The sequence below is a fragment of the Emydura macquarii genome, unplaced genomic scaffold (assembly GCF_026122565.2).
Source record: "Emydura macquarii macquarii isolate MOO-44397 ecotype Brisbane River unplaced genomic scaffold, CSIRO-AGI_Emac_v2 contig_1876, whole genome shotgun sequence".
NCBI classification, from domain to species: Eukaryota; Metazoa; Chordata; order Testudines; family Chelidae; genus Emydura; species Emydura macquarii.
Genome location: NW_027132013.1, coordinates 5,630,033 through 5,774,211, shown reverse-complemented (window position 1 = coordinate 5,774,211; position 144,179 = coordinate 5,630,033). Strand labels below are relative to the sequence as shown.

Genomic DNA, 144,179 nt, shown 5'->3' with positions numbered 1-144,179 from the left:
AGAAATGGGCTTGAACCAAAACTCCAAGTGCAATCACCCTTACAAAATTCAGAGCCAAACTTTGCAATTAGGGTCCATTTCTAGTTTCAATTGCACCTCCAAATGGAATGTGTGACTCACTTTAGACATATATCCACCCCCACACCTCGTGTTCTCTCACCATATATTCCTGTGAAACCCTGAAGATAAGTTCACAGAAAACATTAGGCAAGGTCAAAAAGAAAAGATCCCCCACATTATTGCAAACTTGAGGGCACTCAGCACCTCAGAAGAGTTCTCAGTAATCAGTAAGATCAAGCCCTGCTTTCATGTTGTGTGTTTCACTGGAGGTCTTTGCAATGCATTCAGAAGACAAGCTTTACATATTTTAGGTCTTAGAGAGTGAAAAATGTGACTGAAGCATACATAGTCTCTGAAGATGCTAACCAGTATGTCTTTTATAAGGCAGAACAATCATTGTTGCTAAAATTTGTTAGCTGTAAATGTCTGTTAAAAGCAAAAAATCATAAGATGCCTAGTAGGAAGAGTAGCGGTAGGAAAATCGAAAAGAAAGTAATTACTATAACCAACCTGATATATATCCAAGACCTTAGTGGATCTTAGTGGTGCTGGATGACAGTCAGCATGTAGTAAAACAGAGCCACAAGGGATAATAATCTAAGCATTTGAATTTTTAACGTTGCTGTTAGCAGTGAGATTTTTATCCACAGGTCAGAGAGAGAAAATACTGCTCCAGCATTTTCAGCGTGCTGCATATGGTACACCACATCTCTGAACAAAACATAGATGTAGCATGTGATAAGATCAAATGCAGTGTTTAGTTTTTGTAATCTTTCCCCAATTACTTGGGAACCGAACAGCTGTTCTCTCTGTGAAATGTAGCATTTGCAGTGATATGGATTGGTGACTAACAGACTGTGTTATTTGTTTAGATAGTTTCTGTGGCCCCATTTCTACCTTGTAAATGATATTTGGCCTCCCAGAGTGACCTGGGATTTAATGCTCATACAAATTCTGCTCTCACACCAATGTATGGAACTCCTATGGAAATCAATGGAAGAGGCACAAATTAAACTGAGGGCAGAATTTGACCCATTATGGACCCTGATGATCTATCCTCCTTATATTGAGTAGGTCTATTGATGTCTCAGTGAGTAAGGTACCCACTCACTGTGAACAGGGGTGGCAGAATGAGGGCAATAATGCATAAATGAATGGCTTTTAAAAATGTTGGAGAAATAAAAGGCATTTTGGGCTCAATTCTCCCCCACGCCTGAACTGTGCTCAGCACAGAAGAGTTGGGGGCCACAATGGATCCAGTTGCAGCTCCCTGATTTGGCGCCACCTGTCCTGGCATTAGTTAAGAGAGTGAAAAGGACTTTGCACAGTGGAGCATAGGTGTGGCAGTGCTCTGCTCTGCCACGATCCCTTACTTTGGCATTCCACCTGCCACCCTGACACATTTCCTGTGCTGGAGGTGGGAGCAGCTGTATAGAAGCAGGCTGTGCTATCTTTACACCAGTGGGGAAATCTAACTCCACCAGGGAAAGTCTCCACTGGTGAGTCACCCCAGGGAGCCAGGCACGTAGCATCACTCAGGCAGTGCAAGTGGCCAGAGCAGAAAGGGGAATCTGTCTCATTGTTTCACGGCAACAACTTTTGCATACGATGTAAGCATATCCTGTCTACTCTATATAGATCTAGTTTTTTCCTTTGAATATTTTTAGGGCTACATTCTACTTCTTCTTGCATGGATGCTCTCTAGCATATCCGTTCGGAAGCTGTGCAGGATGTTGCTACTCATTCTCTGAGCACAGAGGCAGCGTAACTAGTCTACAGCTTCCCCCTAGACAAGTATACAGGGCTCCACATCCTCTTCAGAAGATACAAGAGGGAGCACATGCTGCAGCTTTTGGCTGCCAGTATGAGGATCACTGCTCAGCATGCTCCTCTTTGTGGTAATTCACCTAGTTCTGCCCTGCACACTCAGATCCCCACTCCTTGGGCACTGCACATCACAGGGCACCATAGGCAGAGCTTAGGCCTCTCACCCCACTTCCCCTCTGAGGAATCCACGGCACTGTAGCTGATGGGCATTTGGCCATGTTTGTATGGAACATCCTTGACAATACCCGACCACCATCTCAGCTGAACTGTTTGTGCCTTTTGGGACTCAAACTCTGCAAGGGATGGGAAATTCCATATCTTGCTATCAGAATCAGAGTCACCAGACACGTGCGACAGTGGTAAATCTAAAGTTGAACTGTTTTCTCCCACTTCTGGCACCTTGTACTATAGCTACTTACCTGGTATTCATTTTTCTTCTAGTGCCAACAATATGCCTAAGCAGGTTGAAGTGCGGATGCTTGAAAGCCAACTGAGCCCTGTGGAGCCAAGGCCCAAGAATGTATGCGTGCGGTTCTGCCAATCGCTTAGAAAAAACCTGCTCCTGTCTCTTACTGTATTTGGTAAGGTATACCTGTTTTGTATACATCTCATGGTTCTTTTTGTTTGTCCATCTAATACCACAGACTGTACCTGTGTTCAGCAATGGCAAACTTGTAAGCAATCCCAGGTGGGCAGCCAAGGAGTGAATGGACCAGGGAGACAGAACTTACCCTTTTCACCCATAAGTATGGTCCCATTAGTTCAGGGAAAAGGCACATTGATGGAATAGCATGGAGGAATCCTGCAGAGTTGATGTCCATGCTGCATGTGTTTTGTGGATGTAACAGGATTTAAGTGATGTCTTCCACCAGCACTAAAGAAAATTGAGATTTTCTCTTTATTCTGTCTCTTGTAAAAAAGGAAAAAAACAAGCCTTTACCTGATCCTTTACCTCTAATTCTACACTTTCTTCCACACAGCCTGTCTGGGACTCAAGCTTTAGCTCCTGTCTCTCTCTTGCCACAGACACTGGATTCAGTGACCTATTTTGAAATAGTGCTTTCTGGTTTTAGCAGTCTGACATCTCTTTGTGATTCACTGGCACCAGATCCAATCCTTTTTTTCAAATGTGGTGAATTCACAGACCCCAGTTTATTTTGCCATGGCTTGAATGAACAGCTGCAGCTTTAGTACAAAGGCAGTACAACTTTCAACTCTCTCATAGCTGAGCTTGTATGGACAAGAAGTTTTGGCTTGGGCAGTCCCTCAAAGATGCCTGGTTCACTTTCCCAAGAGGGAAATGGATCAGTCAATTGATCACAAACTATTATAAAAATAAGTTTATTTCTCATTGAACCAAACTGATATTACCAAAGAACCGTAAGTTATTCCAAGAAGTTTCAAAGCACAATTCAGATCTCATTGAGGTATCTTATTACAATGGAGATGATACATTGGGCCTGAGATCAGAAAGACAGAGAGAGCTGAGATGAAAACATACAGTAACAGTGCCTAGGGAAACTCAAGTTTTTTGAAGATGTAAACACTGTACTTAGATTGTTAGCTATTTGGTGCAGGGACTATCTTTTGTATTCCGTGTTTGCGTACCTCCTAGAACAATGGGGTACTGATCCATGACTAGGGCTCCATGACTAGACACTATTACAGAATAAATAAATAAGAGTAATAACTAATTAAAGGAATTGTTTAAGATGATCTAAGGTGGTGTGACTGAGAACAGTGGGATGAAATTCAGCAATCAAAGGTTTAGGCTGAATATTGAAAAAAGTTATCTAATAGTGAGATGGGTGGGATTACGGAATAGTCTCTTATGGGAAATGGTGGCAGCCCCATTGCCTTAGTTATTTCAGATTGGAATAGATGAAGAGGTGTACTGTACTGTATTCTGCTGTAGGGAAGAGTCCTGACAGACAGTAATCTAATAGGTCTGATATGAGTCTGTGAACTGGATACTAATAGTGATCCAATCAGAGAACTCAATGTTATTATTAAATGCATTGGTAGCAAAATATCAAATGTATGTTCATCACAAAGTGATGCTAGTTTTCCCATCAGGTCTCTCCCTGAGCTGTGATATTGTTTGCCAATTCATCTGTAGGAAAAGAGAATTCAAAGCAAAATATACACTTGGTAAGACAAACTAATACTATTGTGGTTTTGAAATGGCACTGGTCTAGTGGTGAAAGCAGGCGAGTGGTACTCAGGACTGATAGGTTCTATTCCTGGCTCTTCTCTTGACTGTCTGTATAGCTTTGAATAAATCACTTCACCTCTCTGTGCCTCAGTTCAGCCATCTGCACAGTGATTATACTAATTACACTTACCTTCCTCTCAGGGTATTGTAAGGCTTAATTAATATTGGCAAAATACTATGGGTTGTCAGATGAAAAAGAACACTGCACAGAATGTAGTAGGATCATTCTGAAACCATTTTTCTTCAAGATTGTTCTTTTGTGTGGTGTTTAAAGATTCAAGTTTCCACTGTACTCCGTGCTGATAAGGCCCCAACTGGAGTATTGTGTCCAGTTCTGGGCGTCTCATTTCAGGAAAGATGTGGACAAATTGGAGAAAGTCCAAAGGAGAGCAACCAAAAATGATTAAAGGCCTAGAAAACATCTTCCCTTTGAGGAAAGATTGATAAAATGGGGTTTGTTTAGTCTGGAGAAGAGAAGACTGAGTGGGGACATGATAAGAGTTTTCAAGTACATAAAAGGTTTTTACAAGGAGGAGGTGAAAAATTGTTCTTGTTAACCTCAGAGGACAGGACAAGAAGCAATGGGCTTAAATTGCAGCAAGGGAGATTTAGGTTGGACATTAGGAAAAGCTTCCTAACTGTCAGGGTAGTTAAGCACTGGAATAAATTGTCTAGCGCGGTTGTGGAATCTCCATCATTGGAGGTTTTTAAGAACAGGTTAGACATACACCTGTCATGAATGGTCTAGTTATTAGGTAGTCCTGCCTTGAGTGCAGGGGACTGGACTAGATGGCCTACTGAGGTCCCTTCCAGTCCTACACTTCTATGATTCATTCCCCCACCCCTTCTTTTTGATTCTCCTTTCAGGTGTCATCATGGGTGCATTGTGTGGGGGTCTTCTTCGCCTGGCAACTCCAATTGACCCTGACATCATCATGTTAATAGCCTTCCCAGGAGATATCCTTATGAGGATGTTAAAAATGTTGATCCTACCATTAATTATATCCAGTTTAATCACAGGTGAGATCTATTAGCAATAAATGCTTTAAAATGCTATCTAAAGACACTACATGGTTCATCTTTTGTGAGAAGGGAAGAATAATGATGTGATGCAGTGAGTCTTTTGCAACTAATGATAGCTGATTCATATTTCATGGGTCAAGTCCATGTCTGGTGTAACGGCATTGATTTCAATAGTTGATGCTGTTAATTTTTTTCCAAACAAACATGCTAATCTCTTGAATGTCACCATTTTCCTAATGTACTGTCTTACCCACATCCTAAAATGGGACTAGCATAAATGGCAGCACAGGTCTGGAAAGCATGGATTGCTCAAAGCTGTGTTGTCTTTCTTGAAATGAATAGCTTCCAGGAAATAAGAGACAGAAGGACAATGTCATGCTCTCACTACAAGGTTTGCTTAGCCCTAATGAATATGATAAGTGTTTCTCAATAACACTCCTCAATTAAGGATTTGCTTGAATGCAGTGTTGGCCATTTTTCCACAGGTAGCAGGAGTTGTTCACCTGGGAGAAAAAATGGAGGTTCTTCAGGGCACCACCTATATTGTGAATGATTGTTAAGGGAGGAAAAGCATCTCAAGATAGTCACTAAAAATGGAAATAACCATAGGCAGAGTCCCCAGATGGTTTGTGACAATTTGATGAATTCTATAATAACAAGTCCCACTGCCTTATTTTTTAAACACAGGACTGTCAGGTTTGGATGCTAAAGCTAGTGGCCGATTAGGCACAAGAGCCATGGTCTACTACATGTCCACTACTATCATTGCTGCTGTGCTAGGGGTGATTCTGGTTTTAGCCATTCACCCAGGAAATCCGAAACTCAAGAAGCAGCTGGGAGAAGGAAAGAAAAATGATGAAGTGTCCAGTTTGGATGCTTTCTTGGATCTCATCCGGAATCTGTTCCCTGAAAATCTAGTCCAAGCATGCTTCCAGCAGGTAAATATTCCTATTCCTCACAACGTTCTTTTTAAAGAACCTTTTTACATTCCAAGATATGTGTTCAGAGTTCTGGCTTTCACCTACTGAAAGGTATTAAATTACTGAGGATGCTAATAGTTTTGGGCAGGTAAATTAAGAAAATAGTTTACAACTATTTTCTTTTACTATGTAGTAACTTTGTGACTGATTTCAATTCTTGAGCACTTTTATTTCTGAGTCAATTTTTTTAAAAAAAAAAGTCTTTTCAGTCCACTATTAAGTAATCTTTTTAAATCACCTCATTCTTTATGTACAGTATTTAATGCTCTAGAAAGATGCTGGTTGCTGGATGGTTGATGGGTCATGGAACCTTTCACCTCTCAGCTGCTATTTTGAATTGAGCCTCGGTGCTAGTGACTGTTCTGAGAGTTGTCCAATGCCCTCTGATTGAAATGTATTGGTAGTTTCAGATCAGTTCCCAGTGATCAAATGTCTACATTACAAAACCCACTGTCACCTATAGCAAGTTCACTGTCTGGAGACCAAGATCTACATGGATAATGGAGCCAAATGGCTGAACTGCCTATAGGGGGCTCTACCAGGTCAGGTTTAAGGCATCTTGTGGAGGCAGTGGCTGGTAGGGGAGGAGATTTACACTGTTGTTGCTTATTCTGTACTTATTCTGTAGTTAAATACTTCAGCCTCTAATCACTTTTCACCAGCACTAAATTAACACAATGTTGATAAGAGATAAAAGAAATGTTTGCAAAGAACATATGCTTCCCAGTTACTCTGTCAGCAACTTTCTTGTAACTTTCTTTTTCCTAAAGTTAAATTATTTGGCAATCATACAGCCTATTTTTGTTGAACCAAACAAGATTTGTTGCCAAACCTGTTTTTAGATGCTCCTTAGTGGTACTACTTGAAATAGAATGTTAACTGGAGATGTGGCTACAGGTAGGAGGGTTGAGTGAGTAGTAAGTTGAGAACACATAGAGGGGCTGATCTAAGCTGCCAAAAGGATCTAGAGAGCTTTGTTTCTTCCCCACACTCTCACCTAAAAACACGGAGTTCTTGGCGTTTAAAAAGAGTATGTTCAAAATATTCCCAGATCATCTTGGGAATAGAGGTCATGTGGTCAGACCACGGCTGGCTAAACACCACAGTGCTTCATTTGAAAATTGAGATGTGTTCTCATAAAATAAGTGGGGTTCTGTTTTTCCCTCTTTGCTTCTAGAGGAAGAGAATTCAGCCCTTGATCTGTAGAAAATGGATTGAATATCCATAGGTAGGGACAGGGAATGAGTGAGAAAGAAAGCGAGGGAGAATTAAGCTGATAATAGCCAACACTTCTCTTGGACCCTGTTGTTCAGTGGACATAGTACTAATGGCTAATGATGTACACAGTTCATCTTGCCTCCTATGGCTCAGCTGTTGCACTGACCGTTTTTTAACATTGCCTCTTATGGGCCCAGTCCAAAGTCTACTGAAGTTAATGGACAGACTCCAGTGACTTCAATGGGCTTCAGATGGGAGTCCAAATGAGCTTTTTAGTGTTCCCATATTTTATCTGAACAAACTCCACCAAAGCTTCTGCCATAAAGCCAGATTCCTTTTGCTATTCAGCCCTAAATCCTCACATACTGGCTTCTAGAGCTGACCTCTAACTGTCTTCCCTCTTGGTTACCGGGGGGGTAGGGGTCCTTTCCCCTCCTCACCTAGTTTTGGTGGTGTCAAAGGCTGCTTTCCCTTCTTGTGGTTATCAGGAATAGATCAGTGGCTATTCAGCATGTCCAGATGACCTGGAAGGCAAGGATTCTTTTTGCAGCACTCCAGCCAGGTATTTAGGGGTGATTTTGTAATGCTAATTACAGCGTCATTGAGTTGTGATGATTCACTAGGGGGAGATACAGTTTCCCTGACTGCCAGGTAGATGATAGTAAAGGGACTCAGACTGCATGCAAAAAGCAGCTTGTTTGGAGAGTTGAACTTAGCTGAGCTTGAGACTTTTGTGAACTTCTTGAATGATTTTTTGAGTTAAAAAAGATTTTGATTTGTAAACCTCATTTTCCTGTAATGAAACCCATTGTTTTTCTGTACACCCATGCTTATTTTATGAGCATACCTCTAAAAAGTGTTACACCATCTCACCTAAATGTGTGATCTAGAATGACTACTGTAATGTACAGATAAGCATTTTTACTTTCAAGATGCTTATCTGAACCTGAACTTTGAGGTCAGCTCATCATCACTAGTAATTATGGGTCTGATCCTGAGAAGTGCCGGGGACCTTCAGCGTTCACTGACTTCCATGGGAGTTGTGAGTGCTCAGAATCAGCGCCCCCTATTTATTTCTATAGCTCTACTCAGCTTTGACATTACATCTATCTCACATAAAAGTTACAAGATGATAAAATTCCCAAGAGAAAAATCAAATCAGATGAAAAACAAATGTTGGCTGGCTTTAGGGTTGCTGAAGAGTTTCTTGCATATTTTTATTTTCTAGATTTAGAAGAGGCACATTTTTAAACAGGGGTAAAATAAGATGTTAAGGCTATGAATCTGGGCATCATCCACAATATATCCCACAGGAGCCGTCCTGACAAGCTGCAGGTACAAGTGTAATTTGATATGGTGCAGCAAAGGCCCTGTATCCCTAATACTTTAATTTCACAGTAACTTGTCCAGCTGTTGTGTCCCAAGGTTTTTTTCTGAGTGCTATCATTAATGTGATTCTGCATCTCTGCCTATAGAAATAGCAGATGCTTTTCCAGGTACCAGTGGCAGGACATTTTGGATTATCCATTGTGCTAGCAACAAGTATCTGTCCGGTTAGATATTTCTTCTGCAATCCAGCTCTCAGATTCATTAATTACTGTGCCAGGAAGTTCTCTGTGTATACCAGTTTTATTTGAACTCTCATAGTTAAGAACCTTGAACCAATCACATGATGGGAAATGTGTTAGAAATATCAAAACATGTTTTTGAACTAAACTGACCAAGGCAGATAAGATTGAAGGTGCCCCTCTGGGTAAAAGGACTTATTGTGTAGCATTGCTAATGCAGAATGGCTGCTATGACCCAGTCCAAACGGGGTGCATTTTGGCAGAGAATGAAGAACCTTATGTACAGCATACAAAGCATGAAGTGTTTTTGTGATCCTTCTGGATGAAAGGGGATATATGTAAGATGTTATGTATTAACAATTAAGAAGAGGGTGTTTGCCTTTCTCATTTTGCTGCTGTTTTGGAATAGGATCCCAGGACTTAATGACACTTGAAACTATTATAAACAAACTTATTTTTGGAAGAGGGGTTAGAGTTGGTGCCTGTATGGTCTGATCCTTTAAAAACAGCACTCCCTGGGGTTATTTGGAATGGGAATAAAGATTATTATTATTATTTTATTCTCTGATTCCCCATTTATATTAAGTCCAGTTCTGATTCCATTCACACCCCATCTTTTAACTCCTTCAGATCCAAACCGTCACCAAGAAAGTGCTGGTGCCCCCGGAGACTGAAAAACCACCTAATGTCACTGAATCTGTGTTTGCTATGATGAACGAGACGATGACTGACGCACCACCAGAAGCCCAGCTGGTCATTAAGAAGGGGCTTGAGTTTAAGGATGGAATGAATGTTTTGGGTAGGGAAACTTTTTTTCCTATCCAAACTTATATTGATAACATACCAGCTCTTGCTTTTCAGTGAACAGTCAGTGGGTAGCTAGGTTGGTCTGATTGGTTCTGGAGTCCAAATTTGGCCTACACAGTATATCACCAAAGTGGCTGCCACTTGCTGGCTGTTGGTTGGCCTATGTGATATAAATCTGATGGTCACAGTCCTGTTCCTACTGACCATGTGTCCACATCACAGAATCAGCCACCACAATTATCACTAATTGGCATCCATGAAGCTGAGAAATGATCAAGGCATTGTTATTATTAGTAATTTGTTAGATTCTGTGAATACCCAAAATATCCTGTTCATTGGGGAAGCCTGAACAGCTGGTGCCCCTGCTTTGCCCCCATGGAGACAAAGAATTTCACTCTACTGGGCAATCTTTCTAGGGCACTTTATATCTAAGTTGTGACTTTGTTCTAAGTGAAGGGAGGGAGGGAGGAAGGGGGAAAAGTAAACTACGCCAGTCAGGGAAAATCCTATTGACATACCTCTGAGTCACAATTCCCTCCCTGCTTCCTCTGTGTACAAGGGAGAGTAATTTCCAGATAACCTTTAAAAGCACTAATTTACAAACCTCCCCCACTATGCCATCTCAGCTGTCCTGACCAGCAAATGGGGGTGGAGTTAAAAGTTCTGCCCATTCTCCACCCTCCCTGCCCACTTGCCTCATCTGTGGGAGAGAAACAGGAGGCAAGCATGCTGCACCTACATACTCCTGTGCACCAAGACATGTGGTCCTATTAGTCACATAGAGGCTTAAGGAAGGTTCCTATTCCCTCTTACTCACCTGCGTGTAGTCCAGATAACAACCTACACATACATTTGTGCTGTTTGAACACACATCCACGCTTTATATTATACATCATTCCAAGGCAAAATGCTACCAGGGTCATTAGTATTTACTTATAAATACATAAAAGGAGAATATGGAGATTGTGAGAGTTACATTAACTTGGTACTAGGTTTTGGAGGAAATTATATCCCACTGACAATGTCATTATAACAAGAGGGACTGAAAGGCCAATAAATTGCTGAAGCAGAAAAAAATTAATCTACTACTGTATTATACAGTAATGGTCCGGTAACACTACAGCTTATATGATACCATTACTACAGTGGTTTGGTCCATGATGACATAATCTGTCAAGATTTTTATATGAAAAATGAAAATGTAGGGGATTGGCCTCATAGTTGCGTAAGTTAGAGGAGCTGGGCAAATTCCTGCAAACACAAACAAATTTGAGTGCTGTGGGTACTGTGACTGCTAGTTTGGCATTAAGTGGACAAAACCACCTACTAACATTTTCTGACACACAGTTGGGATTCCAGGTAATTACTTGGTCTGTGACTATTCAAGTATTTTTCAGCAACACATCCCTCCCTACTCTACAGGACACACAGACACACATCCTTTATTTCCCCTCGTGAGACTCAAGTACAACACTCCCATACTAACTAGTGAGTTTTTGGATAGCCAAACTAGTCATTTCTGGAATCTGAACCCATTTCCTTCCCCTATTTGTATCCTACTGAGACTCACTTGGCTTTTTGACAAGGGAAATTCCCAACTGAACTCACACATTAGGTAAATGCTGAACTCTCATCATGTTTCACACTTCAGCCTCTTGAGGACTGCTGAACTTCTGAACTTTCTATCAGTGTTAATTAATAAGCCCAGTCTGCCTCAGGGTCCCTGCAAATTGCCAGGTAGAAAAGTCTTGCATTGGAGCACACTAATCCTAAATAGTATATATACATTATCAAATAGTCCCTAGCGTACTCATTCACTCAGTTGAGTCTCATTTTGGTTTTCTAATACCCAAGAGTCTCCTCCATTTGCTTAAAACAATTATGATGTATTTTGTTTTATTACTATAGGGCCTTCTTCTGCTCCCACTGGATTTAAATAGAAAACTCCCATTCTTCTTTCATCTGGAGCAGCATTAATCCCTTAATATGTATTTCCATATTTTAAGACAGGGAAAGATAAACCCCCCAATTTTTTGTTTTGGTTGAGTTAATTACAAGAATTGTGTGTGTTTGGGGGGGAGCTACATTTGCATCTCATTGTATTTTGGGGCTGTCACCCTGTACAAGGTGGAACCACATCAGGGCTGCTCTAAACTTAGTCTGTGAGGCTTCTGCAGTGTCTATGGCATCCAGAATGCTTATGCACTGGGAGTTCCTTAGTGAACAGGTCCACCTCTTTTGTGGCTTCTTTACACCACAAGAGCAGTGTAAAGGGAGTTCCTTAGTGAACAGGTCCACCTCTTTTGTGGCTTCTTTACACCACAAGAGCAGTGTAAAGGGACCATGCAATGGAGACTCAGGACCCCTACTTTCAAGCTGAATCAAATGAAACACTGCACATTCACTATTAATTATTATATTTTGTTGATTGATTCGTCATCTAGGTGCTATATAATGATATAAGAGAAAACAGTCTCTACACCAGGGAATTTAGACTCTAGTAAAAATGAAGAATACTTCTGGGTTTCCATTGCAGAAGTTTAGAGCCAGGTCACATTAATAAGTGACAAAGCATTTCAGCTGTGAAATACAGTGCAGTTGTTGGAAGGCTGAATTAACAGAGTAGCCCTAGCAGGCAGACTTTATTTTGGCACAGTTGCAGACACGAGACAAAAAAATATGCTTCCTAATGAGTGATTCTCTGTGGTGTGATTCCTCCAACAGGCCTGATAGGATTCTTCATTGCTTTTGGCATTGCCATGGGGAAGATGGGAGAGCAGGCCAAGATGATGGTGGATTTCTTCAACATCCTGAATGAGATTGTAATGAAACTAGTGACTATGATCATGTGGTAAGTCAAGGTCATAACTTCAAAGATACAAAAAATAAACACAAGTCAAATCCTGCCAGAGACTGGCTGCATTATTCTATATCAGTAACCCATACAACTAAGGATTTCAGCTTACTGAATACCTCTTTAAACCATGAGAAGGATGGTGCAACCAGAATAACTTTTTTTCCTTTTGGGGGTGGGGTGGAGGTCATAATTAAGGCCTATTTTAAAACATTTCTGAAGATGACAGGCAAGCTGTCCTTTTTTGCCTACAGGGTTCCAAGACATACAGGCACCAGTTTAAGACCTTTAGCATTAGTGTAAAAATGTTACATTTATTATAGAGGTTCACTACAATAAAAAACAAACATCCTTTCAAAACATAAGAACACTAAGCTTGTCCTGTGAGTCTAGTGTAATAATAAACCATAGGCTCAGAGGTATAATTACAGAGGAACCAAGATACATGCTCTATTTACAGTGTTCAACAGCAAAGTTGGCTTGCATCAATATCCAAAAGTCTCCTCCCATAGCCTCTGCTGTGAGTCCACATGCAAAGCCTGCATTCTATAAAATCAGCATACTAAGAGGCATTGAACTGGGCTGTTTCACTAGGAAAATGTGTGGTATGTCCATTCAGAACAGTTTCCCTTCCATGTCCCAGAACCAGAGTGACTCTAGCCTGTTGGGATGGAGGCCTTATTTACATTTCTTGAGCAGGATTTTTTTCTTTTACATCATTCAAGAGTTGTCCCAGAGCTATTTGCTGTTTATAAACAAGTGTCAAGCATTCCTATGTCATATACAGCTAGCCTTTCAGAACAGAACATGCTCCACAGCAGTTGGCATAAAACCCATTGCTTTTAGTACATTGTAGGTCCTGCGCTAATGAACTAGAAGGAGAAAGTAAGCAAAAAGCCCCTTCACTCATCCACCCAGCACAGGAAAATGCCATGCGTTGGCAAGTAGTGGTGGGCAATGTTAGGAGAGAGCATGTTAGTGTTTCTGGTAGCTTTAACTGGCCCAAAGTGGTGTGTTTGATTGTGTCAGGATTAGTCCCATGTCCCTTATGCACTCACCACCAGCAGCTATGAAGCACACGGATAGATCAGGCCACACCACTGCAACATAGGTAACAAGACTCACTGTTCCCCATGACTGCCTGGAAGTATAACTTCCTTTAGTGACAGCATTAAAATATACCTCCCTATGTGGTTATAAATGAATTAAGATGATTGGGATGTTACACATTAGTGCCTGGAATGTAACTGGTGCTTTGAGGTCTCAGGCACTGCATCGGTATGATGCTCATCTGTGTGAGAATGTATCACAGCTGAAAAGGAAGTAAAACAACAGCCTCATTGTCTCACCATGTCTCGGTTTTTCAATCTGGTACCTCATCACAAATAGACAATGTAGCTTTTGTGAACAAAACCATTTTGATTGCAATATTTATTATAACCTTCTGCTCTCTATTGTCTAGAGAAGCAATGAATATAACTCTTCAAATCCTCCAAGAGATCAAATTTACCAATATTCCACGTAAGCAGTACTGGCCGACACATCCAGGGCAACGCTTGTTACTTTGGTCTAATCGGTGATTTAAAGCTTCTGTTGGCTTCAATGTTGTAACAGCTAGCAGCCATACCACTAGAAGAACATTTGTTTTTTTATCGATGAACTGCATGTTCCTCTGCCCCTAGAGAAGGGAGATGGAGTGATGCCAGCACTACCTATTATTCATCTTTGTCCATAATTTATAAAGAGCTAGTGTTGCAGGGAAGATAAATGCCCTCCTTTTAGCCAAAGGTACAGGGTGTCCAGCTATTTACAATTTCTTTGTAAAGAGAGCTCCAGCCCCACTGCCAATTCTAATGATTTATGAGACTCTCATGAGCACCCAATTGCCATAAGAACATAAAATAAAGTTGGGCATCTAGGTAGTGACGCTGTATATCCCTCTATAGGGATTATCCTTGGTGAATCTTACAGGAAACACAGACTACCTAGCAACTGATGAAATGGTTTGAATTATTAGGCTTAAGTTTTCAAAAGTGATTAGTGATTTAGGGTGTCACTTGTTGGGTACCAACAGCTTAGAAACCTTAAAGAGGCAGCCACTCTTTGAAACGCAGATCCCTCCAAATGGGCTTAAGTTAGGCATCTGTAATCAGTAGCCACTTTTGAAAACTTAGGCCCCCATATTTTATTCAGGAGGGACATTTTATTGTTTGCATTTCCTCTCTAAGAGTATCCTTCTCACAGCAGCAATAGTATAAAAGAAGTTAGGCAAGGTGAATACCACAAACCAACATTTGTTAACATTCATTACAATTTGAAAGGTCTCCTTGCCTCAGACATGTTCAGGACCCTCTTACTATTTGTGAAGATTCAATAAATGGGATTTATTTCCATGAATGTTTTGGAAAGGCTGGTCTTTGTGGACTAAGTTCACCCTTGTGCAGAGGAGCCCAGCCCACACCTATGCAACATTTATGTCCCACTTAAACCTTTCAGACAAGGGTAAAAATGTATGTAATGAATGTATAATCTTTGTGCTGATCCCTCTGCGTTGGTGTAAATAGTACCCTGTATGAACTTATATTCACAGGGGAAGAAAGCACTCTTCATACTCACTATTTGTCATTTATCAGAAGTATAAATTATTTTTATTTTTATTTAGTACTAAAATGTTACTCTCATTCTCATATTTAAAATGAAGGAACAGAAATAATATCATGTGACTTAGGTGACCAATCACACACCACAGATAATCACAATATAGTTACCAAACAATCCATAGATTGAAAAATGCTTATCCAAACATTTCAATGAGTATAACACAGACAGTTGCAGAAATCAGGAGTGGCTTACACAGGAAAAAATGGCTAGAGTCATCAGATCATTTATCTGCAACAAATAATTCACCTGAACCTGATGGAAATACTATATAAGAGTTAAGTATTATACACAAATATTACAGTATTCATCAGTAAAGATACAAAACACTTGCACATATCGTATGGTTACTCCCTGCTTATGGGATATTACTACAGGGCCAAAGCCTTACTCTGCAAACACATTGAATTCAATGGTGGTGAGTAAAAATGGAGTAGAAATTAAGAACCTCAGAATTTGGCCCCTAAAATATTGTGCTATAGCATATTGTAGTATTACTTTTATTGGGAGCAGGTTCTTCTGATTATGCTTTACTCATACCATATAATAGAGGCATGAAGGACATCCACTAAACCATCCTCATTCAGTTATTTAGTCTTTTCACATCTCAAAGTGTTCAGCCTAGAAGCCTGGACCTCTTTCCATAGTCCCACACACTTTTGATCACAGGTTTTATGGCTGCGTGCTGCAAGGATCAGTTCAATCTGTTTGTTCTGTTTTTCCTAGGTACTCCCCTCTGGGCATCGCCTGCCTTATTTGTGGGAAAATCATTGCAATCAAGGACTTAGAAGTGGTTGCTAGGCAACTTGGAATGTACATGGTAACAGTGATCGTGGGCCTTCTCATCCATGGAGGGATCTTCTTGCCTTCACTGTACTTTGTGATAACAAGGAAAAGCCCCTTCACATTCCTTGCTGGCGTTTTCCAGGCATGGATCACAGCTCTAGGCACAGCTTCCAGGTACTCCATTTGAAATGCTACTTTATTTATATTTTAGCAGCTCAGTAGCTGCCATTTAGACATTATGCAGCTGCTGTTCTGACCTTTACTGGAAAATTTGATCATTAATGTCAATCAGTAAAAAGCTTTTGATCACCTTAATCTGTTTGGAAAAAATCTTTACCTCACACTCTGTAGATTATAGAGAGGCAGTATGGCTTACTGGATAGTGGCCCCAGACTGAACGTCAGGGGATTGGACTTCTGTTCCTCGCTCCACCACTGATGCACTGTGTATACTTGTACTAGTCAGGTAACATGTGCTTTAGTCTCTTCACCTGTAAAATAGGACTAATGCTACTTACTCACCATGGTTAAGAACTTTAAGACCTGTGGATGAAAAGTGCTATGAGTGCTATTTCTGTCATTAGTAAACAAATGTACAGAGCCGTAATTGTCACAGGGCTCGATATTTGTGTCAGTTCTGGTGCTAACTGCACCTCTGCAGTCTGCTCAGGCATGCTCCTTTGTGTTTCAGGCCTCCAGAGGCAACTCTTTTGGGGGATACACACATGCCCATCTCTCCAGGCTAGGGATTTAGGCTTCCTGTTCCATTGTAATTCACAGAGACTATCTCAGCAGGTCTGATCTCAGTCCAGCACCTGCAGTTCCACGCTCTCCCGGGGGCTGACAGTGTTTGCTAGTGACCAGCCAGTTTTCACAAAAGCACATTTATTTTAAGGTAAAAGCATTCTGGAAAAATATATCCTAAAACAATAAATAATCTGCCCTCATGCTAAACTTGCCAGGTATTGCCCATCTTCCACATGTAGACCCTGACAAGTTCCAGTCCTTCACGTTCTTCCAGCAGGGCTTTTTCCTCTTGGCTACATTTTCATGTAAATTTGAGGATCAAAGTGAGACTCCATCAGCCAGTTCAGGCTGACCCCTTTATACTAAAACCCCTTACTTTGGCTGCCACACCTTTTGAACTGGATCTTAACCAATATGTTCAATTCCCCCCAGGGGATGGTACTCCTCCAGAAGTGTTTACCTGTCCCAGGATCTGCAGTAATTACCCCCTACTAATTTTTAGTTCTTGGGGTAGCACAGTAACCCTCCCACATGGAGCTAGCATATAGTCTAACTCATTAAGTTAAATATGGATGCGCACATTTCTGAGTAGTACCTTCGGCCATAGCTTATGGCACATCACAGTATAAAAGTCTTCTGAAGTTTCCATGCTTCCAAGGTCTCGCATTTGTCACAATATTCACACTGCTGCTTCTAAAAGAAGTTATAATGCTAGGTTTCAACTAAGGAACACAAGTATTAGATGAAGATCCTGTACTGTCACCAGCGGTTCCACCCATGACTGCTTCCTCCTGGCTGGGATTAGGAATACTCTGAGTGATGATATTGAGTAGCACAAGCTGTTTTTAGTCAGTCTGAGACCTAGAGAACGACAGGGTTTGTCTGTGCACTTTGACCTAAATAACGTTCTCTCTATATTGATAAGAACTCAGCCTCTCTCTTCTTTATCAAAAAGGACTCAACAGGTATCCTGTGAACTCTCTGCAAGTTGGGACTGGGAACTGTTCAATCAGAAGGCAGGAGCTACTCAAAATCTCATTGAAAAGTTTGTTTTTCTGTCTCTCTCCAAATTTGGCAGACTAAAGGGGTTTGGATAAGGATCTGAACTGTTTAGTCTTGCATCTAGAAAACAGATCTGGGAATCAGTAAATGGAAAGGGATTTGAGACTGGATGACTCAGGACTGGTAATAGGATATGGTGTTATTTACTAGGGCTCATTTTTTAAAGGTTTTTGACTAAATAAAAAGTCTTGCATCCATTTTCCTCTATGGGCTAGGATTCCACACCCAGACTGCACCTCCCATGATGAACCACAGCCAGTGACTTCTGTGATGCACTGCTGTGGCTCAACATGTCAGGAGATTGTGCAACTTGGGAGATATCTGGCTTGGGAGCTCAGCCCCTAGAGAAGAATGGGGGCCTAAGAAACCAAGCTACAACTCCTATGTGGCATTGTGGCAGCATTGCTGAATCAAAATGTTTAATTTTCAACCAAAAGGTTCTGGCTGCAAAAATGTTGGGGTTTATCCAAAATCTTTTAAGTTGTCACCAAAACAATCAAAATTTTCCACAGAGGACAAAAAATCTGTTTTATAACCAGACTCACTCATTGGTTCACATATAACTTGCGTCAGCAGTGACTGAAAGTCTTTACCATCCGGCAGCTGTTCAGGGACCTGTGTGAAATGATTCAGTAGTTGATAAGGATTTGGCCTGATAACAAGTGTCCACATCACAAAAAAAAATATATATATATCACTATCACAGTATTGCAGCTGGCACCCTCATTGGGAGTCTCCACTAAGAAGCCAAAGCTCTTGGACAATCAAATACTTTCTCACACTAGGATTAAGATTCTCTGCTGGAACAAGATGGGGAATCTTGTACTGCTTCTACCTACCCTGCACTTTTTCTAGGGATGCTAAAAAGCACTTCCTATCAATCTGGCACCATCCTTGGGCACAAAATTCACCTATGCTAAAAAAGAAGGAGGAAATCAAGGAGGAAAAAAGGCCTGCTTGTCCCCAAGTTATAAAGTAGCACCTCATTCTAAATGGCAAAACCAGGGAGGGCCAGCTACAGCAGTCCTAGGCCACTGTCATGTACACACTTTTACCTCTGCTCCAATTTGTGAAAAGTGACCATAGGTGGGATTTACACATGTAAGAGAAAATGAAGCTTATTTGATTGAACTTCAATGGTTTGTCAGTGAACTGTGTTTTTCCTTTCTAAGAAAGAAGATATGGAAATCCCTTTGTCATGAAAGCCAGCACAGCATAGCAGAGTGAAAAACAAGGAGTAGTTCTCTGTCAACGACCCACAGTACACATTCAGCCATCTCCATACATACAAATAGCCATATACATGGACTACTAACGCAGCTCATGGAGGAAATATGCCTTACATTTCCCAAATGGAAGTTGAGATTGTTCTTTCTGTTTATATATACACTAGGAGTGTGACATCACAGAATAATGATTTGATTGGCTATGGGAAGAAACACTGCATATTATAACTAAATCACATGGATGCCAGAATAGAGTTAGCTGAAGCTATTTACCTGGTTCACATAGCTCTCCTTAAAATCCTCTCAGTGAGTGAGAAGAGTCGTCTAGTGTTCTGAGCTCAGGAACACGAACACCAAATTGGACTCTGACAGACTCCATCTGTGATATTGAAGAAGTCATTTAATCTTTCGATTTCTCACTGTACCCATCTGTGAAATGGGGATATTTATATTTTTCTACCTCAGAATCACTATGGGGATTAATTAATGAATGTTAAGTGCTGAAGTTGCAAGGCAATATATGCAATAGGCAGTAAAGATTTATTATAGTATATTTGGGTGAGTTCAGCCATTTGATCTGTTCATCATAAGCAATAGTTAGCATTCTTGTAAGATACAGCAGACCAAAACTAGCATCAGTACAGTAATCAAGATGACCTTTTAGAACTTTCCAGCAGCTCAGCTGGGGATATGCAAACAAGATGGTATGGACATGTTTCAGCTACTTTTATACTGAGCAACTGCTCTATAGGAATTTCCCCAGATCAGCGTTCACTTTTCAGAGTTGACTCTGGTCAGGATGTAACCAAGTTAGTTTAGTGGAGCATTGGACCAGAGACAAACACTGAAAACTAAAGCATCAATACATGTGACTGAATTGGATTAATTAATTTAGAGGCAGATCCTTCAGCTGAACTAGGCATACCTGGGAAGCAGAAGAAAGAATCTCAACCAACAGGACAAATAGTGGCTATGGAACTATTCTGCCATGGGTACTTTGGCCCAATGGGTGAAATAGCCTGCTCTGCCCCCTATGGGGGGTGGAGGGGCAGCCAGGAAGATCCATGCAAGTATCTATTCCTCAGCTCCAACCTTGCTATCCAAGCTCTGTGAATGGAGAGTGCACAGGCTGTGTGTCCTTCCCTAGCCCCCTTGTATAGTACAGCAGCACCAAGAACACATTCATGACTGCAGAGATGCAGGGTATGACCCTTCAATATTGGTTTGAATTCCCATTGCAAAAAGCCATTTGGGGTCTGTGCTTTAAATAAATTCAAGAAATAATTCATAAATTGGGTGGAAAGCCCAACTAGCCCCTGTGTGACCCAGAATCCCACCTCCAGATAATCCTAAAGTGCAGTCTTGATTGAAAAAAAAAAGGTTTATGGCCACAGGAGGATTCAAAACAAGAAAAAAATCTAGCAAACAAAGTGAAAAAAATATAATCATGTTCCCTGCTTTTTAGCAATGAGGTATTAAAATAATGCATTAAGCACTGTGCTTGTCTTTCTCAGAGAATTCAGTAACTTTTATTTGGTTGCATTTTCTTTAATGAACATGTTGGATTTGAGAAAGGAAATGGTCATAACAAAATTGCAATAGTTCTGGTCTTGCTCCATCATGCAACAATATTGTGTATCACGTAACCCTCTCTTTCTTCATTTCTTTGCTCATTTTTTCAGTGCTGGTACATTACCTGTCACTTTCCGTTGTCTTGAAGAAAACTTGGGCATTGATAAGCGTGTAACAAGATTTGTCCTACCTGTTGGAGCAACAATTAACATGGATGGGACTGCCCTTTATGAAGCAGTTGCTGCCATCTTCATAGCACAGATGAATGGAATTGTGTTGGATGGCGGGCAGATAGTCACTGTGAGGTGGGTTCTAGATGTTTCTGCAAACAACTGGGTCTCTGATTTTTGAAGGCTGTATAGCATGGAGATTTAGTGATGGCGTAAACTTCTGAATGCCTCTTCTTACACAGTGAAATGTGTAGACTTTGGCTTTTCACTGTGGTGTTGAATGGATGAGATTGTTAAATAGCTGTGGCCTGGATTCATAAGTTATAAAACCAGAACAGACTATTGCGATAATCTAATCCAACCTTCTGTATAAGACAGGCTGTAAGACTTCCCAGATTGATCCTCCACTGCCTTGCACTGTGTCATTATTTGTGCATTCTGGTTTAGTAGCATTTTAAACTCACTTTGCACAGTAGTAAATGACAACACAAGGTGCAAGGCAATGATCTGGTCTATTTAGCTGTATAAATTTAACTGGAGGCTGAGTGATATTCCAAGCTATGTACAGGACATTAACTATCTAGAAAGTCCCTATGTGTAGTAATATGGAAAGGCTTTCCCATAAGGAGTATCCATATGCACACGGTTCAGGTGTGTTTTTTCTCTTACTTTTCCAATTAATAATAAAAACAATTGCCTTAGTGCAAGGCATTTTCAGACTGTGAGTGGGCAATAGTGAGGAAGAGATATGGTGGCAGTGCAATACCTTCTGGCATAGCCCGGACCAGCAGAAGGGTTTCTTGGGAGCTGCTGTCTGCCAGTACAAGTTAGAACATCCCTCATGCACTTTTAAACTTGTACTGGTACAAGTTTGTCTCTGGAAAGCGCCTACAATTAGGGGGGAGAGGGGCATATATGCTTCCCCACCCCACTGTTCCAGTGAGTGTTGCTGTGGCACAAATAGTGATGTAATCCTTGAGTTCATGGAGCAAAGGCAGGGTGTCACAGGGTCCTCTACTCACCACTCAAACTCTCCTCTTCCTGTTCTGGGGATTAGTTCTGCCCAGCCAACACCCTTTTCCAGTAGTTGCACTCCATCACTCTGTCTGCAACCCTTCTCTCACTCCTGGAGTTGCTGCTTCCTCTTCAGGACTCAGCCCTCCAGCCAGATCACTAAGTGGTTTCCCCTTCCCACGTATGATGCTTTCCAAGTATCTCCAGACAAACAGTGTTCAACAGTCCTCACACCTGCTGCCCTGCCCCTGTCACTCCTGCTATGCTAGTTCACTGCCCCTGACAATATCACTCAGCAGTGGCTGGTAGGGGAACCCAGGTCTACCCTCTACTCTGGGTTCCAGTCCAGGACCCTTTACCAAACAGTCAAGGTCTGCAGCTTCCCTAACCTTACTGCTCTCATCCCTAAACTACTTCCTCCCTTGCTTCCATTCATTCTAGTCAGACCCCTCTCTCCTAGGGTTTACTAGGTCTCAAGGATTCCTAGTCCTCCTTCCCTGAGGGAGAGGGAATGCTACTCTTCACCCTGATGCCTCCTGTCCAGTGCTAGTCTTTTCACTTTATGTAAGCCCCACCTGTTCCCTCGCAAGTTAGCTAGATTCCAATTAGTGGCTTCCTCATAGTCTAAATGTCTCCCCTGTTTGCCACTTAGCTGGTTGATTGGGTATGCCTGGCCTAATTCAGTCCTCTCAGGGTCAGTGTAGGAAGTACACCTCATCACACAGAGGTGTCAACCATTTCAAGCAGGACTACAGTGCCCACTAAGACTCAGTGCTCCAGAAGGGTCCAGATGGGGAAGTTAGAGAGGAAAATGCTTGTGCACTCTATAGAACATTACCCCCATAGTCCAGGAGACTGGCACAGCAATCCAGCAAAACCTCATGTACAGGTGTAGAACCATTTGGTCATGTTCAAGAGGCACTAGAGATGCATACGTTTGGCAGAAGCTGGTACATGTCTGTGTGTTGGGAAATTACACTGAAGACAGCTTACCCACTGGGTGTAGAATAGGTAACCCAACCAGGCAAGTCCAAGAAAAGGAAACTTCAGAAAAGTGACTGCAAATAACATGGTTTATCTTTATCTATTTTTATTTTAATAACTTTTGCTGAATGTTGACTCTTCCAACGGACAGGGTATCAGATCAGGCCTGCTATATGAAATGAGTTTGTCACCATGGAGCTATCAGTACAACAAAATAGACTGGACACTGTAATCCTTAAATTCTATCTCAGTGTGCTCACATTAATCCCAAGTACAGTAGATATATCCCTATTATGTCAAATCATCACATATAGAACTGAGCTGAAATATCTGGAAGCTCAAAGGAAGATGCATTTAAGGTATGTTAGAATAATTTTGGCATGTTTTACTGTAATCCAATTTAATGTCATATTCGATCTAAAAAAAGAGAATGGCAAAGTTATGACTGTTGTTGCTGAATTCATTTAAAATGGAAAACATGACAAATGTACCAAGCTTGACATTTTGAATCATAACAATTCAAACCACACATGAATGCTGCCAAGTATGCCTTTTCCTTGTGTGTCTAATCCACCCACCTTCCTCTTAACTAACCCCTTTTCAGGATAAAGAAGTGCCTGCACTGGAATTTCTAGTGTTGTATTTCTCTCTCAGCTATATTAGCAGCATATTTTCCATTTCTTTGCCTCTGCAGGTTACTTACAATAGTAAAATAGGGTTTTAAAGGGGTTAGGCTGCTTCTTTCAAAGGCATAGGCTGCGAAGTTGGACCTTGAATAAATACAATTTAGTTTTTAGAAATAAAAACATCGTTTTTAGAGATAAGTTGCTAATAAAATATTTACTACCAGAGAAAGTTCAGATCTGGGACTTGTTAGCCTCAAGGTTAGGTGAACTTGAACCTGAATTATTGCTGTTGCTCCCACTCTAAGGAATTGACTCACTATGCCTGATTCAGATCTTGCACCACTGGTGTACCACTGGTGCAGATGACCCCCTTGACTTTCCAGAATCTTTCCTGGGGGCGTGAGATCTGAATGAATCTGACAAAGAGCTGTGCTCCTGTGGGCTAGCCATGGGAAAACTGCCAACTCTTCCCCAATGCAATATGATGAGATGACATTTATGTTGTGACACTGATGCTATGTCCTGATGTGGCAATGCAAGTGACTAGAAGGTGGTTCTCTTATGTCTGCCAAACCCAACAAGCAATGCTGGGGTTAGGTTCAAATGACCCAAATGCAGGCTTAGGCAGGCTTAGTAATTCTCCTTTGAGCATCTCTATGTGCTCCTCATATCTGTCCTTGTGGGCGTTTCTGCTTTAACTCAACAATCAAACCTGGCAAAGCAACCTGCCCCTTGGAGATGATAATCTTAGAAATGGTGGTTGGGCTAAAATGCCGTGTCCTCACATTAGCACAATGGCTGTAGCCAAGCATTTACCCCATGGAGGCACTTATTCCCCCACCCCTTTATTGGAAGCACCTTAAAATCCTCCTGGGTGAACAAATTTAGTAGTCAATTATGTGACCCAGTTCAGAAAGACAGAGACTTCTTTTTATATTTTTCATTGTTCCTTGGCTCCCTCACTGTCTAATTTATTTTCCGTTCTACAAAGGAATGCCCAGTGTCTCTGAAGCTGTAGCCAGCTTTTTCAAACTTCCAGCATTTGAAGCACAGACATTCACTGTACTTGACTTTCACTTTATACTAAACGGAGCAAAAGCAGAGAGAGCTTTGGATTTACAAAACCTAATTGGACGAATTTTGGATTTGCAAACCAGAACAAGGGTGCTTTGTAACTGGGCTTGGTTTACCAAAGCTCCCAGAGTTTGGCATGTGTGAGTGTAGGATACATGGGCTTTCCCCCATCCCTCACTGATAACAACCAATTCCCCCATGTGATTATCTCACAATACAAACCGCAAGCGCCATAAATTAACATTCATGAACCACACGGAAGCTCAACCTGCAGCCCCTAAGCTGCAGAAATTCCAACTGGAATGTGGAGGTGGATCTGGGCAAAAGCCCTGGATTCAAACACCCCTGAAATGTAGCATAGGAGGTTGAAAATCAAAACCAGGCTAAAGGTATGAATGTTGCAAATTGTCAATATTTTTATCGTAGTCTGAATAAAACCCTCAGATTGGAACACTCTTAAATTGGAATTGGTGGAGGAACAAAATCCTCAATGTTGTGGCTTGATCCTATCCCTAGTAGTTATATAGCCCTGTATTTTCTGGGAAATGTCAGTGTAAACCAAGCTTTTTTTTTGATCAAGTGAGTACACGTTGAAAGACACCCTCCTTGTTGCTACCCAACATTGTGTTTATTCTTACAGTCTGACAGCGACCCTAGCAAGTGTTGGAGCTGCCAGTATACCCAGTGCAGGACTGGTCACCATGCTTCTCATCCTCACTGCGGTGGGTCTCCCCACTCAGGACATCAGTCTGCTTGTTGCTGTTGACTGGCTCTTGTAAGTAATAGTGACTCCATGATTCAGTCCGAAGAGGTCATCATGAACTTACAGCAAGTAACAAATAATGATTTACTCTTCTCTGCTACCTTTTAATCATGGATCTCAAAGTACTCTAAAAATATACCTATTGTACAGATGGAGCCACTGAGGCACAGACAGGTGAAGTGGTTTGACATGGGCCACTTGAGTCAGTGTTAGAGTAAGAAATAGAACCTAAGGGGCAGATCTAAACTACAGCTGGAATATATTGCCATAGTTACACTGAAGTCAGTTAACTTTAACAATTGACTTCAATGGAGCTATGCCAATTTCTACCAGCTGAGGATCTGTCCCTGAGAGGCTTGACTCACAGACACCACTACATTCCCTAGAGACGTGTAACCTTCCAAGTTGTCCCTCCACACTACAAACATAGTTCAACAGCAGTTATTCATCTCTGCTTTGTGTTTCCTTGTTGTTTAGTCCTTGTTGAAAATTAGGGATGGGTACTGAGTCTGTGGATTATGCTGAAATTATGTCTGCCTAGAACAGTAGGATTTTATATGGCATTGAGCATTTGTATTAATAATATCATCTCCAGTTACACTAGCTAGAATGAACATGCTTCAGGCTACCGCCAACTGTTTGTGGTAAGGAAGAAATTTTTCCATCCCCCTCTTCCCCCCCCCCCATGTTCATAATTGTCTGTTATTTTATTGGTCCTTAACCTTTCTCTGAAGCATCAGGTACTTATTGAGACAGGCCTACAGATGAGATGGACCACTGACCTGATCCAGTATAGCAAGTTTATGTTCCTAATCAGGTTAAGAAAAAGATGGAGAAAATCAGTTTCTTCATAAAGTTTTTCTCAACAAAGACCCGGTAGGATGAATGTCCTAAAGGAGCCCACAAACCAAACTAAATGAGAAAGCCAACTGGGAAATGGGGGGATATTCTCTGTCAGTTTTTACCTAAAGATTCTCTAAAACATGATCTGACCTACCTTTCAACCTCAGGGACTTGGGGGTAGAGTCCTTTCAGTGCCATTGCAGATCCTCATCCAAAAGACATCCACCTGTTCCTCCGTTCTCCCAGGGCTTTCTGTCCCTAACATCTGGAATTTAGAAGCCCTCTTTATTATTATAACAATAATACACCCGGAGTCAGATCCTCAGGTGCATTTTAGATTGGAGGCATAGCCATCTTTCTGCCACATTGTCACAGAGTTCCCAAGGACCAATTCAGCCTATCAACACAACTTAGAGCAGTCCCAGGGCTCCTCTAAGCTGCACTGTTTGGTGACAGGACCCTAGAAACCTTTACATTGGCCTGAATTTCTGGAGCACAGTGAACTCTGGTCACTCCCCCTCCTGTTCCAGCACAACTCTATACAGCTTAAGCTAGCAGGTTGCAGGTGGTAATGCTGGGAAGCGATGTAATACCAGCTAAACCAACTTTATACCATTTACTGATTTCCCCATGCCAGGGGAATCCCCACCTGCCCAGTTGATGCATTTTCAAGTCTCAGTGGGCCATTGGAGTTATGCAGAGGGGCTTTGAAACTTTAGTGAGACAGCATCATGTGCCGTTTATCTTATCCATTGGCCCTTGTTGCCTTATTGGGAAGTGTTCGAGGTCTCAATCCACTCTGTAACATAGCCCCTGTAGCCATCCTGCCGTGATATATCTGCTAGACCTGAGATGAGGGATCTTCTTCAGTTACAGCCAGCATATCACCCTGTCTGTGACACACCAGTGTTTAAGAACAGCTCACAGCTCCAGTCCCAGCGTTAGGGAAAATTGAGACATAAAGTTATAGCAGCAAGCAAAGGGAAAAGATAATTTTGTAAAAAATATTGTAATTGTGTGAAATAATGGCTCAGAATGGGGAACCAGGGTGGGGCTCAGCAGGCAGCAGGCTGCTGGCAAAGGGAAAAGATGATAATGTGTGGTTTTAAATATATTGGTGAAGTCATGGCTCAAAACAGGAAAGCAGAGTAGGAATTTGCAGCTAGGAGGGGGAGGGAAAGAAAAGGTCCATGTTCAGGTTTTAAATATATGTTTTTATTGGAGCTCAAAATAGGCCAAGTAGATATTGTTCTACCAGTAGTAGGAGGATGTGTAAATGCAGCATGTGGTTTATTTGTTTTTTTAGGGAAATGTCATTTTAAAATATTCTCTTTGGCAGAAAGGCCCTGCCTACGCTAGCAAACCTCAGAGCTGTAATTCATGAGTAGTACTGCTCCACTGGTTGAAGCTATAGTGTGGGCAAGGCTCAGTTGATTTACCTTTGTGTCATCTGACCATGCTCAGAGTACTGTTAAACAACATGGTAGAAGAAAATGCCTGTGCTACAGACCTGCGCCAGTGGTGAATTCCAATTATGAAGCTTGCTGGTATAGAGGAGGCCAGAGTCAGGGAAAGAAAGGAGCATTGCAGGATTGTTTCCAAGAGAAAGACGAGCCTTGAACCTTCTCAGAAACTTGGAGAGCTTTGGGGTTCTTTGACCTGACAAGCAACAATGGAACCCATAGTGATCAAATCAGCGGCTTAGTGTCAAGGATTGAGGGAGAAAGAAAATGAGAAAAAAGAAGGCAAGTTCTATATATCTTTTCATGCTGATAAAGCTAATGAAACATTCAGGGTCTGATTATGACCTCTCTTATGCTTGATTTACACCAGTGTAAATCCGTTAACTTCTGTTTGAGCTCAGAATAAGGCTTTCTATTAATTGACTGAGTGATAGATATAAATACAGTAGATGGATACAGACAATCATGATGAGCCTGATATCTGGAACTTGTTGGGATGCAAATCAATACAGTAGAAATCTTTTAAGAATAGCAATGGTCATGGTATTTCAAGTCAAGTTAGACAAAAATCTTTCAAAAACGGCTTATATCATGAGCTTTTTACTCTTCAAGGTGAAAGAAAAGATCACAAAAATCACCTGATTTTACAAGATTGCCATCATTTGAGGCTGAAATCTCCCAGAAAACCACTTTGAAGATTTTAGCACTCTCAAACCCAACCCTGAGTTTTGATTGGGTCTCAGCTTTGAAATGCTTTCCCCTCAAATTGAGGCTAAAAGGGGTCCTAGACCCAGATCAGATCATTGACTCCTTAGTCCTTCTCTTATACAGAAAGAGATTGGATAGAAAGAGATAGACATACAGAGAACTTTCTCATCAGGCAAATTTTCCAAGCTTTCACAACTCTCTCAGTTTCCCAATTTAAAACTAAACAAAACACGGCAGTGACATTTAATAGGAAAGGATTATTTGCCAACAGCTGGAATGAATGCTGGCATCATTAGCTGTAGCTAAGAGCTGGCTACTTTCCAACTGTGAGACTGACAAGCTTAGCAAATGCCATACCAGGAGCCCAGAAGAACTTTGCACTGAGGAAAGGAGAATTAGAAAACTGGTTTGGGTAAACTGCTAGACATCTACGTGCAGAAACACAACTGGTAAAGTTTGTGTGAAATCTGACTCTTTCCTCTAGTTGTGTAAAATGGATCTTAATTCAAAATGCTTTGGCTCACATTCCTTGAGAAAGTTGATATTTGAATGTTTTTGCTTACGTCCATTTCTAGAATGTAAACTCAAGTAGAATGAAATATGAAAAACAGAAGTAGCTATTCCCCTAAGTGCCAACAAGGCGAAGGCAAATTAAGCATGTCACTTTTTGAATCAGTGGGAGCCCTGAAGAATTTATTTAATCTCCTTTTTAGGATCCTTTTTAGAATCCAGAGTACCTAGTCAAGAAAACTCCTCGGAAAGGACAATGTCTTTTTACATACTAGTACAAATAATAATACATGATTAGTTAATAATACCCAGTAACACTTTATGGGCCTGATTCTTCTCTCACTCATATCATGGTGTAACTTCATTGCCTCCAATGCTGTTACCTTGATTTATACTGGAGTGAGTGGAATACAGTCAGATGCTATGAACCTGATCCAATTCTCATAAAAGTCAGTGGGAGCTGGATATGCTCCTACTTGAGAAATAACATAAGTATGAAAAATCCTTCTTCACATGAAAGAATTTTTTTCTCTGATCACTGCTGATCCCGCCATCAATCATGTACTGATTTTTCTGCTAGGTATTTTGGATAGTTGGAAGGGAGACTGAGTCCTTCAACACTCCCTGTGTTTCCAAACCATTTGCTGTACCTCAACAGAAACCAAATCAATTCATTTTCTCAATCTTCCTCTCAGAATTCATGTTTCAGACTACACTAAAGTGGACATGTTGGACAAATAATTTACTGCACTAAATCCCATTTAACTTTTGGCTCAGTGCTATACAGGAAGCTGCAGTATAATGCAAACCTAGTACCAGCAATATTAGAAAGAGCAGGGGGAAAGCATTACAGTCAAATCAATGACTAGGAGCATGGAATTGTACTTGCCTGTTTTTCTGTCATTTGATCAAAGTTCATATTGCTCAATTTTCCTGTCATCCTGTGAGTAGACTGGGTTTTTTGGAAAAACACCACTTTTCCCATTTCCTAATAGTGAACTCCAGACAACAAGTGAGTCTTTCATGCTCCAGATTGATTTATCATTAAATATCAAACCTGTCTTTCTCTTCTGCAGAGACCGGATGAGAACATCAGTAAATGTTGTGGGAGATTCTTTTGGTGCTGGCATTGTGTATCACCTCTCCAAGGCAGAACTGGACAACCTTGATTCCCAGCATAAAGAGCATGAAGATATTGAAATGATCAAGACTCAGTCAATTTATGATGACATGAAAAATCATAGGGAAAACAACTCAAACCAATGTGTTTATGCAGCTCACAACTCTGTCATAGTAGATGGATGCAAGGTACCTTTCACATTTATGGATATTGAGACTTGTATATAGCAGTTTTATTTCACTTTTTAACCTGCATGTATCTTTTTAAAATTGTTTCACAATGTGACAATCTCTGTGAACCTCAGACATTTTAAGTGAGTTTAAGAAGTTACAAAGATTTTCTGGACTCTTCTTAAACATGGTATTTGAGGTGAAAAATCATATACAATGTTTACATATCAAAAGCTAAGGGATGATGCAGCTTATTATGGAATACTCCAAGACAGAGAGAGAATATGGCATCACTTCTATTGATATTTACCTAGTTTCCTTTGTTAACAGAGAGATTATTGCTATTCAAATGAAGGTTAGCTGCAAACCAAGTGCAGGTATTATTATTTGGTGACAGTCTTCCATGATACGCTGTAAAGAGACACAAGTGTTAAATGAACCATATCAGCTGATTGTTCCAGCACTCATACAGCACGTGTATGCTTCTCTTTCATTGTCATTGTTGGTAGTCATTGTAAAAATACAAACTTTGCAATTTCTATCTAATCTTCACTGTAATTAACTTGGATTTAAAAAAGAAAAAAATGTCCTGATTAGAGTTAAGCGAACTTCAGAAACCCCACCATTTGAATGAGAAGATAGGTTGCGTGATTTGTATTTGTGCACAGCGAGAGAGATCTTGAGGATTCTCTGGCCCCTTTAAATCTCCACAAGAGACTTTGAATATGAGCATGAGTCCCATCTCTCTCATTCACAGTTCCTCTAGTAATCAGATTGCTAAATTATCATAGACAATGAAGATGGTAAAGACTTAATGATGTTATTTTCCCCCACCCCTAAATCAGTCAAAGATTATTCTTCACGGTACATTTTTTCAGTGTTTTGCCCTACCCAGTGTGAAGTAACTTATTCAAAAATGGTATTTTCCATTAAAAGGTTTTGAATTTTAAAAAAAACTTTCATTTTTTGGACATTTTTAATGGAATTTTTCATTCTTTTGGTGAAGTTAAGTTGAATGAAATTTTTCATTTTGAATTAAAAAATCATTTTAGTTTTCAATTTTTCTTCTCCTCCCCCCTTCCCTTTCATTCCACTGGAAAATCAAGAAGAAGGGGGGAAAAGAGTGCAGGGGAAGAAATAAAAATCTAAAAATTGAAACAAAATGAATCAACATTTTTTTTTACCAGTTCTGCACTCGACTGATGGGGTTTTCATCACTTCCTTTGAAAAACTATTTTACTGTCTGATAGAGCCATTCCTTTCCTAACGAGGTGAAAAGAGCCAATTACCTTTGATGTTAGGATCATTTCTGAGGTTTTTGGCCTGATGTTTACTGGCTGATTCTATTGGATTTAATGCTACTAGGAAGCACCTGAAGATACACAAATGTGGGCTTAAGTCTTACTGTGACACACTCTGGGCTTGATTTTAAAAGGAGTTCAGAACGTGCAACACTTTAGCACTTTTCAGGGCCAGTCCCTCTTTCATTTAAAAGATACCAACAAGCCATAAAGTTATTGGTTGTGTAACAAATGCTAAAATTGTCCCAAAGACCAGTGGGACTTGAGGTTTAGATCATCACTCGCAAGTGATGCTCTAGTGACACTGCTGCAAAGCAACTTTTAAGGTGGGATTTTTGCAGGACAGATCCACAGAGACATTGGATTGAGCTGCAAAGGCGGCAATACATCTAATCACAGGAACTCACAGAACCCGGGGAAATAGGACTTCCCTCATTTGGGATTTCCTCTCTTTCATGAGGATAGAGATTGCTCCTTCCCTTTCTTTCATTCTACCAGTGCCGAGCTAGCCAGGTTTCCCCCCTGCTAATTTTCACCCCCCAAAGTCTCTTTTAAGGACCTCAAAAGGAAGTGATAGATGCATTAGCCCATCCCCTCATTATTTTATCCACCAGTTAGATCTAATTTCCAACATGCCAGTTTTGGTTCATTGTTTTCCGGTCCCACACTGTTCTCGTTTGCCAGACATGAACTTAACAGAGGTCTTGAATTACATCAGCAGGCCTTTTTTGTTTGGCCACTCTTAGGCGCATCAACTTAAAAGCTATACATTTTACACTAACATCCTTTGAAGGGGGAGAACATGCCAGGGGGAGAAGAAAGATAATCCTTTCTTTCCATCAAAAGACCTTGCACAGGAATGCCGATAAACTTATCCCCTGTGCAGATGGCCAGGAAGGGAGGAGAAGAAGAGAGATAACAGACTCTAGCTAAAATTCACAGAAACAAGCTTTGCCCTTGCCTTGATTCCATTCTCTGTAACTTAGATCTGACTACTTGTCCAGCTTTTAACTCTTTATTCTCCTACAGACACCACTGACTCCACAGCTAGCAAAGCTTGACACCTGTCACTGTTCTCTGAGACATTGGTTTTCATTGGGATCCTAATTAGTACATTCAGGTTTATGAGTGGAACCATGGCCTAATGGACTAAACATAGGACTGGCCTTGGGCAAGTCACTTGTCTGGCTCAGTTTCATTATCTGCCAAATGGGGATAATAATACTTACCTGCCTCGCAGGGGTCAGGTGAGGATTAGTTGATGTTTAGAAGGCACTTCACATGTGTAAAGTGCTCTACAATTGCCAAGCATTTTGGTAATGATGATGTAGTCTGAGCTTATCGGCTCTGAACAGCAAGGTCTGGAGCTTGAAGAGAGATTTCCTCGTCCTGCAGAATTCACTGGAGGGGAGAAAAGTTCGCTGCAACCCTGATCAAAGTTCTGAAAAGCTAATATATTAACATGTCATCCCTCTTTACTTCCTGTAATATGCTCCAAGTAATTCAAGTAGTTTATAGTCTTGCACAGTCACTGTATATTTATAATAAGAAGGCTATTTTTTTATGTTGGGGTATAGTGGCTCTTATTGCATGATATTTCTATATTTTTATGATTTCACATTACTTTATGTGGTTTTCAGTTCCAAATAGCCGTTTGTTCTTGTAACTGCATGTGTTTCCCTTCCAATTATCTATGAAAAAGGTTGGCTTTGTTTTAAACATTGGTGCATTTTGTAATGTTTCCCTGTCCCAATGCTTCCATACATCCGGTTTACCCATCACATGGAATATCAGTCCTTTCTTTAAGTTTTCATATGAAGCTGAGGACAGTAACTTGGAAGGTAAGCTAGGAAAAATAGGCCATCCATTTAGAATTAGATGAAAGGTTCACATACTATGTAAAGGACCAGTTCATATTTGCTCAGTCAAACAAATACTTTAGCCATTCTGACTCATTGAGTCTTAGACATTTCCTGTAAAGGATTTTACATGGCTATTTTTATACTGTCAGGATGTAACACAGCGACCAGCATTTCCCATGAACTGATAAACCTATATTGGTCTTCCATCATACTTATAAAATGAATATTGTAGCATGACCCTTTAAATGCTACAATGACTTTTTTGTTATTATTTGTATAAAATATAGTGTTAATAAATGTTGTTTGGCCTGATTGTAAGTGAACCTTTCACATGCATGAGTAGCAATAGTGGCACAATGAATGTGGAGCAGCTATACTGCCATTTTCTTTAAAGTTTTTGTAATGTGTGTGTATATACGTATCCACATCTCTATATCATTCTGTCCCTTTCACATTCCTCCATGTCCTCCAGCAGATGTCCTGCAATGCAGATGAGTTCTAAAGGAAAATTTTTTAGTTCATGCTAAACCAGCTTTTCTTGCAAGTTAGGAAAAATCTGAAAGGGACAAGTCTGTCTCTATATATAAACATTTATGAAAACTAAACGACTTCAAACAGTGTAGGGAAATAAACATGGATTATTGTTTTCTAATGTTTTCTAGTTTAGTAAGTATTAAAAATACCCCTCACGTTTCCACATTTTGGAGACGTGAATTATGAATAAATATATATAAAATACATATATATTCACACATGGAGTATGTTATTCCTACAAATACCATGCTTCTCCATATAACTCATGACTTTTTTCTTGTCAAAGTGCCTTGGCCTTTAAGATAGATGTCAATGATAATTACTTGCAGGTGACACTGGCAACCAATGGCAAATCTGCAGACTTCACTGTTGTTGAGGAAGAGCCTTGGAAACGTGAAAACTAAGGAAAGAGAACCCCATCTTCATCTTTAATAAGCCCCTGAAGCTATCTTATGGTAAAAAGATATCAAGATTAAAGAAGATTTCTCTATTTATTTAACATTTAAAGTTTCTGCTTACTTAATTTGTTAACTGAAACTTAGCAAAGTTCTCAAAGTCATTGTGGCTGCAGTGTTTTTGCCAAATAGTGATCCATAACTATCTGTCTCACTTGTACTGTTTGAGTGGATGCAGCTGGAGGATACTCTATGAGTTAAGAGATATGTTCTCTCCCTTTTGCTCAAGATGCAGAAAATATAGAAGCTGCAAAAAGGAAAGATCAAAAAGCCAGTATGGCTTTCTCCAGGGACTCAGGATAAATGAACATATAGTATCATATAAACCTTAAAGTGTTCTCAGTGTCTCTTCTTGTGATGTACTTACAAATCAGAACTGCAGTGTACATTTGGTACAGTGTACAGTTAGCATTGTGTAACTATACTATTTATTGTAAGTGTCTCTGAAGGTTTTCTATAAGTTTTATTGATAATTAGAATCTGGCATGGGGGGTGGGCAGGGTGGGACTCAGAATGTTTATCTTCCAGATACACTTTAAATTAAGTGTCTCAAATAAATATTTCATTTAGATTTTGGGGCCAAATTCATCCAGGCATCATTCCATTACAATCAAGAGTTACACCAGAGATTAATTTAGCTCAATACAACTAATATTGTATATAAATCAGGAACTTAGAACTGAACACATTTGGATGTCATCTGCTATGAGATACTGTAGATATGTACATCATACATAGCTGTTGATATTCCAATACAATGATCTCAGTTATGCCACTCTTACACTGAATAATACCTTACTACAAACACAGTGCCATTGATTTCAATGGGCTTATTCATGTAGTAAGTTCTTAGCCTGAGCAAAGGTGTTGCAGTTGGGCCTCGTATGTGTTGGCTAATGAGTTAAAGGCAAATCTGTAAGTCCTTACTCAGTTAAAACTCTAACTGACTAAGGGTTTCTATGTTTGATCATTAGTATGCAATTAACAGACACTGTTGTACAGTCAAAATTAGCTGTATGGGTACAGTTTTCTAAATGCCTTCCTGAGTTAGGAACCTAAGTTCCACTCATTTTTCAAGCTCCTAAGTCACTTAGACTCTTTTGAAAATTTTACCAATGTATCTTTCTATTGGCTTGCTATTAGATAGTAAATACAAAGGGCCAGATCCTGACACCATTTCTCACATGGTGCCAGATTCCAATGCTCTCTGTCACATCTAATAGGACCTTACACCACATGTAGTCCCTGTGAAACTATTAAAGGAGAATGGTGTTATTGAACTTAAGGAAGAGCACCAGAATCTGTCCCCAAATTGACCATTCCTTTTGCAGAGGACAATTTATATGAAATAGGTTGTTAAAATTTAATGGTGCTTAGCATACGTCTGGTTGTTAACTGTGCTAAACTAAATGTATATTTAGGACACCTATTTTAAAGTGATAACCATCTTTTTTCTCAATTACATCTTACTTTTGAGCAAATAAGCTAAATCCTGAACCCATTACCTGGCCAAATTTTGCATTGAAGTCAATCGGAATTTTGCCAGGGTTAGGACTGAGTGAAAAGTAAAACAGGAGTTCAGGATTCAGTCCAATAACTTGAATCCCCATCTCTCTATTGTGAAGTAATGATTTGTATACGTGTCTTTGATTTCAGACAAGCAATGATTCGAGACCACAAGTATACAAATAAATGTGGCAGAGTTTTGTTGATAAGGTATAACTAATTCATCCATCTGTATGATGTAGAGGTGCAATGATCATTCTCTTAGGTTGTTTAAAAGGTGCTTGTTAAAAATCGGTGCTTGTAAAGTCATAGGTGAACTCTATTATGAAATTAATAATGTTTTACAGCAAAGCTGAGCCAGGTAGCCTTGAGGAACCCTGCCCTCTGAACAAACCTTGTGTGATGTGTGTGTTTTTTAAAATAGTCCTCTGAGCTGTCCAGACAATGAGCTCATAATGAACCTAGCTACAAGGTAAGATGGGAAATGAAGCACTTGTGGACATATGCTTCCCCCTGTCCATGCACAGTGCAGTGTTGCCATAGACATATAAACATGACAAATGTGTGTGAATGTAGAGTTTAAACAATAATCCAGTCTGATTTTGCTAATTTGAAGTCACTAGGGACCGATGCCAGTAAGGACTACTCACCCGTTTAATGGTTTGCAGAATCAAACTTATTATTAACATATTCACCATTCAAATATTTGTAGCTGTGAAGTATTTTCCTTTGAACATTACAGCTCTTTTGACACCTCCTTGCTGCCACACTAACCGGAATGTCCTAAAGAGTTTAATAGCTATTAAACCACTGTGAGTTCTATAGACATTATCTTGACAACTTAAATAATTTACTAGAGAATTAGTCCATTTCTATAGGTTTTTAGTATCATCCTATGGAATTCTGTAGCAGAGATAGAATTCTCTATTACATTCTATAGGAAAAAAGTTTATTTGTAGGTAATCATTTCCTATTTGATTCCTTAGGACTTTATCATTCTTCAGTCTTCAATAATTTTGGTGTTTGAAGGGACCTAGTCTTAACTTCTCCCCCACGTATGTGCGTGAGCACACGCATGCATGCACGAGCATACACACACACACACAACACACACACACACTTCTCTGTTTCTCCTGTTTCCTCTTAAAAGGGAAGTTATAACCAGAAAAATGGAAAGACTCCATCTTGTTCAAACATTTAATGGAAATTGTGGGTACACAGAACTTCTCAGGATCAGGGACCTAGTCTGGATTTGAAGAAGACTTCACTTCCCTGACAACCGACAGAAAGAACTCACTTGTCCAAGACAGCTCTACCACTCTCTAAAATGAACTCGATTTAACATGTGGGCTCTTCGACTCACCGCAAATGAAATTCACTGAGAGCGAAGTAGCAACTGTACTGAGACTAGAACATAGTGTTTGTTGTAGCACAGAGCTGGGGCTCAAACACTTTCCTAGCATGGCCCATATTTTAGAGAGGTGGTCTCCTATACCACCTCCGTCAAATTCATAACTTAACTTCCCTGTGGCAGCTACAGCAGTTGCTTACAGAGAAAGGTAACATTAGGAAAGTGTGTAGTGTATTTTTAGCTGTCTTTTAAAGCAATATGGTACCTGGAAACAGGTAGGAGAGTCAGCACCATGTGACTAAGCAGCTCCACACAGTTAGCTATTGGGAACCACTGGTTCAGAATACCCTTCCCTCTGTGCTTATGTGCTTTGGAAATATTGCCCTTTAAACAGTGATTCTTCAGATGGGGACTAGTGGAAGAGGAGGAGGTGAAAATCTAGAGTAACTCCAACCACACAGAGAGAGCAAATTTTGAACATTAGTTTTGACTAAAAAAGCAGACTATACGGGTTTTAATTAAGACTTTACTTAAGTTACTGAGCTGCAGCAACTCAGGGAACTTTCAAAAGATAATTACCATGTCGTTCTTTTACTTATAATGTAGAAATGGAGGGAGGAAAGCAACAGACATGCTGCTTGTGGGAAACACTTTGGCTATCTCTCAGGCTGAATGGTCTTATGTAATATTTAATGTATAGCTACTCTGGCACAGTACTGAATTTAACCATCAGAAAGCTTTCCATTTCTCGGGGAAAATGTAACTCATACTTGGCTCACATTTGGTAATTTGCTCATTCCACATGAGGCTGGGTTGCTGCTTAACTAAACGAACAAGAAACAACCCAGGAACTGGCCACTCGAACTAATGCAAGTTTCACATTTTAGTGGACAATGCCTGTCACTGACACACCTTCTTTAGTCTCAGTAGGAGTCATACCTTATTTCGCATCCGACCTGCAGAGTGTTATCTTCCTTTACTCATTAACCCATTGTTTGGATGGCAAAACTCAAGGCTGTGCACAGAATAAAAGCAGCACACTTTGAGTTATTTCCACATTAGCTGAAGTTCCCTTCTATAGTCATTTTGTTTGCTCTGCTCTGCGCTCAGCTATTCCCCTGTTGCTTCCACAAGCTCGTTACCCATGCGCCCTCTAGAACACTGGCATCATCAGTGGATCATGGAATGCCTTGATCCTGGTAAGCAGCAATAATCAGGAAAGTATTTAAGCACACGGTTAAAATTTAAGCAGCACAGGCTTTTCTGAATAGGACTGTACTTAAGCATCTGCTTGAGAACGTTTTACTGAATGAGGGCCATTACTCTGTTAGTGTCTGTTCTGGTGCTGTTCTTCAAGGCCAGCTGCACATTATAATTAGCATGTGGAAAAAGGAATTTGTTCCTTCTGCAGTACAGCTTCCAGAAAAACAAAGACTGTACCAGTATTTTGTGTAAAACAAGTTTGCACAGGTCTTACGCATTAAGATGCCCCAATATTTATGCCAATTAGACAGTATTACAGTAAGGGGACCTGTCATTTAAAACTATGAGACTGTTTTTGCTTCTTTGGAAAACTGTGTTTTCATCAATAAGGGCCTGCGCCTGCAAGGTGATGATCCCTCTGGAGTCCCTTGGAGGTCAGTAGGAATAGAGGCTGTACTCTTCCTTCCAGGAAGCACTTAGCACCTGGCAGCCTGAACAGAGCCTGATCCACCCAACCATATGAACTAAAAACTCCCACGAATTTTAAGGTGGAGAAGGCTTATTATTGTCCATTTTTCACCATTCCAGAGCAGTTGCTATAAATATAGTGTCTGTTTTGAGTGCTAGCTGGAGAAGTTGGCCCCAGTCCTGCACTGAGGGAATGCAATGGGGGTTTCATCATTGATTTTAGTGGGAGCAGGATCAGAACCCGTATTTCATGTTGGGCCCATGCTGTCTTATTTGAAATGGTCTGTTTTCAGTTTCTTTACATGCAGCAACCTCAGGCAATTATAAATGCACCATCATTTCTCCACTGGCAAAGACCAAAACATGGGCCACAACATGTGAGACAGAAGAAAATCAATGAATGCCAGAAACTAAAATAATGAGGGATTCATTCATCCATAAATAGGGTTATTGTAGAAGCTTGTTTTGTCAGTGCTGGCAGGTAAGCAACAGAAAATAATATGGATTCTGACTAAACTGATTAAATGAATGGTCTGTGTTGTCAGCTTTTGATGGCTTTTTTAAACTCTTGCAATACAGAAGAGTCCAACAAGGGTCAAGGTCCAACAGTGGCTCCCCTTCTACCTCTTTCAGCTAATGGAAATACATTGTGCAATTCCTTCCATCTGCTCCCAATGAATGACTTTTTTCTTGGTTCTCTAACTGAAGGTGACTTCTCCATCCAAAAACTCACTGCCAACTTGCCATAAAGGAAAATTTCTTCCCATCCCCAAATCCAGCAATGAGTTTAAACCTCTTTATCTGAATTCAAATCACTGTAATTAAGCTTCTGATCTGTTTATACCTTGAGGTATAGCTAGTGCCCCTTTTTTGTCTAGAATCTTAGTAAGTGGACTCTGTCAGCACCTCTGGGAACACAGAATTCCAAACATTAAGGTTTTGCAAAGATCTATGATAGTGTAGGTTTCTGATTTGTTTTCCAAGTATTGGCACCATCAATCCTTGGGTTGGTATTTTGATGGATGCTGATGTTTACCAGAGGAAACTACTTGGCTTATGAATAGAAGTTGCAACAGAAAACAAGAGAACGCAAATTAACTTACGCTATCAACCTCCTGTATTTTCTTTGCTTTCCCAGCCTCATGCTGTTTCATGATTCCTGTTGTGCTGTCCAGCAGTAATCAGATAGGTCTAGCTGCCAATCTGGCCTCTAACTTCTACACCCACCTGTGAATGCCTTTCGAAAAGCTCTGTGTTTTAGGCCTGAAAAACCCTATAATGAATATTTAAAAGCACATCTCCTGCTCTTCAGATTAAGTCCAATTTGTTCCATTTCTATTGACTGCATTTTGTTTTAGGCCAGGAAGCACAGACTAAAGGCAACTTTAAAAAATATACTGCAGTATTCTACTGTAATGAGCCAGAAGACTACAACTGATCATATTACTGTGACCTCTTGGGCCATTACTGTAATATTTGTCTTGTGGGTTATTGTCAGAAGCATGTAGCACATTGGGACAAATTCATCTCTGGTGTAACTCTACTGATCTGAATGGAGTTACGCCAGCGATCAATTTAGTACATTATTATATCTACTGCTGCTGGAGTAGCATGATATTTTTAGGCCATCTTACAATGTTGTGTCGAAAATACTGCTACACATGGAATGTATTCTGAAAAACATGGGTTTGGGAGTGATTTTTTTTCAGTGAAGTTGATGAAAAGTCATTCATCTAGTTTTGTCTAGCAGAAGAGTGATGTACAGATAATAGCTACAGACAAAAAGCAACTGCACTGCCCAAATTATAGAATAAGAGAAAGGTGGATAAGGAGGATATTTGAAACAAATTTGCTGAACTTTAACTCTTCTGAAAGAGTGTTTCATGGTAAAGTCTTGCTCAATATTCACCAGAAGCAATATTCTGTAACATACATTTTTTCCTCTCTTCCATACTCCCCCCTCACACTGCAGAATTGGGTCCATGCTGGTAGTTATCCTTTGCTTTCCCCTATTTCTACTTAGTCTCTTGTTTGGTACAGAATTGAAATCTGCCGCTGTAATGAGCCACAATGCTGCTACTTTTCACTGATGCCCAGACACTGAGAACTTCTTTAGCTGTGGAATGCATGAGTTTATTGACACAAGATTCTTTAGAACCAATCCCCAGCCTTTCCTCCTACCCAAGAGACATCTTCATCTGGTAAGCTGAAACCTGACAACTTTCTGCTACCCACAGTTAAAATTCCTAATGGATATGACAGTGATGCATTTAAAACCATGGTCCTTTATAAATCCTGAGCTCCATATAGTAACATTGTTTAAGCATACTGTTGAGTGTTGAGACACTGTATAGGTTTTCTACTATTTAAAGGTGTCACTAACCAATGTGCTGATGAAGGACTTGGGGAGGCAGGGAGACATGATATTTCTTACATCACCCAGCTTTTTGATTTATTTCCTCTAATCAGTTTGTCTATCTAGGTTCTTATATAGACCCATCACCTGCTGTTGAAGTATTTAATGCTTCTAGTCTGATTTTCATAACTAAAAATAGCAATGAGATTCTTCAATATTTACAAGAAATACTCTGAGACATACACCTTTACGCAGAGGGGAAATTTACAAAACTGAATTTCATAGATTGCTTCACCTAACCTAGATGGTCTAATTACTGTTCAGCGCTATTTTTGTATCATTCTTTTCCTTTTGTTTTTTACAGTTTTGGAACACCATTTGCAAAGCCTATTTACAAACAGATTTTGCAGTCAGTACTGTAGACTCAAGTATGTCCATTTTTGGCTTCATGTAGGCTTTTAAGTTCTCATCTACTGCAGTTTGTCTTTCCTTCTTAAAGAATATTGCAACAAAAATCTTCATTCCAACCAATCCTGTTTTTCTTCTTAATGTATCCAGTTTATACTCTAGAGTGAACTGTAATTTATAGAATGCATGAGAAAAGAATTACACATGTATGTACACTTGTTAAATATGATATGCTCAAAACTGATGTAACCATTAATACAGATTTTATGGGTTTATACCTCTTCTTCAGAAAACAGAAAGAACTACAATGTAGATGGAACTAAATTACTTAGTATCTGTAATTTACAGACACACGACTATTTTCTTATAATATTTTATATATGACCATATAAGATAGGGAAAATAATTCTTACAGGTGATCCATACTTTAAAACAAAACCAGTTTTCTAATAACATTTTAGGATTAATAATTTTTTCTGTATTTTGTTTAATGAACTAAGAAAAGCAATTCAGTGATGAATTATAAACAAAGCACAAAATGCAATAAGAATTAAGAATTTTGAGGTGTCCTTAAATGCTGCAGTTCACTGTGGAACTCTATATTATTATATCCTAAACAATCACTGAAACTGACCATTTTGCTGATCCCTTATTTTTGACATTTGACATGGGTTTTACCTGGGCCAAATCCTCAGATGTTTCTCAGGGTCTGATCCTGAATAATTGATTTACCCACAACTCTTGGGATGTGAGCTGGCGATCTGCATGTGCAAGGAGTTCAGGATCAGGCACTCAGTCCATTTTACTCAGGCAAAACTTGTGAGAGTTTGGCCTATGTAAGGAATTCAATATTTGGTCTCTTAGCTTTGCCTTCATGTAAATGGACCAATGACACAACAATGGGCCCACTTTAATAGGTAGCACTATAGAAATATCTCCTGCCTTCCTAAACATTTATAAGAAAAACAAACAGTATATTTTTGACCAGGACAAGTGGGATTTATATTTCTTTTATAACAGTCAATTCCTGTTAGGCAAATACCTGCTGGACTTCAGGACTGACATTAATGAAGCATATTTAATTGGTAAAGAAAAATGACTACAGTAAGTAGCTTAGTTAGAAATCAACAAAAAAATTGTCATGGAAAATTCTTTATGTAGTGAACCAACCACGTGGCGTACAATTCAAGACAAAAAAAACATTGAATTGAAAATGTCCCCTGTCCACAAAGCAGATACATTTTTCAGATATTTGTTGTAGAACCATGGTATTCTCCTGAGGTTTATGTGAGTAAAATATATGTGTGTGTATTGATGTGCCCTTAATTTTTAATCTCTTTATATTTTAAAACCAGTCATATCAGGTATTCTCTTAACTGGAGTTGAAGGCAGCGTAGTGGGTAGATGAAGTACTAATAGCTGTCAAAGCATGGAATGCTTATAAATGCCAGTTTTTACACTTTGTTCAAGCATGATGATCAGTGCCTCTCCTCACTATGTGTAGATAACATAGATATCTATATGTAATTTCAGTGAAATAGTGCATACAGTACAGGTAGCTGTGTTTTAATGTAATTTAATTTGTTGATGTGCATTGAGATGTAGTAGAAAATTTGATCTCTGTTTTGAAAAACTCTTTTCTGGCTGTTTTTGGTTTGGTTGTTTGGGTTGTGTTTATTTTAGACATTTAACTGAATAATTTCCATAGCTTGATATCTGGTTTTGTATGTTCGTATATAAACAACATGGCAATGCATACCTTGTTTTGATAATATTCAAATCCTATACACAGCCAACTCACTGTAAATATGTTATTCTTAGTTTTAAACTATGTAACCAGCACTGCATATGTGTGTGTGCGCGTATGAAATTCCCTGGCACTCAGTGAAAGTGATCGCAGTATGGATTTGCTGCACTGTGAATGCAATAGTTATTACGGTATGAATTAATGTACATGTAGCATGATGAATTTAGTTTGAGTAGATTCTTGTTGTACACTTGACATGTTGGAACTGTAGCAACATAAGGTTAGTAAGTCACTGTGTAAATTAGCACAATTGTCATAAGGAAAAATTAACCTCACTGTACTCTCCCTCTGGGCTCCATGTCTACCTTTGGCACCATGTGTAGCTTACAACATGGAATCCATAGTCCCTTAACAGAGTTTCAGGATACCTCTGACTCACTTTCAATTACTTATTGACTGCAGGCTCCAATGAAGAAACTACAGCCAGAAGACAATGACTAAGCCTGACATTTAGTCTTAAACAGAAGCACATGCTTGACTGTTTACTGTATTATTGGCCCTGGAATGCAAAGAATGAAGTTTCATTCCTTTCCTCTGTAGAAATACTCTCTGAGTAAGATGTATAGAGCCATAAGTACATGGATGGACTAATAGTGTTTCCGTTATCAAATAAGGACATTAATAGCTATTGAGAATTAAGCACAAAATCAAGTGCATGTCAGTTGTATGGAAAAGACAAAACAAAATGTGTTTGGTTGGTGTTCATTTATGCTTATTTGATTTGCAAAAGTATACATGTCCCATACAATGCACATTTGGCAACTATATATATAAAATGGCAGGGATATTGTGAAACCTGTACTACAAGTCATGTTCATGAGCATATAAGAAAAATCCTCATTTCTGGACTGAAAACTGAAAGCATTATGCAGTGCAGCTGATGCTCAGTGGATCTGAGAGACCTTGGGAGAGATGCACAGAATGATCAAGCTAATCAGTTCCTGGAGACAAGGGTCCTGAGTCTCCTCACCGTTGAAAATAACTTCATTAAAGTCAATGGAGTTAAACCAGGGTAAAACTGCAATGAGTTCAGAATCAGGCCTAACCAGCAAGGGATATGTGGCTCCCTGTGGGATATATTATGTTTCCATTCAAACTGCATGTTCTACAGTACTCCATGTCTTCCCTGCTTAATTCTAAGCCTCACATGCTTCCTCTAAAGAGACACCCACTGACTAGCTGGGATCCTTCCAGGTGGGTCATGTAAAAAGAAACTAAACAGAAGCTAAGCTTGATCTTTTCCTTAGATTGAAAATGTTCATCTGGGACTTGAAATGACATATTGTACAGTATCTGTAGCACATTCTGTTTGAAGACTGACAAATGCAGATGATAACATATCTACTAACTCTGGGCTCCTTTCTTTTATAGCGTAGTAGGAATGCCTTGGTGACTAAGTATGTTTTTTCTGTAATTCAGAACTTTTCTTCCTTACAGTAATACTTAAGCCATTTGCTTTAAATGCTTTCTTACTGTGTGAACTGATTTCTGTAACTTTCATGTATAAAGCAAACTGGACATTCTTTATATACTGGAAATAATCAGTGAATACAATATTTCACTAAGTGTTGTACCTTTTATGTATATATCATCAATAAATGTTGATTCATAATTTTCATGGTTGATATTTGGGTGTATCACACACCAATTCATTTGTTAAAACCCAGCCTAAAGGATTTCTCCTTTTCACTAATGAATACCAAAGTGACATATTATTTAGACTTATAGGCTATAAGGTCAGCAGGGACCCTTATGATCATCTAGTCTGACCTCCTGCACAACACAGACCACAGAACTTCACCCACCCACTCCTGTAATAGACCCCTAACCTATGACTCAGTTATTGAAGTCCTCAAATAATGATTTAAAGACTTCAAGGTACAGAGAATCCAGCAGCAAGTGACCCGTGCCCCATGCTACAGAGGAAGGTGAAAAACCCCCAGGGGCAACACTGAATCTGAAGTCCTCCATTTATGCGCAGAACAGATCTAGCACAGTGGTAGTAGTAAGCTGCCTTCCTGTCCTGCTAATGCATCTTACCCAGTTCTGGACTCACCACCTTCAGAGTTGAACAGTTACTTCATTCTCCTTGTCCATTTAATCTAATGGTTGGCCAACAAAGGGATTAGGGGTGAGGCTGTTAATGCCAATAGTGAAGGTGATTCTTATGATGTGGACAGCTGTTTAGTAGGAGATGGACTGAGATCAGCTGCTCCAAAACCCACTCCCATTCCATTACAGTTGGCTGAATCTAGGAGGGCCTGGGAGCATTGAAAATCCATGAGCAAAAAATAACACAACGCTTATTTTTTTAATTGAATGTCTATATCCCACAGCCATGGAGCTAGAGAAAGGCCTAAGGCAAAATGGTCACAGAAGTTGGGTGAACACTGGGAAATGATGTCAATCCTTTTTAGTTGTTTCATGCAAATGATATAGTTTGTTTGCACAAATGATTGGTGGAAGGTTATGGGCTTGTGAGAATGTGTTCACCTGAAGCCTGGTGCCAGGAATGTTTGTGTGACCTTCTTGAAGTGTGTGGTAGGGCCACAGCAACAAAGCCATGGGATGTACGTGATCAATCCATTTTTATCACCAGTCACCTCTGCTATCTGGTACTCCCATACTGAACTCTTGAATATCTCTTGGTTATGAATTTGGATAAAAATGAATGATCTGATTGGTTTTCTCTTCTGAACCATATAGGCATTGTAGAGGTTGAATGTATATTTGCCTAAGCACCAGAACTGTATACTTCCAATATTTTCATACTTTCATAATTAACTGTAAAGAAACATGAGTGTTATTTTATCAGTATCACATGCCAGGATGTGGTGTTGTACCAAGATACGCACATCTTGGGAGAGGTGGGGGGGGGGGGAGGCTGTGGTTGAAGCTCAGTGGCATATTTTATGTCCTATTTTCTAAGTATATTAACTGAAATTCTAATTATTGGGAAGTTTGAGTGTCCTGTTACAGAATAAAGGCTAACATTGAACACATGCAGCTCGTTTAGCAATCTGACCACCTTCCACTGTCTACTAAAAATTAAATCCTGTCTTGGTAATTTCTCTGAAATAAGAGGTACCTTTGAACCTCTGAATCTCTTTGCAGAGGAAGCTGTTTAATATATGTGTTATGATTATATATAGTTATATATATAATAACTCACTATCATAGGTACTGCAGCTGCTAAATGTGAGGGGGATGCTAAAATATTTATTGTCAAAGTGGGAAACAATTACAGTTATATTACTGTATTTCTATCATATTAAATGACCAATGCACATAATCAATCATTTAATTTGTGAGATTGAATAGCCTGCAGGCTGTGATCTTATTAGCTCTTACAAAGCTAGGAAGGGGCAAGCATTTGCTTGGCAGACTGCTAAGGAAAACCCCAGATATGGCAGAAAGTGGTGTTTGCTGTCCGGTAGTGGGCACGCTTCCCCCTGAGTCAGTTTTGATCCAATGCCCCAATAAGGTGACAGAGGGGGGTTTTTGGACACGATTTAAATCAGAAGTCCTGGCCACTCCCAGGCAATAAAATCTCATGTTGATGACACTTTTTACAAGAATTAAGGGGGTCAAATCTGGTGTCCTGATTAAGAGCCATGGCAGGTAACTGCATTCTGCTCACCTAAAATTCCTCTTGAAATTAGTTTTCTCCTTCACTTCTTGGCCTAATCTGGTGTGCTGTGCACTTTTACACACACCTTTTCTGCTCCAACCCAGAGATGGCTGCTCCCTATTGGCACGTCATTTTGATAAACTTGGACATACTTTGGGATCCTTTAGGATGAAAGGAATTAAAAGAAGATCTATGCTGATTACAGTTCTAAAACTTTGTTATGCTAGACACATAGAAGAAAAATATAGGAAGAACAGAGGACATTACTAGCTAAGTGCTCCAGTGGAAGGTGAAAACTCACCCTTTCCAACCCAGCCCCCAAAATCCTCAGTCCTAGAGGAGAATTCCTTTCCAACATGACTGTGATTATCTGTGGCTTGAGCCCTTCTTCAGCATGGGAACAGGTACCATGAAGTGGAGTAAAAGAGGGTACATTGTGGATCATTTACTAATAGCAAGAGAGGATTTTTTTTAACACCTCTAGGGGTTGTAAGGAAACAATAGTGATGAGGGAGTTCTCAGAAAAGAATGCGAATGTCACACAATCCCTCAAGCATTTATACATCCTTTTATCATACGCTTTGCACTGTGTAAACAGGAAGAAAAGTCATCATCATACTGAAAGAAACTGGTGCACCCGAAGCTAATATGCCCCAGAAAAAATATTAAGACTGATGTGACTGATTCTGCCTGAAGTCTCACACTCAGCTCTAATGGATCCAAGTGTAGTCCTTTATACTGGCCTAGTGGTATTATATTTATTTATAATAGCATCCAAAAGCCCCATCAGGGTCGAGGACCCTCTAAGCCAGGAACTGAAGTCATTCTATTAGGAAGTGGACCATCTGAGTTTAGGTGCCAGTTTTCTGGGCTATCAGAAGTTGTGAGAATTAGAAAGGCATTTGGCTTTGCCATTATGTGGAGAGAATGAAACTAAATGTCTCATCTGCTTTAGAAATGGTAGGGAGGAAACTAGGCTACGTGCAGGTCTCATGTTGTGGTTATAGTGATTTTTGTAAGGCGCTCAGGTATCGCAGTAATGAATCTGATATACATGTCCAGACAGATAAAGTAGAGCACACAGGAAACTGCAAAGACAAGCTCTGAAAGGAGCAATGCTCCAGCCCTCCTCCATCAAAGGGAAGCTTGCTGATGAGGTTTTGAAGGAAAAGGAGAAGAGGGGTATTAAAAAGTGTATGTCTGTGAGATCCAACTCAAGATCCAAAAGGGTCTGAGAAGGCTACGGACATCCTAGGGAAAACAATTACATCTAGAACTTGATTTTGCTCGCATGATTTATTTCTAATCCAAGAGACAGAATTTGCATGTTGTACTGTAGAGAGGCAAGCCTGTTTGCAAAGGCTTAGGCATCCCAGATAGCACACAAAGCATTTCATAAAAAAGTCATTACTCATCCACCCAAATACAGTGTCATATATTTTCCATCGATTTCCAGAGGTGGCACTTTATCATAGGGATGATAGGAGGGTATAGTTCATTAGTGTCTTCCAGGCATGATGGAACTAACCTGGGAAGAACACTGTTTGCCCGCTGACATCTGTGTATATTTTAAATATGGTATCTGTGAAGGGTGCTTTTACTGACTCGCCTGGGTTTGGGAAGTGCATACAGTAGCCATGTCTCGGTATCTTTATAAGCTTTAAACCTTTCACTTCTTGATCACTAGCTCAAATGCAGTTAAGGTCAGTTATTACTTCTGACATGGAAAAGGGATCCCACATGCACTGCTCTCCCTGCCTGCATACACCCCTTCATCCTCTGAGAAAAAAACCCACTGTGATCTGAATGGAGGAAGCTGATACTGAGGTGCACAGAATGTAGACAATGGATTGCCTTTAATAATGTTTAATGATGTCAGTAATGATTTTAAACTGTTCTGTTGTTGATTGCTGCAGCATTTGGGGCAGACAGGGAAATTAAGGGGTGACTTACTCAGGTCAGAGCCTTCCCCTCCTCCCTGAGCTATATTCAGGCAAAGGAAACACAAACCTAGTCCTGTAGGGTCAGATTTACAGAGGTATTTAGCTGCCTAAAGATGCAGATAGGCACTTGGTGGTTCAACAGCACCTAAACACATTAAGCATCTAACTCATTAAGCACAATAGATGTTAGGCATCTACTGGGATTTAAAGAAGAACCTAAGTAGGTTAGACACCTATCAGCATCTTTAGGCTTTTTAAATATCTTTGAAAACCTGGCTCATAAGCCTTACTCCTGGCTGTAATTACTTGGTTGAGTAAGAACCTACTCCCCTGAGTCAGGGGTGTAGGACTGGGCCTCACATGGCCTTTGTGTTTTGAAATCTTTCATTCTCTTCTTTGTGTAGTTTCAATACAAAAGGAAACTTTGTCATCTTACATTATACATATTATTTTTCAAAGATGATGTTCTTTGTGAATGAGAAATGAGTAATAGTCTCACGGGGTGAAATTCTCCCCTGTACAGAGGACCATATCAAAGGGACTCACAAAGAAAGGTTCTATAGTCTAGTGGATAGGCCACTGGACTAGGATTTGGGAGAGTCCTAGTCAATTCCCAGCTCGGTCACTGGCCTGCTAAGTGACCTTGGACAAGTCACTTCCCTCCCCATGCTGCTGTTTCCCCCTCTGTAAAATGGGGATAATGATACTTACCTCCTTTGTCAAACACTGACATCTAAAAATAAAAAGCGCTATATCCAAGTTAAGTGGTGTTATTATTAAATCCCATTTACACCTATTTTCAGGGCTTAAGGGGAATTTTAACTGATACAACAGTCTTGTACTGACCGTCTGCACAAGGTGAATTTAATCTTTTATGAACAAGTTATTTTTGACCTACTTTGCTGTTTATATCACTGACTTTTAGAAAACTTAAATAGAAATCATTCACAACCTTTTGGGGCTAATGGAAGAAATGTTATTAGCAAATGAATTGCAAAAGAAAGAAGAAAAGGAAAGAGGAGAAACTTATTTCTAGTTGCAAATTTCACTTTTCCCCATCTCTTCTGGTGAATAAGATGAGCCAGTTCAGTCAAACATAACCAACTTTTTATTTTCATTAATAATTTGAGAACAGATTTTTTTTTTAAATCCACATTTGCAAACTACAACAAACACAAACAGGTTTGTACACAACAACGTCACTGCGTGCTTGAAGCCCAACACTGAATCATTCGGGGATCTGAAAAGGAAAACAAACCAACCCATTGTTCTAGAGCAGTGTTTCTCAATTGGTGTTCTGCGGAACCCCAGGGTTCCGTGAGATGAATTTCAGGGTTCCAAGAAAAATTGAAACCGCTCCACCGAAAGCTGCTGAAATCGCGCCGCCGAAAACAGCAGACAGCACGTGCTGCCGAACAGCAGACAGCGCGTGCCACCAAACAGCTGACAGTGCACGCCGTCGAAAAGGGGAAGATGTCTCGGATTTTTCAGCGGCGGGTATCGCATGGCCCCGCAGAAGTTAAAAAGGGTTCCGCAGCCAAATTTAATTGAGAAACACTGTTCTAGAGTTTTGTGGCTCTTAATTTAGGGTTCTAAACCAGAGCACTTGCAAAAAGAATTTTCTGTCCCATGTCAAGGATTTGAGGATTCATAGCAAATGTCTGCTGGGACCACTGTGTCTTGGACACTGAAGGAAGCTAAGGCATGCTGTGGAGGCTTGTTTCCGCTCAAGGCAAGCTTCATTGAAGCCCTGTCAACTTGGGGAAAAAAATGAAACGTTCCACAAGCTAGGAGTGGAAACTTTTCACCAAAGAGCTACAGCAAGAGCACTGACAGAAACCTGAAACAGAAACCCTGAGCTAACTGCTTTCTGTTCCATAAGGGAGGAGGACAAAAGCTGTAAATACAGCCCCAGGTTTAAGGTTTGAACAGGAGTAAAAAGTATTCAGTTCACCCCTGGCTGCTCTGGGTAGAAAGGAGGCATGAAGCCTGCATTCACTGTTCAGCTTGCAGGGAAAATGGGGTTACTGAAAATGATCTAAGTATTTTCTAGGTTAAATCAATGAAGGAAAACAAACAAACAAAAAAACCTTGTGAGAAAGTAATGCCAATGACCTGAATTAAACCAACAAATGCAAGAAAAGGAAGTTCAAATCCACTGTTAAACTGGTGTCCTGGTGAGATTCTAAGAGGACCAGCACAGAATTCACATCAGGGGGAAGTGAAGCTAAGATGGCTTTAAGTGAACTTTGTCCCAGCCTGGGCCTCTACTGTTTTGAGGGCTGTAGGGCCCCCAACTTAACTTAGCCCCGAAGGCCTATCCAGTATCTATGTCTACTCCAAATATGCCTTTCCTGCCCCCAAACCTACCCTGGGCATGTTCCCTATGCCAGTACTTATGAGAGGGCCCTCTGAGAGCAGCCTTATAGCTGTCTGCCTCAATTCCTGCACCAAATTCTTTCCAGCCAGAATCTGGGCTTTTTGGGCCTCTTTACAACACACTGGCCCTTTACCTGGCATAAAGGGGCCAGAGCTAGAATGAGGATCTCATTCCTGGTGTATAGAGAGCAAATAAATGATAATGGATCAATTTAATCAATATGTTATTCCATGGCCCATTATTTCAGCATGAACACTGAGCATTCCTGGGTATTGTAATCTTATCTTAGATCCTTGAAGCTACACAGGGCAGGGGAGTTTAGTTCCTTTGTGGCAGCATTAGTAACAGGGAAACCAAGTAAGGAAAAAATTAGATCCCTCATTCCATCTCCAATTCACACACACCCACTGTTTCCACAACTAAGCTCAATGTGAACCATTTTTTTCAGATTCTGTTCTCTTCACATGAAACTAAGCAAATGCTTACATGCCTTCCTGAATCAAGGCCTAAATGAGATCAGAATTTGGCCTTTTTTACTTGAAGAAACAATGCATTTTATTTCAAGCAATATAAAAGAAAAAAAACTGCTAAATTATGTACAAAAATATATAGTTTTAACTTCACAATTCTATCTTAAAATTGCCAGGACACTATTTTCCTCTCAAAAGCTTAGGGGTGGTGGTGGGGGTGGGGGGGGTGTGTGGAAATAAAAGCCTCTAATTGTTTCGGGATTTCTTTTCAGCAAGTTTCTGTCAGGAACAAATTTTTATGGATGATCTAGAAACAGGGATTAGTGAACATAACGGAGGGGAAGTTTGGTAAATCTTTAAAATAAAAATTGTATTGGGCTTTGCAAGGTTCTCAAAACAAATTTTAATTCTCAAGTTTCCAGTGATGCAGCAATTATTTGAAAATATTTTTTCCTAGGTAGAGGAAAGCCTGTGCTATGTATTCGGAATAGAGGAACTTTTAAAAATACAATGTGGCACAATGAGGTCCCTATATATGGCATTAAAACTATGTCTATTTTTAGGATAATTTTTTTCACTCTCCTCTTTGTTTCTTTTGACTGTCTTTCTGCATTTGTTTTTCACTCTGACCTCTCATTAATTTTTCACTTTAATTTTATCATTTGGCTTTTTTTCCTGTTTCTTTTTCTCCTAAGCAGAATTCAGTGATGTTTAAGTCAAACTTTCAAACCTCCATGCTCCAGTGGGTTTGGAATTAGACAAAAGGGATTCACTTGTCCCCCAAACATTTGAAAATAGGGGAAAAGTTTATAACAAAAATGTTGACTTTTGTTTAAGCAGTGCTAACAGGCAAATCCCACTGGTTAGACATTCTCCTGGTCACCCTGGAACACATTCTGTCCATCAGGGCACAAGTAGAGCTTTCATTGACTTCAATTGCCTTTCCCCTTGAAAAACAACCAGCGTTCTTGAGGACAGGAGGCCTCCTCTGATTGAGGACTCTTTTGATAAACAGCAGCTTTTTATTATCACTGCTTTCCAAAAATTGCAGTAACAGGAAATATTCAGTATTCCCAGCTGACTTGACTGTGGGGAATGTGCATGCATACAAAAGTGGATTTTCATTCCATGTTAGCTGATAAAACTCCATAATTCCTCCATAAAAAGGGGAAAATAAACAATCACAAACCTGAGTAAACCTTCAAAACATAATAATATGTGCCAGAAAGTATTGGCATGGACAATTCCAGAAGCCTTGTGTGAAGCACTGGGAAAGTACATCAGTAATGGTGGCTTTAACCACAGATAATGAAGACAGAAGTCTAATCTGAACCATATTTAAAGGGCATCATTAGTCCTCTTTGCCAAATTCACACTCTGGCTCTGCTTACTTTGACTAGGGAAAGCAGTTGTTCTCAACAGCAGACATGTGCACTGGCTACATGCTGCTTGCCACCTGGCATAGTAAGAACTAGATGAGCTGTGAATGGGAGAGGACTCACATTCAGCTTGCAGACAGTGGGAGGAAAGCTCATGGGAAAGATCAGTTTGGATTTTTTCTGCCTATAATTACAGCTGTTCAAGTGTCAGATGCTAAGTACCAGTTCTGGTGAAGGGACTTTCCCAATGAGTAACAGAGATTTCACTATCACTCCACCACTTTTCTCAACTAGCTCACAAACTTCTTGCTGCCTATAGCATTCTCTTTCCCATCCCAATCATATTAAACTCTGTTTCCCAAAACACCTCACTCCATTAAAGTGAAAGGGAGACATGTCACTGACTTCAATGGAGGCATGATTTCATCCCCGGCAACTTCACGTTTCAACATTTTCTCCCCTACATCAGAAAACTAATCAGTATCCCAATCCATCACCTGTCTATATTTATCTCAATGGAAAGTATCAAATTTAATTCAATCTAATCTCCTGCAACTAGAGTAGTATGAGCCATGAGTAGTTTACTAAAATGAAGTAAAAGTTTTTGGCTGAATAGCTTCCCCCAAGAACCCAATCCAATCCAAAACAGTCCCTTCAGCTGCTGGTTCAGTGACATTCTTTAAATCTCCTGGGTCCACAGCTATGGAGGATTATTACAATTCTGAGAGGGAAATAGTTACTTTCCTGGAGCCATAGAAAGGCCGGCTAGACACTCCCCTAACCAACGGCAGAGTCTCTGGCTTTGCATAGCTCTATTAGTATGTGGTAAGCAGGCCCCTGTTAATGATCTCCTTGGAAGATTCCATCAGCATACTAAATCCTTCCAAACTACTTAATGCAGGGGTAGGTTCTTGCTACTGTCAAATTACACACAGAAAACATCCCTGAGATGCCAAAAAGCCCCATAGAAATGTCATACTGGAATTCAAGATTCCCACTGGCTTTGTGGAAAATATTCAAAACACCCCCTTGCCATAAAACTCTTTAATATAATGTAACCCTTCTCACTTCTCTGCTTCAATAAACCATTCTTCATAGATCACCCAGAAAATTTGGCTGAAGCCATTGATCAGAAAGGGAGATTATAGCTGTCCTTCACCCTTAATATATTTGGTGCTTTAGAGAACATTTCCATGTAAGTTCAAGTATTGGCTATATTTCTTATTTCAGCATTGTTTGAGGTAATTGCACACCACACATGCTGCTTACAAGCTGCCCTATACTTGCTTTTTCTGAGTTAAACCTGTCTCATTGGAAAATTATGTGGTGCCAGCAAAAACTATCAGTTCTCCTCATGCACACCAAACCTGTCAAAGTTAGTGGAATGTGAATGGTGTGACACAGATGTAAACCCGTTAGGTTCTCAGCCCTCTCAACTGTCACTGGCTTCAATGGGAGGTCAGCACCTCATGGGATTGAGCTCTATGTGAGATGAGAATTAGACCCATCATCCAATTTTTGGGGGAAGCCAAACCACCCATTTCAAACTGGCAAGCTGAGTTCTTTCCCAGCTGAATGAATGCTTGGAAAACCCACGGAGAAGGTTAGCAAAGCATGCAAGACTACAGGGAGTTTCCACTGAGCGTAGCCTAGGTTTTACAACCAGGTAAATAGACCTATTGCTCACTGGTACAAAACCAAATCAAACTCCTAGCTAATAATAATGACAATCTTATCTTTTTTCTTAAATTAGAAACAAATTTATTTTTGAAAGCTCATTTTGCAATTTAATTTTTTCCCATATTTCTGGTTACAATTTAGAGATGATACTTTCTTCCTTCTAATTAATCTGTTAATAAATACACAAATATATCAAGGGTGCTTTGTAAAAAACCAAAAAAGACCCCAAACAATAAAACCCCACCTCAATATAAACAATTGTTATATTACACACATGAAATGACAATCTAATTTTGAAACTATAATGCAAATTAATTACACATATGGCACATGACATGATCTAATATGAATCACTTAAGCATATATATAATAAGGGCATTGTTTCTGTATGAGAAATTATATGCCACCTTATAAAAAAAAAAAAAAAGCAACAAAACCAAGCAAACAAAAGCTCCAAAGAAGACAAGTCATAACGTCCTTATCATAGATACTGAACGTGAAATAGAGTAATATGAGTAGGAGATGGCAGATTTCTCCATTAAATATCTGAATAGGTAAACTCCTGTTAAAATAAGAATTCCAATGTGTAACATGCCAAAGCATGTTAAAGGTCTTTGCTCCAGAGCAATGGAATATTTCCTTTGCACAGAGACCTATGTTCAGCTAGGATTCAAGAGGTGAATAGGCCTTGTTTTGGCCCTCTTCTTTGATCAAATTTTACACACAGTGCCCATTTAAATGCATCCTTCAAGAGACCATTTTGATTTACAATGGCTGATGGAAAACACTGTCAAAAACTTTTTCAGGAATGAAAAATGCCTGAAGGAAACAAATATCGCACAGCATAACTCAGTAATATGATGTACATTCATGATGGGATGAGAATGTTGACAGCTGACCATATTTACTGATGATGTAAACAGGTGTAACTCCATTGACTTGAAAGAGTACGATCATATATAGCCGATGAACATATACATGTGGCTTTCAATGTGTGAAACATCCCTGGTCATTGGGCCAGCACATGTGCCACTTAAGCTGTCTAAACAAGGCTTAAGTCATGCTTGTGCCGGCCCCTCTTACACAGGGGTGAATTTCACCCATGGCAATCTGCCTGAGAAACGTTACCAGGTTACAGTATTCATTAAACAAAGACTCAGGGAGAGCTGCTAAAGATCTACATTGAGAAAGACAACCTCAGCAATCTCACACACAGTGGCATGAATAAAGCACAATATTAGATAATTCTAATACTCAGCTAGCTGAAATTTTAAATGCTGAAGTTTCTTTTTAAAAGAAATTAAAAGAAATGACTTTAGTGGAACACTTGAAAGTTCATTAAAGATCCAGGGTCAGTGAATAGAACTATCTAACACAACTGGCTAAACATTTAAGCATGGCCAACCCATGGTGCATACGGTCCTAACTGATTATAATTACATAATTAATTTTTTTTACTTAGATTTTTCTTTAAAGTGAAGTTGGATAGAATATTGGTGGTTATTTGATTTCTTGCTGATAATATACAATCAATTCAGTGTACCATACTGCATGGCATCTTAGTTTATACAAATACTTTACATAAATGGGATGTACAAAGGGCAGGGGGGAAGCACGTGGCAATGCAACTGCAGCTATTATATGTTGCTGGAATAGTTTTCTTTCATTTTCTTTGACCTTTTAGCAGTTTTTCAACTTCTTGTTTCAATAAGTGGACATCATTTCTCTTGGCATTTTTAATAAGCAGAATTTTAAAAAAAGATGGATGAAATGGAATCCATAAGAGAACATTACATAATTCTAACGTGACTTTTAAAGTAACAGCAAGATAGTGTAACATGCAACAATTATGGGAAAAAGAGGTTGTGCTAAGCTCAACATCTCATGATTAAAACTGTGAACAGGGATACACAGAGCCCTGTTCTGCAAGAAACAAAATATTGCCATCTTGTTTGATCATTTCCTACTGCTAGGTTTCTAAATATGTGTTTGAGCTGAGGCCACTGCATTTATTTGCCACTGTAACTAACAAGGTTCACCAGGGAACATATTCAAACTATGATTGATTGGGGGTGGGAGGAACAGTAACAGACAGTTTTGAAACTGAAGGATAACTGCACTGATTGTTAAGATACTAAAGAATAGAAGTTTATTATATATCAGCTCAAGTTTTCATGTCTTTTACCACTTGTCCCAGTAAGAATTATTGGTACTGTATATCCATGGGCATTTAAAAATAGAGGGTCCTTTGGGGGTTCTCTTATTACAGCCCTAGTTATAATCATTCCAGAATGTCTCAGTTTGCCTATACCTGCAGATCTTGAATATGCCTGACAAACTCCTGAGGGCTGGAAGGTGATTTTAAAAGATTCTGGTGTGACAGACTGTACAGAAGCCCTTTTTGATTTAACCCTATATTTTTCTCTAGATATTTATTCCTCACTTATGCTTATACTGAGTAAGTTTAGTATAGTAAATGCCCTTGAGATGGAGTGACTAGATATTTCTGTAGTTCCACTCAGTGAAGGTGCTACAACTGGAGAAAATAAGATTTCAACTAGCATGCCTCCTTATACACTATATATGTGTCCTCCAAGTAGGAAATGGGAACTGTCAAATGTATGCAATTCTTAGGAGCTTATATCAGAAAGCAATGTCATTTTTTTAATTTGGACCTGATTTTTAAAAATATTAAAAAGAAGAAGAAAATGTATGCTTAAAAAATGCTTAAAAGACATCAGTAGCACATTGCATTTGAGAGTTCCAGGTCCAGTTCCATGTGATTTTGATTTCCCCAACTCTTGATCTACAAGATGCCCCAACACTATTACATCCCAGTCTTCATGTCAGCCTCTTTTTGATTTTGCGTTTCGTCTGTGGTCAGGAATTCATCACATGATCCTTTTTGATTATCTGGCTGTTCTTTATGTACCAAGTGCACCATTTCTTGAGATTTGCTGGCTTCTCCATTCAGTCCACCCATCTTCGTATCTGATACTGACCCTTTGCCATTGTTAATCACTAGTTTTCTCTTCTGCCCACATCTAGTAAAAATAAGCAACACAAATGAAAATTATGGAACTGGGAAACACAACATACAGAGTAGATTTTCTAGAAAGGGTGTAAAGGAAATAAAACTTGAGTCGGTCAATGGAGAAAAGCTAAAATATAATATGTAAAGCTTTTGTCTGTAGTGGATATATTAAGTTTTTCAGGTGGGATATCCATTGACTTAAATGGGAGCACAGTTCTTTTGAAAATCCCATTGTTCATATACTACTAATTTGTTTTTAGAATTAAGTCTGAAGGTGCAAAATTTGGAACCGGTCTTGGGTTTTAAAGTGTGGGAGTCTCCAGAGCGTGGGGTTTTGTTTCAATCCAATTGTAGAGATGGAGCCAGCCACAAAATCTGGATCTGCAATTGGATTCTGAAATTTCTCAAACTGGGTATTTGGATCCAGGCTTCCAGCCTCTGTCTAGTTATCCAAGAGGATCACTTTATTCTTCTGTTTTCTTATTAGTATGTCAAGACCAGAACCATGCCAATGGCTATGGAAAGGGTCACAATGCTGTTGTCAACAGATTACCTTGTTAAAGGCTATACTGAGGATGGAAAATAGAGACTGGGTTTAGATACTATGCCCCAGATTCTCAGCTGCATCCTATAAAATTTGGATGCAACTAAGGGTGAGGTCACAAAAGAGCCATTTGAGGCTTCCTGATTCTGGGAGTGGTTCTATGCTGACCAATCCCTCATATAGTTCTGGGCAGTCTTAGCGCTGCTACAAACTATACCTGCTGACTATGGCCCCAAAGGGTTGGTAGGCCAGCTGACACCGATTCTAACAGCTCTCATTCCCTCCCCCTTTTCCCAGCCACTCCTTCCCCCCAACACACCTCTTTGCAGGGATGTAGGAGGAGTAGCAAAGAAGCCAGTTGTACTGCTTCTATACCATTCAGGGATATTCCATAGAGCTGGTTAAACTGGCTTTCTGGCTATGTTGCACTGAGGGTGTGCACAGTTCAATATTAAATCAATTAAAGACATACACACACAGCACTACTCCTTGGAAACAACTACAATGTTTATGCAAATGTGCTTTAAAATGCTTCCTGCTTCAGCTAAGTGAATTCCATTAGAACTACTAATTTGGCAGTTAAATTATTTCTCCAGCATTGGTTTGAATCAAGTGTATTTTTTGTTGCCAGACAGACATAGGACAGCTGTTTTAGCCCAGGTGACCTACAGCAGATCCCTCGTCTCAATTTGCCGTGTTTATATTACGCAACATATGGGAGCAAATTCAGCCCTGAATTCAGCCACACAACACCAATTCAGAAAATACTGCACAGTAATAGGATTCTATGGAATGTAAGGCAGCAGAATTCCTCTCCTACATGATGTGTAAATCGTGCTGTATTTCATCATGGATTGTAGAGGGAAGGATCCATCTCCTTATGATGAATATTTCACGAGGGGCCATTCAGCGTTGAAAGGCAGGTTCTTTACATAAAAAATCATTCATTGTGTTGTGTTTCCACAAGTCATGCTGGGTCACATTGTTTCAATATATAGCCCAAATAGAAATCGTGAAAAAGGGAAAATTTAAATGATAAGATCAAGCAATTCATTATTCACCAAAATGATCTACTTGTTTGATTGCAATTTCTAAAACACCCTGTGTCACATCAACCTCCCAACTAGAGAGGCTCAGTCTCCTGAGCAATGAATCAAACATTTTGGTGCCTTAGTCAAGTCAAATACTTCTTGTGAAAATTGGATTCTGAAACATTAAAATATATACTTCCTGGGCCCATCTTGAACAGCCAGTATGAAAAGGAGACTGAAAAAATATGTGATTGGTTGGTTAAAATTCAATTGAGGATTGGAAACACATCACAACTTAACTGGTCATTTAAATGTGCGTGTGAAAGCCTTGCAAATTCTACTTTCTAACTCTCTAATGCCCTCTCACAAAACCCTCAGCTTACTCCATCCTGCTCTTCAGCAAAGAGCTGACGACAAAGTTGCTATAGTGAGATTATAAATAACTATCTTCATATTTCTAAGATGTATGATTTTTAGAAAATATTCTACAGTATGCTTATTAGATAGTATGATTTACTGTAAGTAGTTAACTCTAATTAACATTTGTCAAATAGATGAGAAAAAAATTATCCTTGATTTTTTTTTTTTTAAACCCTGTATTTATTAACTTAAGGCCTGATCCAGTGCCCTTTAAAGTCAAGGGAAAGATTCCCCTTCACTTCGATGGGTATTCAAGCAGACCCCTACTTCACAAAATTTTCCTCCAAGTCAGCAAGGTTTTGTGTGTGTGTGTGTGTGTGTGTGTGTGTACACACCTATCACGATGCTGCATGTATCATTTAACTTCCTGAATTTCAAAGTAATTAACAAAAAGTTGTTCATAATTCATAGCTTCCAAATTATTTCATTTCTGGACAGATTCTATCTGTATTTGATCATGGCTGGATTTGTTTGTCTGTTTCTATGGTGATTTGAGGGTGGGGGCGCGGAGGGAGGAGAAGACAACAGCCTTACTATGTGGCTGATATTTTAGTGTAGCAATTTCTCTACAAGCACTATCACAGGAGCACAGTTAATGTGGATATAATCATAGGGCCTAACCTCAGCTGGTGTAAATAAACACCACTTCGCTTTGACTTCAACAGAGCTATAGCATTTGACACCAGCTGAGGTCACAGTCTCAATTCACCCAGCTTGCACTTCCCTGCCTCACAGAAGCCTGCTGTGCTATGAGGTAGGACCTAATCAAGGGTTCCCTCCCTCAAGCTTTAATTTCCTCTATGGTATCCTGCTGGTGGAGATCACTTTTCCATTGCCAACCTGGCTATGTCTCCTCCCCATTAAGCAGCACTCAGTTTGACCCTGCCTGAGGTGAGATAATCACTGCTTTCCAGGAGAGACAGTGTACACCAGGAATTAATGTAGCTCACTGTGTACTGAACTATGGCAAAAGTGCATGAGACTATTTGCACTGATGGTACATTCAATTGGCAATCTGTTACTAACACATAGGAAGTAAGCCTCAGAACAGCTACTAATAAAAGAAGAAAGATAGTCCTGTGTTTAGGGCTTTGAGTAGGGACACCTGGGTTTCACAGACTTCCTGGTTGAATTTGGATGAGACACTTCACCTTTCTGTGCCTCAGTTTCCTCATCTGTAAAATGAGGCAAATAACATTTACCTATCTCACAGTGGTGTTGTGAGGATATTTTCACTAATGTTTGTGAAAGCATTTTGAAATCCCCCTATGGAAAATGCTGTAGAAATGACACACAAGGAAGAAAAGTTGTGAACTTGACACTGTCAAGGAATATTCTGAATACTTACAAGAATTCTCCTAAATTATTAGACCCCTTTGCTTACTACAGAGTTTCCCTCAACCAATCCTAAAGCAAAGATGAAAACTGTGGCTCATGTCAGCCAAGATCTAAAGGACCTCATTTCTTCTCTTCCTCCCCAGTTCTTCTCTCAGTTCCAGCCTTCTAACTAAAGAATTTTTTCCCCAACCCTCATCACCAGCTTCAAATTCCCCACAGCAGAATCATTTTATATGCTGCTTGAGGGGCTGGGGAATTGATTGTCTGCAGCTGATGCAGTCAGGCTCCTGCAAACTCTTTCACTCAGGATTGGCAGCTGTGACCCTTAGCTAGTGAGAGCAGGTGAATCCTGTCTCTACAGTCCTCTGGTTGGGGTTGCAACCTATCACACAGAGTAACTGTGCTTTTGTGGCCTATGCAATGCACTTAGTGGGCTTATATTCAGTTAAGCTGGGGACCACCTTGTTATTTACTGCACATACTTCTGTTCACATCCAAATAACATATTATTAACTCTCATTGACTTCAAAGGAAGCAGAATCAGGCCATTAGTTTGTAAGATGCAGAGAGAAATTATTCCCTGACTCTGCCATGTACAAGTTCAGTTTTTGTCACTGTGAAAATGAAGAACAATAATGACCCATTCACCCACTGATTTCAATGGGGGGTCCTCATAAGTGCAGAGGTTCATTGAGGTTCAGCGCTCAGAACAGGACTGGGGCCTCAAACCTCAGCAATCCCTGATAAGTACTGTTTATTACTAAAGAAGAGATGTGTTGTTCACAGAGATTGCCATTTTGGCAGAAGCTCTTCTCTGCTTTACAACTACTGTGCTTTTCTGAAGCTATCAAGAGGCGTAATAGACCTCCCAACAATAAAGGCGGCAAGGCAGCATGTTCCCCAACAATGGCCTCCTTTAATCAATGTTAGAAACAGGCTTCCTTACCTTCTCCGACTGTTGACAGCAATGCAGACTGCCAGAATCAATGCCAGTGCCAGAAGAGAAGCAACTATGATCAGCCATTCTGTGGGTGGAATTGAGAAAAAAATTAGCTTATACTCTATTTGCAATTTGACACAATAGCAGGAACATGGACACTTTTACATTCATTTACAATACCTCTCTCCCACTGATTGTCAGGATTTTTTCTAATATGCAAGAATGTAACTAATACTGTATTAACAAGAGTGTAAGTGATACTGTGCTAATACATGACTGAGAGTTACACTGAGCATGTGAATGGGAAATACATTAAATTATGTGCATGTCAAATCAAATGAAACTGTCGCTGAATGTTAACATCTGGAAACACTATACTGTTAGACAGTGCTTGGGACAGCATCAGGGGAAAGGATTTGCATTAGTCATTTGCTTCTTCAGTGGGAGAGAGACATTTGCAACAATATGAAAATAGAAGTGACTTAAAAGCAGAGTGGAAGGTCACTCTTTTCTTCATTTTGCCATTTAAAGTTAGATCCTAAACCTTAAAAGGGGCATTTTCAGGTCAACTTTGCCCTCAGTTTTTGATTTCAGAACAATTGGATTATACCCATAGAAATATGGAAACAGTAGAGATAGGCTTCCGCCCGCCCCAAGTAAATAAATTCCCCTACACTTTTAACAATCCAAACATTTCATCATAGTGATATCACATGAGAACCTGAGATTGACTGTAAATTTTGGGTCTGATTCTGAATTCATTTACCCCAGTGTAAATTGTGAGTAAATCCACGACATCAATGGAGATATACCAGTGTAAGTGAGATCAAAATTAGGCCCAGCAGTGAAGCTATTTTTATGGGATTACTTCCACTGACGTTGTGTTGGGCATGATACAATGGGGATGGAATTTGGTATGATTTCTTTCTAACATGTAATCATACCCATTGTAGATAATTCATTAGAAAAAGCATCTGCAGCACGTGCATAACCTCCCAGAGCTCTAGATCTCTATTTTCATTTTTCCAAGTGTCCTGAATATTTTGCTTCAACAGCTGAAGAACAGAATGCATTGGCAGGAGTGTGGATTAGCTATGATCATCTCTGATAACCTTTTCATCTCTAGTTCTATGATTCTGTGATCAGACCGTTAAAGGCAATGGGTTCAGACACTAACCTGGTATTTGGGCCGATCTCGGCTGTGGCGCTATTTTTGGTGTTGTGATCCGTCCTGGCTGTCCTCTTCTGCCATCGCGATTGATAACTGTAAAACCTAGACAACAAAAACATCCATTATGACCAACAAGCTTAGAGGATATTTAACATGAAGTTGTAGACCAAAAACTTGCCCTTTCACAATTAAATAGATGATGTGACTACAACATTCACCTTGTGTCCAGAAAGAAAGATTTTACACCGCAAAATATTAGACTAAAGTAGTATAGAGAAACATAGCACAGCCCACAGCTCATCAAAATATTTTCCTAATCAGTATAACTAGAGCTGGCCTCATTATCTTGAATAATATGATTAATTTTTCTCAACATAGCATTTTGTTGTTTTGAGCGGTTTTCGCTTTTGATCATGCTACTGTTTAATGGGTTAAAATGTGATTAGACCTGGTCAGAAAATTTTCAATTTAAAAATGGTGCCTCATTGAAACCAAAATATTTTGCAGAAATCTATTGATTTTGATGAAATTTTCAGCAGGAAGATTTCTGAGGTCTAGGGAGGACTTTCTGGTCAATCCGAGAGAGAGAAAGAGAGACAGATGCAGAAAGAGACAGAGATAAATTGAAAAGCTGACCTTTTTGATCCAAAAAAAAGACTTTCAACACAAATCTGTATCGCAAAAACTTTCTAAAGGAATTATTTTCATTCAATGTGAAACAAAAATATTTCAAAACCTCAAAAATTTCCATGAAACAGAATTGTCATTCTCTGGCCAGCTCTAAATGTGATAGCTACTGTAATGAACAGGAATCAAATATCAGGATGTTGTTCCTAATGGAAAGAGTGTCTTCTGCACACTTGTAGATAGATCCCTTCATCTTTTTATCACCATCATGGACCTACAGCAACTATTTTTCTGCCCTTACAACGGATGGGACTCTGCCCTTAATCAGCCATGGGTATGCTGTTGAGCAAGGTATAAGTTACCCTCTCTAATCAGGCTAGGCAGGCTGTCCTCTCAGCAATCTCAAAGCCTTCTGTCTGGGGAGCAAAAGAAGAATTGGATAGATTAGGTCCCAAGTGATTCCATGGTTTTACAAATCAAATGGAGTCAGCCACATAGCAATATACTGACCAGACTAAGTTTATAATCCATGTCATATGTGGATTTTACATTGATACATTCATTAGCCAAATCAGTCTGTGAGGTCACAAACATTGCTATTGTGACATCAACTGATAGAGATAGGTCCAGTGGGTTAAGCTTAAAACAGGTATCTCTTTGTGCTGAACCGGGATATTGCCATGTCAGTTGGCGTTGGTTTTATGAAATGGTCCTTCTAGACCCTAGGCGCTCTGTTTGACTGTTGACATGGTTCTCAGAAGTACCATGTTCTAGAAGCGAAGCCTTTGGAAGACATATAAATTGTCTTGACATTGAGTTGTGAAGTTGGATTAGGTCTGCAATTCAACCATATATCCCTAGTCTGACCTGTTTCTCATAAAATAACATTTGCTGGTCCGTGTCTCGAACAACCTCACTCTTGAGCATGGTAACATCTCTGGCTTCCTCTATCCCCATGTCGGTGCCCATTTCCAGTCAAGCCAAAATGCAAACATTAAAATTATTTTTGTTGCCCACGGAATAGACCATGCCACGAGGCCCCCACCACCATCACCACACACACCTATATATACTTTGAATTCCTCATAGTTTCTCTTTGTCCAGTTTAAACTTCCCCTCACCCTTCAATGCACTTCACAACACCTCTCTGGCTAGAATCTCTGATCTCATTGGCTAATAATAGCTGGCAAATACAGAACTAAGAAGCACATTTTTTTCTGCTGTTAAATTCAGCCAATGGGGCTGTTTATGAAACCTCCAGATGTTTTTACTTTTTTAAGTTAACAAGTAATTAATCATCTGATGAGCTACTTCATGATACCTCCTGGGAAATTCAGAGCTCAGCAGCAAGAACTGAGCACTAAATTTAGAATCTGGGGGACTTGATCTAGTCTCCAAGAAAACAGACAAAGATGAACAGACTATTACATTGGCTAGTGTATCCACACACTTTAATTTACAAATTTTATCTGATCAGGGGGCTATAGCATGATGTTCCATCCACAAAATCTCTGAACGGAACAGCTAGTATTTGTATAGCACTAAAGCCCAAATATTTACTAAAGATTTTAGCTGTCTAGAACTGTATTATCAACACCCCAGAAAAATTCACAATATCTAGGATTCAACTATGCAATTTAACATCACAGGCCCAGATTATCCCCTTCACAGGAGACACTTACAGGAGGTAGACAGACATGGGCTCTAAAGTGAGGTTCATCTTATGGCTTCTTAACAATATTCTTTTTTTGTGATGAATCAATTATGTATTTGGATTACGTTAGTGCATGGTTTCACTATCCCACTGTGGCTTTTGGGCAAAAGATCAGTCATATTTATGATGTCAGACCACAGCTGAATATGACTATAGAGGAAAAGCAAGTCAAAACATGAGGCATAGCAGACTGAGCAAAGAATTTCTTCAGAATGAGTCTTTAAATATATTCTATTAACATGCGAAGTGAACTTTCTTTTTCATCCCATTCATGCTATGCAGAGCCCATCTTATGAACAAAAGACCTCCCTTCCCTCCTTCAATGTATGCATACATTTTCCACTGTGGTAGAGTTGTGACCTAGCATTCTCTCTTCTCTGCTATGATGCCACAGCATTAAAAAATGGACGGACAGCATGCCATAGTGGGAAAAACATTGAGAAGAGGGTCTCATGAGTTCTGTTGCTCCATTAATATCATGTCTTTGTTCCCGCAAAGAATCTAAATAGATGGTCCATGAAAGTTAACTCAAGACCAGCTCTGACAGATTTTACATATTCAAAAGAGAAAAGCAATCAAACATTTCTACACAGTGTCTAATGTATGCACAGTAAATTAGGGAGACAGCCAGGTTTATATGATAAAACAGGGGACTAGAAATCAGGAGACATACGTTCTCTTTTGCAAGTTACACACTGAAATATTTCAAATACATAAATAAAATAGCATTTTATAAAATAGATTTATTAAATTTATAATACTTGAGGTATCTATACTTGAATATTTGGCCTCAAAAGACAGTTTTGATTTATTTTACTAAATTAATTTTATCTGATTTATTTTACTGAATTTATATCATGTTGTTCATTAAGATCTGAAAAGACTGAGGGCTGAGTTCTGATCTCACTTAAACCAATGTAAATCACTAGTGCTTCCACCAAAGACAGTGGAATTATGCCAGTGTAAAACTGGTGTGAGAAGAGAGTAATACCTAAAACATTTAATGTAATCCAGCTGGAGTCCGGAAACTATAGAAACCAAATCAGTGTATTTCCAACATAGAACCAACTCATTTTTTATATTCAAAGCTCCTTTCAAAATCAAATTAAATAATTTATTTTAAGCAAATTCTAAGTCTTTTAAACCATTAATGTTTCCTGACTATCTTCTAAAATATTTTTATGAGCGATGTATAAATACATGTTCATATTCTTGGTTGTGTGCAAAAAAATGACTGTAGCTTATTGGCCAAGTTCTCTACAGGCACAACTCCATTGACTTGTATGGACTTATACCACACAATGTGGCTCAGCATGAGTGAGAAGGTGTAGCATTTCGGAAAACCTTAGCCTCTGGGTTGATCATTTAAATGAAAAGTACATTTGGGCATACAGGAAAGCCACTTAATTTTCAAAAATAATTGCTTGCATGTTACAACATGGAACAACAAAATTCACATTGTGATCAATGCATGTTATTTCTTTATACTAACTAGCTCTATCAGAAACAAGCTTTTAAAACTGAAGCAGCTGAGAAATGAAAGCCTGTTACTTCCTAGCATGCCATAGATACCAATAATCATTGATGGGTTACCTAATAGCAAAAATTACTGGGGGAAAAATGTCATACAGGAAATTCTCTTCCATGGTATGTATTCATAATATCAGGAGGGCTGATATGGACTGGATGGACTTAATGTTACTTTGCTAGCATTCAAAATAATTGCTGTTGAATGACAGAGAATAAAATTAATAAAATCATCAGGAAGATGGAACAAAAGCATTCTGTGGTTTGAGCCTTTAGTATAGAAAATAGTATTTGGCATGCTGTCTGTATCTGTACAGATTGATAGTAGAACACTAGCAATTGTAATCAGATGTTTCATTATGCATTTATTTCTCTGATGTTCTGGAGAGGATCCCCAGAGCTGGTGAAAGGAAGAAATGCTACTCATCTTCTCTGAGAAGTAAGATTGCTGGAAACATTAGTTTTAAATGACCCCACTCCATATTGTTTTAATTGTAAAACTCTTCCTTTTTCCATGCACGTTGGAGGAGACTATTTTCTCATTTTAAAAATACCAATTTAAAAAAGCAACTTTTGGATCATAACGTTTCCCCCAATACTTTACAAATTTACCTTTATATCCTGAGACATTAAAAAAGGGTGAAGGATTATAATAATTTTTTCTAATTCATTGATCTTACTGGTGGCTGTAGAAGCTGGTTCTCTGCCTTGTCCGCTTTCAAGGTCATAAAAAACTCCAGGTATCATATTATCCCTGGTATTGTTTGGAGGATATTTGTCTTCATTATCCCTTCCAGGTTGAATGCCAGTTGTCAGTGGATCTTTAGTTGAGTCTTCATGTTTGGCACCATCATTGGAGACCACCGCTGTTATGATGATGATTGAATCAATTTTAAAGTTAATATTTGTAGAAATCACCACCACCATTATTTTCCTCTTCTGGTCTTGTTGTATCTACAACAGGCCTTGATCATTTACATTTCTATTGCATTTAAAGCATAAGAAGAGAAAAGAAGAGAGTGTCTTCCGCTTTCTTTCACACTGTCATTGGTTTCTCAACTTTTTAACCAACAGCCTCTTGCTGTTACACAGGTTTATGGTTTAATTTAGAAAAGTCTCAGTGACAATGGACACAGAAGCAAGACCACCAAAAAAGAAGAAAAAAAAAAAAAGAGCAAGCAGCAGCTACATCTTGTCCCTATAATTCAGGACTGATTACAGATGCTGAGCATTGGAACCCTGTCCAATAAGTATGGCAATTATTTTTTCTTTAGAGATTTCACTAATTTATTTTATATATTTGTCCTTAAATTACACTCCTTAGAACAGGCTTTCGCGACAGAAAAGTCTCACACAACATAAGGAGAGATGGTGGAATGGCATAGAGAATTTATGATACTACAATTATTTTGTAAATTCTTTTCCCCGATCTTCTTGACGGTGATTGCAGGGTGAGCCACAGGAGCAAGCCATCAGAAAATCTCACCGAAAAGACCATCACCTCACCAGATTTATATCCCCAAATTCCAAGCACACCAGAATATAAACTCAGTGATGATAATATAAAGGTAAATAGGAACGCAAGATCAAAAAATTGAGAGCACTTGGCAGCACCAAGCTATACAACTTGCAAAATTATAGAGTAGTAAGAAGAGTGATTATTAGAACATCTAGCATTATCTAAGGAAACAGGCAGAATACCCCTCAGTTCAAATCATGCAAGTTCATTATGAAATATTTTACGTGAGAACTATCAAAGCATCCATGCATTATCATTTGCAAGTGAATATTCAAATCCAATAAAACAGACTGCCAGCTTACAGCAGAAATCAGGGCTCTTTACGACAATGTATATTTAATATGTATCAATCCAACAACACAAGGAAGAAGCACTTAACACAAAAAGAAACAAGTCAAGAATAAACTAAAACACAAAATGATTTCACAATATTACTGACAATTTTGATTAGCTGATTTCCTGTAATCAGGTACAATAACATCAGCTTGTCACAACTTACTAAGAGTTATCAATAGACTTTTAGCATATTATAAATGATGAAATAACAATTAAAACTATCTCATTCAAAAAGGTAGAAGTAACAGGACTATAATTCGTTATTCTTATTGGTACCTGTATGAGAAGATTCATTTTTATGTTCCGTTTCACTTGGAGGAATAATTCCAGGTAGATCATCATCCCCAGAGGTATTTGTGAGATACTTGTCTTCATTGCCCCATTTAGGATGAACACTATGCAACAATGGATCTTGGGTTGAGTCTTCAAGTGTGGCACCATTACTGGAGACCACAGCTGTTATGACGGTGAAGCAATTGGAAACTTAATATTTGCAAAAGCACTATCCATGTTATTCTCATCTTTCATTTTTGCCTCTATGCCTGGCCTTGCTCTTTAAAATTTCTGCTGTAGTTAGAGCATCAGAGGAGAGAAGCACAGATGGCCTTTTCCTTTTGATCCACATAAGCATTGGTTTTCTCATCTTTTTAACCAACACTGTCGGGGTACTGTTGCTTAACAGAACCCTAATGATAATGGACATGGAATCCTGAGTAGGGCAAGCAGAAGTATCTACTTGCCTCTGGAACTCAGGATTGATCTCAGCCACAGGGCCTCACAGCAAATGGGAGAAGCAGTCAGATAATCTCACAAATAGCAGCACCACCTCACCAAATGTATATACATAAATCAGAACCTCATTAAAGCACAACAATGAGACAGAAAATATTTAGGCTGCTGGTAGTGTAAGATAAAAAAATGGACTTTGGAATTACCGGGCTCTATCTTCTACACATATCTAGCAACCTGATCTGCCAAGACATTTAGGGATTTCCCCAGTTTAGGGGAATCCATGGTTGTTACAGAATAATGAATAACAAAATAGCAAAATATATTATCAAATTCAATTCAAGGCTCAGATTCACAAATATGTTTTTAAATCTTATTTTTCACTGTTCAACAAGTTCTAGTCAGTACACAGAAAAAGCCAGAGGAAAGCCCAACATACAAAGCCAGAAAAAAAGAGAAAAGAAAATTTATAAAATAGGAATTTTTGTTCTACTGATTCCATGCAATAAGATAAAAAAGATATAACAATAACACTCTGTGCTGGGAATTCAGACTTCCAGCAAGATATGATAGTGAATACGTTATATGCAGAAGAAATAATGGCTCATTACACATAGGCTGGTCAAATTAATATAATTCATTATTCTTACTGGTACCTGTATAAGATTCATATTCATTTTCATTTGGAGGAATAAGTCCAGGTAAAACATAATCCCTGGAAGTATCTGTGTGATATTTGTCCTCACTGTCCCACCCTGGTTGATTATCTGGAAGCAGTAAATCATGGCTTGAGTCAGGTGGACTGAACATGCTCATTAACACTGTTGAAGCTGGCTGCCCTCACTCTTCCCCCCTCACTATCAGCAGGCAGAGATTGTCTCTGATTCCATGAGTGAAATGCTCATGGTTAAATAAAGGGCCCTTCATCAGAGGATGCAAAGATTATAGACCGCGCTTTACAATAAGCAATCACCATCAGCACAAAGAGACAGCAAGAGAAAAGTGCACTAATTACACCCAAGAAAGTGCAGATTTTATTTATTTAAGAAAAGATGGTCTTCTTCTTCTTTCAAGTCTTAAACAAGCAATGAAATGCTCAGAGAGAAGGCCTTTTTACATTAACACAAACTTCACTGACTAATGCTCTAGTTTACCCTGATATTAAGGGCTCGATGCAGGAATTACTGAGTGAAATTCTATGTCCTAGTGTTATGCAAAAGGAAGGAACAGATGTTCATAACAGTCCTTTCTGGCCTTAAAAATCTATGAATAAAACAGCTTTAAAATATTTACAAAATAAAACCTTGACACACAAATCCTTACTGTAAAGCTTATTGTACTTGTCCAACCTGATGCCACCCACATAATATCTCAGTGCCGGAAAAAAACAACTTTACCATCTCACAACCAAAAAGGAAGCTATAAGAATGTTAGAGGCATCTCATGTACATCTAACTGGATGGTGCAGCATGCGCAGTCTCTCTGTAAGCCAGATTGCGTAAGTCAAAATTTATCCCCAAACTTCCAGCTGGGAAGCAGGGCAAAGAGAGGGAAGGTGGTGGCTCTGCACAATCCCCATAAAAATGTAGTGCTTATCTGGCACCATCTATCTCTAAAAGAGTCAAATAGAAACAGAAAGTTGGTTCCGGATCCAAGCTTTACGGAATGGCTGTCTCTCTTTACTGGAGCAATGGAGCAATGTATCTGAAATCTTCCAAGTTACACAGCTCAGACCCGTTTGTACTTTAAACCTAATTATAATTCAGAACTATTTAATTACCCACATAGCGACAACTGAGCGATGCTTCCTGTTCACTGTGGAGTAACACAGTATCCTCGCCTAATAAATTTATTGGCCTTTAGCCTCAGGGTGCAATAAGTCCCAAGTAAGTTTAATGCCAAAGAAAATGAAAGCACTCTCAAGTTCACACTTAATTACTCATACTGATACCTGTAGCTGAATGTTCATTTTCACGTGAAGGAGTAACTCCAGGTAGCATATCATCCCTAGTAGCATTTATGGAATAGTCAACTTTATTGCTCCATCCAGGATAAGCCCCATTCAGCAGTGGGTCTTGGGTTGGGTCTTCATCTTTGGCACCTTCATTGGAGACCACAACTGCTATGAAAATGGTTGAATCAATTTTGATCTTAATATCTGCAGAACCACTAACACCGTTACCTTTAAGTTCAGTTCTTGTCTCTTTAATACGCCTTACAGGAATAAAGCCCTATGTATTGTTCTACAGTATCAGCAGCATCTCGATCATCCATTTAAAGGACCCTGATATGGATCTGTAAAAGTGGATGTAGCCAATAACCTTTTGGTTTTTGGTTGTACCTGTCTCATTGTAGTACAGGTGCTCATATTTGTGCTACACAGAGAGGTTATTTTGCTGAGGCATTGTGGGAAAAGAGTGAAGATATGAAAATCTACATCATAGTTTTATTGGTAGTTGATGATACAGACAAATTAAGCAATCATTGAGGCAATATAGAAAGTGCCGTATGCATTATTAAACATGCCATTCTTGAACTGCAGAAAAAAAACAGCCAGAAAAGTTCATGTGTACCACCACCATATCAATGTTATCCTCCAAAGTCATAAACCACCAACACTTTCACCAGAAAACATGATTGCAACAGCAAGTTAAACAAGACAGCAGATAAAGATAGAAAGCACTGGTACAAAGTCATTTTCTAAACCAATTCCTCAGAAAAATAAAAGTCTGCTGCAGTATATGCATTTAGGTACCCAATCAGCAGCAGAAAGAAACAAGCAGGAAAATCACCCCAGAGAAATACAGACAGCAAAAGATCCCACCAAGCACAACCTTGAGTCAAGAAAACAAGAAACTAACAAAATCATACAGCAAAGTGTGTATTTTGGGTTATTTTAGATGTTTTTCTCCCTTCATTCTCTAAGCCAGCAATGCTGTCAGCAATCAAGACCCATCAAGGAGGCATAATCCAAACACACAACCTTCATTAATTCAAACTAACTGTAATAATAGAGAAGAAATACATCACACAACTCCATATTTAAAGTATTATCAAACGCATACTGTTTCACATGATGCCATCCATATGATGCTGACCCTCTAACAGCCTACAACAAGCTATCAGATGACGGGCATTTCATGTATAATTAGCCAAAGAAATGGTTTCTGTGGAAAGGGAACATATTGAAAGACGCAGAAAGTGCCTTCCTTTTGACATGCTTTTTGAGATTCATTTGGTTATTGCTTTCAAGGTAATAGTAGTGGTTACAGAATAAGGGACTAAGTAGACATTCACAGCATTGGACCTGGTGATCACCAGGGATCCTAGTTTTCTGTGATAAAAAAACATAAAAATCTGCATTTTTCCATGGTTAAAATGAAATGTGGAACTTTAGTTTCCCTAACCACAATATATATAGGTATCGGTTGAGCACAATGTTATATCAATAGATATACAATTTTGAAGCAGACAGTCTGAGCCCCGCCACCCATTCTGCGGATTATCCGAATTTTTTATTATCTGATTTGGCCCTGGTCTCAATTAGATCAGATAATCAAGGTTCCACTCTATGTTTTTATGTTTTCACAAAATGTAAAAACTAAAGGTTCTCTGTAAAAAACACTAATTCTGCATTTTTCCATGGCAAATGCATTTCTAAGATCCCGGGTGATCACCTTTCTGTTCACACTGCAGCTGGTATTTTGAAACTGAATTATCTGAGAATCAGGTTTTTGAAATTCATCCATCAAATTTTTTTTTAAAAAGTGTACAAAAGACACAACCCAAATAGGTTCAGTGTTATCTAGGAATACAGAGCATGGACCTTTTCCAGACTCTCAGGTGTCAAGCAGTAACATTTCCTTCCACTCTGCTTTCTGAACACCTGTAAGAATGATCATACTCTGAAGTTCTGTTACTGAAAGACATGTGCCAAGGGTTGACTTAGTATCATCATGAACATCAAACAGGCCAATTCAAAATACGATTCTAGAGGCCAACACTCCTGTAATGAAATCTGAGTACTTTCTTCACTTAACTGTAGCAGTAGACTTTAAATAACATCTTATAGTATAATGACTTGGATGTGAAAGTAACAATATCTCTGCTACTACTGGACTAAGTCCTGATTCCTAAGTCTTTATTCTGTTTGTAGTCAGTCCCTACTCTGGCAAAAATCTCTATTACTAAAAAGACCACTTAGTAATAATGGACATCAGGGCAGACCTTCAACTGGTTTAAACCAGTATAGCTCCATCATGGTTAATGAAGGTATGCCAATTTTCACCAGTTTAGAATCTGGGCCCAGAGTTTGGCCTACAAGGGGATAAAATGATTACAATTTATTATTTTTACTGATACCTGTGGGAGTATATGTGTTACGTCCTATTTCATTATTCACAGTCACATTTGAAGAAGAATGATCTCTTTCCATTGCAGGGAAAAGCGCAGGCTTCATGCTATCCACAGAAGTGTTCGTGGGATACTTGTTCTCATCTTTGTCCCCTCCAAGATAAACATTATGCAACAAAGGATCTTGAGTTGTTTCTATACGCTTGGGATCACCATGGGAATCCACATCTGTTTAGAGTATGTTTGACATAGATTGTAAACTTAATATTTGCAGAGCTGACACTCACATCGTTTGCAACTACTGTCCCAGATGTTTCTGCAAGAAGCTGTGTAATTTCATACGTACAATGGATAGAAGAAAAGAGTAGACGGTGCCCTCTAGCTTTATTAGATTCCTAACCAACAAGATCTTGTTAATTATTTATGTAGTAAGATTATATCTGTGGAAATGGACAGCACATATTTGTTTGGATAAATACACCACAAACCACATTTTTTTCACCACGTTCTGAGCTACCAACCACATTTTTCTCACCATTTGTTTTCGTTGATTTTATAACAGACATTTTATAGTGGAGACGTAGGAGGATTTTTTTTTCCACAGGGTAACTGATATTTTACATGTGGAAATCCTTTTAGGGACATTACACAATTGTTCAAGAGGCATGATTTTAAAATATCCCAGTGATATGGAGTAGAGTAGAGTAGAGTAGATTAGATTAGATTAGAGAGAGAGAGAGAGAGATGCTAAGCCAACTGGGTATAACCCACATGATATAGAGTTTATATCCATAGATATATATGTTTATATCTATTAGAAGTAGACAGTAGGAAAATACTGGGCACTCTGGTAGCATTGGGAATGTTGATTGGCTGCCCAAAGACATCAGTGTAGCTCTTGTAATTCCAGGAATTCCACCACAAAGCTGAATTTTATATGAAGTTATTTCAATTCTTTACCCCCTGCTGGAAGTGGTGAGGTCCTGTTCCTTGTGATCTGTATTGGATTACCAAGAGTTAAATGAATGATTCCAGTGATATGATGTGGAGGTTTCAAGAACTGTAACATGTTGGGCATCCACAGCTGCTAGGACAATAAATGTCCCCAGTGGGTGGATATTTGCTGAGTCACCACCCACATGCTATTAGTCATTTGCTCTTCTTTCCCATTCATCAGTAATATATTACTAGTATATATAGTGTAGAAAAAGAGAGCAGTAAAGAGGGATGCATAACTTTCACCATAGTATCACTAGTTTTCTCATCCATCCATTTACATCACACCACTGTTCAGGAGTTGTTGTCTTGCTATAAAGTTTCCCAGTGATTTTGGGAAACACAATTGTAAAAGAAGAATAAACCATAGCCGAAATAGTGGTAAAACTAATACAGCTGTTGTAACAACTGGCCCTTCTAACTCAAGTCTGTAGGATAACGTTGCACCAAATAACATGAAGGACCTGAATGTGGATAATGCATCTTTGCCAAGTCCTAAGAGATTAGTGTTAAAACTTCTGTTGTTGAGCCAGCGAGCTATGCAGTCAACAAAAAGTCTTTAAGTAACTTCCCCTCACTCCACAACTTTAGCCATCAGAGTTCAAATCTATCAATAGTTCTATGCCAAGAGCAGGAAGAATATGAACACAAGGTAAGGACAGGGACCTCTGGTATTAATGCAGTTTATAAATAGTAAATGCAAGGTGATTGGAGACTAAATACAGCCCTTAGCTGCAATGGGCCACAATTTTTCTCTCAGTTACAGTCATGCCACCACCATTGAGGTCACAGAAGGCAAATGGCTTAATAAGACTATAATAAGCAATCAGCACATAGAGAGATGAAGCCTAAGAAAATAACACCAGAAACACCCAAAACTCAGGCCAAAGAACAGAACAAAAATCCCAAACCAAATCCGCTGCTGAAAAAAGAACCCACTGAAACTCTCTCCACACATCCAAACCAAGTTCAGAACCATAAACACTGATTAGACCGAAAGAAAAAAAACCTCTGTATTGATAAACACAATTGAGTTTTTTATTTCCAAAACCTACACTATCCTATCTTCTCCCAGTAAAAAATAAGCTTAATCTCCTATTCATGGCATGCTGAGAAGTACTGAGAGTGTTTTGCTGGAGAACTAATTATGTGACAGATGATCATTACATTGTTGTAAATATTGCAGTGTAGATAACTGAATACACAGGTTTGCAGCAGGGATGTTTCATCCCTTTATTCCATAAACACTGGTATCTGATAATCATGTATCATGATTCTAATTCCATTTATTTTCCTTTATTAGTCACTGATGGACTATTTCTGGTGGCATGTGGCAGATTTCTGAACTATCTAGGTAATGTGACACATTTGCAGACTTGATGCCACTCTTTACTGTGGTCGGTCAATTTGCATGAAATATAGTAAGGTAGATAAAACTACTAGAATTCATTACTCTTACTGGTAAGTGGAGGGTGCTGTTCCTTGTCATCATTTTTGTCCCATCCAGGAAGAATTCCAGAGTGCAATGGGTCTTCTGTTGAATCTTCATCATCTACTCCATAGCCTTCTGAATCCTCATCTGTTGCAATGATGTTAAACCTCCTGTAAACTTTTCATTTGCGGACCCACCACCATTATCACTCAGATAATTCTCATCTTTATTCCTTCTTGCTTTTATAATAGGCTGTGCTCTTTTACAGATTTATTTAACAAAGAAAAAAGAATGTGGATAGAGGTGCCTTATTTGTGGAAGAAAATCTATTGATATTTATGCTTATTATTATTGTTAATCTTATTTATAACATTTATTTCTGAGCACCCAAAAATGTGCCAAAAACTCATAAAACAATTAGAGACATGCTCTCTTCCCTGAAGAACCCATAATATAATTCTGACATGACGAACTCTCAGCCAACCCTGGTTTTCAGGTCATCATGACATCTGTTGACATCATGATTCTATTTAGGAGGCATGAGATTCTGTAATTTTTCCCATCTGTAACGGGCCAAGGAGCCATTGAGGCAAAAAACATTGTTTGCTGCTAACGATGGGAGTCAAAAGAAAAAGCAGCATAGAATCAGGGTTAACTGAACACATAAAACTGGCAGAGTTTCTGGGAATGAACAAGTGATGTGCCAAGGAGAGCTCTGTATATCAAGAGCATGGGAATAGCAGTGGGCATGCTCTTCATGAGAAAGGGGCTACTCAGGTGTTCTCACTGGGGCGAGGCAGTGCAGCTTCACTCTTTCCCAGTGTGGACCTGTGCCTTCCAAATACAATCCTGCTCTATGAGAGTAGAATGGGAAGGAAAAAAGTATTCTTCTCTCTTATGCAGCATTAAGAAAGCTGTTCCACAGCCACCAGACATCAATGGGCCATTATTGGAATTATAAAGTGGATTTATTACTTGATTTATCAGCTGATCTTAATCAAACTCCAGTAGTTAAAAGACATATTATTTACCCCTGGTTGGCGTGGTTGGATGCTGCTCCTTGTGATCTGTATTGGACCACCACCAAATGTCAGAGAACAGATTCCGCTCATGGTGGGTGGAAGTTTCCTCACGTGCATCACGATGCGGGTCCATGGCTGTTAGGACAATGGTTCAATCATCTGTGATTTTTTTTTACTGGCTGAGCCGCCACCCAAAATATATTCAGCTTCTGTTCTTCTCTCTTCTATACCCAATATATCTCTTTTACAAATATATAGATACCAAGGAAACTGGAGCAGAATCAAGTGGGAACTCTGGTTTGTTGAAAGGTTAATGGATTTTCTAATCCACTTCTTTCACATCATCCTAGTATTGGAAGGCATGTTCTTGCTACAGAGTACCAGAGTCTTCCTGGGCAAAGTAGCAACAGTAACTGAACAGGCAGAAGCAACAACTTGCACCTTTAATTCAGGTTTGATTGAAGCCAATGAACTTCCAGAATATTCTTACATTGATCCATATAACTAGAGGTGGCAATTAATTTCAGTTTGTAATCGTATCCTTCTTGCTATATTGGAGAATTAGCCAAGGACAGAACAATTCAGGAGCATAGAGAAGGAAAATACAATTTGATCTCATTACAATGTTTAGTGATATACTGAAATACATTATAAGTATGGCACATCCCACGTTTCCTGTTAAAGGTGCAATTGTTGAACCACAAAAGAGATGATGCTAGAAAAAGCCAATTAATAACAGCACCAAAATTATACCACAAAGCTGAAATCTACAAACACCTTCACCTGAAAGTGGAATCATGCCAACAATAAAATGAATGTGCGTGCATAATTGGCATCAGTGCACGACTAGTACAAGAAAAGAGAACAGTCTGTCCAGAAAAAAGACAATGACCTAAATTTTCAAAAGTGTCTAATGATTTTGGGTGTCAATTTATGAGGATCTGATTGGCATGGGCAGGGGCACAACACTTTCTAAAATTCAGATTGCTTTAAGCAGTGGTTCCCAACCTTTTTGGCTCGAGGGCCCCAGATATCATTTATGCTACTCTGACGGGCACTTTGCTGTGTTCTCTGCTACAGCCAGGGGGAGGGAAACGCTGATCTCCCATGCTCTTGGCTGCAGCAAGGAGCCTGCACCAGTTTTTTAGCCCCGTGGAAATGTGTTCTGCCTGGATCCTTAGGCAGCGGCTCCCTTCTGCAGCCAGTGGGAGGGGAGCCACGGGCCACTTTGAAAGCCCCTGTGGGCCACTTTTGGCCCCTGGGCCACAGTTTGGGAACCACTGGCTTTAAGGTATCTCAAATCTGGAACTGAAAAATTGAGAAACCTCACATCAGTAGTCACGTTTGAAATTTAAGGCCAAAATATTCAATTCCAATAGCCCAGATTAGTTACATGCCTGTGCATGTTTACAGCATATCAAAGAAGACTACAGCATATCAAAGAAGTCCACACAAATTGTATAGGTCAGAATGAGAGTAGAGTTGACCAACTATGTGGAACACACACCAAACGTTGGAACAGAGAGATATGAAGCAAAAGGAAATTCCAGATCTTAAGGAAAGAAAAATCCCAAAGGAAACTGATTTTGTGTTAGTTTAGAATTTTTTACCCTTCATGTTGCAGAAGCCACATATTCCCAAGATCTGTCTATGTAGCAAGAAGCTTTGTCACACAAGAACAGCCCAACTATAAAAAGACTATTAAAATAGATAACACTTTTTAAAAATAATGTTGTTGAACTTTTCTTCCACCTGCTACCACCCACACAATGCTGTCCTTTCACAATAAGAAATAAGGTAGCTTGCTGTCATTAATGCCTTATGGAAAATGTGAAGGGGAAGGAATGGTTTTTGATGCAGTGGATCACATACATTTCTTATGTTCTCTGTAACACTAGTCAGTTACATTCTAACTAAGCATGTTAACAATGGGTGTCATCAGCATCTGTTCATCTCACATTGTGAAACACTTTTGCAAGAGACTTAATTATTTCATTGTTCATCTTTAAAATGCCCTAAAAGCAGAACTGGAATGGACCATTAGCTTCACAAGATTTTCTCAGCCCTGACCACAGGTAATTGTTTTATGAAGACAGATGGAGAGATCAGGAATGTAATGCAAACTCTTGCACAGAGCAGGAATGTTACAGCTCTAAACATTATTTTGAAGAGCAGTAGCAGCTAAATATGCCACAAAAAGTATTTTGTCCTGCAATGACACTAGCACCAGAAATGCTGTTCAAATGACACAGGATATCTTTCCAAGGTGTGTTCTTTTGCAGGTGATCTCTTTTATAGTATAATATATCTAATATCCCTTTTTGGTAAAGCATTTAAACATGTTCTCAACCTTATACATGTGAATAATACCATTCCAGGTCAAGAAAGCATTTATATTTATTTATTGAACTTCAAGAGAGTGACTATTCCCACTGAAGTCAATGGGACTTAAGCACATATTAAAAGTTAAGCATGTGCATAAGTGCTTTGCTGATTTGTGGCCTAAACAGTGTACAGCAAAGAATAGATACTATTTCATTATCCTTACTGGTACTTGGAGGATGCTGTTCCTTGTCTCTACTGTGTTCCCCTCCAAGAGAAATTACAGGTATTAAGGGATCTTGCGTTGAGTCTTCATCATCTGTTCGATCATCATGTGAGCTCATATCTGTTATAATGATGTTAAATGTACTATGAAATTTTCATTTGCTGATTTACTTTTCATCATCCACATCATGCTCAGATTTATTTTTTCCTGGCTTTACTAATGTCAACACTTTCATCTTAAAGAAATGTAGCAAAGTGGACTGGGTTTTCTTTTTCATACACAAAATATCAGGTTCTCAGTTTGGCAAAGCACTCAGTAACATCATGCTTTTCCTTAGCAGCTACAATTTTCTGAATATAGATTATTACCCGCTACAATGGGTCAAACAGTCACAATAGCAGAAGGCGATATGTTCTGCAAGAAATGGAATTCTGGGAATAAAAAATAATCAAGAGCATTTAAATGCTCCTCTAAAATCAGGGATAATCGATGACATTAAACCAACAGAACCTGTTGTTTCTGGAACTATGAATGAATGTTCCAAGATGTCAGTAAAAGTTAAAGGGATGTATATCGTGTCTAAATCCCTTGGGTTACACTGGAGGTGATAGGACAAAAGTTTTATCTTGAATAACAAAAGGGTCACAGGAATATATAGTTTCAAATACATTTAGTTTAGCATAAATTTTCTCTTCTTTCCAAGTCATCTTCACTGTGAAAGTCTACACATAAAAACATATTAAACCCTTTATTGCAATGTGCATTTTAAAAAAAAGACTATTTCTGTTCATTTGTTCATGCCATTAACAAAATATTCACCCTCTCAGCTAGAAACAAACTAAAAAATCATCACCAGCATGTCACAAACAATGAAAAGAATAGAACTTCTGAAGTCCAAATATCACTTTCATTTATACATAATTCCCTCCTTTTAAGATATGACCACTAGGTCAAGTCCTGCAGAGTCACCTGGCTAATACCACAGGTGATAGCCAAGGGTGGAGGGTTGCTTTTTTCCCATTCAAAAGACAATTTAAGATTAAGGAGATAACTCAGATGGCACCAGAAATACAAATTCATGGTGGCTAGACATTCTCATGAAGCCGGGATTTCTGTGCTGCTATTTATTCAGACTGTAGACAAAGTACAGTATTTAATATTTAAGTTCTTTACGCCCCGTTGCCTGAGTAGATTGTTCTTCCTTGTGGTCAGTATGGGACCACCACCGAGAGTCAACAAATTGATTCCACTGAAGTTGGGTGGAGGTTTCCTCATGTGCACCATGGATGGGCTCCACAGCTGCTAGCACAATGGTTAAATCACTTGTGATCTTTTTTATGTGCTGAGCCACCTTTTCCTTGCAAAGCTAAAATCCACCAATACTTTCACCCATAAATATGCTCATGCCAATAAAACACATATGACTGCGGGTTAAAGACATGAAACTCTGGTATCAATGCGTTTGGTAAATGATTAGTTGCAGGAAAAAAAGCAATAGTTCCGGTCCCAGCAATATACACAATGCTCAGCTACAGTGGCCCAGATCAATGACATGCCCTTGCAAACACCACAGAAGTCAGTGAAGTCTGCATGGGCTGCATAAGTGTGACTAAGAAAAGGGTTGGGCCAGTGGAACAGGCAGCAAAACATGGGAACAGATCAAGCAACAGAGACAAAAACTAAAAAGCAAACAAACAAACAAAAGATCCAGGTAAGAAAAATGGAAAAAACATCCCACAAGAAAACTAAGTTTGTTAATTTAGCTTCTCTGCTGAGATCCTGATGACACTGATATTACCAAAGACCTGGCCCATAGCAAGATCCATGCTGCAAACACAAAGGCATCCACTCTTCAGAAATTTAGTAAAAGTTATTAAACTTTTCCTCTAACTGATGCCAGACCTAAAATGTTGTCCTCTAACAGCAAGACATAAACTGTCATTATTCCATACAGATCTCATGACCATTTAGAAAAGGAAATCATTTTTCATGCAGAGCATCATGTAAATTACTGGAAGTCACTCCTCTCTCATTTGATCTATAATACCAGTCAATTATGCACATCTGTACAAATCATGTTAATTCTATAGCATCCGTGCAGATGTCAGGCCCTTTTCAGAAAATTTGTACTCTGGACACAGGATTATATTTATGAAACCCATATGTAGAATGCAGATGTTCCATCCTGTTCCCAATTCTGAGTAACAATGGCAGCTATTCATTCTACAAATAATAATTTGTCCTGACTTTGCAGCACTAGAAATGCTTTTCAGGTGGACTTCTTCCAAAGGACATTTTTCCAGAGGTGGATTCTACTGAAAATGGCACCACTCTTTTCACAATATACTTACAAAAAATAGTGCACAAAGGGTAAAACATATATATATATTTCAGTTTCCTTACTAGTACTTGAAGGATATTCTTTCTTGACATCATTTATGTCCCATCCAGGAAGCACTGTTGGTTTTAAAGGCTCTTCAGTTGAGTCTTCATCATCTGCACCATCATCATGGAAGTTCACATCTGTTGTGATGATGTTAAACCTACTGTGAACTTTTCATTTGTTGAACTACTTACTACCCATATCAGTTTCACTTGTATTTCTCCTGCCATTTACAGTGGTCTCATTTTTAATGGTACATTTCTAATAAGAGGAGAAGAAAAAATTGGGGACATTTCTAGTGAATCCACCAATAAGCCACAATATGAGAAAGCATTATATTAACAATGGAAGTCAAAGTAGGTAAATGCCTCTCACACTGAGAGTTGACTGATGTCATTCAACAAGAAAAGTTTCTGTATCTGTGCACACTCTCAGATGTCACAGAGAGTCCTGCTTGTCCTGCATGTGGCCCTTTGTTGACAAGTCTAATAGATCTTGTCTTATGCTAAAAGCTAACTGTGATTGATCAAGGGCTTTTCCTTTGTACAACCCATATTCTTCCTTGAATTTAATCCTGCTCTGACTTTATGTCAGAAATATACGGTTATGATGACTTCAGTGGAGGATGCAGCCAGTGGAGAATCCAGGTTTGGAGGAAGAATACCTTCATTTAAAAAAATAACCAAAGAAAATAATGGCCAGGTACATTTAATAGACGCATTCTTTATTTCAATGTGACTGTTCCAATGAAGAAATCTTAATAAATCCCTTTCACATAATTTGTAGCTGTAAACATAACCCTGTTCTTCTATTCCTGTGATGCTACCAACAAAATATATTCTTTCTCAGTTAGAAATGGGGCTTTATGTGGCTATAGACATGCCACCTATGCTTATAAAATGAACCACTTTCTAAAGCCTTTCTTATTATGCACATTTTAAATGTTCTCATCACTGCAATAGCTAACTATCTAGTATGCAAGTTTTCACCTGTGTTTTTCCATTAAGCCTTCCTCTTTGCATATGCTGTGTATTAGTGCACTAGATTAGGACCTCAAGACTCAACAAGTTAACTCTGGAGAATATATAGTGAATATAAAAGAGTGTTTGGGTTATTCTTATTGGAAACAGACACAGGGAACACACAAAGATCCAACACAGTATCAGAAAGGATGTTTGGCTACCACTTCATGTCTATGCAGGGTTTGTACTTCCATGCTGCCTTCCACTCAGTTTTATCAAAAGACTTTAAGCAAAGCCGCTTAGGTGAAATTATATAAATTCTTTACCGTTACTGGAAGTTGTTGGGTGCTGTTCATTGGAATTTCCAAAATGCCACCAGGGGAAAAAAAATGGTTTCTCTTGGGGGGTGGCTTCATGACGTGTGTCATGGTGGGGATCCACAGCTGTTAGGACAATAGTTAAATAAATGTAGAGCACTTTATTGCTGAGCCTTAACTTACATGATTCCCATTTGTTACTATTCTCACACCTGGTCTTTGTCTTTTACTTTGTGTATATAGTGGAGAAACAAAAGGAAAATAGAGGTGACCCTCTGCTTTGTTCAGCTGTATCACTGGTTTTCTCATCCATCCACTCACACAATTCTGGTATCAGGAGATGTGAACTTTCTGGAATTTCTCCCAGTAATACAGAGCAAAGTAGCAAGAACAATGGAATTTGTAGAAGCAGACCAAATAGCAGTGGCAGACCAAATAGAAGCAGTCATTCTGTTATTTGACTATTTAACTCATCTTTTGTTAGTGACAGTGAAACTGTACTGCCCGCAGAAACTGGATCAATATTAGTCACAAGGGCATTTAACTTACTATTTTGTAATTACAACTAACTAATTCTAACAAGCAGACAGTAGAAGGTAGAGTATATTCTGTAATGCAAAAAATTCAGAATAGATCTTTTTCTGTCTAGTTTGTCATGCAATGAAAAGAAAACCTTGGAGGTATAATGGAAACACGGCACCAGCAGGTTGCAGAGACCACTACTGGATGACAGGAAAGTCCAGAAATATCACCAATATGTCAGCCTTACACATGGAAGTTGAAAATTTGTGCATACTTGCACCAAAAAAGAAAGGTTCTTATCCTACTCCCTTTGAAATCAAAAGAAATAATTAGAAGTTCAGCCATTGAATTAAATGGGAAGAGGAAGTGGTCAATAAACATGACAATATTGAGATGAATATGAGTTCAAGATAAAGGTTTGAGCATCTGGCATCAATGAACATTGTAAATGGTTAGGGCAAGGAAATCAGAGAATACACAGGACGTGCTTAGAGTATGTGCCGGAGATAAGACCATCAGCTCAAAACCAGATGAACTCACAGAGAATCCCACCATAAAACAGCAAGAAACCAAGAAAACAATCCCAAAGTAAAACTTTTAAGCCAAATATTGCAGTCCTTATGCAAGCAAATCCCCCACTGACTTCAGTAAGGACTGCAGGATGTAGCCTTTAGTTCTCTTAGATGGTTTTCTCCCTTTAAGTTATGTTGTCAAAGACCAGATTGCAAAACTGGATACACACATCTCCACATACACAACCCTATACTAGTAGAATCAAACTCAATTTTTCACAAACATTTTAAAAACATTTTGCACAGCACCTTACTTTAAACATTACAGAATTGTTTATGCATTCCATCCCACTTGTAACATTAGGCCCTGGATTCAGGACATTCCCACCCTTGCTATGTAAACTTGACCTATGTCATGTGACTGAGGCCAGAAAATAAACCAGTCTCTTACCAGCACACTTAAGCGCTAGATGCTTGTTACAGTGCTCACCTGCTATTGCCCCTCTCACAGCTAGAAATGAGTTAAAAACAGTGCCATGGGTTTCCTCAGCAACACTCAGCAAAAGACATAGCTTCTGAAGCAGGAAGTGACACTGATTTCAGTGGAAAGCCTCCCCTTGCTCATGCACCATTTAATTACAAGTGAAATTTACACCACCAGACTAATTTCATTACTCAGAAAATATGGCACTAATAAAGATCAATTGTTAAGAGAAATACCTCCTGCATCTATGAAGAAGTGGTGAATTTTAATTAATCCAGATTAATTCTTTCTCAGAAATGGTGACAATGTTTTATAGAAAAGAAATCATGTTATAGTCCCCTAATGCAAAGGTTACAAATGGTGCATGACAGATATGGATGAAACAAGTTCAGAAAAGCTATGGAATTCTGAACATGGGGCTTTTAAAATGCCAGCCCAGGCAAAAAGCAGAGAAGTTTACTCCCTGCTTCCCAATAAATGTCATTGTGTTGGCAATGCCACTTCTGGACTAAGCACTGCCCAAAGTCATGTCTCTGGGAATGACATTTCTGCACCAGAAGTACTTTTCGAGAGGCCTTTGACATCTTTCCAAGGGTGGGCATGTATAAAAACAGCACTAAGCAACACATTTTTCTATAATAAGTATAGGACCAAATCCTAAGGCTGTTATTTATTTTTTCCTCAGACTTTACTTCGGCAAAAACTGACTGATTTTATGAGTTTGAAACTGATTGGGTCCATAAGAGTTATATAAGATAAATGAACAAAGGGGATTATAATTCAGTATCCTTACAGGTGCTTGTAGGATGCTCTTCCCTCGTCTCATTGTTTTCTCCTTCAAGAAGAGAGCCATGGTTCAGCAGATTTTGCCTAAAATCTTCATCATCTGTAGTATTCGCCTGTGAGTCCACATCTGTTGTGATGATGTTAAATCTGATGTGAACTTTCAGATAATGAGCCACCACCCAGACAATTATATCTTCATCTCTTGTTTTTACAACAGATTTTACACTTTTACTGGAAGAAAGCGGAAATGGCTTGGGAGGAAAAAACTGCAGAGAAACCATCTACTGATATCACATTTTCTTTCAGAAGATGTGAATTTGCTCGAAATTATCCCTGAATAATAGGTCAAGGATTCACAATAGCAGAAATGACTGGACTGTACTATCAAAGAAAGTCAAAACAATGCCTCCTTGGATTTGGCCCTTCCCTGAAATAAAGACAAATTTTGGGCATGATTATGATTTTCATGTCAAGAGATACTCATGATATTTATCATGAGTATCGGGTTATGAAGATTTAATTGTTAGGGTCAAGAAGGAAGAAAGATAGCTTGGAAGGGACAAATCCATGACTAAAATATCTGCAATAATGACAGAGAATGGAAAAAAACCCAACACAATGCAGACTGAGCACAGATTTTCCTCTGTCTGTATGATTCAGTAGGAAAAGTATAATAAATACCTTACTATAAATTACAATTTTTAAAGTGACCATATCTGTTCACTGTTTCAAGTCATTCACCAACAAACTATTTCTTCTCCCAGACAGAAGCAGGCTAATAAAGAAAATAACTTATGGAGTTGAGCTATCACTTTCATCTATGAGTCCTCCCCTTTTGCATACGCCCTTTAATAGTGAACTCCAAATTCACCATATTAATTCTGATGGGGGATAGCATAAAATTATAAATAATGCTTGGGTTGCTTGCACTGGGCTAAATCCTGAGAGGTGTTGAGGACCTACGTTAAGGAGTTACAAGTGTTCAGCATTTTCTCATGATCTGGTCATAGGATATAGGATCATAGAATCATAAAAATCTGGCGTTGGAAGGGACCTCAAGAAGTCCTGTAGTCCACCCCATGTGCTTAGGCAAGACTATGTATACCTAGTCCATCCCTGACATGTGTTTGTCTAGACTGTTCTCAAAATCTTCCAATGACAGGGGATTCCACATAGAATTAGCAATAAATAAAAAACACAAATAGGATGAGAATAGCTGATTAATAGCTATTTGCCATCAGGGAGTTTGTTCTTTTGGACTCCTCTTTTGCTCAGGGTTGTCGTCAGCAGTAGATGGGGTACATTAGGTTAAATGATTACAATGGCCAGCCGCAGAGGTATACTCTTCCTTGTGATCTGCAGAGTGCTGCCAGGAAGGAATAAATCCAGGCATCTGTTGGCCTTGAGTAGAGTTTCCATGATGAAAGTCCTCGTATACTGATAGCTGAATCAATCATTGAACACCTTATTTACTGACCCACCACTTCCAATTTTCACCTTTTGATCTCTGTATACAACATCTTTGTCTTTTCCCTTTCTACACAGTAGAGAAAGAAGATGACAGCCAGAAGCACTTTCTGTTTTGTTCATCTTTTTTCCTCTCATCAATTCAGTCACATCATCCTGAGATCAGGAGGAGCAAGATTGATGGAGCACGTCCCAGCACTAATGGGCAAACCTGCTGCAACAACAGAAAAGGAAGCCGATGCAGCAACAGGACTAGCAGCAATAATGACAGATCAAGCAGCAAGAGTAACATGCTATATCTATGAGAGCAGGATGAGGACATGAGCTAGGGTCCAATGTATTATCAGTGCAAGGAAAACAAAAGTCCCTGCCGAGAGAATATATATCATGCTGAACTAGAGTATAGGTAATGGGCATAAAGCCATCTGCTAGAACTGAGGGATAGCCAAAGAAAATATCACCACAAACACCAATAAATTCAAGAAAACAAAAATATCTGAAATACCCTAATGTATTTAAAATATATTTTCCATCTTCCAGTCCTAAACACTTCTGTTGCCAGAGATCTGTACACAGAGGGAGAGCTTACAGTAGCCACATAACCCTATCTCAGGAAAAGCCGCACTGATAATATATTAACATAACAATAAAGAAAAATCACATTTGCCTTACCTTATGTTACTGAGTTTTTACTGCAAGAGGATATTGCTCTTCTCAGAGCCAGAAAAATCTAATACGGTGTCATAGTCTGTTCATGGATATTGAGCAAAAGAAATTACTTTTGAAGTGGGGAATCACACTGATTTATGCAAGAATAATCCTCCTTCTCAGACAATACCCACTCAATTAAAGACCAGACATATATCTGAGTCAAAATGTGTTTAATTTCAGATTTAACCTCCAGCAAATTCTGGGGAAGATTGGAACTCAGCTTCTGGGTCGGATGATGATTCAGATAGAAGTTAGCCATGAAGCTCAGATTTCAAACCCCCTCTGAAATCATATTTCACCAAACAGAAGTGTTCAGATCTGGATATGGTCCCATCTCTGTTAAATACATTAGTCACGAAATCAAGTGGTCATAAACTCAGAGATAAAGGAAATGTCTGCCGTGTCTATAGAAATCTGGTGAACCATCCTGCCTCCCAGTTCAGATCATGCTAAGGAATGACAATGATGTTTTGTGAAAAATGTTTCTGATTGTTTCTTTAAACTGTCATTAATGGTGCGCCAGTAAAGCTAGATGCCACAAGTTCACAAAAGTTTTGAAACTCTGAACACAGGGTTTTTTCAAAATGAAAACCCTGGGGTAGAGGAGGGAGATCTCTTCCCTGTTCTGATCAATCATATCTATCATCATGCTGCTTATGCCGTTTCTGGAATTAGTGGCACACACAGTCACCTGATCTAAAATGACAACGCTGGAATACGTCATTCTTCCAAGGATAGGTCAATAGTTCCAGTGTCACTCTTTACTGAGCTATATCTACAGACTTAAAATAAAACTCATTACATCAAAAGATCATCAGTTATTATCCTTATTGGTATGAGGTTGTTGCTGTTCCTTATCATCATAGTTATCCCCTTCAGGAGAAAATCCAGGTTTTAATAAATCTTGCACCATCTGCACCATCTTCATGTGAGCCTACGTCTGTCACAGTGAAGTTAAAGTTCACGTCTGTCACAGTGAAGTTAAATACGCTAAGAACTTTTTATTTACTGAGCCACCAAAGGTATAATTCACCAAAGGTATAACATAATAATGTTTTTAGAATAGTCCTTGTAGTCCTGCTGGGACTTATTTAATATAGGAAATCAGAAAGTAGGACTAACAGGGTCTGGAGGGAGAAAAACGATGAAGAACGTATTCAGTGGGACGTTACATGTGCTCAGCACCTCTCAGGATCTCACCCATTGGAAACAAAACTAGGGAATAAATGGACAATTCAGATAACAGGAGAAAAGCTGATTAGCTGCCAGATCCTATCAATGACGAGTTTATTCTTATGTGTTTACTTAGTGTTAGCATATTACTCTGTATGAAATAAATTATCTATAACTGTTGTAATGTTTTACCCTTGCTGGCAGAGGTAAGGTGCACTTCCTTGTGATCTGTAGAGTGCCATGTCACAGGAATAAATCCAGGAATCCAATGATCTTGAGTTGAGTTTTCATGATTTGCCCCATGGTGTGAGTCTTCATCTGCTATGATGATGGGTCAATGAATTATTTGTTATGCGACCACCCCATTATTATTTTCGGCTTTTGCTCTTCTGACAGTCAGGGCTCGTCTACATGGAGGAGACTCAGGAAAATTAAGACAAATTAATTAAAGGTGTGAAATTAAGGAGGATTAGTTAAATTGCATTAAACTGCAGTATGAACACTCATTCAGAATTAAAGGGGCTTAATTCGGTTTAGTTTAATTCACTTTATAGTAAATTAAATTAAACCAAATTAAGGCTACTTTAATTCTGAATGGGAGAATCCAAACAGGGCTTTGATGCAGTTTAATTTATCCACCTTAAATTTACACCTTTTGTTAACTTGGATTAATCTTTCTGACCGTCCCCCTATGGACAAGACCACAATCTTTGTCCGTCTTTGGTGAATATTGTGAGAAAGAGCAGGATAATAGAGAAGACCACTGGTTATGTTTACCACTATCAGTGTTCTTTTCTTATCCACCCACACACATCATCTTGGGATGAGAAGATGTAAATTTGGTGGAGAGCATCCTCATGATAATAAGCAAAGCAGCAGCAGTAACAGCTAAGAGGAAGGAGATGCAGCAAAGGACTAAGTAGCAGCATAAACATGTCATTTCCATCATGTTGTAATGAGCCACTTGAGAGTGCAGGAGGGTAATCATGTGTTCTATATATCACAAGGGTTTCAGGCTACAAATTAGTGAAGAGTATATATTGTTGTTGGGGAGCTCTCTATCCATGTGTTTTTAAGCTTTCTAGCCATCTGCGTCTTTCTTATGTCTTTACAAAGGAACATGTGACAGCCAGGCTATAAATTCCTCAACCCCTGTCTTAAAGACGTTTGCTGGAAATTTCTGTGTAAGCTTCTCTAATTCAGAGATCAGTGATGTCATTGAACCTGCAAAGCCTGGCTATATTGATACCCTGGCAAATCCACAGGTATAGCATGACTACCCTAAAGGATCCAGCAAAAGGAATAGTTGAGCTTGGAGAGAGAAAACAGGGTGAGAATTTCTTCAGTAGAGTGCTGTGGATGCTTTGTTCCTTTCAGAGTCTGGTCAATGGGAAATAAAACCTGCAAATACATGGCAAACTCACTGAGCAGGAGAAAAGCTGATTGTCAGCCAGGTTCCTTCTTTTGAGCTGCTCTTTACACAGGCTACTTAACAGATCTTATAGGCAGTACATTAGATAAAATTATTATAATCCATTACCCTTGGTAACAGTGGTGGGATACTCTTCTTTGTGATGTGTAGAGTGCTGCAGCAAAGGAATGAATCCAAAAATGTCTTGACCTTGCGTAGCGTTTTCATGATGTGCCCCATGTCGGGAATCCTCACCTGCTCTGGTGATGGCTGGATGAATTATCAACATTTTATTTAATGAGCCACTATTCACAATACTTTCACCTCTTTGCTCCTCTTACACCAGATCTCTGTGTAAAGAGTAAAGAAAGAGGACAGTAGACAGGGCCCTCTGCTCTATTCAACACTATCACTGTTTTCCCCCCTCATCCATTCATTCACAACATCCTGAGATCAGGGTTGTGAAACTGATGGAGGACATCCCAGTGACAATGTGCAATGCAGATGCAGCAACAGAAGAGGAAATAGCAACAATAATGGCAGACCAAGTAGCAGCAGCAACCTGCCATTTCCAATGCATTGTAAAGACCCACTTGGAAGAGCTAGCATGTAACTTGTTATCCATATATAATTGCATGGGTTTGAGGCTACAGATAAGTGGATGCAGTATTGTTGGCTATCCCTTTGATGTTCTCAGTTTCTCTTTTCATGCATTTATACAGCCACTGTGATATCTAGGCTATGATTTTTTCATCCTACCTAAGAACTATGTTTTGGCTTTCTCTGGGGGTAAACTCCTAATGGGAATAAAGCTGGCCCCATTTTGTTTATCCTAAGCAGTATGATTTACTTACCAATCTGTGAGATCCTGTCTTGGGACCCTAAATCATGGTTACGGAATGATAATAAGCCTCAGTGTCTGCATGATCTGAATACTACATAATGGGAACTAATCCCTAAAATTCTCTTCTTCAACTAATTTTCCCCCATAATACAGAATTATCTGGGAGAAGATCATTCAGGGAGACAAATAGCATAAATGTAACCACTTATTTTGAAATGTGTTTTGCTAGTTTGTGATGCAGTAAAATGAAATCTCTGTAGGTATAATTCACACATTGCCTTGCTCTGAGTTAAAGAAGATGCTGTTGAGCAATACTGATAGTTCCTGTCAGTAAAGTTTGTAAGTGGCAGATTTACTAGGAAAGTTACTGCACCACCTTATATTTATGAGCAATCTTGACAATATTTTCACACTAGAGCTGATCGAGAAATAGCAACATATTTTCCACACACACATGCACTATATCACTGAATTTCTTTCTATAATTTTTTCACTGAAATTACACTCAGCTCTAATTTTCACCCCAAAACTTTGTCATGCCAGTGAAGGAGTGTGAGCCTTTAGTGTCAATGCATTTCATCAACAATTAGGGAAAAGAAAACCAAATGTCCATCACTGAGCCCCTTTCCAGATTACACAGGTTTTCCAACACCACGAAACCATTCATGCAAAGAAAGACAAAAACCAAGAAGAAATAAAATCCCAGTAGAAACAACCAGACAAAATTGCAAAACAAGGCAAGCTTTTATGCCATTTTGGAACTGTTTTTCTCCCTACTAGTCTCTAGCAAAATTTAGGTTGCCAGTGACCACACTGTAGAGAATGTCTTGCTCCACATCCAAACCTACCACTGGAAAATTAATTTTGATGATTTTTTTTTTTAAATTATGGAAAAATCATACAAAACCTTATTCTGAACATTATTTGACCTTTTATGTCTCCATCTGATGATGTCCATAAGGTGTGAATCTCTTTCACATTTTCTCAGGCAGAAGATCACATTTGTTTACACAAGAAGCTTGCCCCTCTTCATAAAGCTTTTAATGCCACTGTAAGGAATCTTACTTTTCTAACTCTGCTATATTACCTGAGTGATTAGGAAAATATCTGCCATACCTATGGCGATCAGGAGATCTGTCATCTATCTAACCCTGTCCAGGAAAGCACTTAAGCATATGCTTAACTTTATGCACATGCTTATGTTCCACTGGCATTGATGTTGAAGCAAGAAATGGAGGAAAGAGATCATTCCATTATTTTCTTTCTCCACCAGTCCAATGTTTATCACATAAAGCCAGCAGTCAGGAGCCAGTAGAAATGGAGGCCTTGCACAAACAGTGCAAGAAGGAACAAAGGAAGAGAGTAAGGAAGCAGAGGTTAACAATGGACAAAGCATAAACTCACAAGTGGCCTTTTCAATAATATGTAGTTAGTAGATAACAAAATAGTAAGAAGAGTAACATGTGATAAACTTTGCTTACTAGCATATGCTGCAGCTCTTGGACAATTCATGATCTTTACCGGGATCAGTTATAAAAATTAGTACACCAAACATAAAATAAATTATGCAATGTATTAACCAATAGTATTAAGTGTAAGTGCGTCTATAAGCAGTGGATCCCAACCTTTTTGAGTGAGAGCCCTGCTAGTTAACACTAGGTAAAACACGCACCTCCCTGCCCACCAGTCTCACCGGCCATAAACATATATAACTCCTATAAACACACATAACAATAACACAAAACTACATCATAATAATAAATTACTCTTACATGAGTAAGAAGCTAACCCTTTCATCGCATGCCCCGTGTGGCCCTGCCTCTTTCCATCCCTCATGGACTGAGGGTAATAGAGGCGGGCTCTAGCGGGTTGGCCAGGACTGCTCCAGGCCCTCACCAGTGCGGGGCTGCTCCTCTCTGTCTGGACGCCTCGACAGTGCAGGACTGGGAGAGGCTGCTCCTCCGCTCCGGACGGCATGGAACTTCGCAGGGGGGGGGCTGCACGTGGCTGGTGTGGAGCTCGGGGGTTAAATGACCTCAATATTACTGAAGCCTCATAGACCCCCTGGAATCTTTGGCGTCCCCCCAAAGGGGTCCCGTAGGTTGATAGCTAATCCATGATTATGTAGCTTGGATTAGTGGTATATCCTGTGCCCAACCTCTGCTTTTGAGCCTGATCAACTCAAATGTAGTTTGACTGTATGCCAATAAAGAAATGTTAGTGACGAATCCAGAGTTGAATTGATTTCTTTGGTTACAGAGAACTGGATAAAGTGTTCTTCCAGAACTGGACACAGTGTTCTGGTTGAGCCGAGTGGAAAAGGTCTCAGAGGGAATCCCAACAAGAAACTCTCCACCACATTCAATGTTTCTCTTTCCAGCAACATTTGTGTCCCTCCAAGCACCCATAAGACCACAGAAATGGCCACACTGATCTATCCTTTGTCATCCAAACCTACTGCTTATAATTTCATTGGGTGACCCCTGGTTCGTGTGTTATGTTAAGGGGTAAATAACACTTCCTTATTCACTTTCTCCACACCATTCATGATTTTATGGACTTCTATCATATCGCCTTTAGTCGTTTCTTTTCCAACCTGAACAGTCCCAGACTTCTTAATCTCTCCTCATATGGAAGCTGTTCCATACCCGTAATCATTTTTGGTGCCCTTCTCTATGCCTTTTCCCATTCTAATATATCTTTTTTGAGATGGAGCAACCAAAACTGCATGTAATATTCAAGGTGTGGGCGTACCATGGCTTTATATAGTGGCATTATAGTATTTACTGTCTTATATCTATCCCTTTCCTAACGGTTCCCCACTTCCTGAACACAAAAGAAAAATCCCAAAACTTTAAAATGAAGAATTCTATCAAATAAATTTAAAGCCCCATTTTAAAAAATGTAAATTGATTTTACTTAATGTTGCAGTCACACTACTGGTAAGATCCTCCCCCATGGTGCTTAGGTGCACTGAATGCTGAAGAAAGTTATCATGGAGAGTTGATTTTTACACACTGTAGCACAGTTATTCAGGAGTAGGGCAGGAAACAGTGGTAGAGTTCTATGTTCCTTCAAATGCCCCAAAGCCCCAAAGGGCTTGGTAAGCCTAGCACTTCTGTGGTCATGCTGCAAATGACAAAAACACTGGAAATGTGATCTATTCCTTTTTGCAGAGCACAAGCATAATGGCACTGCCAGCCTTAATTCAGTCACTCCCTGAAAATACATTCTTAGTCAGTTAAGTCAGGATTTTGGCCTATGCTGCCTACCTCACAGCCATGAATGAGTTAAAACCACACACTGACGAACCCAGTATCAAAGCAAGTATATTCTGCATAAAGGGAAAGAAATTCCACTTCTAATTCTCTTATACAGTGTCTTCACAGCTCCAGACAAACTAAATTATGTTGCTTGGTGTAGGCTGAATAGATGTGACAAAAGGGCACATGGGAGATATCCACCAAAGAGGCCATGAATCATTTCTTAACTTTATGCACAAGGTGCCAAGGCAAACGTTTTTGCCCTTCTTGTCCCTTCTGATGACCAATGACTGCCATCATACCCTAGATGTCATTTCTGATTTAACCGCTCCAGAAAGCTCTGTCTTGAAATGTTGTTCCAATGCTGAAGATGATAAGTACCTGGCTACTTACCATAATATTCTGCCAGAGTAAGAGAATAGGTTACATATAGTCTGCATTTGGCAAAGTTATTACAATCCATAAGCCTTACTAGTACTCGTGGGATGCTGTCCTTTGTTAAAATCACGGTCTTTTCCAGGAACACCATCAGTTATCAGTGAAATCACAGTTGAATCTTCAGTTTGCTTGTCATCAATGAGTACTGCAATATTGTCTGTGTGATGAAGGGTAAATTCAACTGTAACTTTTCATTTGCTCATTCCTGCTGTTCTTATTGTTAGCGCTTTCATACTATAGGAAGCCTAGGTCTTTCATTTGTTGGCCCCGGGGAGGGGTAAAAGAACAGGAGACAGGGCTCTTTGTGTGGTTCATCATTAAATATAAAAATTTTTCTAATCTTGGGGTCTGATCACTAACCCTGATTGTTCAAAGAAGTGTGAATTTGCAACTGCCCAATGATAATGAGTGTCGCAGTTAAGGTGGTAAAGACAGCAGCTTGTTCACTTAATGCAAGCTGGATTTATGTTCTTGTAGTTGTGGTGCCTTTGGATCTGGAACCCACAGAAGTGCTTAAGATCACTTGTAATGTTGCCATTATTATTACATATTTTGAGCTTTGGTCCAGGCAAAGACAATAGCTGTAAGCAGAAAAGCTGAGAATTTCCATGAGAAACAATTGAAAGATGATGCATGAAATTTGACAGGGGTGTTGTACTGACATAAATTCCCATGGAGAGAACAGTGGCATTACCCTGCCATGGTGTTTTGAAGTCACTGATAAGCCATGTGGAGAAGCAGGCCTACAAGTACAATACCAGCAACGAAAAATCAACTTTATACTCTGCTAACACTTCCACACAAAAAACAATAAACTAAACATTTTAATAGGAAATGAGTAGGACAATGACATGAGCTTTTGGTATCCTCTACTAGTAAATGCTTAGTGAACGGTTAAATGAAAGCCTGTATCCACAGCCCAGAGAAGGCTCTCTGCTACAGAGGAAGGATGACTGGTCTTGTGGTTAAGCTGCTGAAGCAGAACGAAGGAAACCTAGCTTCAATCCACACTCCCTCTGGGATCTTGGGCAAGTCACTTAATTTCTCTGTCTCAGTTCCTCTTCTCTAAAATGGGGATCATACAGCACTTCCCAATTTGTGAGGGCAAATTTATTAATGTTTGTGGGACTCTGAGGCTGTGGGCCATATAAGTGCTTACAAATATGAATAGCTAATAGGCACTTAACCATCAACATAAAGAGAGATTAAACCGGAAAATCTTCTCCCACATATGCCTTGAAGTCAAAAGAAAAAGAAAACCAAGAAAGTGAAACAGTTTAATTCTCTTCCCTTCACCCACACAAATTTTCCCCTGGGTCAGACCTATCCAACTCCATGGTTTCCCAGACTTTATTTTATCTTCTAAAGGGCTTCATGGGTGTAGCACAGAGCAGAATTTTGGTTTTGGTTTACACAGAAATCCCTTCACTATATCCTGGAAAAAGAAGCACCATAGTGGAAGGCTGACAGCACCAGCATTTTTACCTTTTTTGCATATTGTGCTAGGCTTAACAAATACACTTTAAAACATATGGTTTTCAAAGAAGGGATTCAACTGTCTTTGTATTGTAAATCTCTTCTTATGCATGTATTATTTAATAAGGATTCCTCAAACATCTTCATACTGGAGAATAGGTAAGACTATTCCAGTTTGATCACTAGGTCCTGTCCTCCTCCTCCACCTGCTTCTACACTTGCTTTTCCAGATCCTTCTGGTAAAATACTTCACTATGTTAATCTCTTGCCTTGTAGCTGTGATATTTCCTTGCTATAGAAATAATGTTTTGCTAGATTTCATTAAGCCTGATCTTTCTCCCAATGAAATCAATCAGAATATTCCCATTGATTTCAGGAGGAGCAACACCAGGCTCTTAAAAACATCTATTGTTACCATACTGTGAAATTATTCCTGGAGGAAGAAATTCAGAACTTCTTTTTTTTTAAATGTGTGATTGCTTCACATTCTCATGTTATGAAATGTCCCTAGAAAGTGAAAATTTTCTATGACCACAAAGACACTCGATTTTTTCCCTTCCAATTCTTTCTTAAGAGCCCCAGGAATACAGGGCAGAGATTATGCTCTCTGTTTTCCATGTCTATAGTGGTTACAAAGCCTTTGCAGATTTTGAAGCCCCAAAACATGTTGTGTCCCCCAGTGATGCCCCTTAGCATTCTCAGAATGGAATCACAGTGCAATTCTTCATTCAGTTATTTTAAGAGGACATGTTAGTTACAACAGTTATAATCCATTATCCTTACTGGTACTTGTCGGATGATATTCCTTTCTGCCCGATCCAGAATAATCTGTTGACAGTGCATCTGGGGTTGTCTCTTTGTCATACGGGGCATCAGGCATGTGAGTTCTGATGGTGGTGGGGTTCGTTATACTTCTCTCATGTGTTGAGCCACTACCCACATTATCATCATCTGTAACTGGAGGTGGGTCTGTGTTTCTCACACCTCCAGTGTAACGTGAGCCATCCGCATTATCTATGACTGATGGAAGGAGAAAGAGATCAGTTTAAATATCCGAGGCTTACATAGTGAATGTTGGAGTTATGGGGTGAGGTAAAAGGGCTATGGCAACAGTTGTAGTCATACCTGATATCAACCAATTTGTTTTCTGTCTGTCTGCTTTATCCATCACTGATCTATCTATGGTCATTCTAATTTGTGTATGCATTACAATAAAGGGCCCAGTCTGGTAAATGGGTCAAAATCTGGATTAATTTTCAGGGTGAAATCTTGATACCATTTAAGTCAATGATAAAACTCCTACTGACTCCAATGGAGCCAGGATTTCATCCTGAGAGCCTGTTTCCATCCCCAGTTGCTCTCCAGGCTAGCAGGCTTAGGCATGATGTGGAGCGTACACAACCCCTGTAGAACATAGAAAACTTAAACAAAGCTCTCTCATCAAAGACGCAACATCTGACCTTTATTTATTAAAAGCAACCTAGTGTCAATATGGAGAATTTACTACACTAGTACTGCCTCAAGAAAAATGCTGTCACATGCAGCCTAATTCGGGGGCAGATAGATGTCTGATTGCTTCACTTGCAGCATATTACCATCTCTACACTTCCTTCTCTTATGTTTAGCGTGATATTGAACATGTGCATTACTTATGTACAGAAGAGAAACCTGCTAGCTGAAAATGGAATCAATGCTCATCACTCACTTAAGCAGTACATTACCTATTTGGCTTTCGTCATCAGCCCAAGAAGCGTCTAGTTTTATGATTGGTTCACATGCCTTCTCCCTGGTTTCTGAAAGGAGGTGGGGACAGAAGATATTAAGTTAATTAAGTAAGTAAGTAAATTAATTAATTAAGTAAATAATATTAAGAATTAATTAATTTGACAAAAGCTGGTAAGAAAAAAATCAGTCTCATCTGCCCTATTTATTTGATTCAGAGTTTTATCAACCACTTGTTAGAAAAGTTTCTTGGGGCCTCTTCTCAAAATGACTTTGAGAAAACATTAACAATTTTGTAAACATCTTTTAAAGGGACAAAATTGGTGAATTTTAGTCAAATTTCACAAAAATGTTGTTCTCAATTTAGGTCAGATCCTCAGCCCAGGGCAAATCCCCATTTTGCCACTCCAGCTGCCCACAGAGGATAGGGATTCTCTGATTCCTCTGTACTGAGGGCATTCTGGAGTGGGGCAGGGCACTTAGGAGATATACGGGGGTAGAAGAAGCTAATCCTTGGCTGGCAGTACAGCCCTTTAGGGACCATTCCAGGCAATATAAATTAGAACAACTCTATGGTCCAATTTGAGTCCCTCCAACAGCTCCAGTATCAGAGCAGGTAGCTCAGAGCTCTGCCTCTCTGCCCCAACTCAGGATTAAGAGAGTGTAAGGAGGTTTCATATATACTATGTCAAAGCAAATTATAATAAAAATGTCGCCACTATTTAAATCACCATTGAAATTGACCTCAGGATTTTTGTGGGGTTGTCCCTGTTTATATCACCTCTGAATATGACCGATTAATTTAACAAAATCTAGGCAACTCAATCAAGCCAGTCTCTTATTCCTCACACATTTCCTGTGCCCAGTTATTGCAGTACATATATTAAGCAAAATTATCCACAGCTCCCTGTCAATTTAATCCTGAAATTTTAATTTTGTAGGGGTCCTTTTTGGGCCTCCTGTGACACAGAAAAATAAACAAAATCAGAAACATTTAAATGTATTATTAAAAAATGTAACTACATATAATCTAAGAACTCCACAAAAGAAGTGGCCTGATTCTGAACATACAATATTAATTAGCTAAGCAACACCTGAATTTATGCTTGCCAGAGGCCTCATGCAAGCAGGAAAAGCAAGCTAAGTGACTTCAGGGTCCCTGAGCTTTCAGAGCTTGTAAACTTCACTATTATTAGCACTAAAAACATGTGAGTGAGTACAAAAATGTGAGGAGTGGAAATCATCACATTCAACAGTTGTATGTCCTTTAGATCCATACGTGTGGCATTTCCCACCTTTAGGTTTAGAATCATAAATTAAATATGAATGGAGAAAATTGTTTAGTTCAAAATGCAATGGCAATACAATGGGCCAAAGTTACTGACAGCATCAACAAGCGCAACTCCATTGACTGGCAAAATCTCTTCTATCTTCAAATACAAAAACAAGACCATAATGCACATACAATTTAATATGGAAGCTCTGGTTCCAGCAAACCTAAATGAGAGATCACATGTTATTGTTAAGTATGTTCATTCTCACACAACAAAACAAATACCTACCTGATGCGTTGTAGCAATACGTATCATACCGCTCAGTTATATTTGATATGAGTGTGTAAATCCCAGTGCTATTTGCTGCACACAGATGATATGGGTTGATTCGTGGGACTACAATTTTGTCTTCTATGTAACCATACCTGTGAACAACAGAGAGTCAGCAACATTGTCTGGAATGAAGGCATGCAGCTGAGCCTCCAGACTGACTAATGAACACAGCTACAGCAGAACTGCCTGACTGATCAACCTGCCTGACTGGCTGAGGGAACTAGTGGGCATGCTCTTAAACCCAGAAGCACCAGAAGGTCGCTGGCTGCTCAACATTTACTCCCATAGCTGCAATTGCTCCTGTGCCGGTCTTGTTCCTCCTTGCTCTGGCCCTGCTCGTTTTCTGACTCTGGCTTTGGCCCTTGGCTCTGACTCCTGGTGCCTGACTCTGACTCCTGCCATTAGCCCTGACCACCACTGGTCTGACCACTAGGTCTGACCACCCACATTTTAGAGGCTGACAAACACCATGTTATGTACCACAGCATACATCAGATACTTCCCTTGGGACTTGCAATACCTCCAAATGTGCCAAATGGGAGATGGAGCATTTCATATCATGGAATAAGAATAATCCCAATTCTGGTCATGGAGAATATTCCTTTTTCACATCCACGTTAACCTCACCACCAACCATCCCCAATATCATCCTGCATGTAATCTCTGAACTAATAACGATTGCAATGCAGTCTGAATTAAGAGATAAGATAACTGGCCTGCATGGGGAAGCAACGAAAATGAAGGATAAAAAGGGTAAACACACTTCTCATTCAATTGGGATGTTTATTATAAAACACAGAGGATCAAGGCTCTGATTTTCTTTCATTGAGCTATATTTTCATTACTTCTAGCCTAACAAACTGCTCAGGACCATTTTGCACTTGAATTTGCATGCCACAAATCTGAAGAATGGCTGGAGATCAAGTTGGATTGTATGAGCGAAGATGAGCACACCAATCTCTATGAAGTGCAAAACTTAGTGTTCAAATATTGCAATATTTCACCTACAGAACGTTATGTAAAATACTTAATATCCCCCGTGACAATATGTGTTGAGAACAATGCTCCCATTGAGTATGGGGCCCATAAATCAGGCTGAAATTTCAATCTACTTGCGGTTAACAAAATTATGTAACAAGTTATTACTATTTTGCAGTCCCATATCAGATGACTAATTCCTGTGGAGTTACTGGTTTCCCTGAAATCTATTTAGCAGAAGTGGTGATTAAATGTTAATTAGCCCTAGGGTGTTGGAGATGTTTTAAGAGCTGCTACTTATCAGGGAGGGGCAGACGTGGAATGGCAGCTGCTTGGATTCTGTCTCAGTTGGTGTTCCCCAAATTCTGTTACAATCCACATCCAGGAATCACATTCACCTGGATCAAATCATGGCAATGATATTTGCAATTCTAAATCTCAAGTAGATTACTTCATTGGCCCAGCCATCTTGTTTATTAGTCCTTGGTCCTGTATCCTACCACTAAGACTACCATGTTGGTGCTGTATAATAAAAATCTTTCTTGTTTTATGGCCTGCTGACTCATTCATGTTCACTCTCTGCTCCATGTGTGCTTTGAATATTATATATAATGTAATTAGTTCTTTTTGTTCCCGCTCAGGCCAATACAGTTGGATTTATGGTACTGTACTTAGTAGCCCAGCTTTAGTTTCAGAGGAATACAAATACACAGCACCAACAATTTATTGAAAAATAACTGAAATTCCATATCTGTGCTCTCCTAGGTTCATGGATAAGGGAGGAAAAGTGCAGTGAAAGCAAAACCACAGTTCTCCTCCAATGTGAAAAATAGTTTTCTCTATTTCTTTTACTCTTTAAATTCTTTTCCATTTTCTTCTCATCTTACCTATAAGAGGTTGTATCCAGTGTACAAGATGCAAAAGTTAGAGAGAGAAAAATGCGGATTTGGTCATTCAATACTTCTCTCTGCCACTGCAGGACTGTCCCTCTAGTCTTTCATTTGTCAATCATCCCTTCACTTCACTTGGGAGACTGTTCTATAACACTCATCAGAAATTTTTGTCTGATATTCCCAGGAAATATGGCTAACATCATTCTCCCACTGCACTATCTGTAGAATAATACGTGTGCCTCTGATTTATACCAGTGAATGAGCACAGGACACAGTCCTGGCGTAAGGGCAACTAGGACTTTAAAGAATGTCTGATCTTGCATGTGCAACTAATAATAACAGTCCTTGACATTTATACTGAATCGCACTAAACATTTTCAAAGCATCAGCATTAACTAATTTAATTATTTTGATACTAATTAAACTAAACACTTTCCACATATATGATTTTGTCTATACTACACTAACTTGAAAGCACTTTGACTGACTTCTTATGAATTTGCAGACTAATGCAAAGGGAAGGAAATTCAAACAGCTAAAGGACTGAGAAAAACAAAATAGCCTTGTGTCCAATTTACAACAGGCAATTTCACTTCTTTATGTAATAACTTTAAACAGTATCATTTGGTTTAAATTTTCTGGTGGAAAATATTAGGACTCTCTTTAGAGGACTGATAAAAAGTACAGGCTGGCAAAATTCAAAGAGTTGAAGAGATGCCAGTGCACTTTCTACCCCAATAAACTATAAAACAAATCCTGGAATCCTTACTCACTTCTTAGTAAAGTTGAAATCCCATTGAAGTTATTTGATCCATTTGACTTCAATAAGAATTTTATTGCCATGAGTCTATATTGCTTGACAATGAATCCCCTCTGTGCTTGTTGAGCTTGAATCTTATCTCCTTTCTACAGCTGCTTGTTTGGGATGACCTTCATTATTCATAAATTATATGGGCAGGAAGGACAACTGTCATCAACTAGTCTGTCCTCCTGCATAACACAGGCCATATATAGGACTTCATTGAAATAATTCCTGTTTGAACTAGAGTATATTTTTAGAAAAGCATCTAATCTTGATTTTAAAATTTCCAGTAATGGAGAATCCACCACAACTCTTGGTAAATTGTTCCAATGGTTAATTACCCTCAGTGTTAAAAATGTGTACCTTATTTCCAGTCTGAATTGTCTAGCTTCAACAACCAGACATTAGATCTTGTTATATCTTTACCCGCTAGATTGAAGAGCCCTGTATTATCAAATATTTGTTCCCCATGTAGGTTCCTATAGACTGTAATCAAGTCATCCCTTAATCTTCTCATGATAAGCTAAATACATTGAGTTCCATTAGATCTTGTTATATCTTTACCCACTAGATTGAAGAGCCCTGTATTATCAAATATTTGTTCCCCATGTAGGTTCCTATAGACTGTAATCAAGTCATCCCTTAATCTTCTCATGATAAGCTAAATAGATTGAGTTCCTTGAGTCTATCACTATAAGACATGTTTTCCAATCTTTTAATCATTCTTGTAGCTTTTCACTGAACACTCTCCAATTTCCCAACATCCTTCTTAAATTGTGTATATCAGAACTGTGCAGAGTATTGCATTAGCAATCACGCCAGTGCCCAATACAGAGGTAATATCATCTGTTACTCAATATTTCACTCCTTTAAATGTCCAAGGATCGAATTGGCCTTTTTGGCTACAGTGTCACCCAGACAACTCTCCAACACCACATTCTACAAGCCACTACTGTCTGATCCCACTGAGGAATACCAAAATAAACTACAACATCTACTTAAGAACCTCCCTAAAGAAACACAGGAACAAATCTACACAGACACACCCCCTGAGCCCTGACCAGGGTTATTCTATCTGCTACCCAAGATCCACAAACCTGGGAATCCTGGACGCCCCATCATCTCAGGCATTGGCACTCTCACAGCAGGACTGTCAGGCTATATGGACTCTCTCCTCAGCACTCCTAACTATCTTCATGATACCACTGACTTCCTGAGAAAACTACAATCCATCTGTGATCTCCCAGAAAATACCATCCTAGCCACTATGGATGTAGAAGATCTCTACACCAACATTCCACACAAAGATGGACTACAAGCCACCAGGAACATTTTCCCTGATGATGATATGTCACACCTGGTAGCTGAACTTTGTGACTTTGTCCTGACCCACAACTACTTCAGATTTGGAGCCAATCTATACCTTTAAGTCAGTTCCACAGCTCTGGGCACCCGCATGGCCCCACAACATGCCAACATTTTTATGGCTGACCTAGAACAACGCTTCCTCAAAACTCGTCCCCAAGCACCTCTCCTTTATCTATGCTACATTGATGAAATTTCATCATCTGGACCCACGGCAAAGAATTCCTCAAAGAATTCCACCGGGATTTCAATAATTTCCACCCCCCATCAACCTCAGCCTGGACCAGTCCACACAAGAAATCCACTTCCTGGACACTACAATACAAATAAATGATGGTCACATTAATACGACCCTATACCGAAAAACAACTGACCGCAATACATATCCTCATGCCTCCAGCTTCCACCCTGGATTCGTTGTACGATCCATTGTCTACAGCCAAGCCTTAAGATACAACCGGATTTGCTCCGATCCCTCAGACAGAGACAAACACCTACAGGATCTCTATTAAACATTCTTAAAACTACAATACCTACCTGGGGAAGTGAAGAAACAAATTGACAGAGCCAGACGAGTACCCAGAAGTCACCTACTACAGGACAGACCCAACAAAGAAAACAACAGAACACCACTGGTCATCACCTACAGCCCCCAGCTAAAATCTCTCCAACACATCTTTAAGGATCTACAACCTATCCTAGCAGATGATACCTCACTCGTTCAAGCCGTGGGAGGCAGACCTATCCCTGCTTACAGACAGCCCCCCAACCTGAAGCAAATACTCACCAGCAACTGTACACCATACATGAACTCTAACCCAGGAACCTACCCCTGCAACAAACCCTGTTGATAGATCTGCCCGCACATCAACTCTAGTGATACCATCACAGGTCCTAACCACATCAGCCACACCATAAGGGGCTCATTCACCTGCACATCTACTAATGTAATATATGACATCGTGTGCCAGCAATGCCCCTCTGCTGTGTACATTGGCCAAACCGGACTGTCACTATGCAAAAGAATAAATGGATACAAATCAGACATAAAAAATAATAACATCCATAAGCCAGTCGGAGAGCACTTCAATCTCCCAGAACACTCTATAGCTGACTTGAAAGTTGCCATACTTCTACAAAAAAAACTTCAAAAACAGACTTCAGCGAGAAACTGCAGAGCTGAAACTCATCTGCAAACTTGACACAATCAAACTGGGTCTGAATAGGGACTTGGAATGGTTCTCTCATTACAAAAAGTAATTGTCACTGTTCACACATTCTCACCTCCTAATCAATGGTTGTGAATAGGCCTCAACTACTCTCACTGAATGGACTTTGCTTATATCTACCTTCCCCATTGTTGTTCCTTACCCTTGGATATGCATATATATATACCTCCTATCTGATTTCTATTCCTTATACCTGACGAAGCAGGTTACAGCCTACGAAAGCTTATGCCTGCAGAAATTAAATTTGTTAGTCTTTAAAGTGCTACAGGACTCTTTTTTTTTTTTTTTTTAAGTGTCACCCTTGGAGCTCATGTTCAGCTGATTATCTGCCATGATCCACTGCTTCCCAGAACAGAGTCTCCCATCCTATAAGTAAGACCTGCATTCTTTGTTCCCAGATATAGGACTTTACATTTGACAGTATTGAAATACATACTATTTGATTGCACCCAGCTTACCAAGTGATCCACATCACTCTGTATCAGTGACTTCTCCTCTTCATTATTTACTACTTCCCCAATCCTTGTGTGAGCTACAAATTTTATCAATACTGATTTTACGTTTTATTCCAGGGCACTGATAGAAATTTAAATAGTGTGGGACCCAGAGCCAATCCCTGCAGGATCCCACTAGAAATACACCCACTTCATGATGATACTCCATTTACAACTACAATAATTCAGTCATGGTTTTCCACTCATAGGTGATGTGACCATCTAATTAATAGCGATTTAAAAGTAATTGTAGATATATGAGCTTCTTTATAACTTCCTTACCTGCAAGTTTCAAATCCAAGAGAGTGAGCTGTCTTCATCTGTTCCATTGTTGGCAGGGTACTATTCAGAGCTCTGCAGAGTTCAATTGCCTCACTTCGTGTGAGACTGTAGCGACGATTTTTCTCAACATGGAAAACTCCTGCATATCTGCAACTTATATTAAATTCTGTTGATTGAAGAAAATAGGAAAGAAATTATTACAATGATAATACTTGCTGTTTCACTGAAACCCTAGCAAGATTTCATTTTCAAGTACAATGAAGTTACACAGAACCATCAACATCAGGCAGTTCATTAGGGGAGAAGGCCTGCACAATAAATCTGGTTTTCCAAACTTCACTCAGATCCTTTTTGCTCAAACACCACATTAACGTCCCAGAACAGTAGTATAGTGTTTTTGTGAAGTGCCTTGCACTTTTGGGAACATGCAAAAAACCAACATCATCATCAACAAAAACAACAAACTCATGCAGAAGATTTAATGGGACAGATTGCCAGGATATTTTAGAAACACACCTGCCTGGAAGAGTTTTGGCTTCACTGGAAACATTTGTCAATGAAATTTTCCAAACTTTTCTAGCTAGCAACTAAGCTGTTAATAAATATGTACCACATTCAAACTGCGGTCTTGCAGATTTCCCTAGTTTTTATACAACGTGTGGTAGATTCACCACGGTCATAAATAAGTGGTGCTCCATTAACATTGGTATAACATATATAGAAAGCACACTGTTTGGGTCTTTGTGGCCATACACCTATAACTAAGAAAATAGTGTCCAACCACCCAGGTCCATTTTAAATCTGCTTAAATCTAAGTATCTCATTCATAAAGGGAAAACACAAGAAAAGGTGAAAATGGTTACAATCTGGCTATTTCTGAAATATACAGTTCCTGTATTAAATGATCTCATGCTGTTCATGTCAGGATTTTATATGATTCACAAAAACCTACATCAAAGCAGAATTAACATCTGAGACTATTTCAGCATCAGCTCAAGCAATAGTTCCTTTTGGCATCTATTAGGTCAGGACAGACTAGTTAAACTAGTTTGATATCATATGCCACAGATGATGTAGAAAACAAGTAAGCAGTGTGCAGCAGTATTTCTAACTATAAAAGAGTTGAACTGCTAAACACACCCTCACGGACAAGCTCTAAGGAAATAGACTGCCAGCTAGGAATGGTTGGGATACAGCAAATATATATAATCTAACACAATATGTAAGTGAAATCTTTCCTTTCTCCACTGCAGTTTTGCAAGTATTTCCCTCCAGTTGGCAGGCTTTTCTCCTCCCACACACCTAATTCACTTTCATTTGAAGCACATTATGGATATTCGTTTCACAGATATGGTCAGCATCTCTGTGGGGCAGCATGAAGTATCTTTTTCTACTGTGAGCCTTTGTATCAATGTCAGTATACAACACAACACGTTAAATACATTGTAAAGAATGCTGGATGTTAAAAATGTAATAATATCATAAAGTGCTTTGCACATGAAAAGCACTATATGTGGCTAGAGCGAAGTAATTTTAACAACAACTATTTATTATCTAAAAATCTAGGTGCCACTGTTATGGGACAGCTCAAATGGGCCAAAGTCAGGAGAGAGATCTGGTGCAATGTAAGCCATCTTCCAGACTATCAACACTTAATTTAGATCAACCTAGTCCAAGTGAGCGTCATGTAGGGCTTGTCTACACAGGGAAAAGCAGACACTCTCCCCGCTCACTAAGAATACCTTTGTACAATTTAGTTAATGAACTGATGCAATGCATTAAGCTAAAATGCACAAAAACACTCTTAGGTTGTGTCTACCCTTGGAGCTGGGGCGTGATTCCCAGAGCACAGACACGTCGGCACTAGCTCTCATAAAGCTAGCATGCTAAAAATAGTAGTGTCATTACAGTAGCACAGGTAGGGGTAGCGGTTAGCCTCTCTGAGTATGTAGCCAGGGGGTCCAGGCAGGTTTCTATTCAGGGCAGCTCGCCTTTGCCACCGCTCGCCATTGCCCGTGCTACAGTGACTTCACTACCAGTTTTTGTGCACTATCTCAGTGAGAGCAAGAGTGAGTGTGTCTACCAGAGCTGGGACTCACACCCCTAGCTCCAAGGGTAGAGACTCTTGCTGCGCGTTAAAAGTGTGTCCACACGGGGACTTAGTGTGGAGTAGCTAGTGCACTTAAAATTCACAACTTAGCTTGCTGCGCGCTAACTTTACCATGTAGACAAGCCTTTACACTCACCTCTGAATTTGATCCAAATTTCTGAAAGACTAACTGCACAAACAACAACCAAAATAAAACAATTCAAACAAACATAAATCTCTTCTTTGTGCACTCAGTGTCCCCTGTTATTGACTTCTTATTGACTTCAGAGGTAGGACTTCTGAAAATCAGGCCACTTATTTTAGTCCCTAAATATGCATTTAGGACCATACATTAGGCATCTACTTCTGAAAGCCTTGACCGTAAATACCTCTGGCATGGGGCCTGGGAACACTGAAAAAGTAGCACATTCAGCTCCTCCAGGAGGGAAGAGCCTCAAATTGCACTGTAGAACTGCATCAGCTGGTGAAAGGTGTAAGACTAGAGGCTCCAAAGAGAACACATCTCCTTCCTCTTTGGCTTGGAAAGATAGGGGCTTTGAGGTGTGGATAGTGAATGGGGAAAAGACTATATGATTCAAAGAGTACGCACATGCAAACAACAAAACGAGTGAGTGCAAGAAGAAAGCAAACATACACAACGAACTGCTTTTCTGAGTGTGGAAAAAAAATGTAATAGCTTGGAAAGGTGGGGAGAGACTTCAAAGCAAAAATAATTAACTCAGCTCCGACCCCACCCTTCCCTCAAGAGGAAACTGCAGCCCCAGAATAAAATGACAATCCCAGATCAGGCAAAAAATGGAGTAGTTTATTCTTCTCAGCAAGGTGCACGGCATGACTCATATTAACATTAATGGGAGTTCCAACATGCATCAAGGAGAAAACAGATCCAATCTCCTGCACACATTGCAATGTGGTTTCTCTCCAGTGCCTATAAAAATAAAAGGTGTCACACAATAATCTCGCCCCTATGAGCTCCAGAATGCAATCCCTAAACATTTGCATAGACACCTCTTATAGATATATTAGGCAGCCACTCTCCTTTAACTCCCGTCTTTTGCCATGTGCTAGACAGCCGATGTTGTTCTATGAACACGCATATTAAAAATAAATGGTAGTAATCAAAGGGTGCATTCTTTTTGCAACTGCTTGTATTTGTTAGCAAGCTGAAGTTACTATCTATACTGCATCTGCTCAGTAAAGTTGCACAATCACCACTGTTGTAAACGACATGGAATATTTCTTCCTGTACGGAAGCTGGAAACAAATAAGCAAATGGAACAAAAAATCAAACTCAGACTGTGTAACGTAAAATGATTGTTATAATTTATCCAAGAGTAACTGCACCATAATGTCGCTGACAATGTCCTGGGCCTAAAGAGTTTAGAATCTATGGGCTCACGCCTGCAAACACTACCGACTAAATCATGGCAGCAAATATTGCATCAGGTAGTACATGTTTCCAGGATTGGGCCCTAAGTTTACACATGAGATGAGACAGGAGAGGGCAGGGAAAGGGAGGGTGTGTTCTATAACAACAAGACAGTGTGGCTTCTTCAATTAGACCTGAAGCAGGAGAGGGCGGAGGAGTGACAAGCTAGTCAGAAAGCAGCTCTGACTTTAGGGGCCCACCCAGAAGGAGGCACCATGATCAGAGTGGGAGAAGGAAACAAAGAAGATGGTTTGTTATTCACCTTGGGTAGAGCAGAAGGGCTTGAAAAGAGATGAGCACGGAAAAAGAAAGCGGATGGGCACGAAGTGCAGAGGGAGGCAGGAGGCTGCCATGCAAGACAGCCACATCCTACCTTGCCAGCAGGGCTGTCTGGCTGCTCCTGTGCAGCTGCAGTGCACTTTTGACCTTCACTGCAGGCAGCCGGCTGGAGCTGGGGTTTGCAAATCACTTGGGGCTGCTCACACTGGCGTTGAGGGGGGAAAACAGCAAGCGATGGGGGAAAGGAAGGGGAGGAGCGAGTTGGAAGGTGGGACCTTGGGGGGAAGAGGCAGGGCAGGAGCAGGACCTCGGGGGTCTAATTTTCACAAATTAGAAAGTTGCCACCCCTAAGGTGAACCCATACATTTTGCATTTCCTCAGAAAAGAAAATTCCCCCCCCCCCAAAAAAAAATGCATTTCAGTTCAATTTCAATATTTCATTTTGATTCCCCTTTTTAAAAAATTTTATATTATAATATGTAATTCAGAGTTGTAAAAATTCAAAACAAAAGTTGTTTAAAAACAAAAATTAAAAAATGTTCTTCTGAAAATGTCACAAGATGTTTCAACAACGAAATGTTGGCAAAGTTGAAATGATTGTGCAGTGTTTCAACTTTGACGGACTGCATTCTCCGACATAACATGATTTCATGTACGTTTCTGCAACCGGCTTTAATGGTAGCCATGTTGTGTGGGGCTTTGATGGCAAGAATGGGAGCTTGTATATGATGCCAATTGGGAGAAGAAGCAAGTACGTTTTTCCAGTATGGCTCAGGGTGCCTGAATTGTGCTGGGAGGGAAGAAGCTGGTGAGCTGCCCTAGCAGTGGTAGTCCCTGGAATTACTCCTATGCAGTGCAGAAACAGGCATAATAGTGCTGATTCCTGATGCTAGCTGAAAATAAGAGATGTGACCATGCCCATGCACCCCACTCACTCAGTTAAAAAATGACTCCTTTAGGGAAAGTGGCATTGTTTGCCACTTTACCCCTTGAGCTCTTAGGATGCGACTGTAACGCAAAGTATGTATTGCATCTTCCTTTAGTGACTGGCCCACATAGAGGGAAACAGCCGACATTGCATCCAGCTAATGGAGCTACTCCAATAGTTCAAGTGATGATGGTCTCTGCTTTGGATGTGAGGGTTCCAGATTCAAAACCTGATAAATCATTTGAGGGGTTGTCACACAAGTAGGTAGCCAAATTATAGCTGTCTCCTACACAAATGACCTAGTTAAACCTGTAAATAATATACACTGCATGAAGTCTAAGATTCATTGATAAGTTGAGCTATTATTATATCCTAGAGAACTATTAGGGAGATTAAGAGTAACAAACCTGGTAATCTTGGAAATAGATCGGAAGACAAGGAAACCTCTTCTAGTCATTTTGGACTCATTTCACTAAGAAATCAGAAATCACATAGAACTTGCCTGGTTTTAGGTTGTAACTTGAAACTCAGCCTAGCTCCACTGAAATGTTGGGTAAAGATCACAGCTCTTTGGAGTTATCCTGGGCCCAGATGTGAACAAAGATGAGCCAATGCATGGTTTCAGATTATTATTATTTGCATTATAGTAGCACCCAGAAGCCCCCGTTATATCTGGAACCTCATTTCACTAAACACTCTATTCATTTCATTCCTACCAGAAAATCTTTGACCCTGATCCTACAAACACCTACATAATTCAGCTCAGCAGAACTCTTCACACGCCTAAAGTTACTCGTGTATATTTGCAGGACTGTTTTCAACCCTATTAAATTCTAGAACTTTTCTGTAATGGATTCTGTATTATTCTGACTATCTCTCTTCTGTATGCTGTTACAGCAGCTGGGAAGACAAACTATATTGCATTGCAGTCATCTCTCCCCAGGAGACACTATGCATGAAAGAATTATATCATAACAATATTTAGCACGCACATAATGCTTTACGTTTGCAAAGTTCTGTGCAAACATTAACTAACCTTAACACCTTTGTGAAATGGCTATTAGTATCCCCATTTTACAAATGGGAAAACGAAGACACAAAAGCCTGCCCAAAGCTACACAGAAAGTCAGTGACTGAGCCAGAAATAGAACTCAGCAAATCCTGTTCTACAATCCTATGTCCTAATCTCTAGAAAATGCTGCCTTTTATGTAGCAAATAATTGATTTACTTAAATCCTTCTATTTTGTATTTGTATTAGACAATGTAAAACCTTATTGAAAATAAAACGTGGGCTCTGAACTAAACTGACACAGTCTCCTTTTCTTTCTTTAGTGATGAGAAAGATCCCAATCTCCTTGTGAGCTAAAGAAGAGCCTTGGCTGCCATGTCGAGACCTAAATCTAAATTCAGATTCCATCTTCCCCAAAGTTCAGGACTGTTCAGATTAAAAGTTTCAGGGCCAAATTCTTTCTTCATAAAACTCTATTGACTTCACCAGAGTTGCACCAAGTGAGAATTTTGCCTTCTGTTATGGCACATTTCCTCCCAACCAACTTGTAACTCATAGACTCATAGACTATAAGGTCAGAAGGGACCAACGTGGTCATTTAGTTTGACCTCCTGCACAATGCAGGCCATAGAACCTCACCCACCCACTCCAGTAATAGACCCCTAACCTAAGACTGAGTTATTGAAGTCCTCAAATAATGATTTAAAGACTTCAAGGTACAGAGAATCCACTAGCAAGTGACCCATGCCCCATGCTGCAGAGGAAGGTGAAAAACTCCCAGGGCCTCTGCCAATCTGCCCTGGGGTAAAATTCCCTACCAAACCCAAATATGGCCAGTGATCAGCTAAACCCTGAGCATGTGGGCAAGACTCACCAGCCAGAGACCCAGAAAGAATTCTTTGTAGTAACTCAGAGCCCACCCCATCAAACGTCCCATCACAGGCCATTGGGCATATTTACCACTAGTAGTCAAAGATAAGTCAATTGACTAATTAAGCTGCCCTATCATACCATCTCCTTCATAAACTTATCAAGCTCAGTCTTGAAGCCAGCTAGGTTTCTTGTCCCCACTGCTCCCCTTGGAAGGCTATTCTAGAACTTCACTCCTCTGATGGTTAGAAACCTGCATCTAATTTCAAGTCTAAACTTCCTGATGGCCAGTTTATATCCATTTGTTCTTGTGTCCACATTGGTGCTGAACTTAAATAATTCCTCTCCCTCCCTGGTGTTTATCCCTCTGATGTATTTATAGAGAGCTGTGCATCAAACTGCTTTTGACACTTTCAGCTTCCCTGAAGTCTCAAAGGGTTTGATTCTAAACCCACTTACATTGCGATCAGAATCAGTACCAAAATATTTCCTTCCGCTGTGCCATTCAGAGCTGGCAGGCTTTGGGAGCAGGCATGTTCATTCCCTGACACCCATGTGATGTGCTATAGCTGAAAGATGATATTGTTTAATAATAGTTCTTAAAAGAGGCAAAAATTACACAACATGCCTTAATTGTCATCATCATTAATCTCACCCAGACCACGAGACTTCGGTGACTCAACTTGAAGAAATGGAATGCCCCGAGGATGTTTCTGATTTAATGAGCATGGAAAACATTCACACACACACACACACACAAACCCTCTTCTCCCTGCCTTTCCTGGGAGCCTTTGTCTTCTGTTTCTCTCCCTTTTCTGCTGCGATTCACAGGCATTGAAAAAGCAGCTGCAAATTCTTCCCTGATCAGCCCTCCACTCCTAATCTCAATCTTCCTTTCCCCAATATAAACCACTCCTGTGACCCAGTGTGTCAGAACATCTTGTCAGGAAGACGGTTGTCTGATTCAGCCTTGTTCCTCTCACTTAGCAGCTGCCTTGCTTGCTCATCTTCGGGAGCAATTGCCCGTAGTGCGAGCTGAACCTCTTCAGCCAAATCCATAAGCGCACACTGTTATCCAGCACCCATGACTGCGATCTAATGGGCTGAGCTAGGCTAAAGAACTCTGCCTTTTCATGGTTTGATATACCTCCAAGTCTTTAGCACCACAGGCATTTTAGTTGCTGTCACCCCTAAAACCAGGTTCAGTCTTCCATTTTAGTCAGATTTTGCAAGCCTTACTCACAGCGAGTAGCACTTACTCATGCAAGTGATCTAATGTAGTCTTTTTTCCATAAGGGCTGTTCAAACCCTGTGTGGGGTTTATTTTTTTCCCTCTGCTTTTACTATTCAAGATACATTTCCTATACGTGTAATACTAGCTAGTATGTTGTTTAACAATGCAGAACATTGTGCTGATAATTACAGACACATCAAAGCACCTAGTAGCAGCAAGCCATTTGCAGGAACTTTGCATCGCTGCACAGAAAACCTTGAAGTGAAATGGTGTTTAGATGCTCAAGGTCTTTAGGAAGCCTGCGCAGCAAAACCACAGTGTGTGTTGCCATGGGAATCAGGAAGTGCTAAGCTAGCTGCTCTCTTGGGGATTTTCCTTTTTGGGTTTGTGGTTCAAATGATTGATAAGTAACCAGGACGTGATGAATGGAGTCTATGAGAAGACATGAAGCAAACATTTTGATGGCACAAATGAATTTCTTTCTACACATTTCAAGAGGACTCAGGTTTTGTTTCTGGGTGTTACTACAAATTTGTCCTGGGTTAATAAACAGGCCTTGTGCCGACTGTGTTCTTTCATTGCATGTAGCTTTGCATGTGTTAAATATCACCTCTTTATTTAAAAAAAAATACAAAATTCTGTGTGGAGTAATTGTTTTCGTTTCTGTCATAGTACCATACATCATTTTGTTTTCCACTGATGCTCTTATTCTAGGAGGAACATGTAGTGGGTCAGCTTTTGCATTTGTATTTCAAGTATTTCTGCTTATTTGGACATGCACAAGTGGTGGACTTAAGGTGCAAAGTGGGGTTTTGGATCCATATTCAGACTTCTTCAAAGATCAGTTTTTTTGTAACCAAGGTTTCTCTCCAGACAATTATAGATTAGTGCCATACAAGATTCACACTTGCCCAGTGTTTTAGGGCTTCAGAGCTGAGCTCCCAGTTCAGGCTCATCTCTAATTTGTGTTTATATTTTCAAGGATAGATATAGATATACATACACACACACATACGTCAGAATACTTCAGGGAACCGTTTATGGAAACAAATTAAAATGGGTATTTAACATCTACCTGGTGGAAATGCCAGTAGAAGTCAAAATCTCTTGTTATTTGGACGCATGAGAGGTTTAATTTTAAAAAAAAAATCAAATAATTATTAGAACACAAATACTAAAGATATTCTAAATTCAGCTAGTTTTGTCAGAATTTGAATGAACAACTCCATCATTCAGGGATTATTAATACAGTGGGATGCAGAAAGACAGAGATGTGGAGTTAAGGCAAGGCCACATCGTGACCTTTCAGCTACCTTTTACATTACATCCTGAATAACCCAGTATTTCTTTAAATTATATTATCAAAACACATTCACATTAGAAGAACGTATGGCTCTGCCAACTGGGAATAGAATACAGAGGCTTCCACCTCTATGTCAGAGGTTGGAACAAAGCCTGGGTCAGTAGTGCCTGAAAAATATCTAAGAATCATAAGGTTATGGAAAATGAGTCATTATCTTAAGTACAGTTACTAATACACAAGAGTCCATGTTTAGAAACCACATCAGCACTGAGACCCTTTGAGATTGTGTGGGCAAAGAAAGAGGGAACACTACAGTCTATTTTGGGATGAATGAATTCTGATCAAAATTAAAAAGTCAAACCCTGCAGCATCCACAGTAATGTAACAAGGACACGTCAAAGAAGTAGCTTTCTTTTATCAGCCACTAAAAATATACCAAATATAGAATCATAGAGTTGGAAGGGACCTCAGGAGGTCATCTAGTCCAACCCCCTGCTCAAAGCAGGACTAACCTCAGCTAAATCATCCCAGCCAGGGTTTTGTCAAGCCGCAGTTTAAAAACCTCTAAAGATGGAGATTCCACCACCTCCCTAGGTAACCCATTCCAGTGCTTCACCACCCTCCTAGTGAAAAACTTTTTCCTAATGTCCAATCTAGCCCCCCCCACTGCAATGTGAGACCGTTGCTCCTTGTTCTGTCATCTACTACCATTGAGAACAGTCTAGCTCCATCCTCCCTGGAACCCCCTTTCAGGTAGTTGAAGACTGCTATCAAATCCCCCCTCATTCTTCTCTTCTGCAGACTAAACAAGCCTAGTTCCCTCAGCCTCCCCTCATAAGTCTTGGGCTCCAGCCACCTAATCATTTTTGTTGCCCTCTGCTGCACTCTCTCCAACTTGTCCACATCCTTTTTGTAGTGGGGGGCCCAAAACTGGACACAATACTCCAAATGCGGCCTCACCAATGCCAAATAGAGGGGAATAATCACTTCCCGCGATCTGCTGGCAATGCTCCTACTAATGCAGCCCAATATGCTATTAGCCTTCTTGGCAACCAGGCCACACTGCTGACTCATATCCAGCTTCTTATCCATTGTTACCCCAGGTCCTTTTCTGCAGAACTGCTGCCTAGCTCATCGGTCCCCAGTCTGTAGCTGTGTATGGGATTCTTCCGTCCTAAGTGCAGGACTCTGCACTTGTCCTTGTTGAACCTCATCAGAGTTCTATTGGCCCAATCCTCCAGTTTGTTTAGGTCCTTCTGTATCCTATCCCTACCTTCCAGGGTATCTACCACTCCCCCTAGCTTAGTGTCATCTGCAAATTTGCTAAGGGTGCAATCTACCCCATCCTCCAGATCATTAATGAAGATGTTGAACAAAACCGGCCCCAGGACCGACCCCTGGGGCACTCCGCTTGTGACCAGCTGCCAGCTAGACATGGAGCCATTGATCACTACACGTTGAGCCCTATGCTCTAGCCAGTTCTCTATGCATTTTATAGTCCATTCATCCAACCCATACTTCTTTAACTTGCTGATAAGAATGCTGTGAGAGACTGTATCAAAATACGATCTGCTTTGCTTGTGTGAATAGTTTGGCATTCGTATCTATGTCCAGCAATTAAACTGTCATTTAGGACAGCAATAGAAAAAAAACCCCATGTTTTCCAGTATTCCAGATGCCCATCTACAACGTTGCAGAGAAAAATTAAAAGGGGAACAAGTACAAATATTTTTTCTACCCTTCATAGATTCATTACCTGAACTCAGTTCAACTAATTAAAGGTGCCTGGGAGTAGACCAGATGACAATGGACTAGGGAGGCTTTCATCTGCAGGGTATTGGTTCAATCCATTGCAGGAATCACAGGGGCCTAGGTGAAATGAGTTGGCAGTCTACATTTAGCTACTACTATCTATGTAGGAATTCAGCTTCACCACAAGTGATGCCCTTTTCATCAGTCTCTACAAGGCTGATACAAAACTGAAACACCAACTGACTGAGAGATGTTTTCAGAAGACAAAGGGGCACATTAGTAGGGCAACATGTAGGAAGTTTCACTGTTGTTATCTATACTGAACATAGACTGTGGCTATTCTATTCTGTTTAGATCTTTATATTACTCCCATCACTGTGATATTTGAAAAGTTCCAGAGGAGTAGCCATGTAAGTCTGTATACAGCAAAAACAACGAGAGTCCTGTAGCACTTTAAAGACTAACGAATGTCTGTGGGCATAAGCTTTCGTGGGCTGCAATTCACTTTGTCAGATGCAGCCCATGGAAGCTTATGCCTGCAGAAGTTTTTGCTGTGATATTTGAGCACCATTCAAGAGAAAAAGAGATCCTCAACTCCAGGACCGTACATTTGTCAACTTTCACCAGTACACTCACTTAAAAACCCCATGAAAAGTTATAATAATATTTACATATTATTACCAAAAACTTAAATGTACCTAGAGGCCAGTGAACGTGAGTAGGAGGTAGGAGTTGTGAGTTCTATTCCCACCTCTACCATTAACTTACTGTGTGTCTGATAATCATTTAACTTCTCTCTCAGTTTACTGATCCAAAAACTGGGGGTAATAATACTAACATAATTCAAGGGATATTATAAGGCTTAATGTTTATAAAGGGACTATATCAGTGCAGTTTTGTTATTATTACGAAATACACCTTCCACAAATATTTGTGACACAGTTAATGACTGGCATTGTACAGTAGTATCACCAGAACAGTACAAAAGTGTCAAATTTACTTAAGACTATGGGGTTTAGTTAGGCCCTTGAGTTAGCACTTAAAGCACATGCTAAACAGTTTTAAGCGTGTGCTTGTGTCCCACTGAAATCAAACCTTACATAAATTTTAAGCACTAAAATATGTTGCTGGACAGAGATGAGAAGGGATTACTCATATGCTTAAAATTAAGTAGGTGCGTAAGTGCTTTGCTCAATCAGCACTTTAAAGAAGTAGAAACAAGGAGTTCTGTCCCTTGTGTAATCAAAGAGACCATCTTTTAACAATGCCAGCACTGTTACAATTTATTAACCCAACAAGACTGCAAGATTACACTTAAACTGCAACTCATTAAGGCAGGGGCCTTAGAATCATAGAAAATTAGGGTTGGAAGGGACCTCAGGAGGTCATCTAGTCTAACCCCTGCTCAAAGCAGGATCAACCACAACTAAATCATCATTAATCTTGTCTTCATACTTGCCTGAATAGCATGCAGTAAACTGTGAGTGCTACCTAGGTAAAGTCAAAGTACTAAAATAAAAATGTTATTGATAAATAATAGGAAAAAGCTGGGCAGAAGTTCAAACGATAGAGAATGGGAGACAGAGAGAAACAACAATCTGATATCATATAGCAACTTAAAAGATTCCTTCAAAGAAGCAGAAGTTATATGATTTTCAAGCTCTAAGGAAAACAATGAATTGTCTTAAAGGGAGTACAGCAGAGTTTATCTTTTTCCTTAGGGAGTGGCCCTACTAAGTTACTGTTAAGCAGTCCAAGAGCTCCCTGCAAAGAGTTTGTACAGTAGGTGCCAATTCAGCCATATTTTATTTATGAGACATTCTCCACTTGTAGGACTTCTAAGAGGTACCAGATTTACTGGGTTTCAGTACGTTGCTCCTTGCTACATTTCCATGCCTCATCTCATCTTGGCTGTAAATCTTTGAAAAGCATGCAACCCACATTGAAAAGAAAATGAAAAACTCCTAAGCTTTAAAAATAACAATCAAAAGTAAGTCTGTGAATTTTCCACTCTCAGATAGACATATAACAGAGTCACCTCCTTAGATGGCTCAGAGGTGTGGTTATACATTTTTGACATTTTTGTGTCTATGTGATTGATTCAAATCCAAACCAAGTCAGTATGAAGGACTGAGTGTTATTAGGTATGTTGATGACAACTTGCATAATTACTACAAAATCATACATATTAACTTGGGGAGCCAAATCTAGAACATTGGACCTTTAATTCCAAAATCACTAAATTCTACTGTTTGAATTTAAGGAGAGCTCCTCTAGCAGATGATAAAATATAGGTCCCTTATCCTCACTGCAGGTTCAGGCACAGTCAGTCAACATCAGTTAAACAATGCCAGCATATTACACACTGATTCAGTGTAATGAGTTGGTGGGTTTCAGTTTAGCGCTTACTAGAAAAAAAAAACACCATAACAGTCTCAGCACAAGGTTCCAGGTTAATAAGGCTGTAAAATGATCTACCATCCTAACCCAAAGAGGGTCTCTCCAGGACGGAGTTGGGTCCACTAGTGTGATGAGTTTAAGGAAGTCTGAACTAGATCTGGTCATGGATTTTCAAATGAAACTTTTTTTTGTCAGAAAACGCTGATTTGTCAAAACCAAATTTGTTTGTGGGAAAGAGTTGGTTTTGATGAATCTTCTAATTCAAAAAAATTGGGGAAAAAAAGTTCCAAAAAATTGTCAAAATATCCTGTTCTGACTTTTCAGAAGTGAACGGTTTAGATTTTCAGTTCAAAATGACCTTTCAATTAGAAATTTTAGTCAATTTATACCAACAAAAAGTTAAAAAAATAGGTCAAAATCAAAAGAAATATTTTAATTGACCTGAGCTGAAATTATTATTAGAAAATTGTGTGGTGAAAATTTTTGAGATTTCAATATTTTGTCCCATTCACGATGAGAAAATGTTTCAATATCTAAAAATTTCTCAGTGTGCAGCAGCAGTCAAAAAAGTTAACAATGTTAGGAGCCATTAGGAAAGAGATAATGAGACAGAAAATATTATAATGCCACTACATAAATCCATGATACACGTACACCTTGAATATTGTATGCAGTTCTGGTCACCCCATCTCAAAAACAATATATTAGAATTGGAAAAGGTACAGAGAAGGGCAACAAAAATGATTAAGGGTATGCAAGAGCTTCCATATAAGGAGAAATTAAAAAGGGTGGTACAATTCATCTTTGAAAAGAGACAACTAAGGAGAGAGATGATAAAGATATACAAAATCATGAATATTCTGGAGAAAGTGAATAGGGAAGTGTTACTTCCCTTTCACATAACACAGGAACCAGGGGTCACCCAATGAAATTAAAGGCAGCAGGTTTAAAAAAAACATAAGAAAGTACTTCTTCATACAATGCATGGTCAGCCTGTAGAACTCACTGCCAGGGGATGTTGTGAAGGTCAAAATTATAACTGGATTCAAAAAAGAATTAGATAAGTTCATGGAGGATAGGTCCATCACTGGCTATTAACCAAAATGGTCAGGGACTCAACCCTATGTTCCAGGTGTCCTAAACCTCCGAATGCCAGAACCTGGGACTGGACAGTAATTGTACTGTTCTGTTCATTCCCTCTGAAGGATCTGGCATGGGTTGCTGTCGGAAGACAAGATACTGGGCTAGATGGATCACTGGTGTGACCCAGTATGGCCATTCTCATGTTCTTATCTCTGCAGCCTGTTCTAAGGCCTGACCCTTTAAAACTGAGGGGACCTAAATCAGGGAGCACGTGATATTGGTCATGTGACTGAATGTTGCAAACAGTGCCTGCTATGAATAGAGCTGGCTTTCCCATAGTAGTGGGAGAAGGCAGAAGCAGGGATGGTTTTAGATGGGGTGCTAATGAGGAACATCAATGTAGCAAGGGAAGGATTTGTCCAGCTGGCAAAAGCAGAAAAGTATTTCTCACTGTTTTGTATTATTTTGAGCCTTTTGTACATTCTGTTGTTTAATAAGCCCACTTGAGGAAGGGAATATGGAATGAGACTTGCGCATGTGACAATCTTATTTGCCCTCATTGGGGAATCTGCCCACTAACTTCCAAAGCCATTATCTATGCATCTGTTCTGCAGGTAGAAGAAAGCTTCAGTCTCCTAGTTTGGCAACTTTCATGACTATTAAATTAGTTTTATTAAAAATAGGAATAAAATGAATCTTCTTGAGCCAAGCAATGCTAGACTCACTGTGGAAGTACAAGTAAGAACAAGCCATTTATTTCATTCCTCAGCAGCTGTTGCAGAAAAAAATGCTGCTAATGGAACTTCCAAACATGGTTTATCTGCTTGGCAACAGTTGCTTGGGTAAACATCCTGAGATAGCCTATACAGTGTCATAACTCATGTTTAACTTCTTGCTCTCTGCATTAAATATTATTTTATTTTCAATTGCTTCACCCGAAAGCAGAATGACAATCTTCAGACTGCATCAGAATATGGTACAGCTGTGCAGCAGAGTCAAATACTTCAATGGAAAACCAAAACGCTCAGGCAGAAAAATCATAGTTCTGGAAATAGACAATTCTGCGATATGCCACCTTGACGTGTACAAAATATAACCACTAATGTTGACACTAGAAAAACCCAACAGCATGAGGAAAGAAACATCAATGTAATCCCAAAGGTAGAATAACGGAGGTCACTTTTGTTGGTATCAATTCCATGAAGTCTGGGTGAAGATATTTACGTGACATTAAAGCAGGGTGAATAACTGGGGGAGGAGCCGAAATATCTGTCAGCATTTGCTTGAACTTTAAAACAAATCTTCTTTTAATGTGTTCTCACCACTTTCCATGTAAATCATGAGTTGATCGCATGAGAAACTGAAGAGTTATGCTTATTCAATCAGATAAGATAATCATGCCATATGGCATGTGATCCACACGTCCAATTAAAAGAGCACAGATTTTGAAGTCTAAATACTTGCAGTGCACTTCTTGAGACCACGAATTATTTGCAATAATTTGGCACAATAAATGTTAAAAAAAATCATGATCTGTTCATGGATAATTTCCAAACTAAAATAAGACAAAAGTCATAAAATAAATTAGTTTTTCCTCCCAGTACGACATAAAACTATAATAACCGTTCTCCTTGTTTTAAACTGGCTTACATGGAAAGTGTATTAAGGAAAATTAGGCAGTGCTCAAAAGGAAAAAAGTTGAAGAACAAAGCGTCTGTTAACTTTAACAACATCAAAACCATTTTACCACAAACAACAGTGAAAGGAAAGCACAAGACACTTTTTAAATATTCTGAAAGCCAGCAAGTTAACATAAATTCACACAACATGAAGGTAATAACTTTATTAAGTCAAGCGCCTGACAAAAGAAGGCACACCAAAAGGACAAGCAACCCATTCAGACCTCCTACTAACAAATAATGTCAGGAAGAGAGATAATCCCCCAAAACAATAGCTATATTTTAAGCTTTTTCATTCCAAACACAGTGTGTCCTCCATGGACAGACCCATTCTCTCTATCCTGTTTTCAAGTGTCTGGGAAAATAAAGATACAAAACCAAAACCCGTTTTGTACCATTTTCTTGCAATCTGCTACAGAATCGTCTATTCAAAATAGGAATCTGGTTCTTCATTGTGTCCTCACCTGAGCACTTAGTTGCCTAGTGATCTATTTTAGTTGTCAAATGATCAGTTAGAGCATCCAAATTCACAATCGAGAGCCCTGCTTTAGGGCCTGCTACAGCTCCCACAGAAGTCAACAGAAAAAAACACAAATTGATTTCATTGGGAGCTGGATTGAACCGCCAAGTTTAAAAATTAGATTCAGCATTGTATTTGTTGAGTGTGAGCTATACAGTCTAAATTCTGACCCAAACATTCCCAAAGTTGATTTGTGTCTGGGTCTTGTGTTCTTGTGAATTTTTGCTCTTATGGATATTTTTCAACTAATGAAAAAAATTTCAGTTGAGAATCAAATAATCATTTATCAAGCATTCAAAAAATGTTAAATTGTATACTGAACTAGCTGCGCCATTAGAGTTTATGCTGCCCACCTACCAGGACCAATAAATAATGTATTCTTCTTTGTTGTATAACATTGTACCATGGGCCTGCGTAATGGTTGGGAAATTCATCTTCATATAAGTGTCGGAGGCAGGATTCCAGGCTGAATGAGCCATTGATATAGGTATGGCAACATCTACATTCCTGCCTCCTCCAGAATACACAGGAGGAGTAAGCACTGCTCTGTTTGTATATTTGGGAAGCTAAAAGTCTAATAAATTACTGGATCAATTTGTGGCCAGGTACCTCGGCACTACAACCGTTAGTGGTTTAAAGCCTGGCTTCCCACAAATGAATGCTATCAAAACTTGAGTAAGAGGAAAACAAATATCACCCGGATACCATGTCTTAAAATGAGATACGAGCAAGTTATTAGCAATTCTTTAAAGAAACATTTTCCGCCTCACTGTTACTTTTGCTCCTTCAAAGGTTGAGATGTAAAACTACTACCTTTCTTCTTACCAAAACATTTACCCTTCTTTCCACGCGTACACTGATTTCTTACTGTAAAGTTGTTCCTGGCCACTGATCTTCTTTACAAGTTTGTTTATTACCCCACAGACACTCAAGACTGCTGGGCTGCGCAAACTGGTTTGTTATTGTGAGGTTACTTGTGGCTCAGCACTGAACTACATACACAGTTTCCTTTTTGTGGGGTTGCTGGTGAACGATGGTATACGCACCCTGATTTGTTATTGTAGGTTTTTCTCATGAGCACTGAGCTATACTTGCTGATTTGTTATTAAAGGCCTACTTATGAATGTTGGGCTGTGCATGCTGGTTTGTTATTGTAGGGCTTCTCATGAGTGTTATGTGACTACAGGGTGTAGGATTCAGCTTGCATCAGCTCAGTTCTGAACTGGAACTAAAGGGAACTGCCTACCTAAGTCACTGGCCAGCAGAAGGCAGTTAGCTGACTGCAACATAATGCTGAGAAGCTCTGCTTACTTTGAGTCCCTGGATTTTGGGAAATAAATTCTGCTAACTATTTAGCAATTGGTTGTTGTTAAGAACACATGATACCAGGAATGGTGAAGTTTGCAGAGATCAGGAATGCTGGACATAGAATTGAAAGTAAGGAAACAGGATACTGGAGGGAAGATAGCATTTTCCCAAGGCACAGCTCATGGAAAAGGTCAGAAGCTCCTCAGTGCACAAGCTCACAGACAGTCTTATACGGGTCTGGGGAAAAGCGGAGATTCATTTCAGATGCACCTACAAGCCATTGCAGTCACAAAAATGGAGCCTGGGCTAAAATCACGCTTCTCTTCAACACAGCTAGCCAAAATATTTGAGGTGCTGAGTCATGTGAACATTTCCAATTTGAGGAAGAAAACAATATTTCTTTAGGACAACTGGAAGCACTTAAAAATGAAACATATGACATAGACGTTTCAGTGTTGCCTGCTGATAGAGCATGAAACTAACTATAGAAGTGTTTAGAATACAATTAGAGCTGAAAAGCCAAACTTGATGTTCAGCAGCTTAAAAAACTTGATTGGAATTAGCTGGTGTTGATGGACCTAAAAGTATAGAAGGTCACAGAAAAAGGCATTGGAGAGAAAACAATCTCACATAATGTGTATTAACTCATTCTGATGTATAAAGGCCTCATCCAGAGTTCAGTGAAGTCAATGGAAAAAATCTTGTGGGACCCTACCCCAGTACAGGTTTGCTGTGGTAGTACTGAGCATCCATAAGATGCATAAGATCCGTAAGATGCACCCTTCTTCCCCCAGGAGGGCAGGTACTGAAGCTAGCACATCTACACCAGCAGGTAGTTTCCCTCTGAGAAAGGAATTGTCTGCTGGCCTGTTTCTGGTCTCTTTGTGCCTCCTAGAGTGAGTGGTGCAAAGGAGGCAGAAATTAATTAGAGGATCCGTTCCCACAGGTACGTCTACATTGCATCTGGGATCATGTTTTTCAGCTCAGGCAGAGAGACAGACATGTGTTAGCTCTGCTCAAGCTAAAGCACTAAAAATAGCAATGTAGACATGGCTAGCACGGGCAGCAGCACAGACTAGCTGTCCAAGTACATAGCCAGATGGTTTGGCCAGTATGTACTCAGAGCCAGCGCATGTCTGTCTACCTGATCTGGGAAGCATGCTCCCAACTGCAGGGAAGTGATACACTTCCAAGAATCCAAAGGCTGATAGTGAAAACGAAAACAAGCAAGAAACTTTGCTAAGAAAGTTGTGGGTTATTTGTCATCCATAGAACATCCTGTGTTAGATGCTGAATTAGACTTTACAAATAATTTTTATATTCCTAGTGATTACGTTTTCCCCCCTGCATTGTTTGAGGATTAAGCATTTTCTAATAACTGGGAATTGGTCACTAAAATTAACATACATACATACATACCATTGCTATTGTAAGATTGGCAGCCAGAGATGACCTGTACCTTCCAAGGGGGCAGGCTCAGCATAGGCCAAGCAGCGACTCATGGAAGGGACGTGACCCTACATGACCTCTTCCCTAGGTGTCACCTTTGTGCAGACATAATTATACAATTCGGGGTTATTCATTTTTATTTTCATTTTTTAAACTTTTTATGAGTTTTTCCAATATTTTAAGTTCAATTGACTTCTTGCCAACTGAAGAGAAATTAAGTCCAGATTCTCACCTAATGTGGAAGTGAAAAAAAGTAACTCAGACTGCTGCCACTGGTGTTTTAATAACAGATCAAAGTAATCAGGAATAGCTGTAAAAACAAAGTGCTACTCTCACCTGACTCTTCATATCCTGAGGAATTGTCTGGGATATCAATATTCTGCTTAAATGTTGGGGAATGCTTTTCCATGAAGGACATTGGCATTGAAATATCCAAGAAAGCACAGGAAACTTTGTTTTGGCCATGCACAAATGTAAACAGAGAAGCTATTGTAAGAGCATGTGCTATTTGCTTAAAATATCGGAATCAGCAAACAGAGAACAACCATCATCCCTAGGAGGTTTAGTATCAATCAATTTCATCTAGAAGGCAAAGATTTTGTTGTGGTCATTGCTGATTTCTACATATTATTTTAGTAATCTAGAAATCCATAAATTGAATCACATCAGCTGAAATGAAGTCCATTTTTTGAAGGGCATACATCTGTAAGTATAGTGAGGATAGATCACAGTTCAAAGGCTGTGTGTTCCTGAATTTGTAAAGCAATATGAAATCAGGCACATTGGTTCACACCTATCTATAATTAAATAGGTTAGCTGAATCAGGAATTAAAAAAATCTTCATTAAGAAAATTACCAGATGTTAATAAACCTATGCCTAGCAATGCTCAGTTACAGAGTAGCATACCATCAGAGTGGCAAATCACCAGCAGAAGTCTTATGCCAAATAAAGATGAATGTTCAATTACTGTATGTAGCATACTTAAGCTTGTTTGTTCTGCTCAAGATAATGACTGTTGCAAGGAAATTCAGCCCCCAACCACTGACAACTTCCTGCATCCTGACCACTGACAGAAATGTGAGTTCAGATGGCCAATGGGCAAACAAAGTAATTGATCTTGGACCAGCCATTATTATAATTTGTCATTTAATGAGTGCTAACAACGTGCTCAATGCAGTACAAAATGTAAGCTGAGATAGAGAGAGACCAGAGTTCAAATGAGACAAAAAATGTTTCAGATACTGAGGGAGTGGAAGGTGGGTTTTTTCCCCCCTCAAAGCAATACATTTTTAACCAATCCTCCTGTGGGATATTGCAAACAAGGTGTTTTTTCAGGAGAGATTTGAATGAAGAGAGGATTATCACTTTGAGCATCAGGAGAGGGAAAGCATTGCAGGAGTAAATGAGGATGCAATAGGGAAAAACATGAAGTTAAAAGTAAGCAAGAAAGGCGAGAGGCTTAGATGAACGCAAGAGATTTGGAGGGAAGGAGGAACTGAGCAGAGACGCAGTCAGGTGCAGCTATAAAGAACTTCAAAGGTGAGGACAAGAAGTTTCACACTGATGCTGAAGGAAAGAGGAAGTCAGTGAAAGAGTTTGAAAAAGGAAGTGATGAGATCCTGGCCAGTTCTTGTAAAACACTTCACAGAAACCAAGGACATCTTGTAGCAACCACAAAAGCAGCTTATCCAGAGTGCAACAATGAATCCAAAAGATCCAAGATCAGCAACTGTAGATGGGAAAGATTTGTCAATCCACCAGGAAACTGCACACGTTGAAAGTCTGTCTCAGACAATTGCTTATTAGTGGAGATACCTGAAAAAATTCCTAATCAAAGTGACTAACTCTCTTCTGCCAGGGTGGAAGATACCAAACCAGGATGTTAAAGAGTGAAGGACAGAGTCACCTGAAGAACAGCTCTGAGTAAGCTCGAAAGCTTGTTTCTTTCACCAACAGAAGTTGATCCACTAAAAGATATTACTTCACCCACCCCATCTTGTCTCATTTTTACATAGTTTTTTGTTACCATGGTTATTGTTTGTAGGGGATTGTCTGTCTTGAGTGTGTTCCTTTCTCTTGGTAAAAAAATGCATGGTTCAGTGGCTAATGAGTCACCTTGCAGAAGTTTAACTTGACTTCCTGTGTGAGTCAATGGGTAGATGATTGTGTACTGTAATGCTGATAAACTGAGTTTAATCTGAGTGACTACACTGTGTGAGTAATAAAGCCTGTTAACAATTTATCTGGCTGATATTGCTAACACTTCAAGTGCTTGTCTGCAACCAGTAGTTATTGTAGGGTTGCATTTCCCTTGTTTTTGAAAAAAAAAATTATTTACAGTGGTGAGCACTTACCTGAAATCAGTAAGGGTTGCATAATCAGGCCAATGACAGGTAATACAAATCTATTTAATATAGATCTGCTTCCTGGATTTCTTCCTAGTTTGAATTTTTTAAGACATTAAATTCCAGAAAACATCCCTGGCCCTAAGCACTATTGTTCACTTCTGGAGCAGCAGGAGTTCAGATCACCGTCAGGTCCTTTATTAACTCACTGCTAAAGCTCTCCGGCCCATTTACCTTGGGTGCTTAGATGACATCTACTTGGCAATAGCAGCAAATGTTGTATAAGGTTATTAATAATTAATTAATAATAATTAATCCCTGGCTGAGCCCAAAGTATCCCCATATCAACATAACAGTATCTTAGACTATGTAGCCATTCTATATGTTTGAAGCAAGTGTGTGCCCACATATAAGCAGCTGGGAAAGCCAGTGTTGCTTATATTCTATATTAACAGGCACCCTAACAATGTATAAGTAGCCAGACAGATGGATTTCAGTTTCCTGGTCTATTAATTGCTTGCACAGTGAGGGAAGGTTGCTGTGAGACACAGCGGTTTGCGAAAGAAGAGACGCTGTACTTGAAGATCGTTGGGATTTGCACTAGACCATGGCAGAACAATGCTCCATTGTAGTATATGTACGTACTGTACGCTCTCATTCACAATTACCAGGACAGCACTGACTCCTAGTGAATAGTACTCATTCCTAAAAGACTCAATACTCATGGAATGTAATAAATACTTTGTTCAAAAAAGAAACCCCAACCACCTGTGGTATGAACTGTACAGATAAAATTGTACTTTCAGTCAAAGGTTAACAGAAAACAAAATCACTAATATGACTGCTACAAAACAGATACACTCTCTCTCTCACACACATAAATATTTTGAATGTGGACAATCTCCAATCCTGGAGCATGTTTCCTCATGGAGGAAAGGGAAGCAATCCATAGACTGCCTCAATCCACATACTACATCCATCCAGACTAGAGAAAGAAAATGGCCTGCTATATTCAGTAGCCCTGGGATGCTATGAAGAGACTTAATAGCAGTGATAGCTACTGCAACAGTTGCATGTGGCTCTGTAGGGCCATCATGCAGCTCTCCTAGTATCTTTAGGTCCATGTGGCATTCCTCTGACTCTGCCTGGTTGCATGGAGAACACTACTCATGTTACTGCTACATGGCACGTGTGAGACTTGTTGGGTGGGGAACACACTAAGAAAATAGATTAGAGATGCTAGGATTCTCTCCCATCCTACCAAGCATACAGAGAATGGGGCTGCAGGGAAAAGAGAGAACTGCAGGGAGATACAAAATCAGTGTGGTGCAACATTCTGACAGAGTTCCACTATTGTCATCATGATGTTGGATTCAGTGAATGACGATGCTGTCACAACAGACATCACAAAAGCACAAAGGATGTTCTGCTGAGAACTCACTGAGAAAGTGGCTCCCCAGATCATCAAGTCTGAGCGTCACTGCTCTACAGGGCAAGGATTTCTTCTTCAACGGTATTGGATGTGTTTTCCCCTGAAATGGTAGCTGCATTCATCTGGTGGTTAATTGTAACATCCAGAAAGCTTCCAGAAATGAAATGGCTACATTCTGGATATGAAGAGAGGCCGCATTACAGTTTAGTAACACATATAAAGTCAGAGATTGGAGAATTTATTTCAAGGAAGGATCTTTTTCCTCCACTAAAAATTGAAAGTTTTCAGATTTCACTTACCGCCTAAAGTGTCCAAAATTATTCTGATCTTTCTTGCACTGGCAGACAGAGATATTTCATTAATACCATACTCATGGAAGCACTGGGAGCCAAAGTCCCAGAATGACATTGGTATGGTTAAAAATACATGGACACAAGTCAGAGCTACATGCACAGACTGGCTGAAATTAAAAGGAACAGAAATGTTTGTTCTGAGGGACAAAAACATAGTACAGAACATATCTGCTGCTGTAAATTTTCCTTCCATTCAAGTGTCCCCTGAGGACTATTTCTTTTGAGCAATTGGTGGGCTAGATTTTTATTTCTTCTGAAGATGACCAAATTTAGATAAATTGGAGTTAACCCTCTATCACCTATTTAGACAGATGGGAATCTACAGAGTCCATCAGATAGCTTTGGCCAGATACCAGAGAGAAGGAAACTGAACAAAAAAGGAAAATATAATGAAGATGATGGAAATAGGAAATGTGAAGGAGGCAGACTTCTAGCATTATCATCTACAAAGCACTTGTTAAAACAGATTACCATGTGCAGCTGCAAGTTGCTCTGAAGAAGCAATGGAAATTAAAGATACATGTTTCTGCAAACTGAGAATAATGAGGCCCATGTAATGGTAATCTCTGAGAGGGGCAAAGTTTGCAATTTTCAATCTGCTTGGGGAGGCATGGATATTAATGTCATTTACCCATGAACACCCCTGGGTACCAAACAATATAAGTAGCTGCTACATTGTAACATTCTAGGAATTGTCATCTTGGACAAGAAAATAAAAAACTTTTTAAAATCAATTTTAAGACTGATTTTTTTTTTAAATCAAAAGAAGTTCAATTTGATAGTGGGCCAAAGGCTGGGTCAGCTCTTATTTTGTTCAAATAGTTTTGAACATCCCTAGTTAAGAAAATTGACAAACCTGGATCAAAACCTTGAAACTTTTAGGATACTATGGCCTAGCTCCACTTCTGTTTAAGAAAAACCAAATGATACTGAATGGTAATAGCTGAAGGGTTTTAGGATTATGTACAGGTATCATGTATGCAATGAAACAGGAAATTAAGCAGTAATGTCAACAAAAGGGAGAAAAGCTTCATCCAAAGTGTGTTTTTTTTACAAATTTACTGCAAAGGAATTTAATCTGAATTGACTTCCCAATCTATATAATTTCTCTTTTTGTGTTAAAAATATTTTCTTTATTCCTATAATTACATTTCATGCATGAGATACATTAACGAAGAGGAAAAACAAAAAATAAAGTTATTGAAAATTAGAAGAAGCGTCAGCAAAACAGAGGAACATTACAGTATGCTGTACATTCGCTAACTGGTCAGGTAAACCACAGGAAAAGGAAGGGACAGAAAAATTAACAGTGGATATCTAATGGGAAGAGGAGGAGTAGAAAAGTGAGTGAAAGTGAAATGGGAAAGGAAAAATAAAAGAGAAAGGCGACGAGGCCGCACCTTAGATACATTCACTATTAATTAATCATTTTCCTCTACAGTTTGCACTTTCCTTTGAAACCTCCCTCTTAACTACTCACATTCCCAATATGGCAACTTTATCTAGTAGATGGAAACCTGGAATGTGAGTCAGGAGACTTGGGCTCTGTTCCTGACTCTGACTGTACTGAGTCGCCATGTCAATTCACATCTCTGTATCTCAGTGTTCCTATCTGTAAATGATGGATATCAGTGCTTACCCATCTTTGTAAAGTGGTTTGAGATCTGCAGATGAAAAGCACCAAACATTATTATCATTACATTCACAAATAGGATATCAGGGCTTTATTCAATTACAGGTCACGCACCAAGCATCCCCCAAGTTTCTGGAAATATCTCACTGCTGCATAGGAATACACTGAAGGAACATACTTAACACATCTACCCACACATGCCACACCCTATTGATTTGAAGGCACCCATCCAATAACACAGAAACAAAAATTACTCCATGGAAATCCAGTACCAGGATTTCATTTTCCATTGGGCCCACTCACTTCAGCAGCTCCCAAAAGTGAAATCCAGCTCCAAAAACAATGGCATAACAGGCACTTGACTGTAATCTATTCTGCATCTGGGGCAATTTTAATATTTACAAAACCAGACATTAATGGTTCAGTGATTCTCAATCTTTCCAGACTACTGTACTCCTTTCAGGCGTCTAAAGCCCGAGCCCCGACCACCGCCACCCAGGGATGAGATATGTAACAGCTTTGTGGGCCTCCCTGTGGCATGGGGCCCCAGGCAATTGCCCTGCTTGCCACCTCATAACACCGGCCTGCACTTGTGACTCCCATAAACCCATCCCACAACCCCCCCCAGGTTTAGAAACACTGACCTAAATGAGCTGACATACCCCCTGGAAGACCTCTGCATAACCTCAGGTTGTGAATCATTGGTGTAGTTGACTATCACTGTGTAATATTCTTTTCCAAGTCAGCTGTCAGCCTGCACAGTGGTATCCCCTTTTATATCCATCACAAGCTGTTTTTGGAACAGCATTATTTGCAGCAACAGAGAAGGAAGTTTTACCACAGCCTGATATTATTTTTGCAAACACACAACACAGTGTATCAACCTACTGGTTTGGAAGTGCATAGAGTTCCAGTGATCACAAAGATTCCAAGCCTACTAAAATGAGTTTAGTCATGAGCAAAAAAACCCAATCAATATACTTTCCAGTTGTGGATATATTTAAAATTCAGCTCTACCCTATGAGTTTTTACTTTGTATTGGTGTGATTGCTTCAACTTCAGTGTGAAAAATTAAATTATAGCCTGCCCTTTACCTTGATTTAATCCTATCTTTTTTACTTTGTGACCCAGCAGATAATGGATGTTATACATGAATAAATTGCATTTCATTGTACAACACAACTGGTGTTGTAATGCAGACAGGCTGGAAAACCCCAGAAATTTGATCTGCATCTAATGGATGCAAAAGAGGGTTCAATTCCCTTGTTAATACTACCCACAGACTCTAAATACTGATGCAGATATCATTAGAAAGGAAACAGAGTCATGGAACAACTCATCAATCAAATGCATTGGAATTAGCAGGAGTTTCCAATTTGAGAGAGATGCTCCTCTAAGAAATCCCCTTCTCTGTGTCATGTGTCATTTCTCGTTACTCTTCTCCGATTCATTCATACTCTAAAATTCCCATTTCATGCTTTGGGTGGGGTCAGCTTCAGCAGCCGCAGGGAAATCACAGCCAGCTGCTACTGTTGTATCCCATACCACTGCAGGGGAGACTGTTTGTGGTTTGAAGATTAAGGAATTGAATCTGACACATGCTGCTTTGCTACCAGGATTGTAACAGCCACAGTGGCCATTGTAAATTACATATCAATTTACTGGAGGTGGAGATGCTTGCTTTGCAGGGATTATCGCTTCTTTATGGGTGACAGGTAATTGTGATTTAACAGCCAGGTAAAGTGCTGGGCTTGGCTGAGAAATGATTATCAATTACACCAAAAAGATTGGTGATGTCATTTGCCAGTAATCCATAAAGAATGACCTGAAACTACCACATTTATTAGGGAAGAAGGATGGTTTTGTGAATAAAGGCAAAAAATTAGTGGACAGAAGACTGAGTTATATCAGGTACCAAAGACGGTCCCTTTTAAAACAGACAGCTAGTGATGAAAAACTCCATATCCTCTCTCCAATCCCCTTTAATTATCCAACCCTGATATATTGACTTTCTAATTGTAGTTTAAACTTCAGTGGATTTACTAAATGAATTTCAGTGTTGAAAATTGAAACAAAGCATTTGATTAAGGCTAGTAGTATGTTCTTGTTTACTAACTGATGTAACAGATTTGTAGTACTTATAGTTGGACTATTTTTTCAGACCAGCAGCGCTGATCTTTGAGAATTGTATGTTATTGCTACCATTAAATGCACTATATAAAGCGACTGATTGATGGAGGGCCACAATAAGGAACTCCGCTGTTTTTTGTATCCAAAACGAACTTTGACTGGTATTGATATGTAGGGCCAATGCATCGTTGCATTCTTTTTAAACTAAGAAAGAATATTACAATGGGCAGTGCTTGTTCCATTATGATACTCTCTGTGAAATTACATTACACACTAGTAATTATGCAGATTCAATTACGGACATGTATAAAGAGCAATGCAAATGGAATCTAGGGGAAATTCCTCCCCTAGATTTTCAGGTGAGGTTTTCAGGTCTGGTTGCAGCTTTGAAAACTCTGCTTTATATATATAGAAGAGTTTATATATATATATAAACACAAGAGTTTAAGATGTAGATTTGCCTTCTCCAAGCCTGACCCTGTATTTTCAAAGTGTCATTCACCGTCACAAAGCCAGAAATTTGGAATACACAGGAGTACAATAGTTGGAAATGGAAAAGCCCTGCTAGAAAAACTTTCAGAATTCCCCAGAGTCCTTGTCCCTGTGGATCCCATCTTTTTCAAAGCCATGCACATCACATCTCTGCTGATGATTACTTTTCCCCACCTCTGTTTAATCTGCCTAGTTCCCTGATGCTTCCTGAAGCTTAACATGTCCAAAACTTAACTTTTGTTTCTAGCCAAACCATCTCTTCTCTGGCAACAGCACTACCATCATCTACTACCTAGTTTTTCCCTTTAAATCTGCTCATATCCAGACCTTCACCAAATCCTGCCATTTTTTTCTCTACAGTGTCTCCAAAATGTATCCCTTTCTCTTTAACACTACTGTTAAGTCTGTAGACTGCTCTAGCTATAACCCAACTGTATTACTGCAACCTCTCTTCTCTCTGGCCTCTGCTTCTCATTCTTCCAGTCTATCCAAAGTGGCACTGAAAAGATCATCTTATTTTCCTGGTATTCTGACAGCAGCTTCCCATTTCTTCTACTCAGCACTGGCTTCCTCTATTCTTCCCATATACATAAATGTCAGGCTTCTCTTCTTGTTCAAAGCTCTCCCTACCTCCACCTGTCTCTCTATCCATAATCTCCTTTTACAATACCTGCTACTCCTTACATGCCATCCAAGCATCCCTCTTAACTACTCCCTTCACCTCCTTTACACCTTCTTATTGACTTCCATGCTTCCCTTTACATTTGAAATGATTTTGCCATTATCTAAGTAAGAACAACAAGCCACTTCCCTATCCTCCTTGAAAACAGACCTGAGAGCCCATCTATTCCACAAAGCAATCTCGTGCTGTAATGACCTCATGCTGCTGTACACCCTATTGTTCTATATTGTCTCTAAGCTCTTCTGGACGAGGGTTTTGAGCCTTGTTTGAAACACTCTAACTACTGAAGAACCCTGTGTACCTTTGTGATGTAATATAAATAGCAGCAGCAATAATGATAATAATAATGTTTCAAGTCCAGGTCCTTAAAAGTGCAGGACATAGTCCCACAGAGGAAGACATATCAGAGATTGTACTGATACTTCACTTAATCTTAGCTGAAACAATGAGTTATAGAATCAAAGAAGATTAGGGTTGGAAGGGACCACAGGAGGTCATCTAGTCTAACCCCCTGCTCAAAGCAGGACCAACTCCAACTAAATCATCCCAGCCAGGGCTTTGTCAAGCCACAAATTAAAAACCTCTAAGGATGGAGTTTCCACCATCTCCCTAGATAACCCATTCCACCCTCCTAGTAAACAAGGTTTTCCTAATATCCAACCTAGACCGCCCTCACTGCAACTTGAGACCATTGCTCCTAGTTCTGTCATCTACTACCACTGAGAACAGCCTAGCTCCATCCTCCCTGGAACCCCCTTTCAGGTAGTTAAAGGTTGCTATCAAATCCCCCTCATTCTTCTCTTCTGCAGACTAAACAAGCCTAGTTCCTTCAGCCTCTCCACATAAGTCATGTGTTCCAGCTCCCTAATCGTTTTTGTTGCCATCTGCTGGACTCTCTCCAATTTGTCCACATCCTTTCTGTAGTAAGGGACCCAAAACTGGATACAGTACTCCAAATGAGGCCACACCAATGCCGAATAGGGAGGAATAATCACTATCCTTGATCTGCTGGCCATGCTCCTACTAATGCAGCCCAATATGCCGTTAGCCTTCTTGGCAATGAGGGCACACTGTTGACTCATATCCAGCGTCTTTTCCACTGGTCCTTTTCTGCAGAACTGCTGCATAGCCAGTAAGTCCCACATCTATAGAGTTGGTTCAAGTTGTTGTGAAAATTTAGCTTAAAGGGTTTTCAGCCATCCGCGATGCCCTTTCCCCCCCTCATTAAGCCTCACTCCCACTACCTCTGTACATGCTGCCACTGCACTGTAGTAGCCACCATCTCTCACGGAAGAGCTAGCACCACCCTCTCCAAGGGAACGCAGTGCTATCTTCAGCTGTGGTCTGTTGGCACAGAGAGGCTAAGGGCAGATTTGTGCCCTTTCCATTAAACAACAATGGCAGCTCAAGCCAATCTTTATTAAAATCTAGTTACTTGAGAGCTTTGGGAGAATAGCCAAGATACACAATGCAACATCCGTAAGGAAATAAACTAGCATAAAGGGCTAGTTCAAATTGTTTTATGTACAGGTTTGCATAAGAGATACATAGCCTAAAAGACAGGGAGGATACCTTTCTCTTTGATGACTGATATATTATAGCATCCCTTTCTTTTCACCTCATTTTGTGGTGCAATTTTGGCCACCACTTCTATGCCAATGGGCACTCTTCCTTCCTCTCATTGACATTCCTAGCACTCCCTCTTCTCAGAGATTTCTGGCTCCACTCCAACTTTTTCCCATAGAGTCTCCAGATATGATGTCCTTTTCCCTATCTCATGGGCTCTAGAATTTGAGGGCCTGGCTCAAGCCAGCAACCCGTCTCCTTTTGATCCTGATCTTTCCTTTAGCCACCATATTTGCTGGCCCTGTGCAATATGCTAGTTTACATCCTTGTCCTGACTCTAAGAGTTTGTCTATACTTGAGAGTTGACATGGATTAAGATAATTTAAAGTGCAACAGCTGTTCCTGAATAACTCCATGTGCAGACACTCTTGTTCCAGAATAAGAGTATCCATGCATGGAGTTAATCAGAAGTTCTTAAGCAGGAACAATTTTGTTTAGACAAGTCCTAACTGCTTCAATATTAATCAATGTCATCATCACTTCCCCCAGCTCAACCAGTGAAACCTCCCAAGATTGCAACTGAGACCTGATAAGAAAACTAGAGTGTCAAAGATGAGTCTGAGCCAAAATTTCTGATTCAAACATTTCCAGACTTTAGAAGGATTGAAAATTGGAATCAAATCTGAATTTTGCACTTTAGGCCCGTTCCTTTAAATCATGTTCTCAATGTAACTGCTAGTATTTTGTGATGCACTGTAACAAGGATGCTACTAAAAAAAAAAATCAGCTGCAGCTATGAAGTCATTAGAGCCAGGTCGGAATGCACTGCACACCAAATAAAATATACTGTGGCTATAATCTAATACCTCGCTGAGTTTCTAAAGAAACTTCCCTGTGAGGCATACATGAAGCTTGACATGTTTTTACTAACTACACTGAGGACTAGATTATGAGGTTTTCATCTATCTCTCTTACTGTAAAAGTGTTATCCCCAGAGTAAATGCAGACTGTGTTTATTTATAGCACATTTGGCTGTTCATAAAAGGATAAATTAATTGGGCAAAGGATAACCAAATCATCCTAATCATTTTTATATATATATACGTACACACACACACACACACACACACAGATATATATAAATATATTGACTTAGCATGTGTGTGTATATATATACATGCTAAGTCAAAATCAAAGTTCTAATTTCACCTCAGCTTTACTCACACAAGCCCCCAGTATTTCTTCCTCAGTCTAAAATGAATTGTCCAAGTATTTGATTTGAATATGAAACTTACACTTATAACAGAAAAGAATATTTCAAAATGCAATGCATAAATCTCCTCCAGCTATCAGAGATGTGTCTGAAATTATTCATTCTGACACACCCAGTCACCGATGTGCACAATCGGAGCCTTCCTAATAGTATTTACTGGCGCAAAGCAACTAAAGGCAATTTCTCTTCCAATGGGACTCTGTTAGAGGCACAGCTATTTCCCCCAAACACCACAAATGCCTGCACCACATCAGACTTTAAGATCATTTTCTCATGCTGAGCATCTGATTTTCAGATTTTTTTAAATGAAGTGCTTTTATTTCTAAAAACAAGTTATTCATTTCAATATTGGGAGGCAGACTATAAAACTATAGAATGCAAACTGAAAAACAACTGGACTGCTCATCTCCATCAAACTCCTTTGTTTGCTCCAAAACCTCATCTGTTAACCACAAAAGAAAGCTTTAAAGATAGGTCAGAAAAAGGCACCGTTGCCATAAAATTCTTCTAGATTTCAGTCACAGTTTGTAGTAATTAAGTTTCTTTTCAGCATTCCTGTCCCAGTTTTTGCATCCCAACCCTGTATTCACTAGCCTTCGTTTCAGCTTGTGTGAACTTAATAATACAGCTATTGTATGCCAGGAGGGCTGGGTACCCCCCCCCCCCTCAACCCCTGGCCAACTGTCTATTTTATAGCATTGGTAGAGCAAAAGAAATACATAACGGCAGTTTCTACAGTTTAATTTAGAACAGCTCTGCTGAAGATCAGTCGCCTATTGTACTTCAGTTCTTGATTTAAACTTAACTTTGGTGATCTCCAGTTAACTTTTCAAGTATTTGTATCTGTACTTAACATACACTTTTTTTCTTGCTTGTAAAAAGAAAAATAGCACAAGTTATATTTCAGCAACATTTTTTCTGGAAAGTAACTTATAGATAACAAAACTTTACTCAAAAGTGTACTAGAGTGACCAGTAGGCTGCTAGCTGGCTGGCTGAATAGCTGTTGCTGTCTGAAGCATAAACTTATTAGCAAACATTAGAGTTTTCATTCATACACCACTTACGTGTCTCTGCTAGACAAAGCTGCAGCAAGCATAATCCAAAAGTTGCACACAACAAGAACTTGTTCATTGTTTCTTCGGAGTTACTTTGTAAAAACTAAAGAGGTCCTCGAAGGTTGCACAAATCAAAAAAGCCTTGCTGAGCCTGCAGTAAATGAGCTCTGAAGTTTGCTGCAGTTTTTATTCTGCTTCTAAGGAATTGAAGTAGTGACATAACAGGGAGGGGGAGCTGAATCAAAAGTCACACCCATGCCGAAACAAAAGTAGACTCAGCAAGGGGGCGTGGGGAGGGGAAAGCTACTACTTCTGAGTAAGCAGCCACAGCAGGATTTTAAAGAGGCACCAAACCTCTTTTACTTATGAGTGTAATCAACAATTACATTTCTTGCTTCTTTGTTGGAAAATTTCTGCAACGTCTCACGAATTAGCTTAGAAAGGGACTAACTGTTATCAGCATCCACTCCCGACGCTTGTTTAAAAGCCTATTTATTATAAGAGGCAGGAGAACATAAAATATCTGAGTTTTAGAAACCCACCAAAGCATCTACAACTCTCCAAACATTTCTAAATAACATTTTTCTCTTTCCATTTTCTCTCTCTCATTTTTCAATGAATTTAGCACTAGTGAAAAAGAACTAGAATGACAACACAGGGGTATGATGTTCAGGTGAACCACAGGTAGAATAGATTTTCTTCACACTTACCTTCTGCCAGCGTGCCTCTGTTCTGATCTGGAGTGACAACCACTGCAGTAATTATGAGGGTATAGCTCAGTCTCCATGGCCCATTCAATCCTCGGCCTCTCTGCAGACATTGCCAACAAGAGAGGTAAATAGTTCCTATTACAATGGTGGGCTGTTTAGTATCACAGACATCTGCTCACTGGGAATTGTGTTGAAACCAATTATTCCTTATTTTTATGGTGTAAGAGGGGAAGGAATTATTTACTTTATCCCAAAAGACAATGGAAGTGTCAGTGAAAGTATGACACCGTTTATATTCTATATGTGCATATACTCGTTGCAGTGTTGGGTTTTATGTTAATTTAATGCTGGTGAAAGGTGCTGATTGAAAGACCTGGAGACTCTTTATGCGTGCGAGGGTACAACATGGGCACTGAGAGTGTAATCTACCACCATGTTCTGTCCTGTTCACCCTCCACAGTCCATCCATACCTCGACCTCTCATCTGAGATGTCAGTTATAATTGTGGCGTGCATGAAGTAGACTTCTCTTCACTCAGCACTGGGCAGAGACCATGATGCTCATTACACATTAACCTTTAACAACGAGGAGATGGGAATGGCTTTCAGTCATTATTGATCTGGGCTAGATTTCAGTAAGCAACCTAGAGACTAAAGTTTCTATATCATTTTACCATTGATACAGTTGAACCATCCATTCTGCACATTAAAGATCTTTTAAATGAATTTTTTGTTTCTCATAAGATAAACAATGGAAAAGTACAGAGCACAGGTTATCCCAGCTACAGGCACAAAATCTTTACATGACAAAGGAAATTTCAGGACTTTCACTTTTGAATGTGATTTGGAAAACACATGGTGTTTCAGGATGTGCCTGTAAAACTTAAGCATGAGACCCAGTGCTTTCACATATGGGGGAACAGCAAGTTCTCCACTGGTGAGCACAGGAGGGTTCAAGAACAACACTCTTAAATAGTCTCCAAAGGAAAGTGATGGAAGGTCTCATCCCGGGAGACCTTTCAAATTAAATTTGAGAAATCATTAAACTATATTATAAGGAACTGGATTAGGCCAGGAGTGTGAGGGAAAATGAATGAATTTGATCATCTAATAGTATCTAATTGCATTATATAAGTTAGAAAAGAAAGTGAGGGTCTGGAAACATTTACAATGCAGACATAATGAATCTACTGAGAGCAATGATTGCTTTTGTAAACATTACTAATAATTCATACTTAAAGATGGTTCGCTGCCCCTTCCTCAGCTAGCCCTATTTTTAGCGACAGCTCTAAAATATCTAACGGGACAAGGTCAAAGTGGAAGCCTTTCCTTAAATGATGCAGAGTTTTGTTTCTTATGTATCTCACAACTTCAAAGTTACACTTTAAACATATTTTATTGTGTGGATATGTTGATTTCTCTTTGTTTCTTAAAGCTTGGTAGATACATGATTCCAAGGCTACAAGGAACCTTTGTGATCATTTGGTCTGACCTCCTGTATAACACAGGCCATAGAACTTCCCAGAAATAATTCCTAGAGTATATCCTTTAGAAAAACATCCAATACTGATTTAAAAATTGTCAGTGATGGAGAATCCACCATGACCCCTGGTAAATTGTTCCAATAGTTAATTTCTCACACCATTAAAAATGTATGCATTATTTCCAGTCTGACTATGTCTAATGTCACCTTCCAGTCATAGGATCATGTTATCCCTTTGTCTGATAGATTGAGAGCTCATTATTAAATATTTGTTCCCCAGGTAGATACTTACAGTCTATAAACATATCATCTCTTAACCTTCTCTTTGTTAAGCTAAATAGATTGAGCTCCTTGAGTCTGGCACTATAAGGTATGTTTTCTAATCCTTTAATCATTCTCATGGCTCTTCTCTGAACATTCTCCAATTTATCAATCTCCTTCTTGAATGTGGCCGCCAGAACTGGTCACAGTATTCCAGCAGTAGTAGTACCAAATACAGAGGTAAAATAACCTCTCTACTCCCAATTGTTTCAAAAGAAAATTTGTATTGTTCATAGGCTTACAGCTTATTGTGAGTGTATTATATTCTTTATTTCTCCACTTGTAAATTAAACTGCCTTTGGACTACAAGCCAGATTATCAAAAGTTTAGGTGGTTTAAAATGCAGATAGGCACCTAGTGGGATTTTAAAAAATCTGGGCCCTATGTGTCTAATTGGACTTGACTCAGTGGAAAGAAAAAATATAACTAATTTTGTAAAAACTCTAGAAACTTCATGAAAACATTCTTTATATACATAAAATATCACAGTTTTAAGATCCAATCAGTATTAGAAACAAAAAGCCAGCTCCTCAGTTGATGTAAATTGGAGAGTTCCTTTGACTTCATAGAAGCTATGCCCATTTACAGCAGCTGAGAATCTTTCTTAAAAGCATTTTCCCTCTGGAAATGGGAGTTCTTGGCTCTCTACTGAAATAAAGCCCCCACTTTTAGCCCCTATGGATCCTAAGACAACAGATCATAAACCTGTCACTCATCTGTCACTGAATATTATCTGTCATACACCTCAGAATAATGTAATTTGGGGGGGAAATTCCACATTGGAGTGGGGATTGATTAGTAAACATTTCTTTGGCAGATTGTTATGGGGCTGTACAGAAATTTGGAATGTTAGAAGTAGTCCAGGTGCATAGATGGATTAGAGCATAGTTTGAGAGAGACAGTCAGAGGTACCTGATAAATGCAATTTATCACATGGATGTCACCTCCTGTGAAAACTGCACAGCCAGGTAATAAATTGCATTTAGTATGTATTTTTGTCCACTTCACCTGCCCTCTGCCCACTGATTCATCTCCCTGGGACTTATTCTAACATTCCAAGCTATTAAGCAGCTTCAAACAGTTGCCTTTAAAAAATACCTGACACAAAACTATTTCCTTCTTTTCCACCCAAATGTGGAATTTCTCCCTTCAGAATACTTTGGCCTGAGGGATAGGTTGATCATAATTTAGCCCAGATTTAGGGTCCACAACTCTAGAGGGCTAGAAAAGGGAGCTTTATGACATTGGGGAAAGGAATTGCCTACCATTTTAGTGCAACATGCAGCACTGGTGTTTAACCTGAGACAGCACCATGACATATGCACATAAAAATCCTGGGCCAGATCCATAACTGATGTAAATCAACACAATACCATTGACTTCAATGAAGCTCTCTAATTTACAGAATTGAGGATATTTCTATAGGTAAATATTAAAGGTTTCTAAAATGTATTTCTTAGAATGTTTTTACTCCCTCAGTCCTCTGTACAGTTGGATTCATGGTACTAAAAGAACGTGGCTACAAAGACAGAAGCACATCCATAATAACACAACTAAATAACGTTGGTCTCTCAAACTTTTCAAAAATGGCTTTTCTATAAAACATCTGAAATAGGATATTGAATGCACATTGAGGTCAAGTACTATAGAGTTTGTATTACCATTCATTTGAGCATCTCAGTAACTCATTCTTTGTTTCATCACTCATAGTAATGTAGCCATCACCAATTCATGCCCATAAAACCATTATTATGGATTCTGCATATATTTTGGACCTCCAGTGAAGGTGTGTATGTGACTTAAAGCAGTGTAAAAAAGATATTTGCAATGGGATCCTCTTAGAGAGTGAAATTCTGATCCCATTGACTTCAATGGGGCCAGGATTTTACCATGATATTTGTGTTTATATGCATATATAAGGGTATATATACCTTTATGTGTATATTGGAGCTTGTCAAAAATTTTAAATAATTTCCCAATGCAACAGATGTTTGCAAAAAATACCCAAAATGTCTGTTAAAAAAGAGAGAGAGATTATGTTGAAATAATGAAATTTTGAAAGCCAAAAATCTTCAGTTTCATCTTAAAATGTTCCTTTTATCACCAAAATCTAAAAATATTTCAAAGAAAGAAATATCTGTTGACATTTTTGGTGGGAATAAAAATAATTTCCCAACCAGCTGCAACACTAACACACACACAGAATGTAGATGCACAATAGAATCCTCTTTGAGTGATTCTGGATACAGTGAAACTTTATTTAAAGTAGAACAGAAGTTTCACATCATTTAAGTGGGTTGCAATGTGCAATTTGTAACTGAACCTATCTTATAGTAAGATGGTCTGTGATTCCGTGTAAGAGGGTTTCGCTTTCAAAATCTTTTTTACCCTTAACTCTAACCACACTGGGTATTTTTAAATCTATTTTGCTACTTTGTTCCTACTCTGAAATCTTGTTTGCTAAATTTTCTAAATTTAATTGTCATGGCTAATCCTGAAACAGGGTTTTGTAATGGAAATGGTCCTAACCTTTCATTGTAGCAAACACTGGTGGAGCGCACCTTTTCTCGGGTTCCAGGACCTGATGGGAAGGGGATAACAGAGTCTGTACTGATTCAGATAAGCTGCTCCTTTAGCTTGGGCGCAAAGCACTCCCTTGAGAAGCTGGGCACCGGATTCCACTCCCATCAACCTTTTGTTCCCAGGTGTCATTTACACCCTATGACCAGCACAGCATTAGGATGATGAACATTGACCCCCCCCCCCCAGCCCCCCAGTTGTTTACTTCTAAAAAGAAACAATCCGGAATAGTACCTTCATGTTCATGCTTCCTCAGCTCTCAGTCTGCGTTAACTGCTTTGCCTCACCTTTCCAAGAGCTAAAACAATACAGAGCAAACTCGGCAATGGCCTCAGCTATTCAGATATATTGTCAAGGACACTTTACAACAGCCCTTCTGCCTGGAGCACGTGCCTCCACCAGCTTCCTTAAGCTTAATGTTTAATCAAAGCATCTGATCCCTGGCCAACACATATAGCCTGCAGCACTGCACAGAGTAGTCGTCACATTGCCCATCCCCCTTTATAATCTCCCCTCCACGTACCCCTTTCTACGTGTGTCTGAGACAGGGGTGCGTAGTGGGAGATCTGTACAGATAACACAAAA

At 39.4% G+C, this 144,179-nt stretch overlaps 2 protein-coding genes and 1 long non-coding RNA gene across 7 annotated transcripts in view; 1 reads left to right on the top strand and 2 right to left on the bottom strand.

The window, feature by feature from the left end:
• The window catches only part of SLC1A2 (solute carrier family 1 member 2), a 73,237-nt gene extending 28,323 nt beyond the window's left edge, over positions 1–44,914 (top strand). Inside the window, exons 2-12 of one of the 3 annotated variants that reach the window (XM_067557553.1) lie at positions 2,329–2,468; positions 4,970–5,122; positions 5,813–6,063; positions 9,522–9,690; positions 12,423–12,549; positions 15,937–16,170; positions 20,713–20,907; positions 25,111–25,245; positions 29,834–30,065; positions 34,074–34,199; positions 36,053–44,914. In XM_067557553.1, coding sequence (XP_067413654.1) covers positions 2,329–2,468; positions 4,970–5,122; positions 5,813–6,063; positions 9,522–9,690; positions 12,423–12,549; positions 15,937–16,170; positions 20,713–20,907; positions 25,111–25,245; positions 29,834–30,065; positions 34,074–34,148 — 1,711 coding nt within the window. In that variant the 3' untranslated portion in view covers positions 34,149–34,199; positions 36,053–44,914. The remainder of the gene's footprint in view (positions 1–2,328; positions 2,469–4,969; positions 5,123–5,812; positions 6,064–9,521; positions 9,691–12,422; positions 12,550–15,936; positions 16,171–20,712; positions 20,908–25,110; positions 25,246–29,833; positions 30,066–34,073; positions 34,200–36,052) is intronic. The other 2 variants (XM_067557554.1, XM_067557556.1) reach the window with 2 other exon arrangements.
• Positions 44,915–49,962: 5,048 nt separating this feature from the next.
• On the bottom strand, positions 49,963–143,963 carry CD44 (CD44 molecule (IN blood group)). 3 transcript variants are annotated; one of them, XM_067557550.1, is made up of 18 exons: positions 143,829–143,963; positions 139,212–139,311; positions 106,184–106,349; positions 100,096–100,232; positions 98,533–98,604; positions 97,595–97,831; positions 95,370–95,492; positions 80,063–80,182; positions 77,524–77,649; positions 76,520–76,639; positions 74,074–74,292; positions 71,663–71,833; positions 70,368–70,478; positions 69,259–69,438; positions 67,808–67,993; positions 63,266–63,361; positions 62,095–62,173; positions 49,963–57,825 (listed from the first exon to the last, which is right to left on the bottom strand). In XM_067557550.1, exons 1-18 carry the CDS (start codon positions 143,838–143,840, stop codon positions 57,609–57,611), a joined length of 2,472 nt encoding a protein of 823 aa, XP_067413651.1. In that variant the 5' UTR covers positions 143,841–143,963; the 3' UTR covers positions 49,963–57,608. The 3 variants fall into 3 exon arrangements, with proteins under 3 accessions (XP_067413651.1, XP_067413652.1, XP_067413653.1); XM_067557551.1 differs by having other exon boundaries at positions 71,663–71,812; XM_067557552.1 differs by lacking the exons at positions 139,212–139,311; positions 143,829–143,963 and adding an exon at positions 138,511–138,671.
• LOC137159368 (uncharacterized) lies at positions 60,901–61,579 on the bottom strand. The gene is made up of 2 exons (XR_010921619.1): positions 61,159–61,579; positions 60,901–60,985 (listed from the first exon to the last, which is right to left on the bottom strand). It is a non-coding gene; the product is annotated as an uncharacterized lncRNA (long non-coding RNA).
• Positions 143,964–144,179: the final 216 nt, after the last annotated feature.

Coding starts and splice junctions, on each gene's coding strand:
- CD44 (XM_067557550.1), bottom strand. Junction 80,183..95,369: donor ACAGCATCCCACGAGTACTA/GTAAGGCTTATG, acceptor TCATTATAACAG/ATATGAGCTCACATGATGAT. Junction 76,640..77,523: donor TCCAACCACGCCAACCAGGG/GTAAATAATATG, acceptor TCATTGCAACAG/ATGAGGATTCAGAAGGCTAT.